The following is a 144,179-nucleotide window of genomic DNA, read 5'->3' as shown; positions in this document are numbered from 1 at the left end:
TCAAGTCGGATGGATCATTTATCCAGGAGATGATGCAAGGGAGCTGGGGCTTCATTGTCGGTGACCATGAGGGCGACGGGGTGCTTGTAGGAGCTGGTCGCCTAGGATCAATCTTGGACCTGATGATAGCTGAGGCAGCAGCATGTGCTCAGGCATTGCAAGCAGGAGCAGATTATGGTATATCGCACGTACAAGTGGAGGTGGACTCAATAGCTCTTCAACAAGCTCTCCAATCATCCTACATGGATCTTGCCACTTGTGGAATGTTGCTCAGTGACACTCGTTCTTTGCTTTGTGAGCATTTTGTATCAGTAAAATTCTCTCTATTCCTAGAGCTTGTAATGGATTAGCGCATAACTTAGCCAAGTTTGCTATGTGTTAGGACCCGGGCAATTATCATGTTTGGGCAAGCCCCCTCCCAGAATTTGTAAAGACTTTGATTGCTCATGATGGTGTCGAGCTTATGTTTTCAATGACAGGGCCATAGAGCCAAGTTATGAATAAAAAAAGATACATTTCTACTACAGTACTACTCCATGAGAATTAGGGGGCAAAGCTTTCTATTTGGGTGTAACAGTCATCTTGGTCCTTTCAACTATTGTTCAAGACTCAATTTCATCCTTGAACTTCTAAAATGACCGTTTGAGTCTATAGATTTTACTTTAATGCTTAGTTTCATCTAGAACTATCAAAGTGATCGTTTCAATCTTCAAACCTTTTCAATTTATGCTCAATTTTACTCATGAACTATCAAGTACATTTCAATCTAGTCCCTACACTTTGGTAGTTCATGGATGAAATTGGACCCAAAGTGAAAAGTGTCATGACCAAAAGTCGTTCCAACTAAAACTTTTCTCGAAAACCTCCTTGATGACCTTGCACAATCCCTCAAACACCCAAGAACCACTTTATCTTTCTCCTCAAAGGATTCCTAGTGCTCTCTACTAGGACAAGGACTCCAAATTTGCTAATCATCTCTATCAATTCTCTCAAGTCAACCAAAGTCAACCTAGAGTCAATTATGGTCAAACGACGGTCAACCTTGAGAAGGATGCTATATCTTGATTGCTTGCATATTACAAGCCACTAATTTACTTGATTATTGAGACTTGATGGTGGATGATGTATGGTTGTTGTGAGTGGAGGCTTTTGAGCCGAACAGGCCATGCCACCGATGCCTTATGATTAGGCCAAAAATTAGGATATATTATGGGAAAATGAATCTTCCATTGAAGAGAAGCAAATGAAACGCTTTCATAAAAATTCGATAGTGTGTTATACTTGGGATGAGTGCTTCTCCTTTCCTTGAGAGTGAGGTGTTAGAGTTGAGGTATGAGGGAGAACTTAAGCTAGAGTGTGTGGTTGATATGGCATGTTGGGCTCCATGATGGTACTTGTGGTGGGTACAACTTTGTGGATGTGGAGGTGTTGTGGAGACTTTATCACCGAGGGAATTGAGTCTTGTGCAAACCGTTTGGAGAACATAGTTGCTTTAGTCATATAAGGATTGTCATTGGTGCAATGATATTTCATGGGATTATGTCTATGTGAACGCACCATGGGAAGGGTCTAGGGCATGTGACTTTGCTTTTTTGACCGAATCATTGTAGGACTTAGCAGATGGTGTTATGGAGGATTGAAAGGGTCTTATATGGCTAGAGGCCAATGAATAGCCTAATCAAAAGACTCCAACACTGCACAATACTAGATAAAGGGTTAGAAACATAACAGGCCCTAATAAAAACTACTTCTAACTAGAGTTATGCAAGCCTAAGGTGAGCAACTACTACACAACACTAGGGTGTCGTGTGGGAAATGGGAAATTGGGGGATGAGATAAGGAAATAAGGGGTGGGATAGATTTGATCTCTTGTTTCGATAATGGAACATGGAGATAGGATATAGAGAAATAAAGACTACCATACTTACCCATACACCTTCCTTTTATCCCACTTCATTTCCTTTCCCTATCCCAATCCCCATCCAAACGTAGGCTAGAGAGCAAGAATATCACTAAGCTATTGAAAACTCTAGTTTGGTTTTGGTGAATTGATGAAACCCTAAGTGCTAACCTAGTTTATCAAGTGATCATGAGATAGGCAGCACACTCCAAGTGATGAAGCAAATGAAGATCATAGCATGATGATGATGATACCATGATGATGATCAAGTGCTTGGACTTGGAAAGAAGAAAGAGAAAAATAAAAAGCTCAAGGCAAAGGTATAAATCATAGGAGCTATTTTGTTTTGGTGATCAAGACACTTAGAGAGTGTGATCAAATTTAGGATTGATAGCCGTACTATTAAGATGGGTGAAACTCATATCGGAATGTGGTTATTAAAGTGCCACTAGATGTTCTAACTCATTACATATGCATTTAGGATCTAGTGGAGTGCTAACACCCTTGAAAATGTTTGTGAAAATATGCTAACACATGTGCACAAGGTGATACACTTGGTGGTTGGCACATTTGATCAAGGGTGGTGAAGTTTGGGAGCAAGGGTAAGAAACTCCATCGGCGGAGTGTCTGCTCGTAGAGTGCGGATAGTCCGACGGTGCCACCGGTGCCCTAGACACAAAAGACGGAGGTCTCTAGGAGTGATCGGACGCTGTCCATGGTTGGATCGGCGCGTCCAGTCAGATGTATCAGCAAAGACGCTGGCATCGATCAAATGACCGAACGCTAGGTCCCTCTGTGACCAGACGCTAGCAGGGTGCATCCGGTCAGTGCTGATGCACGCTGACGTGAGGCGCACAGAGGATACGTTGAATGATCGAACGCTGGGTGAGTCCGGTCGGGCATGAAAATTCGTGTTTGGAACCTTACTGGAAACGACCGGACGCTGAGGTCCAGCGTCCGGTCACTTTCAAACTGACGCGTCCAGTCAACTAATGACCGTTGAAATCTGACGAATAGTATTTGAAGCAGGGGACACGTGGCATGAATCACGTGACCGGACGCTGAGGGCCAGCGTCCGGTCACCCCGCGCTGTACCCAGTAAAGGGGTACAACGGTTCTATTTCATGGGGGCTTCTATTTAAGCCTTATGGCCGGATCAAGCTCAGGCTCTTGGCCATTTTGCATTGAGATAGCAACCTTGTGAGCTTAGCCAAAGCCCTCCCACTCATCTCCATCATTGATTCATCATCTTTGTGAGATTGGGAGAGAATCCAAGTGCATTGCTTGAGTGTTTGCATCTAGAGGCACTTGGTGTTCATGTTTTGCTACGGGATTCGCTTGTTACTCTTGGTGGTTGCCGCCACCTAGACAGCTTGGAGCAGTGAGGATCGTCGAGCGGAGGTTGGTGATTGTCTCCGGCTCCGATCATGGTGATTGTGAGGGGTTCTTGACCTTTCCCCGATAGAGAGCCAAAAGGTACTCTAAGTGCTAACCTAGTTTGGTTTTGGTGAATTGATGAAACCCTAAGTGCTAACCTAGTTTATCAAGTGATCATGAGATAGGTAGCGCACTCCAAGTAATGAAGCAAATGAAGATCATAGCATGATGATGATGATACCATGATGATGATCAAGTGCTTGGACTTGGAAAGAAGAAAGAGAAAAATAAAAAGCTCAAGGCAAAGGTATAAACCATAGGAGCTATTTTGTTTTGGTGATCAAGACACTTAGAGAGTGTGATCACAATTAGAATTAATAGCCGTACTATTAAGAGGGGTGAAACTCGTATCGGAATGCGGTTATCAAAGTGCCACTAGATGCTCTAACTCATTGCATATGCATTTAGGATCTAGTGGAGTGCTAACACCCTTGAAAATGTTTGTGAAAATATGCTAACACATGTGCACAAGGTGATACACTTGGTGGTTGGCACATTTGATTAAGGGTGGTGAAGTTTGGTAGCAAGGGTAACAAACTCCATCGGTGGAGTGTCCGCCCGTAGAGTGCGGACAGTCCGATGGTGCCACCGGTGCCCTAGACAGAAAAGACGGAGGTCTCTAGGAGTTACCGGACGCTGGCCATGGTTGGACCGGCGCATCCAGTCAGATGTATCAGCAAAGATGCTGGTGTCAATCAAATGGTCGGACGCTGGGTCGCTCTACGACCGGACGCTGGCAGGGTGCGTCCAGTCAGTGCTGACATACGCTGATGTGAGGCGCATAGAGGAGATGTTGAATAACCAGACGTTGGGTGAGTCCGATCGGGCATGACCGGACGTGTCCGGTCGTGAAAATTCGTGTTTGGAACCTTACTGGAAACGACCGGACGCTGAGGTCCAGCGTCCAGTCACTTTCTAACTGACGCATCTGGTCAACTGGTGACCGTTGAAATCTGACGAACAGTATTTGAAGCAGGGGACACGTGGCGTGAATCATGTGACCGAACGCTGAGGGCCAGCGTCTGGTCGATCGGACCGGAGCGTCTGGTCACCCCGCGTTGTACCTAGTGAAGGGGTACAATGGCTCTATTTCGTGGAGGCTTCTATTTAAGCCCTATGGCCAGTTCAAGCTCAGGCACTTGGCCATTTTGCATTGAGATAGCAACCTTGTGAGCTTAGCTAAAGCCCTCCCACTCATCTCCATCATTGATTCATCATCTTTGTGAGATTGAGAGAGAATCCAAGTGCATTGCTTGAGTGTTTGTATCTAGAGGCACTTGGTGTTCGTGTTTCGCTGTGGGATTCGCTTGTTACTCTTGGTGGTTGCCGCCACCTAGACAGCTTGGAGCAGCGAGGATCGTCGAGCAGAGGGTGGTGATTGTCTCCGGCTTCAATCGTGGTGATTATGAGGGGTTCTTGACCTTTCCCCGATAGAGATCCAAAAGGTACTCTAGTGGATTGCTCGTGGCTTGTGTGATCCTCATCTTGTGGTGGTTGTGCGGCACCCTATTAAGGGTTTGGCGTGTGATGCCAATTAGCTCGTGAACCTCCAAGTGAGTGAATCACCACAACGAGGAGTAGCTTGCCAGCAAGCAAGTGAACCTCAGTAAAAAATCATTGTGTTCGTCATTTGATTCCGGGGTGATTGGTCTTCATTATTATTCATCCTTGTGATTGATTGGTTCCTTCATCTACACAACGGTATAACCTTCTTGATCACTTTCTTTACATTACTGCAAACTAGTTGTCAAGCTCTTTAGTGTGGCTAGTTGTGAGAGCTTGCTTGGTTGGTTGGTGTGGCTCTTTAGTTAGCCTTTGAGAGCACACTAACATAGGGTAGAGTCATAGCTATTATGTGAATAGATACCATCTAAACTAGAATTGTGGTAGGTGGCTTGCATTTTGAGTAGGCTAGCACAACACTTGCTTCGCCTCATAATTGTCTAACCATTTTGTTAAGTGTTGTTGTAGAAATTTTTATTAGGCTATTCACCCCCCCTCTAGCCATTAGGACCATTCAAGTGGTATCAAAGCCAAGGTCACCGTGATTTGAGGCTTAACAACCTTCGGTGTAAAAATAGCTCAAATCAACAACACCAAGAAGTCACCCTAATTTGATGGCACAAATTATCCCTATTGGAAGTCAAAAATGACCACACACATCAAGTTAATAAATAGAAAGGTGTGGAAGGTGGTAGAAACTAAAATTAAGATTGGTGATCTAGAGAATCCCACCGTGCCCGAAGAAGTGCTTCTCCAAAACAATGACATTGCTCTAAGTGCTATTCATGATGCAATTGATGAGAGAACATTTGAGCAAATCAAGAATATTGAGATGGCTCATGAGGCTTGGAAGAAGTTGGAAGAATCATTTGAGGGCACTCAAGCCATGAAGGGTGCAAAGGCTTACATTCTCAAGGAGAAGTTTGCAAGCTTCAAGATGAAGGAGAATGAGAGTGTGCCGGAGATGTTTCATAGGCATCAAGTGCTTATCAATGATCTCAAAGCACTAGGAGAAGAGGTGAAGGATAAGGACTTCTCCCACAAGTTTTTGAGATGCTTACCTTCAAGATTTGGCACATTGGTCACTATTCTAGTAAGGAGTGGTTTGGACACCATGACACCAAACTAAGTGTTGGGAGACATCATGACCGATGATACATATAGAGATGAAGATGAGAAGGAACAAAAGAATGAGAAGAAAGATGAGAAGAAGAGTGTGGCATTCAAGGCCACATCATCCAAAGAGAAAGCTAAGCAAGAAACATCAAGTGAAGAAGATGAATCTTGGGATGATGATGATGATGAGAAAATGGCTCTATTTGTCAAGAGATTTGGCAAGTTCATGGTGAAGAAGGGCTATCGTGCTAGAAGAAAGAAGTTTTCATCCAAGAACAACAAAGAGTCAAGAAGGTGCTTCAAGTGTGGAAGCAAATATCATCTTGTTGCTTAATGCCCATACAATAGCGACATGATGATGACAACAAGAAGAACAAGAAGAAGGACAAGAAGGAAAAGAAAGAGAAGGACAAGATGACCTTCAAGAAGAAGAAGGGTGGTTCATATGTGGTCACTTGGGATAGTGATGCTTCCTCAAGTGATGATAATGATGATAGTGATGATAACAAGACCACCAAGAAGAAGGTTCTTGCAAGCATTGCTATCAATGAGAAGCCTTCTCTCTTCTACTCTTCATCATGCTTCATGGCTAAGGCTACTAAGGTATAAACTTGTGATGATGAAGAACATGATGATGATAATGAAAATAAAAATGAAAATGATAGTGATAGTGATGATGATGAACCTACTAAGGATGAATTATTTGACATGCTAGAGAACACTTTGATATCAAGAGAAGGGAATACAAAAGCTTACGTAAGGAACTAAAAGCCCTTAAGCAAGTCTTTGATGAGCTCAATGCATCTCATGAGAGGCTAGAGGAAGCCAATAAAAAGCTTGGTAAAGCTCACAAAAAGCTTGAAAAGGCTCATTCCTATCAGTGCGGGGCCCACGGGATACCCCGCAAGGAAGGGAGAAGAACTAGCCTGACTAGGATTCTTCCCTGTAATCTTAGTAGTAGTATTATCCTGTAATCCTACTAGGAACTCTCATTATAAACCGACTAGGACTCTGGCCTCCTGACTATATAAAGGAGGGTAGGGCTCCTTAAATAGAAAAAAGACAACAATTGTACAACACAACACTTACAATCAATCCAACGCAAAGGCTAACGCCGACTAGACGTAGGGCTATTACTCGATCTACGATCGAGGGCCCGAACCAGGATAAATCGACTGTCTCTTGCATTAACCGTCGAGTTCTGCATACGCTGAAGCCCAAACATACTACCCCGGGTACCCCCATAGCAGGCTATTGGTGGTCAAACATTGACAACTGGCGCACCAGATAGGGGCTTTCGGCGACTTTGCATCCGAGAGCTCAACGGACCTCGACAACGTGATCTTCTCGCTAGGATCAACCTTCATCTTCGGTTCATGGATCTATGAGGCAGGCGACAATGGCAAGCTCCAAGGCTGTCTCCTTGAAGATTCGGAACATCATCAGAACTTTTTCATTTCGACGACAATAATAGATCAGCTTGCCGGAAGATTCACACAGCTCGTGATTTCCAATCCAACTTGGATTCCACGACTTCACGCATTCGATTCGAACTCAAGTTCCACTTCCGAGACGAAGTCTTATCCGAGTTCTTTTGGAAAATTGAGTTCTCTTATGACAAAGCTCCGGAACATGATGTCAACCTATCAAGAATACTACTCGAAATACACTCAGAATACTTCAAAGAAGTTGGGTCCTCTTCCGTTCGGACTCCACAACATGGCGACGTCTAATCAGACATGGCCCGAAGGATTCCTCAATCCGGTTCTCAGAATGCCACTGAAGGGAGCCCAGGAAGGTCTCGTTCTAACTATAACTTCTCAAGACTGCATCGTTCACTGGCTAGGTACCATTCCTAAGGATGACGACACCCAACTAGTCGACGATACGACGACAAAAACTCTACCCTACCAAGAAGGAGATTCAATCTATGACCTTGAAACATCTACTAAAGTTATCAACAGCTCTAGCAGTACAAAAATCAACGACGATGACAGAACAACTCACGCTAGAGCAGTATTCATGATTCGCCGTCCTCGATCACCATTGATCCCCCCAGAAGTACCTAACGTGAGGTCTTCAGATGAATCTGAATCCAACATATCACCATTTATCCAGGGGCACGATGGTGAGACTGAGAGTCAGAGGCAAGCGAGAGAAAGAAAGAACAAATTGAAACAAGGACGTCAACGCCGTGCTAAGCAGCGAAAGGACACTTGGATCAAATATGAATCAGACCTAGCCGGGTACAATAGAAGAAAATCAGAACAAGAGGTTGAAGATGGACGAGCAGCAAACACACCCTATGATAAAATCCGAGAAGCACTAGAAGAACTCAGGGCGACCTCATATCCCAATGAAAAACAAGAACAGCTCTGAGATTTTCTCCGATCAACAGTCCTTAAAACGCACGACGGAAGGGCAACATCTCATGAACAGGAAGACCAAAATCAAAGGAAGTCTGCTTTCAAAAGACTTGGACCAAGTGGAAGTCACAACGGAGAGAGTCGAAGAAATCACAGTCAAAACAATCGAGTCGAACAACTAAGAAAGTCCAGAAGCAAAGCACCGACTCGGACAGCCACGCAGAACTACTCTCACCAAGATGACAGTTGGCAAGAAGGGGGCGTAGAATTAGAATATACGGAAGCCAGAACACATGATAGATTCCCCTATTTTGCGAACAGACTTGCTTCAATACGACTACCTCACAAGTTCAAGCCATCCAACCACTCCAAGTATGATGGCAAGACCGAACCAAAGCAATGGATTAGGATTTACTCACAATCGATTGAATTGGCTAGAGGAGACGATGACATCAAAACCTTGTTCTTTCCCATGGCCCTAGAAACCATGCCACTCCAATGGTTTGACAAATTGAATTCAGGATCAATCAGAAATTGGGAAGACTTGCAAACAGCTTTTTGTGAAAATTTCGCGGGAATTATTACACATCCAATCACCCACGCAGAGTTAAAAGGACTCAAGCAGAAAGGAGGTGAAAGTCTCAGAAATTACTATTGATGATTTGATGAACTACGAGCTCAAGTACATGACATCACACAACGAGAAGTAATCGAAGCCTTCTCTCACGGAATCATGGCTAGGTGGCAATTTCAAGACTTCTACAAAGAAAACCCAAGAAATAATGAAGAATTCATAAGAACAGTGGAAAAGATGATTACTGCAGAGGAGAAGACACGAGAAAGATTCCTAGATAGAAACAATAGAGACAATCTGGAAAGGCAAATTCCTCGAAACAGCAGACATCAGGAGAGAAAGCGTGGTCCAGACAACACAGTAGCAATGGCTGACAAATCAAAGAAATTTACCAAGCCCAAAAGATATGATGACATTGAGAACATACGTTGCCCCTTGCACCCCAATGGAAAGCACACCATCAGAAATTGCTACACCTTCAGCGAAAGATACACTAGAAAAGATAGCAAGGGAAACAATAAAGAAGACAATCAGAAAAAAGAAGGGGACAACCTTGAAGACAAGGGATTCCAAAAATCTAGGGGAACAGTGGCAGTAATCTTTGTTGGGGTTCCAGATTCCAGAAGCAAACATCAAGAAAAACTAGCGTTACGAACCATCATGGCAGCAGAACCTGCTACACCAAGATATCTCAATTGGTCAGAGTATCCAATCCAATTTTCAAGAGAAGACCAATGGATCAGCGTAGGAAACGCAGGCCATTACCCACTGGTTCTGGATCCAACCATTGCCGGTATGACTGTTACAAAAGTACTAATCGACGGAGGAGCCGAACTCAACATCATTTTTTCAAAAACTCTAAGGAAGATGGGACTACAACTCGCCGGGATGATCACACCAACAAGCACACCTTTTATGGCATAGTACCCGGCAAGGCAGCAATGCCACTTGGACAAATCACTCTACTGGTTACCTTTGGAACTCCCTCGAACTACCGTATAGAGTTCATCAAGTTTGAAGTCGTAGACTTCGATTCATCATATCACGCAATCCTCGGGCGCCCGGCACTAGCAAAATTCATGGCAATACCGCATTATCCGTACCTGCTGCTTAAGATGCCAGGGCCTAACGGTGTTCTTTCTCTTTGGAGTGATTTAAAGCACGCATTTGACTGTGATGTTTAGGCTATTCAAATTGCAGCAAGAGCATAGGCAAACGATGGAAGAAAAGAAATAGCCACTATTGCCGTAGAAATAAGCCAAGAACTAGAGATACCGGCTAAAAAGCCAAGCATCCTAGCACCACCAAAAGAAGCCGACGTCAAGCAAATCGACCTGGGCACCGGTGATCCCTCAAAAATGGCAACCATTAGTGCACACCTATCAGCAAAATAGGAACTCGCGCTCACCAACTTTCTTTGGGACAACAAAGATATCTTTGCTTGGAAGCCGACCGACATGCCAGGGGTCCCAAGAGAGTTGGCTGAGCACAAAATTGATATCAATGAAGGCTCTAAGCCTGTGAAACAACGACTACGACGATTCTTGCCCGATAAGAAGGCAGCAATTAAAAAGGAAATTACAAAACTAATGGCAGTCGGATTCATCAGAGAAATCCTTCATCCAGATTGGCTAGCAAACCCGGTTCTAGTACAGAAAAAGAATACAAACGAGTGGCGCATGTGTGTCGACTACACAGATCTCAACAAACACTGCCTGAAAGATCCATTCGGGCTACCACACATTGATCAGATAGTCGATTCAATAGCAGGATCTGCCCTATTATCATTTCTAGACTGCTATTCCGGATATCACCAGATCGCATTAAAAGAATAGGACCAAAGCAAGACATCTTTCATCACTTCGTTTGGCGCCTACTGCTACAAGACCATGTCGTTTGGACTCAAGAATGCTGGAGCCACTTACTAAAGAGCTATCCAAACAAGCCTTGGTGATCAGATCGGCGAGAACGTAGAAGCATACGTGGATAACGTGGTTGTAAAAACAAAGAACCCAGATGCACTGATTGAAGACTTAAAACAAACCTTCGAGAATCTAAAAAGATGGAGGTGGAAATTGAACCCAAACAAGTGTGTATTCGGAGTTCCTTCAGGACAACTACTCGGATTCTTGGTCAGTCATCGCGAAATCGAAGCAAGCACCAAGCAAATTCGAGCCATAATAGAGATGGGCCCTCCTCGAAGCGTCAAAGATGTAAAAAAACTAACAGGCTGCATGGCGGCACTCAATCGTTTCATTTCAAGACTCGGCAAAAAAGGGTTACCTTTCTTTAAATTGCTAAAGAAGATAGACAAGTTCGAGTGGACAGAAGAAGCCAATGAAGCTTTCAAGAAACTTAAGGCATACCTCATATCCTCGCCAGTCGTAACACCTCCAAAGAAAGACGAAGACATGATGCTATACATTGTGGCAACTTCTACTGTAGTCAGCACAGCAATAGTAGTGGAAAGAGAAGAAGAAGGGCGCGTGTATAAAGTACAACGCCCAGTATACTACATCAGCGAAGTACTGTCAGAATCAAAAATCCAGTACCTGCATGTGCAAAAACTACTATACGCCCTACTGATCACTTCACGCAAGCTTCGTCACTATTTTGAAAGCCACAAGATTACCGTGGTGACAGATTTCCCACTTGGAGACATCTTACACAACAGAGACGCAACAGGATGCATATCTAACTGGGCAGTTGAACTCGGTGCTCTCAACATCGATTTCACCCTGCGGAAAGCAATTAAATCTCAAGCCCTTGCTGATTTTGTTGCCGAATGGATAGAAATTCAATAACCCGTACCAAGCACCATCCTTGATCATTGGAAGATGTACTTTGATGGATCACTCAAGCTAGGCGGAGCCGGTGCCGGCGTCCTCCTAATTTCTCCAGACAGAAAACAACTCAAGTATGTCCTTCAGATATTATGGCAAGCTACCAACAATGAAGCAGAATACGAAGCTCTCATCCACGGGTTATGAGTGGCAATTACCCTCGGAATCAAACGATTACTCATATACGGCGATTCGGCAGTAGTCATCAACCAAGTCACCAAAGATTGGGATTGCACCAAAGAAAACATGGGTGCTTACTATGCTGAAATCCGAAAACTCAAAAAATATTTCCAAGGATTAGAAATTCTACATGTCCTGCGGGATTCTAATATTGCGGTAGACATCCTCGCCAAGCTTGGATCAGACAGGGCAAAGGTCCCACCCGGTGTATTCATAGAGGAGCTATCAGCTCCCTCTATCAAACAACCCGGTGAGATAACCCCTGAAATCTTAGCCAAAGACAACCAGATCTTGGTAATCACCACTTCATGGACCTAGGTTTTTATTGATTACATGAAAGAGAATAAGTTGCCAGCAGAAAAATAGGAAGCCACACGAGTTATCCGTAGAAGCAAGAATTACGTCCTAGTAGGAGACAAGCTCTACAGAAGAGCCGCATCATCAGGAGTACTCCTAAAATGCGTCTCATTTGAAGAAGGCAAACAAATCCTAGACGAAATACACTTAGGTTGCTATGGAAATCACGCCGCTTCAAGAACACTAGTCGGCAAAGCATTTCACACTGGTTTCTACTGGCCAACCGCTTTGAAAGACGCAGAAGAACTCATCAGAAGATGCAAAAGTTGTCAGATGTTCGCAAGACAGGCTCATGTGCCAGCCCACAACCTCATCTGCATACCACCTACTTGGCCATTCTCCTACTAGGGGCTGGATCAAGTAGGACCTCTCAAGAAAGCAAAGGGCGGTTTCGAGTACATCTTTGTAGCAATTGACAAGTTCACCATGTGGATCGAGTACAAACCACTCGCAAAATACAGCGCAGCCAAAGCAGTCGAGTTCATCCAAGACATTATGCACCGCTTCGGCATGCCCAATCGAATCATCACAGATTTGGGTTCTCCCTTCACAGCTATAGAATTCAAAAGTTGGGCACAAGATTATGGCTTCAGCATAGATTATGCATCTGTCATACATCAGAAGCCAACGGACAGGTAGAAAGGGCTAATGGACTCATACTAGCCGGATTGAAACCAAGACTATATGAAGAACTAGTAGACTATGGATCAAAATGGATTGAAGAATTACCCAAGGTTGTATGGGGGCTACAGACTCAAATAAGCAGAGCCACCGGATACTCACCTTTCTTCCTGGTGTACGGATCAGAAGCCGTACTACCCGCAGACTTGATCTAGACGTCACCAAGGATAGAGCAATATGACAAAGGAGAAGCAGAACACACCCAAAGATTAGAACTCAATAGTACAGAAGAAGTCAGAGTAAATGCTACCCTGCAATCAGCAAGATACCTCCAAGGACTAAGGCGCCACTACAACAAAAATACACAGTCTCAATCATTACAAGTCGGAGACCTAGTACTAAGAAAAATACAAAGAACCGACGGATGCCACAAACTACTTAGTCCATGCGAAGGTCCTTTTATCGTCATAAAAGTCATCGGACTAGGCACATACAAGCTCATAACTGAAGACGGAAAAGAAGTCAACAACACATGGCACATCAGTCAGCTACAAAGATTCTACGCATGAAAACAACTCAAGGGAAAATATGTATACAAGACACAAGAGATCAACGTTCATGATCAACAAAGATAGCGCTCACCAAAAACATATGTATCATTATGACACATCAATATTCATGATCAATAATGATGATTCTCTCTCGACAAACATATGTCTCATCATGGCTTTCTCCAAGTTGTTTCTTAAATGCAAAATGGTGGAAAAGACGCCTGAGCATTCCGGCCGAGAGCAAAATAGCTGAAAAGACGCTTGAGCCCGCCGATGAGGGTAGCTAACAAGCTAACACCTGAAATAAAATGCAAAATGGCTGAAAAGACGCCTGAGCATCCCGGCCAAGAGCAAAATAGCTGAAAAGACGCTTGAGCCCACCGATGAGGGTAGCTAAAAAGCTAACACCTGAAATAAAAAAGCAAAATGGCTAAAAAGACGCCTGAGCATCCCGGCCGAGAGCAAAATAGCTGAAAAGACGCTTGAGCCTACCGATGAGGGTAGCTAACAAGCTAAAACCTGAAATAAAAAGCAAAATGGCTGAAAAGACGCCTGAGCATCCCGGCTGAGAGCAAAATAGCTGAAAAGACGCTTGAGCCCACCGATGAGGGTAGCTAACAAGCTAACACCCAAAATAAAAAGCAAAATGGCTGAAAATACGCCTAAGCATCCCGGCCGAAGCAAAATAGCTAAAAAGATGCTTGAGCACGCCGATGAGTGTAGCTAACAAGCTAACACCCAAAATGACTGAAACTAAGCCTGAGCAAAGACCACAGCAATTTCAAGACAAGACCCTCCAGCTACTTGTTCCAAATAGCAAGAGGCTCAGGGGCTACACTGGAGATACCCAAGAATGCAAAGATCTACATATAACGAGTTGTTTACATGGCACAAAAGAAGGCCAGACAAGCACTCGATAGATCAAGAAAGGTTGTCAACACAAAGATCTATATATAACGAGTTGTTTACATGGCACAAAACAAGGCCAGACAAGCACTTGACATATCAAGAAAGGTTGTCAACACAAAGATCTACGTATAACGAGTTGTTTACATGGCACAAAAGAAGACCAGACAAGCACTCGATAGATCAAGAAAGGTTGTCAACACAAAGATCTATATATAACGAGTTGTTTACATGGGTAGAAAAGTGCTCAACAAATCAAGAAAATTTGTCAAGATAGCGCGTAGAATTGTTTACAAGGCAAAGACGAAAGCAAGACAAAGTACTCGGCAAGTCTAGTAACTCTGACCAATTGGACAAATCATCTGTGGGATAAGCAAGGCATCCAGGCAAAGAAGACATCAACAAAAAATCTTCATTCAAAAAGAAGTATAATGTCATATTACAAGGCACGGGCATAAAGGTCAAATACATCAAGCCTCATCATCAGGAGAAGAGATAACAATATTAAGATTATCTACTATTCTACTAGCTAAGTCTTCAACCTCAGGCTCCATCCTCTCAACGGCATCAATGTATTCTTGACTATCAGCTTCCTCTGCTATCTTGGACAAAGGAGCCACTGGAGTAAGAACCTGGACCTGGGCTAGGACATTCTTGGTACACAGTTGAGCGCACCTCTTCACAAACTCTTAGAAACGAGTCAGAATTCGAGGAATTAACTGAGCCCAAGATTGCCCATCATCCGCTGGAGTTCAGAGAACGTTGGCTACTGAATGAAAGGATTTTCACAAAGCTTTCCAGTTTTCAGTAGTCATCGCCAACTTGCCAGAAAAGTCTTCAATAGTTTTTTGGGCCTGCACAAGATCTCTATCAGCTCCACGCCTAATCAACTTAGCAAGCGCAAGTTCCTCCTCAGCATGAGTAATTACATCCTCAGCCTTGTTGTGACTCATACGAACAAGAGTCTTCATTTCTTCAATGCCCTCCGAGAGCTTCTGCTTTTCAACCCAGAGAGCTGGACAAGACAACAAACAACAAGTCAGCAAAAAGGAGAATTTGAATGCAGAAGGAAACAAAAAGAACCCGCAATACCGTTGCACTCCTTCACGGCCTCCAAGTTCTTCACAGCCTCCGAATTCTTTTGAGCCTCCTGGAAAGCAGCATCCCACTGCTTTTCGGTCTCAACAACCCGGGCACAAAGAGATTTTTCCTCCTCCTGATGCGTTTGATGCTCAGCCACCATCTCAGCCCGGAGGAGGTCAAGATCAGCTTTTAGGGCGCTCACTTCGGAAGACAGCTTTTTCTCATTTTCAGACGAGAAAAAGAAGTCGGTATGATCATGAGAGAAGGACTGAGCAAAAAGAGACAAAGAAAAACAAGGCATGAGGACAGAAGAAAAACGAACATCCAAAGAAGGAACGGCGGAAAAACTTACCTGGAGCTTTTCTCCAAAAGAAGTCACAAGGGTCGATAAGCTTCCCTAGGCAGCAGTTAACTCTGATAGTCGATGAGTGGCATCAAACTGCTGCACCACATCATCAGCAAAGGGTGGACCATCGGAGGCAAGAGAAGGAGAAGGAGAAGCCGACCGAGGCAAAGAAGGCATGACTAGAGCAATCTTCTAGGAAGCCAAGGCCAATCCCTTAGAAGGACCCACCGCAATGGCCACGGTCACCTCCGGGGCAACCAAGTCAGCAGCGGCATCGTCGCCAGAAAGCTTCGTCGCCCGCACAACTACTTCACCGATAGTGCACTATGAGTCCCGAGGCTCAGTACTCGATGGCACAACAGAGGGCTGGCAAGAAGTCGACAGAGGGACGAGGGAAGACGAAGGCCTAAAAGTTGATAAAAAAAGCTCGCCAATGAGAACAAGAGAAAAGAAGAACAGAAGCAAAGAGACAAAACCAAAATCCACTCACCCTGCTATCTTCTTCATAAAACAAAAAGAAGACCTCATAGGAGGAACCATGGCAGCAAAAATGTCCCTGCCACTCAGCGGCAGGAGCGGTATAGCCGGTACCAGAGCCCGGGAAGAACTCGATACCAGAGCTACGGAAGAACTCGGCTCTAGAGCTATAGAAGAGCTCGATGCAGGAGCCTCAGAAGAGCTCATATCCGATGACCACTTACTACAAAGAGATCAAGACTAATGTCAAAACAAAAAGAATGTTTCAAGTACAGGGAAATAAGAAAACAACTCACCGCCGCATGACAAGGGGCACATCATCGTCCTCTTCTTCCTCAGTCTCGACCAAGGCCACCAAAGCGCCAGCTGAAAAAGGAATAAAAGTACTCGGTTCAAGACAAAAACAAGAAGACAAAGGGACAGAGTGTATTAATATGCTCACCTAAGAGTATGCTAGCTACAACTAGAGTACCTGGATGAGTACTTGGCTAGCGAGACTTCTTGGAAGAAGGTAAACCAGATGAAGAACCATCCACTCGCCCCCTCTTCGAGACACTACGAGGACCTCAAGGGACTGGACGAGGAACATATTCTTCATATACATCAACAAATCTGGAAGAAACTCTAGGAAACACTATAGTGATTGGGAACTTACTAGTTACAGAAGCCCCAGCAAGGTTCTCCCTAGTATTCACCATGGCAGGGAGGACATCAAGAGGGATCGGGTCAATAAAGTTGCGCCCCAATCCCTACGAAAAGAATAAAACAACAAGACAAGGAAAATTAAGCAAAAACAGATACAACAAAAGAAATACAGAAAGTACCCACATGAAGAGAAAACGACTTACAGCTGGGGGCGGGTTGTTGGCGGAGAACTCGGAGCTAGTAAGCGGGACAACGCTTGCTCCTTTCAGCATCTTCTAGAGACGCTCGAGAACCTCCTCGTCGGTCAACTCAAGAGCAGGGATCATTCGCGAAGGATCCTCAGCCCCAGAGTACTCGAAGCCAAGGTGCTCTCGCTCCTTTAGAGGCTAAACACGGCGACAAAGAAAGCTCGAGACAATACCAAAGCCGGTCAAACCCTGTTGTTTCAGAATACTTATCCTATCAAGAAATGGCTGGATTGCCTGAACTTCAGCCATCGTCATAGGGTTCTTATCCCATCGGTCATTAACTAAGGGACCAGATCTAGAGTGAACAACAAGAGAAGGAATCAGATTGGCGGCATAAAACCAGTCGGCACGCCAATCCCTTATAGAATCAACCAGGTCATAGTCAAAGAACTTGCTCTTAAGACCCTAGCGAAATTGAATCCCACAGCCACCAAGAACACTGGTGTCTTCGCGGTGGGGTTGGGGTTTTAGACGAAAGAAGTAACAAAAGAAAGAAAGAGAATGGGGAATTCCAAGGAAAGTTTCACAAAGATGAACAAAGATAGAAAGGTGAAGGACTGCATTAGGAGCAAGATGATTCAGGCAAATTCCAAAATAGTTGAGAAATTGATGAAGAAAGGCGAAGGCAGGAAGGCAAAGTCCAGCACGAATGAAGGAGACGAAAAGAACGATCTCACTAGGACCTAGAGCAGGGACTCGATGCTCGCCTAGAACTCTCCATTCAGCAATGGCCTTGCTCTGGATCAAACCATCGCTGACAAGTTCCCAAAGCTGATCTTCGGTCATCGTCGGAGCCGGCCAAGCCTTCTGGATAGCCCTCATGGCCATGAACTCCTAGTTCTCAATCACGGAAAGTGATGATTCCTCATCCACAAAGGTTGCCTGGGACTTGCTCATGGCCTTCTTCTTACCCATGTACTAACGGAGGCAAAAAGCAACTAGGGGAAGAGAAAGCTTGGACGGCGGCGCTAAGATGGCGGCGGCAATGGCAACGACGGATTTCTGAGAGCTAGGGTTTCAAGGCAAGAGATGGGCAATAAAGAAAAAGAAGATGAAAGGTCTTTAAATAGATTTTGCAGTGATAAAAACGGCCCACTAGACCCATTAAAGCATGGTGTGAGAACACAACAATCCATTTACTGACACAGCTAAAATGACGGAGGGCACAAATCCACACAACGGTACAATTCAACGGGTAGATTTCAGACTTATCCATCTAGCACTATAGCAGAGTTATCAGATTACTGCAAAAAACAACCCGTCAACCATGAAGAAAAGAAGGGCTACCTCACAAGGAACATAAGAACTCGATTCTTATGGAAAGAACTCAAGAATCTCATGAACAACCAGGACTACATCAGAAAAATAAATGACAACTCAGAAGACTAGATTCTTTCCATTACAAGCGACTTCAAAAATAGAAGATTATAAATCTTACAAGACCCAACGAACTCGGTACCATAAAAAGCAAAGTAGCAAAGAGGAACCCGAACACGGCTAGGCTCTAGAGTGACTACATGTCCCAAATTGCTACTCGGAATGACAAACTGCCATCGGCTACACTGTTTTCTTCAAAGGACGGATGCAATGCATCCAAGGTAGAAATCAGCAGCACGGCGGGACAACATGGAGAAGAGAAGGCCGGTAGGCATCTGTCTACCCAAGACCAATGTGATGCTAGATATGGTGTTGATCTGCACCGGACAGTCTCAAGATAGGCGACGAGGATCAACCTAGAACTACCAGATGAAGGAACGAAGCCCACATCACAAGACTTCCTCCAACTACCGCCATGTACATCCTGGTACAATGCTACTGCAGGATTAGCCTACCTCTAATCCCTATCACAAGACTTCCTCCAGCTACGACAAGACTCATAGGAACTACAAAACACGCCCGGGGGCTGCTCTACTTCGCAAACTACCATGTTTATGACCACAAAGGTTTCAACAGAATGTTCAACGGATGAAAACAAGCACTCTGGGAGGGTATTTATAGATCAAAGGAGCGGTGCACATGGACTAGGAGTACCAACAAAACAAGCCTAACAAAGGACAAAGTGAAAAGACAGGGCTCAATAATGGAAGACTCAGGCAAGAGAGAACAGTACTCGAAGATGAGCATATTTGGAAGAATATACCAACACAGTACAACCCGTGAACAAAAGGCATTTACACTCAACCACCACAATACAACTACATCTGACAACAGTAGACTACCAGAGAATACGCCAAGACTTTGCATCCGAGTTCTTCCTGAACAAAACAACTCGGATATATGCTCGGGGGCTGCAAAAGGAGAGGTATACAGTTCTTTCGAACAACTCAGATTCAAGACCCTCCAACTTTTTGTTCCAAATAGTAAGAGGCTCGGGGGCTACACTCAGTGAGTGCACCTTTTTCTTCAAAAAAGCGCACGTCACTCAGAACACTTCTTCAAGACAGACGACTTCAAGGCCATAAGATAAAAAGAACCCGAACACAGCTAAATCAGAGCTCTTTTCAACAAGGAAGCCAGGGAACCTTTCAACGAAGAATCAGGAAGATTTCAAGAAAAGACCCTCAAGCTCCTTGTGCCAAACAGTAAGAGGCTCGGGAGCTACATCCAAATGGGGGTACTTTTTTCTTCAAAAAGGTACACACCACGCGAAGATCTCACGAAGCGCTACACGGTTTCACTCAAGAAAGCACTCGGACGACGCTTGTTCCTGCTCGACAAGACTTGAAGGAACAAGATGAGGCTTCTAGAACTCAACCATGAAGTGCTCGGGGGCTTGTCGGTGCGGGAGCCACGGGATACCCCGCAAAGAAGGGAGAAGAACTAGCCTGACTAGGATTCTTCCCCTATAATCTTAGTAGTAGTATTATTCTATAATCCTACTAGGAACTCTCATTGTAAACCGACTAGGACTTTAGCCTTCTGACTATATAAAGGAGGGTAGGGCTCCTTGAATAGAAAAAAGACAATAATTGTACAACACAACACTTACAATCAATCCAACGCAAAGGCTAACATCGACTGGACATAGGGCTATTACTCGATCTATGATCGAGGGCCCGAACCAGTATAAATCGACTGTCTCTTGCGTTAACCGATGAGTTTTGCATATGCTGAAGCCCGAACATACTATCCCGGGTACCTCCGTGGCAGGCTATCGGTGGTCAAACATCGACAATTCCTCTTTGCTTGATGAGCAAAATAAAAAGAAGCATGTTGAAACTTGCAATGTAAGTTTAACTTGTGATATAATTGATGAATCACTATCTATGCCTATCATTGTTCCTCCCACTAACCCTTCTTGTAGCACTTCCACTTCTACCTCATCTAGTAGTGATGGTTTCACTTGTGATGCCTCACTAATGGTTGAGAATGAGAACCTCAAGAAGGAGGTCAACAAGCTCACTCACACCTTAGCTAAGGCTTATGGTGGTGAGGACCGCTTTCTTATGTGCTTGGGTAGCCAAAGAGCTTCTCTCTATAAAGAGGGATTGGGCTACACCCCCAAGAAAGACAAGGCAGCCTTTGCTCCTCACAAGACTAGTTTTGTGAAGAACAATGGTCAGTTTTGCACTAGTTGCAAGCAAGTTGGTCATGTAGAGCAAAAATGCATGAACAAGAAATCACAAGCTAATGTATCCTTCATAAAGCTTGATTCATGCTATATGCTTACTAAGGGTACAAATGGTGTGAAGGCTAAGTTCATTGGTAAACCATGGATGGGCTCAAAGAAGAAAGTCATTTGGGTACCAAAGAGCTTAGTGACTAACCTTCAAGGACCCAAGCAAGTTTGGGTACCTAAAAAGAATTGATCTTCTCTTGTAGGTCAATTACAAAGCCGAAGGAAGGCATTGGGTTCTTGATAGTTGGTGCACTCAACACATGATCGGTGATGCAAGAATGTTCAACTCAATCAACACCAATGACAATGACGGTTATGATAGTATCATATTTGGTGACAATGGCAAAGGCAAGGTCAAAGGGCTTGGTAAGATTGCAATATCCAATGACATGAGCATATCCAATGTGTTGCTAGTAGAGAGCTTGAACTTCAATTTGCTATCTGTGGCTCAATTGTGTGATCTTGGATTCAAATGCATATTTGGGGTAGATGATGTAGAGATCATAAGTGTAGATGGATCTAATTTGATCTTCAAAGGTTTTAGATATGAGAATCTGTACTTGGTTGATTTCAATGCTAGTGAAGCTAAATTATCTACATGCTTGTTCACTAAGTCTAGCATGGGTTGGTTATGGCATAGAAGGCTTGGTCATGTTGGAATGAAACAATTGAATAGATTGGTTAAGCATGACTTGGTTAGAGGCTTGAAAGATGTTGTGTTTGAAAAGGATAAGCTTTGTAGCTCTTGTCAAGCCGACAAACAAGTTGGAAACACCCATCCTAAGAAAAGCATGATGAGCACTAGTAAATTATTTGAGTTATTGCACATGGATTTATTTGGGCCAACACAATACACTAGTATTAGTGGTAACAAATATGGCTTTGTGATAGTGGATGACTACACTAGATACACATGGGTATTCTTTCTAGTGGACAAAAGTGATGTATTTGCAACATTCAAATCATTTGTCAAAGGCATTTATAATGAGTTTGAAACAACCATCAAGAGAGTTAGAAGAGACAATGGTAGTGAGTTCAAGAACACTAGAATTGATAAGTTATGTGATGAATTTGAAATTAGACATTAATTCTCAGCCAAGTACACTCCACAATCAAATGGCCTTATTGAGAGAAAAAATAGAACACTCATTGATATGGCAAGGTCTATGCTTAGTGAGTACAACGTGAGTCAATCCTTTTGGGCCAAAGCTATCAATATGACTTTCTATTGTAGCAATCGCCTCTATTGTCATCCATTGAAAGAGAAGACATTATATGAGCTCTTGAATGGTAGAAAGCCCAACATTGCATATTTTTTGGTCTTTGGTTGCAAATGCTATATCTTGAAGAAAGGCACTAGATTGGGCAAGTTTGACAAGAAATGTGATGAAGGATTTCTACTTGGTTACTCCACTACAAGCAAAGCATATAGAGTTTGGAATTTGGATAGTGGTACTCTTGAGGAAGTTCATGATGTTGAATTTGATAAAACAAATGGTTCACAAGTAGAGAATGAGAACTTGGAAGATGTTAGAGGCATTCAACTTTCAAATACCATGAAGAACATGGATATTGGTGAATTGAGACCAAGGCAAGTAAATGATGATGAAGATGATCAAGTGCAAGTGCTCTCTAAATCAAATGTGCAAGATGATACAAATCAAGCTAGCACAAGTGGCTCTCATGATAATGAACAAGATCAAGTGGCTAGTACATCATCTCAACCCAATGATCAAGCAAGTGCAAGCAATCAAGTTCCAATCCTCCAACCAACCAATATTGCAAGGGATCATCCATTGGATACTATCATTGGTAATATTTCTAGAGGTGTACAAACAAGATCAATATTGGCATTATTTTGTGAGCATTTCTCATTTATGTCATCCATTGAACCAAAGAAGATAGATGAAGCATTGAAGGATATTGATTGGGTGAATGCTATGCATAAAGAATTGAATAACTTCACAAGAAATCAAGTATGAGAATTAGTAGAGAGACCAAAGGGACACAATGTGATTGGAACCAAATGGGTCTTTAGAAACAAGCAAGATCAAGATGGGATAGTAGTAAGGAACAAAGCAAGATTGGTAGCATAAGGCTATACACAAGTTGAAAGTCTTGACTTTGGAAAAACATATGCCCTGGTTGCTAGATTAGAAGCAATTAGAATCTTGCTAGCTTATGCTTGTGCCCACAACATCAAGCTCTATCAAATGGATGTTAAGAGTGCATTTCTCAATCCTTACATCAATGAAGAAGTATATGTTGAGCAACCTCTCGGTTTTAAAGATGACAAGAAGCCCAACCATGTATACAAGTTGAAGAAGGCATTGTATAGCTTAAAGCAAGCACCTAGAGCATGGTATGAAAGATTGAGGGATTTCCTACTCTCTAAAGGGTTCATGATGGGTAAGGTTGACACCACTCTTTTCATCAAGAAGATTGGAAAAGATTTATTTGTATTGCAAATCTATGTAGATGACATCATATTTGGATCAACAAATTAAGACTTTTGTGATGAGTTTGGAAAGATGATGGCTAATGAGTTTGAGATGTCCATGATTGGAGAGTTGAGCTACTTCCTTGGTCTTCAAATCAAGCAATTGAAGAATGGTACATTTATAAGTCAAGGCAAGTATATTAAGGACATGATCAAGAAGTTTGGCATGAGTGATAGCAAAGTCATTAGCACACCAATGGAAACAAATGACAACTTGGATAGTGATGCAAGTGGCAATATGGTAGATCAAAAATTATATCGGTCTATGATTGGAAGCCTACTCTATGTGACCGCATCAAGGCCGGATGTCATGTTTAGTGTATGCATGTGTGCAAGATTTCAAGCCTCACCAAGAGAAAGTCATTTGAAGGCCACAAAGAGGATATTGAGGTACTTAAAGCATACACCAAATGTTGATTTGTGGTATCCCAAAGGAGCAAAGTTTGAGCTAGTTGGTTACTCCGACTCGGACTATGCGGGATGCAAGGTTGAAAGGAAGAGCACCTCGGGCACATGTCAATTGTTGGGAAGATCACTTGTTTCATGGTCATCAAAGAAGCAAAATAGTGTTGCATTATCAACCGTCAAAGCCGAATATATATCCGTCGGTAGTTGTTATGCACAAGTACTTTGGATGAAGACCACTTTGAGTGACTTTGGAATCAAGTTAAAAAAAGTGCCATTGCTATGTGACAATGAGAGTGCAATCAAGTTGACCAACAATCTGGTTCAACATACAAGAACAAAGCACATTGATGTCCGCCACTATTTCATAAGAGATCACCAACAAAAAGGGGACATTTGCATTGAGAGTGTAGGCACCGAAGATCAACTTGCCGACATATTCACCAAGCCATTGGATGAGAAAAGTTGCAAGCTAAGGAATAAGTTGAACATATTGGATTTCTCAAATATGTGTTGATGCACCTCCCCACTTATATGACATGCCTCTCCTTCGAGCAATTCAAGGTAAAAGTTGATTGGCATGGCATACATTCTTGCTAAGGACTTGTTTAGTGCATCTAGACATCTTTCATGTTTAATAGGCTCATTCATGAAAATCAAATGAATTTGATGATTGTATGGTACCACTATAGCTTCTATGCTTGACTTAATCTAGTGGTAGCATATGACATGTTTATGGGCTTGTAAACCTAGTGTTTGATCTAGAAAATGAGCTCTAAGTGTTTAACTCAACATGGTATAAGATAACCCTTATTTGAAGGTGTGAAGAAGCTTGTCCTTAGATCAAACCGAGTTAGATATCTTTGGCAAATGATCTAGATTAGACCAAATTTAGGAAAATTATCCTCACCCCCTTGATTGACATTGATAATATTAACCTATCTATTTTTTTGAACCTTTGTGGTCATTGATGACAAAGGGTGAGAGAAACAAAGATATAAGTGATAGGGGAAAAATAGTGCACAAAGATAGTAAATAGACACCAAAGGGGAGAATTTGACATAGGGGGAGAGATATGACAAAGGAAATGAATCAATTAAAATTTTGAGCACACAAGTAGGGGGAGCAAGCTCATAAACTTGTATGGTGCATTTGAATGTGCATTTCGTATGTTTGCTTGTATGGCACAAGTTTTAAATTTCGATATCTATGCTTGTGTGGTGTATGCTAGTTGTAGGTTTGAATGATGAAATGAAAAACTAGCATGCATAGGTTATATAGTGATTTCATTTTCAAAGTGTTGTTTCCAAGTGGTATCAAGCTAACCATGATGCTAAGGATGGTATAATGGTGCACTCCGATTGGTATCATACTTCAAAGGTCCATCTTTTATACCTTAGCATCATTTGGTAGACATTGACTACTATATTTTCTATCCAAGCATATGTGCAAGCTATAATCTAAACTCTTAGCACATATGTAGGGGGAGCAATTGCTACCATTTGGGGTTCATGAAACTTGTCCATATCCTTTTACACATGGTAAATATGCTTGGGCAAGCAACATGGATTCAATTGAATTTTAATTCATATCTTTGTGAAAGGGTTGTCATCAATTACCAAAAAGGGGGAGATTGAAAGCTCTAGTTTAGTTTTGGTGAATTGATGAAACCCTAAGTGCTAACCTAGTTTATCAAGTGATCATGAGATAGGTAGCGCACTCCAAGTAATGAAGCAAATGAAGATCATAGCATGATGATGATGATACCATGATGATGATCAAGTGCTTGGACTTGGAAAGAAGAAAGAGAAAAATAAAAAGCTCAAGGCAAAGGCATAAACCATAGGAGCTATTTTATTTTGATGATCAAGACATTTAGAGAGTGTGATCACAATTAGGATTGATAGCCGTACTATTAAGAGGGGTGAAACTCATATCGGAATGTGGTTATCAAAGTACCACTAGATGCTCTAACTTATTGCATATGCATTTAGGATCTAGTGGAGTGCTAACACCCTTGAAAATGTTTGTGAAAATATTCTAACACATGTGCACAAGGTGATACACTTGGTGGTTGGCACATTTGATCAAGGGTGGTGAAGTTTGGGAGTAAGGGTAAGAAACTCCACCGGTGGAGTGTCCGCCCGTAGAGTGCGGACAGTCCGATGGTGCCACCGGTGCCCTAGACAGAAAAGACGGAGGTCTCTAGGAGTTATCGGATGCTGGCCATGGTTGGACCGGTGCATTCGGTCAGATGTATCAGCAAAGACGCTAGCGTCGATCAAATGACCGGACGCTGGCAGGGTGCGTTCGGTCAGTGCTGACGTACGTTGACATGAGGCGCATAGAGGAGATGTTGAATAACCGGACGCTGGGTGAGTCCGATCGGGCATGACCAGACGCATCCGGTCGTGAAAATTCGTGTTTGGAACCTTACTGGAAACGACCGGACGCTGAGGTCCAGCGTCCGGTCAACTGATGACCGTTGAAATCTAATGAACAGTATTTGAAGCAGGGGACATGTGCGCGTGAATCACGTGACCGGATGCTGAGGGCCAGCGTCTGGTCGATCGGACCAGAGCGTCCAGTCACCCCACGTTGTACCTAGTGAAGGGGTACAATGGCTCTATTTTGTGGAGGCTTCTATTTAAGCCCTATGGCCAGTTCAAGCTCAGGCTCTTAGCCATTTTGCATTGAGATAGCAACCTTGTGAGCTTAGCCAAAGCCCTCCCATTCATCTCCATCATTGATTCATCATCTTTGTGAGATTGGGAGAGAATCCAAGTGCATTGCTTGAGTGTTTGCATCTAGAGGCACTTGGTGTTCGTGTTTCGCTGCGGGATTCGCTTGTTACTCTTGGTGGTTGCCGCCACCTAGACGGCTTAGAGTAGCGAGGACCGTCGAGTGGAGGGTGGTGATTGTCTCCGGCTCTGATCGTGGTGATTATGAGGGGTTCTTGATCTTTCCCCGATAGAGAGCCAAAAGGTACTCTAGTGGATTGCTCGTGGCTTGTGTGATCCTCATCTTGTGGTGGTTGTGCGGCACCCTATTAAGGGTTTGGCGTGTGATGCCAATTAGCTCGTGAACCTCCAAGTGAGTGAATCGCCACAACGAGGAGTAGCTTGCCAGCAAGCAAGTGAACCTCGGTAAAAAATCATTGTGTTCATCATTTGATTCTGGGGTGATTGGTCTTCATTGTTATTCATCCTTGTGATTAATTGGTTCCTTCATCTACACAACGGTATAACCTTCTTGATCACTTTCTTTACATTACCGCAAACTAGTTGTTAAGCTCTTAGTGTAGCTAGTTGTGAGAGCTTGCTTGGTTGGTTGGTGTGTCTCTTTAGTTAGCCTTTGAGAGCACACTAACATAGGGTAGAGTCATAGCTATTATGTGAATAGATACTATCTAAACTAAAATTGTGGTAGGTGGCTTACATTTTGAGTAGGCTAGCGCAACACTTGCTTCGCCTCATAATTGTCTAACCATTTTGTTAAGTGATGTTGTAGAAATTTTTATTAGGCTATTCACCCCCTTTAACCATTAGGACCTTTCAGCTATGTCCCTAGAGAAGATGAAGCTGGCAAGAAAAGCACTAAGCATATTGTGAGCATGTACTACACAACACTAGAGAGCAAGAAAAGTTCTAATGTCTTTTCACTGTGAAATTAATAACACAAAGTAAAGAACAAGTGTAGAGTAATTAATATGACATAATAGAGACAAAGAGATTTATGGTAGAGGTTTGGTGACTCGCCGGTCACCTACATTCACAATGAGGTAAGCTAAAGAATTGCCACTCTCTATCAAGTCTCAACCCCACAAGGTTGCTTTCTCCACTTGAGGGCTTGATTTCCAGGCCAGTTCGATCGTAAGATGCTCTTCAAAGCCGTGATTTCATTAGAGTTGCACTTCACCAATCTCCTATGGCAATGAGCACTATAGCATCTTACAACCAATCAATCTTTGGAGTACCTCACAATCTTTAATTTGAGTGCTTTAATGGAGCCCCCACTAGCTTCTACTCCCTTCGCCTAAGAAGAGTGTCGTATAGAGTTTTGTGCTAGTCAAACATATTTATAGAACATAATAACAACATTTGTATCTTCAAGTAAGTTTATTATATAAATGTATTAAAAGGTTAATTTAGTAATATTTAGTATGCACTATGAATATTATTAATATTATATATATATATTTGATTAATGCTAAAAAATATTTATTCTTTTGAGAAATAAGAATGATACTTTTTTTGACGAAAAAGAGTAAGGGTTTGTTTGCATACTCGAAACGATTCAGTTTCCGGTCAAAATCATCCAAATCTGTTCCAAACACACTTGGAACAAAAGCACCGTTTCTCCTTGAAACGATTCTCGTTTTCTTCACTAGCTCTCGAAACGGCTATATCCTAGTTTTGCAATGATTCTCTTCTCTCCTTCTAAGCTACTAATGGTATTGTTTCAGTTATAGTTTTTAGTGCAATAAGTAAAATAGGATCATATTTATATTGTTCCTTGAATCTAGAATTTTTGAAACATACTTTTATTTATATGACATGCATATTACTATAAATTAGAATATAGTTCACTAGCCAAACAAATTTATAAAATAATTCTAATTCTAAACGTTTCTTAAAAAAACCTAAATTTTAAAACGTTTCTGCAATGGATTTATATTGTCGAAATTCTAAAAGAATCCAGGCAATATTACTATAAATTAGAATATAGTTCACTAGCCAAACAAATTTATAAAATAATTCTAAATCTAAACGTTTCTTAAAATAACCTAAATTTTAAAACGTTTCTGCAATGGATTTAGGGGGTGTTTGGATCTAGCTACTAAAATCTAGGAGGTGTGTCAGGAGGATGTTGCATAAGGTGTTCGGATACTAATAAAAAACAAATTACATAATCCGTCATTAGCACATGTTTACTGTAGCAAAACATTGTCAAATCATGGACTAATTAGACTCAAAAGATTCATCTCGTAAATTAGTCGCAAACTATATAATTAGTTTCGTAATTAGTCTATATTTAATACTTCATGCATGTGTCTAAATATTTGATGAGACTAATACTCTATGCATGTGTCTAAATATTTAATAAGACAGCGATTAAAATTTAGAAGAAGCAACCAATTATATTGTCAAAATTATGAAAGAATCCAGGCAATACTATGCCTACTTTGACGCAATATTTGAGGTGACAAGTCATGCCCTTTTACTCCTGGACCCTCGTCCTTAGGATGACAAGCCTGTCCTTGAGTCTCTGCCATGTTTGACAGATTTCCCGTCGACTTTTTAGATTGCAAATTTTTATAATCTGAATATTGTAGCACGTTTCGTTTGTATTTGACAAACTTTGTTCGATCATGGATTAACTAGACTTAAAAGATTCGTCTCGTGATTTACAACCAAACTGTGTAATTAGCTATTTTTTTTACCTACATTTAATACTCCATGTATACGTCCAAAAATTAATGTGATGAAAAAAGAGTAAAAAAACTTAATTTGAAGATGATCTAAACAAGGCATAGGATGACAAGCGTGCAGCAGCTCTGGGGCTCTCCCTCTGCACCGCGCCTCGGCCCATACTGGCTTTCCTTCTCTCATCATACACAAGCCACGTCCCGCTACTGCTGGGGGTTGGCATGGCAAATAGGCAACCATTTACATTTTGATAAAAAAAACCTTCACAATAATATGTGTATTACTAAAAGAGCCAGGCACAGAGCCACTGTTCGTCCGTGACTGACCCAGTTGTAACTACATAGAACTCGTTGGGCTATGATGCAAATGTGTCGGTCCCTCGTTCACTACTGCCTCAGTCCCACGCCGCTGCGTCGTCCTTGCCTCCTTGGCTGCGACAATCTCCTCCATTCCTCCGCTACACTCTCTGTCTCTCTCTTCCTCTGCCTCCTCTTCGCGGGTACGGGCAGCGGCATCCTGCGGCGCGATGCTTGTCCCGCAGCCGGGCGGGGTGCTCCCGGACGCGGTGGAGGCGGAGCTGGAGGGGCTGTGCGCCGCGTGGGGGGCGGAGCCGTACCCCGGAGCGTCGACGCGGGAGCGGCGGTTCGGGCGCTGCGCCGGGTCGCGGCGCGGGGTCGCCGGGGGCCGTCGGGGCGGACGGCGGACAGCGAGACCCTCGCATCAGCTATCGTGCGCGCGGTGGCAGGTCGTTTCTTTTTCTGCTCTGTGTCTCTTCAGCGACCAAAGGGGATGTTGGAATTCTCTCCCTCACTGATGTTGGGAATCTCTCCCTCACCAGCAAGTGTTTATCGCAAACACTCGCCTGCTCTCTTTGGTAGATACACGCACACGTACAGAATGGCACAAGCTAGCAGTTTTCTTTTGTTGACGCAAGCCACACAACTCCCGTCGCTTTTCATTCATATATAAACTCAAGTACATGCATGAAATAAACGGCCAGCCAAAATCACTCAGCCGAGACTCACGCTGCATCTTGCAACGTGCAACCGTGGAAACATGCTAGCAGCATGCAAGTGCCCAGTCCCTGGACGCCGTCCTATTCTTCCGCCATGAAAACACTTCGTGGCTTTGACCCAGAATAGAATCCTATGCATGGCTAGTTCCTAATTAATCTCTCGTGCAGCCTAAACATGTTACAACAATTATCACGAGCATGCACTGCCACTTCACATGGCATGGCTTCTCACCAAACGTGTATACTCCTATGTAAACATGCAGAGAACTACACACAGACAATTATTTTCTAAATGCAACTGACAACGTAAACATGCAATGCTCTAATGACAAGATTAATCTCTAACAATTACCCCCCTAATCTTGGCATTGCCATTCACAGGAGAGCTGGCTCATAGTCACTTGATGCTGCGGCAAGGAGTGCAGTCTCATCTTTCTTTTTCTTCTCAGGACATTCCCAAGCAAAATGTCCAAATTGTTGGCAGTTGTAGCATTTTACCTTGCTCTTGTCCTTCTGCTCGTCACGGACATGACCACGACTTCCAGACGAGTCGTGTGCTCTTGCCATGAGAAGCTGTTGTTCTTCCCTTTGGACCTCTCGTCCCTTCAGCAGCTCTTCATGCGCCTTCAGCGACCCAATGGCCTCCTCCATGGCCATTTTGTTAATGTCGCTAAAAAGCATCAATGATGAAGCGACGTTGATGAACTTGGTGGAGACGGCTCGCAGCAGCTTCTTCACGACGTACTTCTCGTCCATCGCGTCACCAAGTTCACGAATGCGCCCAACTAGCGTCGTGAATTTCAACGCGAAATCATCCACGGACTCTGCATCACCCATCTTAAGGTTATCAAAATCAGACCGCAAGGACTAAATTCTTGCCTCCCGGACGCGCTCGCTGCCCACATGCATGGAGCGCAAAGCCACCCATACATCAGCGGTAGTCTCCTTCTCAGCAACTCGTAGAAGCGTCTCGTCGTCGATCGACTGTGAGATGATCGTCAAGGCTAGGCAGTCCTTGCTCTCATCGACGGTACTGCCGGATGCCTTCTTAGCATCAACAGCACCCCACGCACCATTGGTGCGCAAGATGTACTTCATCCTCAGCGCCCACGACGCGTATTTCGTCCTGGTCAGCATCGGGAATGGGAGCCTCCCCGTCGCCGCGGTCGTTGTCGTCGTGTCGCCGAAACCACCACTCACAATGGCTTTGCCCGATGAAGAATCGTCGCGCGGCATCGTCTTCGTTGAAAAACCGGCTCTGGTACCAATTGTTGGAATTCTCTCCCTCACTGATGTTGGGAATCTCTCCCTCACCAGCAAGTGTTTATCGCAAACACTCGCCTGCTCTCTTTGGTAGATACACGCACACGTACAGAATGGCACAAGCTAGCAGTTTTCTTTTGTTGACGCAAGCCACCACAACTCCCGTCGCTTTTCATTCATATATAAACTCAAGTACATGCATGAAATAAACGGCCAGCCAAAATCACTCAGCCGAGACTCACGCTGCATCTCGCAACGTGCAACCGTGGACACATGCTAGCAGCATGCAAGTGCCCAGTCCCTGGACGCCGTCCTATTCTTCCGCCATGAAAACACTTCGTGGCTTTGACCTAGAATAGAATCCTATGCATGGCTAGTTCCTAATTAATCTCTCGTGCAGCCTAAACATGTTACAACAATTATCACGAGCATGCACTGCCACTTCACATGGCATGGCTTCTCACCAAACGTGTATACTCCTATGTAAACATGCAGAGAACTACACACAGACAATTATTTTCTAAATGCAACTGACAACGTAAACATGCAATGCTCTAATGACAAGATTAATCTCTAACAGGGGAATGCAGTACGTCGAGTCTGAACGTCATTTTCTTGCCTAACGTTTTGGAGACATATTTGTGTATGTGTCTTTTTTAATGGCTCTTAGTACTGAACACACGTTTCAGGGGATGTGATTCTGGCCCCTCTTTGGCGATGTTGCTTTTCTCATGCGGTCTTTATTAATTTGCTGGTTGTTCAGATTCAACTTGCAGAAGCCGTCATTATGGCGTACTTAGGAACGTAAGTTTAAAAGATTATACCGAAAAAGGAGTATTTATGTTGGTGGTTCTGGGTACTGTACATGTTTCAGAGATGCTTTTGGAGTTTTGGTTCTTGCTCCCTTTTTGGCCATGTTGTGTTCCTTCATGGGGTTTTCATTAGTTTGCTGGTTGTCAAGATTGTTCGATAGAACTTCTGGAAGCTGGCATTGTTCAGTAGAAAAGTGAGTTGAAAAGATTAATACTGGAAATTTAGTTTTTTGTCCATACGTTTTTGTTTTTTTAAAATGTTCATTGTACTGTGAAGCAGTGTATAGCAGATGTACTGCCCACCGATGCTTTAGAAAATGTTCTGGACACAAGATCCATCCGTCATCAAACGGTCCAAAATTGCCTAAAGTCACCATACTGTATCTCTCTGCCTTTTCTATGTCTTTCATATTTTTTTGGACTTCTAGAATATCAGGCATTGTGCCCATGGTTTTGTAAATGTTGTTCTAAATGTCTAACGATTTTGGAAATTTTTATCAATTAATTTAAGGACAGCAAGTGCGATGGGGGTTTGAACTTTTTGCTTCACTCTGGGTGTTTTTTTGTGTACACCTACATCAATCAGATTTTTATGAATCTTTTATTTAAGCTTAATCAAATGCTATATCTAGTTTATTTATGATGCTCTTTCATTCATAACACTGTGTTTCGTATTTATGATATCTTATCTTAACAAAGCAGAAGGATCGTCATCTGATGGCAAACAGCTTATGGGATGCGGCGCCTGCCAATCAACTGTTGGGATCTTTAACCAGGCTGCGAGAGTTCCTTCTTGGGTGCTGAACAATGCGGCGCAAGCAATTTCTGTGCGTCTTGAGCAAATGGTTGCCCCCTCAGGAAGGTTTCTGGCTGCGACACCATTGAATCTTGAGGTGGGAAAACCTCATAAGGCCTCTAGTGGTTCTCAAAATGCAAGCCCTCAAATGTTAGCACTTGGACAACTGGAGTTTTCAAAGGTTTTTATGATCTTTGGCTACCTTGGATGGTAAGTTTCCGTTTTTGTAGGGTGAACTGCTTCAAATTTACGCATGTAGCGGCAATATATCTAATGGAGCCTGTTAATATAAATCTGTGGGAAAGCCTTGTCAGTGTAGAAACAGGAAAGGTAAGCAGCCAGCTGATTAGCAATCAGCCCATGAAGGATAATATCATGAGAATTAGGACAAATTGAGAGAGATTAGCACTTGCTTGTATGTGTCTTTATTAATCAGGTGATCATAATCAGGAGGATAAGAAATGAAATAATCTTCTCCTAACCCTCTACCTCTCTCTAATCCCTCCTCTTCCACCATAGGGTGCAGAGGCTTCAAGCCTCACCCTGAGACAGACCACGACTACCACCTAAGGAGTCTTGGTCCAGCACCTCCTAGCCGTAACATAATAATGCAAGTATCTTGCAAAATAGTATTGTCCCTTATGGTTTCATTTATAGAATATCTATTGCTTGCTTCAAAAAGCATGTTCATCTTATATTTATTTTGTATCAGCTAATTTCTTGTCTTTTCATACAGCAACAAGATAGAAGATGTGCTAAATGAAGAAGATATTAGGTCCTTGAAGTTTCTGTCCATGCCTCATTTCAAGTCAGAAATATGGCACAAATTCGGTCACAAATATGTGGCTGCATCAGATAGAGTAAAGGTTATATCATTTTGAACTTATGCATGTGGTCATAGTTTTCTTGTGGCTTTGTGGCATCTCATATTATGCTGCTACCTGCTTCTCTGCTTTATGGACAAGTCATGAAATTTGGTTGTTCTTTCTTATATTTACGGCAAATCATTGGTGTTGATTTGGTGTTTGGTAAATAGCTGTTTATGCTTGTAGTTATAGAAGCAAATGGACTGCTGACCTAGTCTACCAAATCTGACTCATAGCATATTCACAACCATTTATACGAATATGATCATGAATTGATAACTTTTCTTGTTTTATCTTTTCCTTTTCTTTTTTATTAATCGATAATCTAGATGTGGTACAACAACCCCCGTAGCGACGTCGCATTGATGTCACTGGCAGGACAATGAGATGATTGAATGGTGACGGTAGACGTGGCTGCTCCAACATATCAACGAGTGCTCACATGTCATCCAGTAGCGATATTGGTGGCGATGTCCTGGTGATGGTGGCGGTTGTCATGGACTTGGATTGAAGAGCCAGTGTGATGAGGACCGGCAGCATGGGTGGCGCCATCATGGATAGGCGGTGACCGGGAAGATGGCTTGACCTCGAGCATTGTCATTGCTTCCTGGGAGGGCACGCAACGACAACCTCGTCCCTAGGAGAATAGTCGATTGAACTTCAAGGGATTGGTAGATTGGGTGATGCAATTCTCGATCTCTGATCGGAAAAAAGAGGAAAACACAGAAGCATGTTGAAAGAACCTTGTGCAGCATGGTGCGCCATTGTGATGGATCGTGACGATGGATGTGGTCCTGGGTGGCTCGAGGACGACAATGAGCTTCATGGTGGCCAGATGCTGCCCACGGCGAGTAGTTCGGCAGCACCCATGTTAAGCACTCCTTTGATCTGTTGCTGCAGTAAGATGGACGCTGTGGCAGTGGATTAACTAGATGGCCAAAACCTTCCTACGAGGGCGCTTCCCCAGGCAGAGATCAATCTCCCTTGGGCCACGCGGCGGCGGAAGCATTAGGGTTCAGGAGCGAAACCGAAACTCATGACACCATGAGAGCAGGAAGGATTGTTTATAATGCGTCTGATTGCATTGAGCCTCTTGGGCAGTATATATAGAGTACAGAGGCTTGTGTGCAAGTTGCCTCCCTGAATACATATGGCGATACCAAATTACAATACTAACTGCCAAATATACTCTTTTACTTAAATAATTGTGCTAGCTGTGCTGAATAAGCTGACGACATCTAAGCTTTTCGTTCGCATTAAGGCGCAAGATGCTCTGCATTAAGCCAGAGCATTTGTTGAAACTAAGGGTGTGTTGGGGATAAACTGTGATGGGCGAGGCAGAAATATTGGAAATGTCAAAAGTATCAAATATCTAACAAAGGATGTATCAGCCTGGCCCTGGTATTTAACAGCTCGTTTGGTTTGAGAAATACAGAACAACTCCGTGATGGATGATGTGATTCTGCTACGTAAACCAAACAGCAGTGTATATAAGGGAATGGTTCCATGATACAAACCAAATGCACTGTAATTGTGATAATCTATTAGAGTAAGGTTTTCTTGATAAGTCAAGTTTTTGTGCCACTGAGACAAAGAAGCCTCTTATATGTGATTTACTATCGTCCTCCATGTTCCACTGTTACTTCTCTTGGAATGTTAGAGCCCTCTGCAACTTTTATCTCATGTACAAAGGAACTATTAGTTGCCAATACATGATACATGTCTTTGTTCATTTTATCTCTCTCCTACACACAAAGCTAATATTGTAACATTCTATTTGCAGCTTTGCTTTGATATTGTCAAGAAGTATCAAGCTTGATGTTGACCTATCCAATGTTAATATTACAATGATTGAAGATGTACCTTGCAAGGTAAATCACTTCCTCCCATCATGTTTGTGATCGCATTTTGTTGACGTATAATGTTATTATGGTAATGAGACATTTCAGGATGAATATGGAAACATTGTTCTCAATGCTGAAGGGAAGCCTTTGATCCATACCACTGGCACTGGTTTTATATCTGAGGATTTGGCTATGAAATGTCCTACGGGTGTCTTCAGGGGGAAAGCTTCAAAACCATTTGAACTTCAAGTTTGTGCACCTCCAATTACTTTGCACTCACTATGTGTTTCCATTAATTGTCATACAAAATGTGAATTGTGGTATTGCAGTTACTGGTTACCTTCAGAGAGTGCAACAGTAAAGCATTTAGCTTTTTTGGTAAAGATTATTCTGTAGAGAAGCCATAGGTGTAAAACTTTAAATTTTAGCTACATCGCATATGCATGTCAAAGGTAAAAATGGATTGTCAGTCAAAATGAAAAGTTTCTTATCTTCTAGTTTTTTTTTGTATCAATACAGACAGTAGAATTTATCTTATTCTTGATGGAAGTAGCATCTGAAATTAATGCTTCCTCCATTCAGGTTATTTTAGGAAGTCAGTTCTGTTTGCAAATACTTGTGTGTGTGTGTGTGTGTGTGTGTGTGTGTGTTTGTGTGAGATATGTGCGATGTCTTCTTGTACTTGCTTTTTTCCTTCTTAAATGAGATGATACACAGCTCTCCTCTGTATTCAAGAAAAAAACTTATTTTGTTTCCTGGCAACATTTTCCATCATAATCTCCTATCCTGTGAATTACTCCTTCCATTCCAAATTGTAACTTGTTTTGGGTTTTCTAGATACATATTTTTTTCTTCCAAGTCTGCGTACAAAGCTTACTTCTATGGATTAGTGACCTTTGAACCTAGGCACATTTTTTTTTTGGTTGGCAATCCGCAATAGATGCTGGAAAGCGGACAGGCTTGCTAAGAGGGGGCTTTCTCATTCAGATAAGTGCCTCCTTTGTGATCAAGAAGATGAGACGATACAACCCCTCCTAACGGTTAGATATGTGTTGGACTTGAGTTGTATTAGGGGCTAGGATAGAGTTGGAGGCGGACTCTGTATCCTAGGGGGCCATAAATATGAGACAACCCGTGTAGTAACCATGAGACGACTTGGCGTCTAGTTTGGGTGGCGGCAAGGTCGCGGGAGCGCTCGGATGCCAGTGTAGCTGCTGTTTTATGGGGAGGAACGCCCTTAGTCATCCCCCGAGGTTGTAGGCACATCGCCAAACCTCGTTAAAAAACATCGTACCTCGGTGTCATTATCGTTTTCTTCTTTGGTGGTTATGCTTCCGCGTTCTTCGGTTAGTAGATCCGTTTGGGTCTGGATCTAACCGTGCACTCTAATACTAACAATGTGTGTAGTGGCAAGAGAAGCTTGGTTCAGATTGTTTGCTCCAATTGGACTAGCTGGATTTGTTCCTAGGCAGAATGAGTGTAACTTTGCCAACTGGTGGCGCAAGACACTGAAAAGGGTGGAGAAAGAACACAGGAGGGGAGTGAATTATCTAATAATTCTGGACGTTTGGATTATCTGGAAGCATAGGAATGCATGTGTCTTCGAGGGTGCTGCTGCACCTTCGGTTACACTGATTTTGAGGGAGTTCAAAGATAAACAGTCTCTGGTGCCTAGGAACAAAGAAGCTGCAGGGTTTAAAGCTTGGTGGTAGAATCTAGTTTTCTTTGTAGCTTTGGTCAGGCCATGTTGCATTTGTCTCAAGTCCTTTGTTTTGCTGCTAAAACCACCTCTCACATTTGGTCCCCGTATGAGATGAGTGGGCTGTATGGGGACTATTTTCTTCTCTAATACAATGAAGCAACACTCTGCTGCTTTTTCTAAAAAAATTATGTATGTAGAAAAAGCCAAAATGTCTTATTACTATTAATGCTTGTATATCTTCTCATCACACAAGAAATATACCAAGGTTCATAGAATCTCCTATTCTCCTCTATCTAAGACCTTTTAGTCTGTCCGCGTTCACCGGCATGGCCGCTCTACTTGTGTTCAAGGCCATCTAAATTATGGTCATAATAGTTTCAGTTGGTCATAGTTGTGGTTTTTTTTCTGTTCTATTAAATGTGAACGAATTCATTGTTATCTGCCAAAAACTTTTTGTGTCAGCTTCAGAGGCCCAAAGCTATTTTATACAATAAGAAAAGTAGTTGTATGGTTTGAATGTTACATTATGTATGGTTATGTGCTCATAAATCTTGCTAAATGATTCGTATTTTGTTGTGTGTACCCAAATACATTACCTTATTTGGTTGCACACCTGCACTTAAACTTTACCCTTTTTAAAAGTACGGTTTAGTAGCAGACATAGGTAAAATATGTACATTTTCCTCTTAATTGGACTTCTTTATTTACAATGTGTTGATTTGCTCAGGATAATATGGATTTGGATGAAAATGACACATTGATAAGACTTGTTAATTCAAGGGGGTGTCCAACTCACATTGTCAGTGTCCTGAGACTAGTGCAATCTTTAATTTAGAGCTTTGTGGCATGATCTTGTGTGTGAATATTGGCTACTGACCTTCAATTCTTTCTTTTGATCTAGCCCCTTCTGATGCAGTCACATATGTTTTCCAATGGATGTGTTGTAAAGGGAACATTTCTTGTTGATAGACGGGTATGTGTCTACAATGTTGTATCCTTCAATTTGCAATCTTGTCTTTGATTATTTTATTCACCATTTCTAATTAGATGGATGAGATATTGAGGTCATATTATCTTTTTTTTTCAGTTGGAATTCTAAACAAGCATTTTATGAGCAACATTTGAATTTTTGAAATAGTAATATATTTATATCGAGATATAATATTTAATTGACATGTTCCTAATGACAAGATTATATTTGTCGTGATTCGTTTGAACTGCATGTTTTATTATGATTAGGGTTTTAAAAAAAGATACCCTGGTTTATTTTACTAAGCTACAAGCAACGTTTAGAGTAGTTTATATGTTTCCTTCTCTCTACTTTTTGTGTGCTTATTTTGTTTTTTATATAAAATTGTTCTTGCAATTTAGTAGTCCCTTCGTTTCAAATTGTAAGACGTTTTGGCTTTTCAAGATACGTTGCTTTTGTAGACATAGTGTATGTCTAAGTGCATAGCTAAAAGCTATATATCTAGAAAAGCCAAAACGTCCTACAATTTGAAATGGAGGGAGTAGCAACTAAAGGATACTAGATTTTCGCTAGTGTCTTTGTGCTTTTACATAGAAAAAAAGATTTAGGTATATAAAGTAAATGCCATCTTCTTTTAATACATAAATGGGGCCTGCAAACTATAGAAACATGTGTTGGCAATGATTTAGCCACTTCTAATTCTGGACTTTTATTCTAATTGTACTAGTATATTGCCCGTGTTAACGCTACGGTAAAATAAAAAATAGGATAAAATTTATAAAAAAGTAAAACGAACAATCAAATTCATTAAGATTCACGTTTCTCGATGATCAAGTTCCTCCCTGATGAAGGCTGCATCCTCAGCTTGCTCCTCAACTATTGCTTTTTGGGCCTCCTGTAGGTCAGTTACTCAAATAGCAATATGAAGATATCAAACAAGTTTAAATACAAGTTCTCAATGGACACGAGTTCTATCTTTGCAGTTTCATAATGGTATATGCTGAAGTTACATATCCTTACCAAAATAAGCGGCAGGTACAAATTCAAGTTAGATATACCAAAGTTACCGTTTTTTTTGTTAAAATCATACCAAGTACACTAGGAACAAGAATACACAGATGCAATTAGAGAAATCACAGTAAAATCTGTTAATCTGACATTGCATAGTTCCCAGTCACCAAAAGAGCTTCCAGTATGAAGGCAGGATCAAGGGTGCAGGAACAGGAGGCAGAATCTTAAAAGCAGCGTGTACACACTCAATTTACCAATGGCTTCTATGAATTTTCTCCAAAGGCAGTACATCAGAAACAAAATACAGGGCATATCAAAGTGCCTAATTCCTTATCCCATGAGCTTCCCAAGGATATTCAAAGTATATGAATAACGGAGGTGCAGTATTCAAACTACAATCAACTAACAAAAAAATATAGAGGATTATGTTTGCATGTCTTGCATACTTCTTTTTCCCTAGATACAGATTCTCTGGACAAGAATCTAAAACAAAACAAGGCACAGCTTATTCCAGATTAGGAAGTTTGGACAGTTGCTATGCCTAACTTATGCAATTAATTTCAGCATTTCCCTTTCACTCCACATACTACTGTAATTAATAAAGCAATTTTAACGAACAATTACCTCAATTACAAACGTAGATTCTAGGACATCGACACAGTCCTAAATGTGACATTTTGACTTGTGATTTGTAAGAACATATGTAGTTTCAAATAAAAATATATATATGCTGTATATTTTTTTAAGAAAAGTAGGACTGAAGAGAGCCCTGGACTCTTTAGAAGTCTTAAATGTTGCTACCTGCTGTAACCGAACTCACAACCTCATGGAGCAGCATTCTAACCTGCCTCCTCCAGCCACATAACCCTCCCACAACGTAAAGGTACTCTCAACGAAGAATCTAGGTGTACTAATTCTATGTTCTCAATCTACAGAATCATTGACCTATTGATGGTTAAATTGAATATCTGACAAACAGATGTTCTACAACAGATGGCAAGACGTTGATAGTATTGTACATGTGCACTCGAAGCTGTCCTTGACAGTTGTTAAATGCAGAACAACTATAATGTTCATGTACGAGCTACCAAGCATTAGCATGTCATTTTCAACCTTGCTAAATATTAAAAAATACAGTAGTTACCCAATTGAAATAATACTCCTTCACTTCTGGCCTTATTGAGTCCATTTTCCCTTTAATTACATCTGGCTTGTACCTGCACGAAGATAAAATACATTAAATTAAAACTGCCCTGAATCCCTAGTGCATTCCATCGAGCACATGACGAGCAATCCAGTCGACCTGGTGACGAACATGGAAACGGAAGTAACAGGCGAAGTTGGGATTGGCAATCACCGTGGGCGCCTCCGCTATGTCGGCGCGGCTCTGGGCCTCCCCGTCCTCGTTGAGAAGCTGGTGGAGCCTCCGGTCCATGTTGACGCCGCAGCGTCTGGCCGGACCATCGTCGTGCCGCCCGCGCCATCGTGGAGGACGTGCTTGAGCCGGGACTCCACGCGCCTGACCCGCGATGCGTTGTTGATCGGCGCGCCCGTCTCCTCGTTGTGCACAAACATGAGCGCGGGCGACGCGGCCGCCGTGTGTCCAGGCCCTTGGCGTCGACGATATCGCAACGGAGGTCGTGCAGCACAGCGAAGACCTCGGAGAGGAGGCCCAGGCGGTCGACGCCGACGAACTCGAGCAGGGTGGGGCGGTGGGCGTCCCAGGCGTGGCGGCGGCCTGGGAGCCCTAGTCGCGTGCCGTTTCCTCGTGACGAGAGAGGAAGTGCGGACGGAACAGAAGGGGAAAAAGAAAAACAATGGGCGTGGGTGTGGAATCGAACCGTGGCCAACGGGGGCGCGGGCGTGGGCGGGGCGTGGGAGGCTGGTTGCGGGAGGGCAGACACGCTAAACATGAGCCGTCAGATTTGGATGAGTAATGAGAGAGAATGGCTAAGAGATAATCTGGTGCATCTGTTTTGATGGTGTTATATTTTCTGGGTGCATTCATGGGTGTGGATGTAGCATAGATCATGACTGTGGAGCAGGCATTTGTTGTGTGGCTGTAGATTTATTCTAACTGGTGTATTTAGATTATTTAATTTGACAATAGAAAAAAATGGTAGCTTTTTTTGGGAAGAATTGCAAAAGTAGTCTTTAGGCAGGTGAAAGATGAATTTTGAGTTTCTGTAGTGCCAAAGGGAAGATAATGCTCTCTAGTATCTTTATTTGTTTACACATGATTTTGGTTACTGCCATTTTATATATTGTTTCTTGTCTTTTTGAAGCCAATTAGAAAAAAGTTTCTAATTGCTAATCTACATTTCTACTGCAGCTTCCGCCTAGAACAATTCATATTCGGCCATCAATGATAAAAGTTAGAGCTGATCCAAATTTAATAGATGTGAAATCCTTCAACTCCTTGAAAGTGATTTCGACAAGGTATACCTATTAACTTTATTGGATTAGGTATACATCCCTAGCATATGCACATTTTCCATGGAAGTTAGAAAGCCACATCAAAATATCTAGATCTGGACATATGTTGCAGTAACTGGGTAACGTTTCTGTAGAAGATGATGTTGTGGCAATAAGCCACACTCTCAATGGGAGAAGGGCGCCTGTATTATAGGGCAGCTGCTGCTGCTATATATGGCAGTTTACAAATACAAGGACAGGAGTAAATCTCTGATCCTAATTGACTGGACTACCTAAATATGCAATATACAATCTCCTATTGCCTAATATATGCAATATACAATCTCCTATTGCCTAATACCCGCCCGCAGCCGAAGCGGGGGGCTTGCGGACGCACAAGCTGGTTCTGAACTCTGTAAACAGCGGTGTTGGGAGCCCTTTTGTCATAATGTCAGCGAACTGATGAGATGAAGGAACATGAAGGACCCGAATCTCGCCAAGAGCCACCTTCTCGCGCACAAAGTGAATGTCAATTTCAATATGCTTCGTGCGCTTGTGGTGGACTGAATTGGCCGTCATGTAGATGGCGCTGACGTTGTCGTAGAAAACCACCGTGGCCTGGGGCAGCGGAAGATGGAGCTCCTGAAGGAGTTGCCGCAGCCAACAGCACTCGGCCACAACGTGAGCCACAGCACGGTATTCTGCCTCAGCACTAGAGCGGGAGACCGTGGTCTGGCGTTTGGAGGACCAGGAGACCAGGTTGTCGCCGAGATAGACGCAGAAACCAGAAGTGGACCGCCTGGAGTCAGGGCAACCAGCCCAGTCAGCATCAGAGTAGGCAGTCAGCGTCTGGACGAAGCCGGCGCCAATGTGAAGACCGGAGGATAGCGTGCCCTTCACATAGCGCAGAATGCGCTTGATCAGCGCACGGTGGGGCTCCCTTGGGGCGTGCATGAAGAGACACACCTGTTGAACTGCATAATCCAGATCAGGACGCGTCAGAGTCAGGTACTAAAGAGCCCCTGCTAAGCTCCTGAACTCTGAGCTGTCCTTGTCTGACAGTTTGTCGCCGTCATGGGCGGAGAGCTTGGCCTGAGTGTCAACAGGGGTTGACGTAGGATGACACTCAGCCATGCCCGCCCGCTGGAGGAGATCGACGGCGTACTGACGCTGTGACAGGAACAGGCCGTCGGGGGGTGCGGGTGACGGCGACGCCGAGGAAGTGGTGAAGAGCACCCAAGTCGGTCATGGCGAACTCAGACTGGAGTCGGGCCATGAGTCGCTGCAGAAGAGCGGGAGTTGAGGCGGTGAGGATGATGTCGTCGACGTAGAGCAGCAAGTAGGCGAGACTCGTCCCCTCAGTGAGAACAAAGAGGGACGTGTCGGAGGCGGAGGTGACGAAGTCGAGCTGTTGAAGGAAGGCCGCGAACCGCTGGTACCAAGCGTGCGGGGCCTGCTTCAGTCCGTACAGGGACTTCTGCAGGAGGCAGACGTGATCTGCAGTGGCGGGGTCGACGAAACCTAGTGGCTGCTGGCAGTAGACCGTCTCGTCGAGGTGGCCGTGAAGAAAGGCATTCTTCACATCCAGCTGGTGGATCGGCCAGGCGCGGGAGACAGCAATGCTGAGAACGATCCGAATGGTAGCCTGTTTGACCACCGGACTGAATGTCTCTTCGTAGTCAATACCTTCTCGTTGGGAAAACCCGCGGACCACCCAGCGGGCCTTGTGACGAGCGAGGGACCCATCGGCATGGAATTTGTGCCGGAAAATCCACTTGCCCGTCACAACGTTCGCGCCAGGAGGGCGCGGAACAAGACGCCAGGTGTCGTCGACGAGTGCCTGGTACTCAGCCATCATCGCAGCCCGCCAGTTGGCATCGGCCAGGGCGCTGCGGTAGTTCGCCGGTAAAGGCGATGGTGAGGGCGAGGAGGTGGCAGCGAGCCCCTCGTAGCTCACATGCGGGATGGTGCCGGTCCTGGTGCGCGTGAGTGGCGGAGATGGGGTTGCAGCCTGAGGCGCCGGTGCTGTAGGGACAGCCGATGGCGCTGGCACCGGCTGGGGTCGTCGACTGTAGGTCCGTGGGAACGGAGCCACAGGAAGGCTAGGCGGGGGCACGTGACCACACCCGCCCGGTGGTGGAGAAGCCGAACTAGGGCTAGGGGGCACAGGGCCGCGCCCCCCAGGCAGGAGAAGAGCCGGGTCCGGCTCATCATCAGGGGGCGGCTGCACAACGTCCAGGGTGGACGGAGCAACCGTGGTCGTTGAGGAGGGACCTCCACCTGCAGGAACAGTAGAGCAAGGCACCGAAACCGAATCGTTGTCTAGAAGGAAATCCAGGGAGCGAGGGAATGGGAGGACGCTGGCGGTGGAAAAAGGAAAAACAGTCTCATCGAACACAACATGACGAGAAATAATGATGCGTTGAGTTTCCAGGTTAAGACACCGATAACCCTTATGAGAGGATGGATACCCAAGGAAAATGCATGCCGCGGAGCGAGGTGCGAGCTTATGTGGGGAGGTAGCCTGTAGGTTTGGGTAGCATAGGCACCCAAAAACGCGAAGGTGGCTGTAGGTGGGTGGCTGTCCATGGAGGCGAGTGAAGGGAACCTCATGGGATATGGAGGAGGAAGGGCGCCTATTGAGTAAGTAGCAGGCGGCAGCAAGAGCCTCAGCCCAGTATGCAGGCGGCATGGAAGCGTGGAGCAGCATGGTGCGAATTGAGTTGTTGAGGGTGCGGATGGTGCGTTCCGCCTTGCCATTTTGAGGGGAAGTGTATGGGCAGGAGAGACGGAGAAGTGTTCCCCGAGCAGCGAAGAAGGTGGTGGTGGCTGTATTGACGAATTCGGTGCCATTGTCGGTTTGGAAGCATTTTACAGGGAGGTTAAATTGGGTTTGTGCAAGTGCTGTGAACTTAACTAAGTGTTGGTGGACCTCGGATTTGCGTTGGAGAGGAAAAACCCAACAATAGTGACTGTAATCATCCAGGCAGACTAAATAGTATGAAAAACCAGATATACTAGGTATTGGAGAGGTCCAAACATCACAATGAATTAGTTCAAACGGGGCATGAGAACAAGACTGAGAGGCACTGAAGGGTAGACGCGTATGCTTGCCTAGTTGACATGAATGACAGAGGGAGCGGTCTACTTTATTACAGGAAACAGCATGTATTTTATTTAACTGTTCTAATGCAGCAGGGGCTGGATGGCCGAGACGCTGGTGCCACAGGGTCAACGAAACAGCCAGGAGAGCATGTGAGGAGGCGCCAGCGGTCGGAGGGATAGCAGGTATGGTGTAGAGATCACCGGTACTATTGCAGCGATGAATCACGCGTCCCGTCTGGGTATCCTTAACAGAAAAACCAAGAGCGTCAAATTCAAGAGAGCAGCGATTTTCACGGGTGAATTGACGAACGGATAAAAGATTACGGACGAGGGAAGGGGCGACGAGAATGTTATTGAGGGAGAAGTTTGCTGTGGCGGTGGGTAGGATGGAGTGACCTCTAGACGTGACCGGAATGCTAGTGCCATTGCCTACTGTTATAGAGGAGGTGGAGGGGGGTAGGCGCTAGAGGAGCATACCATCGGAGGACGTCATGTGGGATGAAGCGCCGGAGTCAACAACCCATGAGGGGCTGCCCTGGACAGTCAAGTGTTGCAGGGCAGCAATGAGGTCGGCCGAGTCCCATGTCGGTCCACCAGTGTTGTTGGAGGAAGCCTGGACGGGGGCGAACGCCGTGTGCGCCTGAGGAGAGGCACCGAGCACCCCCTGTTGGCGTGGGGGCTGCCATGTGTGGCTGCCAGGGGCGCCGGAACCGCCCTGGTCGCGCTCCCAGGGAGGTATGACGCGCTCGCCGGGGTTGACACGTGCACCAGTCCAAGGATCAAAACCCCAGGGCTGACGCTTGCTGTCACGCCGAGGGTTGTCGCGGCGGCCGCCGTTGCCATGCTGTTGCTGGCGCGGCTGCTGTTGCTGGCGCGGTTGCTGCCGCTGGCGCGACTGCTGCTGCGGGACTCCGGCCGGGGGGGCGCCACTAGGGGCGCCGGTGAAGGCAGCGAGAAGGGCCGAAGCGGCCGGACCTTGTCCTCGTTCTTGAGACGCAGCTCCTTGAGGAGTTGGTTCCTGGCAACAGCAAAAGTGAGAGGTTCCTGGGCGGCGATGTTGTCGGCGACGGATTGGTACTTCTCGTTGAGGCCGCGGAGCAGGTTGAGGACGAGGTTGGGCTCGGTGATGGTCTGCCCGACGTCGCGAAGATTGTCGGCAGCCTCCTTCATGCGCACGCAGTACTCGTCGATGGAGGAGTCGCCCTGGGTCAACGAGTGGAACTCGTGACTTAGGAAGACGGCGCGGGGCGCCTTGTTAGCTTGGTATAGGGCGGCGATGGCTGTCCAGAGCTGGCCGGCGGTCTGCTGGGCGCCGGTCATAGCGAGGTTGAGGACGGAGTCGGAGACGGTGCCGAAGATCTAACTGCGGATGCAGAAGTCAGCCTGCACCCATGCATCATCGGTGGGCGTAGGGGAGACGACGTCAAGGTGCGAGAGCAGCCCGAATTTGCCACACTTGGCATTGAAAGCTGTGGACCACTTGGTGTAGTTGGAGGGTCGCAGCTCGAGGGTCATGGGGATGTGGGTCTTGACGTTTACCAGAGCATATGGGCAAACGGTTGGGTTGATGGCTTCAGCCATGGCTAGAGAGGTGGCGGAGGTGGTGGAGGATTCTGTGGTCATGATGGCGCGGCTGTTTGGCGGCGCAGCAAGGTTGGGCGGCACTCAGGGAGAGAGCGGCGCAGGCTTGAGGGAGGAGAGGGAGGGCCAAGATCAGATTGCTCTGATTACCATGTAGAAGATGATGTTGGGGCAATAAGCCACACTCTCAATGGGAGAGGGGCGCCTGTATTATAGGGCAGCTGCTGCTGCTATATATGGCAGTTTACAAATACAAGGACAGGAGTAAATCTCTGATCCTAATTGACTGGACTGCCTAAATATGCAATATACAATCTCCTATTGCCTAATATATGCAATATACAATCTCCTATTGCCTAATAGTTTCCCTGCATTCACTAATGGTGTGTTTGGTTTGAGGAATGAGGTGGTCCATCTTCCTTCCCACTCCTCACTTTTTTATTTGGTTTGTGGAATGGAATGAGTTGATCCATCATCATCTCATTCCTCACAAGCTAATAATTAGTATATGCATAAGGAATGGGTTGATTCCACCAAAATTGATGGGATGAACTCATGATGCATCACCTCATGAAGCATGGGATGAATCCACAAACCAAACACACCATAAGTCTCTAGTTTATTTCACAAGGTATTCTTGCCTCTTCCATCACTATTGCCTTATCCTCCACCATGCTCTTGCTGTTAGAGTATATGTATAACTGAGTTGTAGAGTCCTTATAATATGTTTAAACCTAGTACAACTTGTCTTGTACCCCAAGTCTCCCTCACATGTACCTATATATAGCCCCTAATGGTCAATGCAATCAACAACAAATCATTAGGGTTTTCTATCATATTCGGTCTTTCCACATGGTATTTGTATTCACATGTCAGTCATTGATCCTTAGTCAAGTGCACATCTTTCTGCTCACGCCACCTTGGAGATTGAGATCAATCTCCACAATCTTGAAAGGACTTCAAAGACAATGTTGATGTAATGTTTTACACTTGATGCATATAATTTGACTAGTTGTTGGTCAAAATATTTAAAGTATGATCTTTTCAATCAATGCTTAAATTATTTATAAAATCTACTGTGGGGATCTCCCCCACAGTCCTTTGTTTAAAAAAAAACATATGACTAACATTGATAAACGGAGGGAGCAGAATTCAGCCCTTCTGTGGACAGAAAGATCCTTCCTTGCTTTAGCATTAAAATGGCTGATTCACTTCATTTCATATGATTAGTTTCCTTTTTTTCTACCCATAGCTGCATCAATTTGCTAGCTTTAGGCAGTCTCGCAAACTTAGTGTATCGTACCTTAAAGCTTAATGATACTGCTTTGCTCACTTTATCCTCTACCGACGATCTTTGTGATGTATTTCACCGGTGTTTACAAATCATGTAGTCGAACCTAGTCGCTATGGGACCGACCAGGTGACTAATTAGTCGAGCCTAGTCAGTTCTAGTCGTCCTATGTATTTCAGGACATATACATACTATATATATACACATATATATACTGTATAGTGTACACGATAAAGCAAGCATCAATGTCGGAGGTTAATGGGTGACTTGTGCGAGTTGATTTCTGCACTGTCCAGAACTCCATATCCCTGTCCCAAACATCATCTTAGGATGGAGAGCCAGCAAGTGAGTAGCAGAGGGCAGCACAGCAGGCAAGCAGACTAGCAGAGAGGCTGCGGAGTGAGGGATGGAGCAGGAGGGAAAGGGCACACAATATCGGAGGAGGAGCTCATCATGAAGAGCAGCTGCAACTTGAACTGGCAGAGGGCACCAGCAGCTTGCAGGAAGAATAGGAGTCGCGCAGGAGGAATTTGCAGACAGCGTTGGGGAGCATTCCAGTGGGCTTCCTGCTCTGCATTTTTTGGGCACGCTGTTATGAAAAGGCTATGGATAGATGGATTAACAGAGAGACCCAGATAGAGCCTGTTCGGCAGGCATTAATTGACTGGCTGGAGCTGGTGCTGAACCAGCCAGCCAAGCAGCTGCATCCAGCATCCAGCCAGCCCCCAGCCATTTCAAATCGACTGAATAGCCATTTCAAATTCAAACACAAAAAAAGGCGCCAACAACAGTGGCCATTCATAAACAGTCCACTTCTAGTTCATACCTAACAGTTCATCAACCTTCACTGGTCCTTACATACAACCAACAAATGACAGTCCATTTGTCCAATCCATACACCAAAAGAATACAACATAAACTAGGGTTAACAAATTAGGCATATATGCAACGTATACAAAAATTCTGGACTTCATGAAGCCACTAACCAAACTGCACACATACGTGCAATCTGCAGCTGCACATACACCCCTTGCCTTCGTCCTACTCCTGCGATCAGTACCAATTGTCACACATAATGCATTCAGTAAATACCTAACTTAAATTGAAGTTCTCAAGTAGCTTCATTACATCACCTTTCGTCAATCATATTCCAGTCCAGATAACAGTTGATATCAACTCCCTCACTGCAGCTGTTTGTGTTCCACGATTTAGATCCACCCACTCCGACAGCTCATACGACGGTGCATTAGGTCCATACGCAACCACAAATAATTATCCATTGCAAAGCATGATATGATAATCATCGCTTGCTTTTTCCTTGTGAAGCAAGGAACCCGTTGCAGAATATGCCACCGTTATGAGGCCCCCAAATCTCCATTCAATTACATTGCGCAGCCTCGAGTGAATGTAGTTAAATTTCTTCTCACGTTCTAACGTCTCCAACTCTACACCCCTAAAGTCGTTCATATGGTACCTTGTATTCTGGAAAGGAGTCTGCCAGGTAGTAGCGTCCTACAACAATTGAACCAATTCCACAATTAGTGCCAACAATGTCCTCCCAACTAACTACACACATGCTGCATCAATTATATTTGCAAGTCATAATGAACCTGCGGGTGGATGCGGGAACCATTTGTCGGCCTGACAGTCTTTTAGGACCGCCATGTCATGACATGCCCTCGCCTTCCCGGCACCCATATAGGTGAAGCGGCCATCCATATCCACAATGGCCTAAACATTAATTGAAGTTTCTCCTTTCCTATTGAAGAAGTTAGCTTTGGCCTCCTGATTAACCTCAACCTTTATGTGGGTGCCATCTATAGCACCTATGCATCTATCAAACCATGGTGCATATTCAGCAAGTTTCTGGCTGACTCGTGGGTAGTTCCTATTTGCTGGAACTAGTATAGTCTGTGCCCACCTATACATAACCTCTGCTAGTGTAGTTACCTTCCACTAACCGTATCTAACGACCTTTCAAATCTATCTTTGCATTCTCTACTAGTAGACTAGTGGGCACAAGTCCAGACATACATGCCTAAAGCTTCAACGGAATTACACTTGTCTGTAGATGGCAGCCCAAACGGAAGCAACATGTTATGCAAATGCATGAAGGCATCACGGGACATACGCAAATTGTCTATGCATTTTGTTGGGTCGTCAGGAGTAAGTTTCATCCATTGCGCGCCGGTGAGCTTGGGTATGGGACAAGGAGGATTTACCGCAAGACTTTGCTGCGCCAGCAGGCCTTTCAACCTTCTCAGCACAACAGCTGCCTTCGCCAAGTTCACCATGCCCGGACCTTCACTGGAAGTGTCGCTATGGGACGACTCCTCATTGCTGCTCATGCTGCAAGATAGAAATGGGCACAAACCAATAAGATGTGACAGCATATATTGGCAAACAAACATGTGCTCATAAGTGATGTCCTTGAGTTTCTACAAAACAGTACAAAACCATTGCTTAATTTTTGACCAGCACTGATGCAAGATCCGAGAGCAAAGGATCACAAGACATTTGAACTTGCAGAATTATTTCTATGTAAGAAAGTCATGCAGCCAAGGTATCATGCCAGTAATAATAAAAAGGAATCACTTTCAATTACCTCAATACACGTGCAGGCACGACCAGTCAATTAACGTAATTTCTGGGACCAACCATCTCCTGCTGCCAAAGTTTGCTAAACATGCTCAAATCAGAAATTGACATCAAATTGAATGCAGATGGCGCTTCAACTAGAATGCTCACAGTACGCCACACATCCAAGTGAACCTAGTTCTCGACAACGGTCTTTATTACAACGAACAAAAAGAACATAACGCTGACAAGGTACATAAACAACTAAACATGCTCATGCTGGAAAACTAAAACAACTAAAGAAGCCGCAGGAGGAAGTGTGCTGCTGATCACTTGGACTTGGAGAAAACGAAGTCCCACGAGACATTCACCCAGTTCAGCCGGCCCTCTTTTGTTTCAAAATCAAGAAAAGCCCGACGACGGAGCTTGTTGTTGCAAAGATTAAGGGCTTGGGCAAAGACTACATCACTCTCGCTGTAACCATCTTGCTTCAGAATCTGATTGACTTGGGCCATCTCCTCGGCATCAGTGGCTTGACAGACCTTATGCGCCCTAGTATCCTTGATAATGTCGCTCAGGTCATCAAGGCAGTCATCAAGGGTTGGAGTCCTGCTACTCTTCATACTGCGAGGACCGTTAATGGAATGGTCCCTAGTGACTCTCTTGGAGGACTGACCAACACTACGTGTACGGGCTCGTCGAACAAGGCTTGAGGAGTCTGAGGGCTTGCACTACTGGGTGTACGGTCAGGTTGATGTCCCCCTACAGATACTAACTCGCCCCTGTCACGTGGGGTGCGTCCCAAAATCAAGATCAGTTGCTCACAACATTGTGGATGTCTGAACCTCTCACCTCTCACGAGTGGTTTGGCTACTTTCCTGCACGTGATCCAGGGATGGCCATGTTAGTAGTCAGTTAGTGCGAACCTAAATGCTAAAAAAGAGTCAACGAAAAGGGTGTAGTTAGTACCCCGGTGCTTGCGGCATACCAACCGGGGTCAACTGTCACCTCTCCAGTATGCGGGTTATGGCTTAGCCCAGTATGGATCTGACCGTCGCGCCAATTGAAATACGTCCTTTTTAGCTCGTTGTACTTGTTCTGGAGCTGTTTCTTGTTGTACCCGAGCCTTGTGGCCTCGTTAAAGGCACGATGGACATTTGTCCACCCGATAGGGGTTGGGGTATTGTTGCCCCAGTGACATAGGTTTTTCTGCTGAGTGATTAGCTCAAGAAACAATGAGCAGGTTCTGTCATCCCAGCTAGCACGATCACGGTTCATTTGATGCAATGTTCGACATTCCGATGTATTATGTACATGGATGCTATGGAAATGGAAAAAAAGATGTTCCTAACATTACGCAAAGAAGGGATTGGGCGAAGGAAAAGGGAACTTGCCTTTCCAAAACGCTTGCGGCGTTTTGAACGGAGTTGTACTGCCTGGCTGCAGGTGGAGAGCACGACGAAGTCGACGACGTTGCCAGTGTGGGCAGCATTGAGCACCAGCGGATGAAACGTCCCTGAATTCTCTGCAGCGTAAACATAGAGCATAATGTTTAGGTTCAACAAAACATAATGCATGAACAACAGGCGATAGTACTCTTAAAACCGTCTACCAAGTTGTGCATATGAACATTATAAACCATACAAGATTATTATTTGTAAACTAGGCAACAAGGACATATGAACTCAAATTTGTAGCCGCCAACAAATATACACATAGAAATAGGACGTTATCAAAATACAAATGGGGTACAAACTCAAGAAAGCAATTACAACAGCTAAGTTAAAACAAATATAACAATTAGAGAGGAGAGTAAGCCAAACTCACCACTAATGGTAGCATATTTCAAAGATAGCTCAAATCAAAGGAAACAACGCCTTTTCTTAAGCACAGGGAGGACAAGAGGCCAGACTATTACAATAGGAAAGTTGATTGCAAAATCAACTAGCATCGTACAATGCAGGATATTTACTATCGAGCTCTTGTGATGCATGTATACAAGACAACCAGTGTTCTCAGGATTCAGGAACACAAACTGGCAATAAGCAGTTTACTAAAGGACGCATGAATTACTAACCTTCTGCAGGTCGAGCTGAACCTAGAACACCAATTAATAGAGTCTTGTCCTATTTGGAATTGTACACGAATGTACTACAACACTGATCACCAATTTAGGACTACAATTTCGTCATCCTGCACAATTCGGAGGCAACACAGGACGGAACACGTCAACAATAAGTTATGTATGATCAACAAAGTTATGTTCAACATAGATCTGAAATACGAACCTTCTCAGTGGGCGGATCGGAAACACCTGGAAGGAGCTGCCGTCGACCGGGTCATGGCGGTGATGGGGGGTGGGGCGCGGGGGAAACCTACAAGACGAGGCCGTGGGGCTCAGATCCGACCGGGTGAGACTGTGGCGGCGTGGGATCCGGGGGTACCTTGCTGGAGGCGGTCGGTGTCGATGGAGGCGGGTTCAGGGAGGAAGGCAGAGCTCAATGTCACCGAGGCTGTCAACGGCGAGACTCGCGCGCAGAGACGCGAACGAGCGGCGAGATTGCGGCGGAACCTTAGCCGCGCAAAGCGAAGGGGAAAGGAGGAGGGAGGGAGTGGCACGCAGTGCCTGGCGTCGCTTTTTGTCCAGCCGTTTGGCTGGGGCTGGGCTGCTGAACCCTAGCCATCCTATAAATGTCCTCTCCTTTCGTACTCAAATGTTGGTAAAGGTCCTCATACGCTCTACCCTTTGCCACACTTACAGCTCACTTTGCAGTCTTCTTTGTCACCTTGTATTTCTCTATGTTGTCCACACTTCTGTCATGGTACAAGCGTCTATAACATTCTTTTTTCTCCTTAATAGCCCTTTGGACTTCCTCGTTTCACCACCAAGTATCTTTAGCCTCGTCTCTACTTCTTTTGGTTACTCCACACACCTCTGAGGCCACCTTTCGAATGTTGGTTGCCATCTTCTCCCACATGTTGTTTATGTTCTCTTCTTCCTTCCAAGAGCCCTCTTTGATAATCCTTTCCCTGAATACCTCTGACGTCTCCCCTTTTAGTTTTCACCACTTTGTTCTTTCAATCTTAGCTTGTTTATCCCTACGGCTACGCACCTGAAAATGAAAGTCTGCCACTAAAAGCTTATGTTGAGAAACAACACACTCCCCTGGTATCACCTTGCAACCCAAACATGCTCGTTTGTCCTTTCTTCTTGCGAGGACAAAGTCAATCTGGCTAGAATGTTGTCCGCTACTGAAGGTCACTAGATGAGATTCTCTCTTTCTAAAAAAGTGTTGGCTATCATTAGGTCAGAAGCTACCGCGAAGTCCAAAACTTCTTCCCCCTCCTGATTCCTACTACCATATCCAAAACCTCCATGAACTGCCTCGAAACCGGCGCTTGTAGTACCTACATGCCCATTAAGGTCTCCTCCTATAAAAAGCTTCTCACTACTGGGTACAACTCTAATCAGGCCATCTAAGTCTTTCCAGAACTGTCTCTTAGTAGTCTCGTCGAGGCCTACTTGTTGGGCATGCGCACTAATTACGTTCAAGACCATATCACCAACGACAAGCTTGACTAAGATAATCTTAGCCTTCTCACTCCCACCACACCATTCTTGAGGCTCTTATTAATCAAAACTCCTCTATTTCTATTCGTGACTGTCCCTGTGTACCAAAGCTTGAAACCTGTATTGTCCACCTCCTTCGCCTTCTGACCTTTCCATTTAGTCTCTTGAACGCATAATATAATTACACGCCTCCTAATCGCGGTATCAACTAATTCTCTTAATTTACCTATAAGCGACCCTACATTCCAACTACCTAAACGGATCCTAGTTGGTTTGACTTGCTTTCTTACCCTTCACATCCATCGACTCAGATGTGAAGACCCTTGCTCATTTTTCACTACACCCGAGCGCCGATGTAGCGCGCCACTAAGGAAGCGATGACCTAATCCTTGCTCACTTGACACCATGCCCAGATCGCGACACGGCGCGTCACCAAGGGGGTGCCGACCTGGTCATTGCCCATTTAACACCATACCGTGTTCCGATATGGCGCGTTGCTAAGAGGGTTACCGCCCCAACGGTTTTCTTTCGGGTTTCATCTCCATTAGAATGGTTAGATTTAACGTTGGCTCGTCACGCCTATCACAACCCTCCTCCTTTACCAGAGCTTGGGACCTGCTATGTTGAGACAACATAGTCAATACAAATTTTGTTTTTTCAAAGGTCCACTATGATAATAAAACACCAACTCACTATATAGTTATAGATAGAGGGAAACTAAGATATGGAGGATATATTAGTCCTGGTTTAGTTGTCCACATTAAGTTTGTAAGAATGAAATGTTATCGAGATGATAGTTGAGGGCTGGATATTGGCTACTTATTTTTGTAACCAGGGTTTCTTATAGTCATTTTCTCTTTTTCTCAATGGTATTACTTATTTGTTTGACAAAGATTTGGTCCTTTTGTTTTACTGTTGTTGTATCCTCATTCCATTTTAAAGATTTGGTACTGTGTTTTTTCCTCAGTAATCGACAGAAGAGGGCATTGACATCGTGGTTCCTAATTGCGCTACTTCATTATGGAGGTGTTCCAGAAGAGTATTTTATGAAGTTGCTACTAAATGCATCAGATGGAATCCATAGTATTTGTCATGTTATTAACGATGCACTTAAAGGTCTGCTTTTCTACATGCATGCTTCTAATTTTTAGCAATTGTATTTTTTGGCTGCATTAAGTTGAACTCTAGTAGGGACTGCGTAGATTGTTTATCAAGATACTTTCAAACAGTTACTTTATATACAGCACAGTTTGGGATAGCCATTGGAGTAGGTTATTGGTTTTGAGCCATTACTTGCCACACTTTGCCATGGCTAAGGTTTGGCAAGTTTGACCAGTTCAGCCACCTGTTTGGTTTGCAGCCACAACCTACAATTGTGGCAAGATTCCATTTCAGCTACTAGGAGGCTGGGACCTCCATGTCAATGACTTAGATAAGTGTGGTGTGTGGCTTGCCAGTGTTTGAAAATATTTCTGATCACCTAGTGTGGGCCTGTTCATGGGCTGGGCTAAAACCGTTCAGCCCTTCACCAATCCAGACCAGACCAGCCGAGTTAGTTTTAGCAGTTTAGCTGGTTTCAAGGCTGAAATCATCTATTTTGTCTACAGTTTGGTCTATTGCAGGTTAGAAACCATAAAACCACTTCAACCCTTCCTAGCGCCCTGGTGTGTGACCTGTGCATGATCTGCGAGGCTGCACATTGGCGGCAGCCGCTAGGCCACCATGTGGACGTGGCGAGGACACAGTGCAACGGGTTGGACGACGAGCGTGGCTGCAGCAATGAGTGTTCGATGTGAGGCAGGTGCTGTAGCGATGAGCGCATGCCGCACTGTGGCTGGCATCTTCAGCAAAGGATGAGTGTCGGGAGGAAGAGGAGTCTTCCTGGTCCCCTGTAGGCATGCTCGGTATTGGGATGCTAGCAAACTGGAACCATGGCTAGATCCAAGGCAATTAGCTGAGCCATAGCAATTCGCAGCCAGGCAGGGAAGCATGTAGACCTAGTTTAAACCGTCAAAACCGTGTAATCAACCCACCAGGGCAAGCTCGACGGAAACCGTTGCAACCAAACCAATCCACTGAAACCATTCACCTATGGGCCGGCTGAGAGACCAGCATAAACCACAATCTAAACCATAGATGATCATGCCTAACCTAACCTTAGGTTAGTTTGGCTAAATTTTGTGGAAAATGGTGGCAATACTAGTACATGAACCAAACAAGGATATTGACTGGTAGGCATTGGTTCCCTCTAAAAAACTGGTGTAAAATGTTATTTATAATTTACTATACTTCAGCTGATCTGACCATAAATGATGTTATCCTTGATGCCAACCTTTTGTTCATGTGCTATCTCTTGTTCATTTTTTGTTGTTGGCCTATAAATTTCACTAGATTATGTCGGCATGGACTTATCAAAGACCAATTGTTGTATTATTCTCATTAGTGCTTTGATTCATGTGGTAACCCTATATCATCTTGTCTGTGGCTGGCTATACACCTTCAATAAATTTTGCTGAAATGGACAATTCAATATCGGCACAAATGATTCTTTCCGGGATTTCAATAGACGACCATTTTTGCAGTCCAGACTTGAAATCATGGTTAAAAAGGAAATGAGAGGACTCAATCCATTTTTTGGTCATCTGATAATTTGAGTGTGCAATATTTTGAACTTTTTTTTAATTTAGAGATGGCTCCTCCCGACCACCCCCACCACCTCCCCGACGCCTCCCATCCCACCAGCCGCCCGCCGCTGCCTACTCTGGGCACGGCAGCCACCTTCACAACCCTTAGCCCGACCTCTCCTCCTGTGGCGTCAGGAAGTCCTATCCCTACAGGTCGCTCCAAGCCCCAGCGATGGCTGGATGCGTCACCTTCCTCGAGTGACTCTGGCGGGGGCTCTTCTTCTTTCAAGGAGGTTCTTCTTCGTGGAACAGTCTCGGCAGTGCCCTCGCAGACTCCTGGTGCCGCTGTGTCCCAAGGAGTCTAGGTCACTGCCTTGCAGGTTGTTCCCCGTGCCCCACCTCGGGTCGTCCTTCAGCCGGTTGGCCGCCCGTTCCTGGTGCGGCGCCCCGACGCCGACGACTGGTGGACAGCAGAAGGTCGTCGTTCTCGCAGGAATCGTCTTTATCAGCACGCCCGCCCCGTCGACCGGTCCCTAGTGACCTCCAGGGCAGGTGCTTCAACTGCTTCTCACCGGATCATCGGGCTGCTGGCTGCTGCTCGGCTCCTCGCTGTTTCCACTGCCGGGCCGTTGGTCATCACTTATACGTCTGTCGGCGCCGACCATCTGCTCCACGCCCGGAGTCTTCCTTGGAGCCTCGGCGAGTTTGACAGCCTGTGAAGCCCGTCATGGCGTCACCCCCTCCCCCCGTCAGGTCCTTGGCGTCCACCCATCAGGCCACAAGCGGGGCTGGGACTGCTGGGCGGTGACGGCGGCGGGCGGCCACAGGTGCAGGACAGTCATCGTCTACTATCCCTGACACCCCCCCACTTGAGTTGGACGCCGGTGTTGCTCCCCTCACGGTTTCTAGCGATGAGGAGTGAGCCCCGGCTGTGCGACCTTGTCGGATCATCGACCGTTCTTCCCCCTTGGTACGGCGGGAGGAGGTTCTCTCGCACTCTGGTGGTGTCAGTATTCGGGAACGCAGTCGACGAGTCTCCGGAATCCATCAAGACTATGGTCGCCCAGTGGTTTGGTTTGGTAGAAGATGTGATCGTCATCCGTCGGTATGGTGCGGCCAGTTGTTTGATTACCTTAATGCTGTCACGGCGACAAGAGTCTACAACGAAGGAAGGCCGATCATCTCCCATACGCACCGCCTGCACGTCATGCGATGGTCCCGTTTCCTTCAATCCACCACGGCGGCGCTCTAGTTCCTAGTCGAGATCAAGCTGTGCAGCATTCCTGCTCATGCTTGGGGTCAGGAGACGGCGGAGCAGCTTCTCAACGAATTTTGTTTGGTTAGCAGCCTGCACCCGGACAATGCGGAGCGTGATGGATAAGTCTGGCTGGTCTGGTCTTTGTGGGTGTTATGTGGCTGCTAGGATTGAGAGGAGAGCCGAGGGTCGCGACGGCGGCTGGCGCGCTACAGTACCCGCGGCGCTACAGTACCGCGGGTACTGTTCAGCAGCGGCGGCTAGGGCTGCAAGGGCGCTGGGGGAGGCCGGCCGCGGGGCTTCGCCCACGGCCGGCAAGAGAGAAGGGATTTCCTTCTAATCTCTTGCTTCATTCTAGATTGATACATCTCCTCTCATTATATAGAGAGGTCTGACTTGGCCCCTAAGCAAGCTACTAATTAACCCTAATGGGCTAAGGCCCAATAGGCCCTTGACTTCTCTAACACTACACCCCACCTGGACATGCAGCTCGTCCTCGAGCTGCAATCTAACGATGACTCCACTAGACACAACCCTAACACCTAAAAATAAGCCTTTTACATCTCGGCTTATTTTATTGACCTGAAGAAGACTAGACTCTTTATTTTTTACTCCTGAAGATACGGCGGGCACCCTCCGCTTGCTGGACCAGCACGTGTGTAGCCACCTGGATCCCATGGAGACCATCGGAACGAGAGGGTTGCACGGGTACGGCTGTCTGGAAACAATCGCAACAGCGACCAGCGGAGACGACCTCGTGGCGGCCGACAGCGAAACGCGGCAGCGCTAGGCAGTGCGTCTCCGCTGGTGACAAAGAGGAGTACGCTTCTTCCATCACCACTCCCATAGAACTGGAGTGCGCCGCCTGCGGGAACAGCACCATGCTCGCTCCTGGAGACAGCAACGGGTCGGCGCGGTTGTTGTTGGCCGTTCGACGGGGCGAGGTCGTGCCCCCCCTTGCCGAGGTCGATCGCCATCAAGGCCGCCTCATGCATCTGCCGGCGCATCTCCTGCAGTCGACGCCGCGCTAGGAGGCCGCGTGCTGCAGCCTGTAATCGCACCGTCGCAGACTGACAATCGCTCTTCTGCGCAAGCGCCACTTGCACGGTTGCTGCCGCAGTGGCGATCTGATCGCCCGGCTGTGCACGTGTGAATGGAGGCACCGGCATAGACGCGCAGTCCTCAAAGGCCCGCACCAGGTACATGGCGGACTGGAGGTCCGGCGGCGCACGCATCTGTACCTGCTTCCTGATGTGGTCCGGGAGGCCGTCCACGTACAACTCCGCCTTTTGGCGAGCGGAGAGGTCGCGGGCATGGCAGAGCACGGCGTTGTAGCGTTCTGAGTAGTCCTGCACAGTAGAGACGAAGGGGAGACGGGCGAGCTCCGCCAAACGGGTACCCAGAACTGGCGGTCCGAAGCGGAGTGAGCAGAGGGCCCGAAAGCGCTCCCATGGTGGCATCCCCTCGTCTTGCTCCAGGGCATAATACCATGTCTGAGCTGCACCGCGCAAGTGGTAGGACGCGAGCCAAGTCCTAGACGAGGCCGGCGTCTGCTGTCCCCTGAAGAACTGCTCGCACTGGTTTAACCAATTGAGGGGGTCCACCGAGCCATCGAATGTCGGGAACTCCAGCTTGTAGAATTTGGGCCCGGCTTGGGCGCCACCCAAAGCGAACGCCGCAGCAAGGCCGGGGTCGACCACCCCTGTGTACTGGCCAGCCAAGGGTGGAGGTGCTCCCTGGAACAGCGGTCCATCTACCCCCCCATAGCAGATGTCGCTGGCGGGGGGCAGGGAAGAGGCCGCGATCGTCGATGACGGAGCCGAAGTCGCTGGCGTAGAGGAGACGGTTGTCGAGTAGATCGGCGCGGAGGCCGCCATCTGGGCCTGCAGCCAGGCGGGCAGCGGCGACGGCGAGTTCGGCCACTGCAGCTGATGGAGGGGAACGCTGGACCCCGAGTGCGGCATGCCGTAGGGGTAGGACGCCGCCGGAGCAGACGGCGTTGGTGTGGAAGATGCGGGCGGCGGCGGTGGAGGAGGAGCCGGGAACGGCGGCGGCTGCGGTTGCTGGACAAGCCCGTTCCAGGCAGCCCTCATATCCCGCATCTGGCGCTGGATGTCGAGGACGACGGAGGCCAACGCATGCAGCGTGAGGGTCGCCTCGGAAGAAGCCGTTGCATCGGAGGACGGCGGCGCGGTGGGGGTGACGGGCGGCTGCGTGGTGGCTGTAGGCAAGGGAAGCGACATCGTAGCCTGGCAAGCTGATACCAGATGTTATGTGGCTGCTAGGATTGAGAGGAGAGCCGAGGGTCGCGACGGCGGCTGGCGCGCTACAGTACCCGCGGCGCTACAGTACCGTGGGTACTGTTCAGCAGCGGCGGCTAGGGCTGCAAGGGCGCTGGGGGAGGCCGGCCGCGGGGCTTCGCCCACGGCCGGCAAGAGAGAAGGGATTTCCTTCTAATCTCTTGCTTCCCCCAATAGGCCCTTGACTCCTCTAACAGTGGGGCTGCTGGCTGTTGCTGCCACTAGGACAGCATCTTAGAGGACAGCATCTTAGCATCTTAGAGTAGCATTTTAGACTTGCATCTTACATATGCTTGGCTGGCTAGTAGCCTATAAATATGTATCCCGAACTCCTCAGGTTGGCAATGGCATTTGGAAATAAGCCAGAAAATTGCCTCAACTCTTAGTGTCATCCTCTCTCGATGAGAGTAAGAATTCTGCTACTACCAAGAGTAAGAATTCAGCGACTAACAACTGGTATCAGAGCCGTACTATCCTGTAGCCTGAGCATCTCTTGCTCATCTTCTTTCCCAGCCGTGCAACAGCCCCAGCTGGGAGTAGCAGCAGCTCCAGCCGCTCCTGCTCACTCCTCTCCCTCTCGTCTGAAGCAGTCCTCTCCCCACGTAGCAGCCCCCGGTAGCGCGTCATGTCCGCAGGGCAGTCTCAGCGCTCGGTCGCCTCGAGCACGCGGCACCGGCAGGAGGCCGAACTTGCCGCGACAGAGGAACGCGGGCGAGCGGCGGCAGAGACCGCTGCGGCGGCGGCAAGGGAGTCGAGGCTGGCAGCGGCGGAGCTGGCAGCAGCCAGAGCGGAGGCGGAAGCAGTGGCGGTGGCGGCAGCAGAGGTCGAGGCTCTGTGCGGCAGCATCAGTAGCTCCGTTTCTGCTGACGACAGCGCCGACGCGGACCTCGAGCTGCTGGGGAGGGAGGCATCGCGAGCGCGGGCGGCGCAGTGGGCAGCCGCACACGCCCACAAGCGCGGCGGCAGCCCAGACAGGCGCGGACGCGCCGGCGGTGCCCCTGGAGGAGGCGCGCACGGCGGTGGCGCTCCTGGAGGAGGCGCGCACAGCGGTGGCGCTCCTGGAGAAGGCGCGCACGGCGGTGACGCTCCAGGAGGAGGCGCGCACGGCAACGGTGGCGGACGGGTCGATGGAGAGCGCGGCCTTCACAGGTAGCGTGGCTCTCCCCGAATCGGTACCGTGGTTACCACAGGCTCCAGGCTGTTGTCAGGGACGTCGGCCCTGGCGGTGGGTGGCCTACCCTCACTAAGACCAACTACGTCGAGTGGGTTGCGGTGATAGAGGGTAAAGCTCCAAGTGCGGCACATGTGGGAGGCAGTCCGGTATGGCGACGTCGACTACGACCAGGATAGACGGGTGCTGGATGCCCTCATCGCTGCAGTCCCGTTCGAGATGCAGTTCTCGCTTACCAACAAGCGGACTACCAAGGAGGCTTGGGACGTCATCGCTGCGGCTTGCATTGGCAGCGATCGCGCCTGCAAGTCCACACTACAGGCACTTCGCAAGGAGTAAGAGATCTTGGCCTTCAAGCCAGGTGAGGACGTTGATGACTTTGCTCTCCGTCTCAACACTGTTGCAGAAGATGGTGCAGTTCGGCGATGACACCTACGGCGAGGAGAGATCTGTCGAAAATCTCTTCCGCTGCGTCCCCGAGAAGTACAAGCAGATGGCTCGCTCGATCGAGTCTCTGCTGGATCTCTCCACGATGTCGATCGAGGAGGCGATAGGTCGCCTCAAGGTCGTCGACAGCGATGAGCCAGTCTCTCTCGGGGCCCATCACCACTGGCGGGAAGCCCCTTCTCACTCGGGGGCAGTGGGATGCCTGCCAAGGTGACCGGAAGAAGGGGGAGCCTTCTTCCGCGACTGGCAGCCGCAAGCGTGGCAAGGCGCGCAGAGACTTCCAGGCCGGGGCGCGAGGACGTGCCGAGGGTGATGCCCGCAGAGGCACCCAGGGCGGCGCCGCCGACAAGCACGAGCCGGCACGAGACGACGCCTGCCGCAACTGCGGCCTGCTTGGCCATTGGGCCAAGGACTGTCGATAGCCACGACGCGGCTAGGCCCACGTTGCACAGGCGGAGGAGCCGGCTCTGTTCATGGCACATGCAAGCATCGAGCTACCTCCAGCGGCACCGGCCGCAGCGGCTGTCCTCCACCTTGACGAGCCAAAAGCACACGCCCTCCTCGGCGACGGCTGCGACAACGACAAGACTGACGGGTGGTGCCTCGACACCGGCGCCACCCATCACATGATTGGTCGATGGGAGTTCTTCACCAAGCTTGACTCTAGCGTCCGAGGCTCCGTCAAGTTTGGGGATGCCTCCGGCGTGGAGATCAAGGGCGTCGGCTCCGTCATCTTCACCGCCATGTCTGGTGAGCACAGGCTGCTCACCGGAGTCTACTACATCCTCACATTGAGGAACTCCATCATCAGCTTGGGATAGCTGGATGAGAACGGCTCGCGCGTGGTGGTTGAGGATGGAGTCATGAGGATTTGGGATCGCCGTCGTTGCCTTCTTGCCAAGGTATCCAGAAGCGCAAATCGACTCTACGTCCTTAACGTGCAGATGGCACAACCCCTCTGTCTCGCTGCTCGTTGGGACGACGAGGCATGGCAGTGGCACGAGCGTTTCGGGCACCTTCACTTCGAGGCCCTGAAGCGGCTCAGTGCCACGGAGATGGTGCGAGGCTTGCCGTGCCTCGACCATGTGGAGCAGCTCTGCGACGTCTGCGTGTTGATGAAGCAGAGGTGACTCCTCTTAGCCCAGCGGGTGAGCTTTCGAGCCAAGAAGAGGCTCGAGCTTGTGCACGGGGACTTGTGTGGCATGGTGACACTGGCCAACCGGGAGGACGACGCTACTTCCTGCTGCTCGTCGACGACCTCTCCCGCTACATGTGGGTGATGGTCCTCGGCAGCAAGGGAGAGGCTGCGGACGCCATCAGGCGCTCGCAGGCTGCTGCGGAGGCGGAGTGCGGCCGCAAGCTGTGCGTGCTGCGCACTGACAACGGCGGCGAATTCACATCGTATTGCGTTGATGAGGGCATTCAGCGCCTCTACTCCGCGCCATATAGCCCACAGCAGAACGGCGTCGTCGAGCGGCGCAACCAGACGGTTGTGGGGATGGCCCGGGCCCTTCTCAAGCAGAGGGGGATGCTGGCTGTCTTCTGGGGAGAGGCGGTGGTGTCGGTCGTCTACATCCTCAACCGCTCGTCTACCAAGGCGCTCGACGGCAGGACGCCGTACGAGGCTTGGCATGGGCGCAAGCCGGCGGTCTCCCACTTGCGGGTCTTCGGCTGCCTCGCGTTCGCCAAGGAGCTTAGCTATATCAGCAAGCTCGACGACAGGAGCACTCCGGGAGTGTTCATCGGCTACGTGGAGGGCTCGAAGGCCTACTGCATCCTTGACCCGAAGACACAGCGTGTGCGCACGGCGCGCGATGTTGTGTTCGACGAAGGGCGAGGATGGGCGTGGGACAAGGCGGTGGACGATGGCTTGGCTCCGACGTACGACGACTTCACTGTCGAGTACGTCCACTTCGAGGGAGCTGGGGGAGTAGGTAGCTCTTCTTCGGCTAGCGCGTCTACCCCAGTCCCCGAGCCTCCACCGACCCCGGCGTCTGTTACTCCGACAGCAGCACGCTCTCTAGCCAGGACCTCGGCTACGATGAGTTCTTCGCCGGCTCCACCACAGCCGGCACCGCCACGCAATCCAGCACCGACAGGCACCTCTCCGGGCACGTCTACTCCAACACCAGCTCGTGTCGAGCACAGCCTGGTTGAGCTCGCTACTCCGCTCTCTCATGACGAGGAGCGCATCGACGCGTACCACGACGGCGAGCCATGGTGGTACCGTACGATGAAGAACCTTCTCGGCGACCAGCCGGTGCCGGGACCGGTGCCTCACGGCCTGGAGGCGTAGTTGCACCTTACGTGTGACGACGGCGAGCCTCGGTCGTTTGCAGAGGCCGAGAGACACGCGGCATGGCGCGCCGCGATGCAGTTGGAAATGGATGCAGTCGAGAAGAACCGCACCTGGGAGCTTGCTGACCTTCCTTGTGGTCATCGCGCGATCACCCTTAAGTGGGTGTACAAGCTGAAGAGGGATGAAGCCGGCGCCATCGTCAAGCACAAGGCTCGCTTGGTGGCACGAGGTTTCGTGCAGCAGGAGGGGGTCGACTTCGACGACGCCTTTGCTCCCGTGGCACGGATGGAGTTCGTGCGACTCCTTGCGCTAGCTGCCCAGGAGGGCTGGCGTGTTCATCATATGGACGTCAAGTTGGCGTTCCTTAACGGCGACTTGAAGGAGGAGGTCTACGTGCACCAGCCGTCGGGATTTGCGATCCCCGGCAAGGAGGGCAAGGTGCTCTGCCTGCGCAAGAGCCTCTATGACTTGCGACAGGCACCGAGGGCGTGGAATGCCAAGTTAGATTCCACGCTAAAGGGGATGGGCTTCGAGCAAAGCCCGCACGAGGCGGCCATCTACCGATGGGGCAGTGGAGGAAATGCTCTGCTGGTGGGTGCTACGTCGACGACTTGGTGATCACCGGCACCAAGGATGCGGAGGTGGCGGCATTCAAGGAAGAGATGAAGGCCACCTTCCAGATAAGTGACCTGGGGCCTCTCTCCTTCTACCTGGGAATCGAGGTGCACCAGGATGACTTCGGGATCATGCTTCGACAGACCGCCTACGCCAAGCGCGTCGTTGAGCTAGCTGGGCTCACCGACTGCAACCCAGCTCTCACTCCGATGGAGGAGAGGTTGAAGCTGAGCCACGACAGCACGACGGAGGAGGTGGACACTACGCAGTACCGGCGTCTTGTGGGGAGCCTTCGCTACCTCGCCCACTCACGGCCAGACTTGGCATTCTTCGTCGACTACGTTAGTCGGTTCATGTAGCGACCAACGACGGAGCACCAACAGGCTGTGAAGAGGATCATCCGCTACGTTGCGGGGACTCTCGATCACGGCCTCTACTACCCTAGGTGCCCTGGGGCGGCACACTTCGTCGGGTATAGCGACCACACCAGCGACATCGACACCAACAAGAGGACGAGCGGGATCCTCTTCTTCCTCGGCAAGTGCCTCGTTAGCTGGCAGTCGGTCAAGCAGCAGGTGGTGGCCCTGTCCAGCTGCGAGGCCGAGTACATAGCGGCCTCCACCGCTTTGACTCAGGCGCTTTGGCTCGCTCGACTGCTTGGTGATCTCCTCGATAGAGACACTAGAGCGGTGGAGCTCAGGGTGGACTGCAAGTCCGCTCTGGCCCTGGCAAAGAACCCCATTTTCCATGAACGTAGCAGGCACATCCGGGTGAGGTACCACTTCATCCGAGGCTGTTTGGAGGAAGGGAGCATCAAGGCGAGCTACATCAACACCAAGGACCAGCTTCCGGACCTGCTCACCAAGCCCCTTGGGAGAATCAAGTTCCTTGAGCTCTGCTCGAGGACCGGGATGGTTCAACTTTTCCACAAGACGACACACAAGACTTAGGGGGAGAATGATGAATAAGTCTGGCTCGTCTGGTCTTTGTGGGGCTGCTGGCTGTTGCTGCCACTAGGACAGCATCTTAGAGGACAGCATCTTAGCATCTTAGACTAGCATCTTGGCATATGCTTGGCTGGCTAGCAGCCTATAAATATGTATCCCCAACCCCTCAGGTTGGCAATAGCATTTGGAAATAAACCAGAAAATTGCCCCAACTCCTAGTGTCATCCTCTCTCGATGAGAGTAAGAATTCTGCTACTATCAAGAGTAAGAATTCAGCGACTAACAGAGCGGCGGGATGTGTTCAGTTTGACAGCATAGTGCTCATCGCCAAGCCGTGTCCCAACTGGTATGGACTTGGAGATTATTGAGCCGCCGGTGGCTGGTGCTAGTGTTCAGGAAGGGAAACGTAGTCTGATCTACCCTATCGAGATATCTTGCTCAATTTTGGATCTTCATGCTCCTGCTGATGCCCCCCCAATGAAGTTGGTTTGTCTCCCAACGGATCCAGCAGTACTGATGAAGTAAATCTCGTGCTGTTAGATGGGCAGCTCATTTTTAATGAGCTGCAGTCAGATGGGGAAACCACAAAGGAAGCTCCTGCTCCCGAGGCGCCTGTGTGCGCTGCCCCATCGGTAGTCTTAATGGACTTTAATCCTGTACTAGAAATAGCAGAGGATCTCTCCTTCAATTCCTTGGATACTGGTGAAGTGTACAACGCACAACACGAAGAGCCCAGCAGCAAGTTTCCCTCTGAAGATCTGGCAGCACCATTATTGGCGGAAGCACCCTAGCTTGCGCCTGAACTGCTGGACATCGGTGCCTCCCTGCCAGTGGCGCCTGATGCTGGGCCCCTAAAAACGCCCAGGCTAGGCCTGATAGTGGGCTGCTTGATGGACCTGAGGAAACGGCCCATCTGCCTATGGACGGCCTTGTTCTGGAGAATTTCTTTACGGGCCAGCTTCTCCAGCCATCCCCAGCTGACGGTCAAGACACGCCTGTTCGGCCTCAAGTCCTGACGGCGGCACCGCACACGTCCTCTGCTGGCGGCTCCAGGGCCGGGGCACTGCGAGTGTACTCTCGCTCGCGCTTCCGTACTAGGCCCCCCTCTACCTCCGCACACTTCGGGGAAGTGGACGCGGCTGCTCCTTCAACGTCGGTGATCCCCCAACTTGAAAGAGCTCGCAAGCCAACAGATAGCCTCCTACCGCTGCATGTTATTCACATGAGGTGCGTCAAAGTTGCGGCTCCGGGTTCTTTACCTCGACGAAGCAGAAGGGTGGCTGGAGTTGACCCGCGTTCTCCAGGACCAGTCACCACCGAAGCACAAAGGAGGGTTATGAGGAGTCTAGGTTTTGCGTGCAAAGGAAAAATTGATCTCAAGACTCAAGATGCCTACTTCAAGATTATGGGGAGCCGACTCACTGAGAGCCATGTGGCTGCCATGGCGGCTATCTTCGGCTGGAACATCGAAGAGGACGCTCAGGTTCGAGCACGGGACTTCCTGTAACTTCCTGGTTTCAATTTGCCGGTCGAAATTCTTTTGTTTTAGTCATGAATCCATCTTCTATTCTGATTTGGAATGCGCGTGGCCTTAACCAAAATAGCCGGTGTAATGCTGTAAGTGATGTAATACATTCCTCAAATGCCCCTGTGGTCTGTCTTCAAGAAACCAAAATTGCTTTTATGAATCAGAGAATTTTCCTCTCAGTTTTTGGCACTGCTTATGACAAGTATGTGGAACTGCCAGCTGATGGTACGAGGGGAGGGATCTTGATTGCCTGGAAAAGCAATATCTGTCAGATCCTAGCTTCCAGAGTGGATAATTATTCTATCTCAGTTCAATTTGAGGAACAAGAAGGTCGCAATTGGTGGTTTACAGGAGTCTATGGTCCTCAAGATGATGTTGATAAGATAGCATTCTTGCAAGAGCTTCGTGATGTGCGAGCTTTATGTTTTGGCCCATGGCTGATAGCGGGGGACTTCAACTTAATATACCAAGCTTCTGATAAAAACAATACCAATTTGGATCGAGCAATGATGGGTCGGTTCAGGCGCTACCTTGATGATGTTGAGGCTAAAGAAATTCCTCTGGTAGGAAGGAAATACACATGGTCTAATGAAAGATCTTCTCCCACCCTCGTGAGGCTTGATAGAGCTTTCTGCTGTGTTGATTGGGAGGATATCTTCCCTGATGCCATCCTACAGAGCAGCGCCTCGGTTGTGTCTGACCATTGCCCACTGGTTTTGGGTTTGAAGGTTAGTACTAGAGGCAAACGCAAATTCCATTTTGAGAGTTTTTGGACTAAAATGTCCGGATTTATAGAAGCAGTTCAGTAGAATTGGAATGCTCCGGTATCTTCATCCTGCGCAGTTGAACGGCTCTTCCTCAAACTTCAGAGACTTAGGGTCCGTTTGGTTGGGCTTTTGGCTTTGGCTTTTGACCCCAAAAGCCAAAAGCCCAACCAAAGGGGCTGCTTTTCCAGGCGGCTTTTTCAGAAGCAGCTGCTTTTCCGTAGTACAGTTTTGAAAGCTGGTTTGACCCTGCTTTTGGCTTTTGGCTTTCTGCTTTTCGAAATTGGTGGAATAAAAAGCTCTTCCATGGTTGTTTCAAGAGAGATAAAGATAAAAGGTATATTTTATACTTGTTTAACTAAATAGCTTTCAGCTTTTCTACAGCTCACAGCCTACAGCAGCTTTCTCACAGCTCACAGCCCACAGCAGCTTTTTCCCACAGCCACAGCTCAACCAAACACACCCTTAGCCGAGACCTTCAGAAATGGGGCCAACGGAAAATTGGTAATGTCAAGCTTCAGCTAGGGATAGCCAAGGAAATTCTGCACCATCTTGAGATTGCTAGGGATTCTAGGGATCTTTCTCCAAGTGAGGAATGACTGAGGAAGAAACTTAAGCTTCACTGTTTGGGATTGGCTTCTCTTGAACGTACTATTGCACGCCTCCGTTCTAGAGTTCTGTACTTGAAGGAAGGTGATGCTAACACGTCCTTTTTCCACCAGCAAGCCCGTTACAGGAAGAAGAAAAACTTCATTGCAAAGTTGCAAGTGGGTGATCAAACAGTAGTTGACCAAGAAGATAAACAGGAAGCAGTCCTGCAGTTTTATGAGAATTTGTTGGGCACGGCTGAGGAGAGGGATTATACCATTGACTTTGCAGAAATTGGGATTCAGCAGCATGATCTCTCTTCGTTGGAGAGCCCTTTCACGGAGGAAGAAGTATGGGCTACAATAAAGGAGATGCCATTGGACAAAGCCTCAGGACCCGATGGATACACATGCAGATTTTATAAATCTTGTTGGGGTATTATCAAAGACGACATCATGTCGGCTTTATCGGCTATACATCGAGGTCATGTGGCTCGTTTCAGGCTGCTCAACACAGCTTTCATCTCCCTTTTACCAAAACAGCAGGACGCCAACTCGGTCAAGGATTTCAGGCCCATAAGTTTAATTCACAGTTTCGCCAAGCTGGTGACAAAAATCATGGCCAACAGACTGGTTCCTCTCTTGCCAAGCCTGGTCCCTCCCAATCAGAGCGCTTTCATTAGAGGAAGGAACATACATGATAACTTTCTTTTTGTACAACAGATGGTCAAGGCTTTGCATGGGAAAAAAGAAGCGCATGTTCTCCTAAAGTTGGATATCTCAAAAGCCTTTGACTCTGTCGCTTGGCCTTTTCTGTTGGAGGTTCTTCGCCATCTGGGCTTTGGACAGCGGTGGTGTAACCCTATATGCTTGGTGCTGTCTACTTCGTCTACTTAGGTATTGGTTAATGGTGAGCCGGGGTCTGGTTTTTTCCACCATCGTGGTCTTAGGCAGGGTGATCCTCTCTCACCCATGCTATTCATCTTGGTAATGGATGTTCTCAATTCCTTGATAAAATATGCCACCAGACACCACCTTCTGCAACCCCTCACGGTACAACAGGCCATTCATAGGGCCTCTTTCTTTGCGGATGATGCTGTTATCTTCCTTCGACCATGTGTGGATGATCTCAGAACAATGAAACATATTTTAGATATTTTTGGTCAGGCCTCTGGACTCCATACAAAATTCTCCAAGAGTTCAGCTTTCCCAATTCAGTGCTCACAGGAAGAGGTACAGCAAATTTCGGAGCACCTGGCATGCTCCACAAAGGAGTTTCCGTGCACTTATTTGGGCTTACCACTTACAATCAGAAAACCTTCCAAGGAAGTACTCTTGCCTCTGATTGACAAGGTTGCTGGTTACCTCCCAAGCTGGAAAGCCTCTCTGATGAATAGAGCAGGCCACCTGATTATGACTAGGGTGGTTCTCACGGCTTCTGTGATACATCATCTTTTGGCTATTGACCTGCCCAAATGGGTTATCAAAGCTATTGACAAAAAACGGCGGGGTTTCCTATGGAAAGGACAGGAACAGGCAAATGGTGGAAATTGCCTGGTCTCATGGGAAAAGGTACAACGCCCTTTGGAATATGGAGGTCTAGGCATACACAACATTGAGTCCTTTGGTTGGGCATTGCGGATTAGATGGCTTTGGGCTAAAAAAAACAGATCATTCTCGTCCTTGGGCTGGTCTTCATATCCAGGTACCCCAAAAGGCTCAAGCCTTATTTAACATGGCAGTGGTCTCGGTTGTTGGAAACGGGGAAACAATCCTATTCTGGAAAGACAGATGGTTGGAAGGAAAAACTTTGGCTGAAATTGCTCCTAATCTGTTTCAGACTATTCCTAAGAAAGTTGTCAAATCTAGAACAGTGGCACAGGCCCTCTCCAACAGGCACTGGGTTTCAGATATTAGAGGAGGCCTCTCAGTGGAGGTCCTGATGGAGTACCTGTTACTTTGGGATCAGTTAGATGGTGTCCATCTAAATCAGGATACCCCGGATCAACACCGCTGGAAGCTGACCCAATCTGGAATCTACACCAGCAAGTCTGCATATGAAGCCCTTTTCGTTGGCTCAATAAAGTTTATCCCATGGAAAAGAATCTGGAAAAGTTGGGCTCCCTTACGCTGCAAGTTCTTTGTTTGGCTGGCTATTAAACAGCGGTTATGGACTGCTGACCGGCTGGCCAGGAGGGGCCTGCAGCACCCCCCGGCATGTCCGTTCTGTGACCAAGCACAGGAAACAGCCCCCCACCTGCTGTTATCTTGTGTTTTTACTAGACAAATTTGGACTTTGGTCTTCTCACATCTCAATCTAGTAGTTGATGTGCCGGTAAACTCCTCCAGCTTCTCAGCTTGGTGGGGCAAAGTCATTAGAGCTGCTCCAAATCAGTGGCGAAATGGGTTTAAATTCGCTCATCATTTTGGGTGGCTTGGGAGATTTGGAAACATAGAAATTCTTGCGTGTTTGAAGGTGTTCTCCCTAACTCCCAGGTTCTCCTGCAGGCCATAACAAATGAAAGCACCCTGTGGTGCTTGGCTGGAGCTTCTAAGCTCAAAGAGCTGCTTGCTAGGTCGCTTGTAGCACCATCTTAGGTTTGGTGCTCTATGGTCAGGTCTTTCCTTGTTTTGGGTGTGTAGTGTTTTGTAAGTGTGGGGCTGTGTTTGGTACTTAGTCTGGGGGCTCTCCCCCCCTCTCTATGTACTTTCTTTTCTATCTTAATGAAATGACACGCAGCTCTCCTACGTAGTTCGAGAAAAAAAAGACATGGAAAGATCCCAATTGATGACTCCTTTTTGATGGGTACAACCGACCCCACAGGGTCCTTAAAATCTAACGAAGTTTATGTCATACTGTAAGTATTCAACAATGCCTGTTGAATCTTGATGTTTTTTTGTCTCCTCTGAGCAGCTAAATTGTTAGTGGTGTACTGCTCACCATCTTTTACAGTTAAACTCCAGAAACAACAGAAACTAGTCGTGCATGCCTGCATAATCTCACATGAATCAGAAACTTCTTTAGGGTTTTCCAGACCTATTTGCATGATGTATACCAATGTTGCTGCATTATTCTCGTTTTACCTTTCTTTAATTCTTTGTAATGTGACTACATTTTTGGCAAAAAGCTTATGTCATTCTAAAAAAAAGGAACAAATTACCAAGGTTGGATGAGGGTGTGGATGTACACCCAGACCACTCAAGTTCAAATCCTCATCGAGGTGAATTTCGCTGCCTAATTCTTACTAATTAATATTGAGTCTTCTAGTTCCTTCTATGTTTGTTTAGAAAAGCTGGAATAAATTACTGGGTTCCTTGCAACAGTTGAACCTAAGGGTGTTATTACCCTCCTTGGTGCTGCCTTCACCTCTGTGTCCCTCAGCTGGTTATCCAGGTGAAAACCACTATATATCCTTTTGTATCAGGTAATGATGGCATCATCACATTGTGTGTAGGAGGCATGACTTTGGAGTTCCTGCTGATGCTGAGTTCACTCAGAGAGAAGATGCTCAGCACTGGTTTAGTCATTGGCCATGCTTTGTGGTCATCTGCCACTCTTCGATGGTGGCTGTTAACTGAGTGCACCTTATTGGTCACTCTCCATGTCGGAGGACTTCAGTTAGGAGTCTTGGAGATCCTCTCTTTCAGTTGCATAAGACAAGTGTTAGTGCATAGCAAGCTGCAAGCACTGTTCTTGTGGTTTTGTGTCGTAGGCCTGGGTTTGTGACTTCGTGTTGCTTGATGCACACCTTGTTTCAGTGTTCTATCCCTTTTTTGCGTCATCGTTTTGCGGAACGTAGAGGCCACAATATTTCATCTTGAAACAAAGCTTGCTTCATCTAAAACAGAAATTTACTGAAATATGATAGTAGATTATGTGTAATCTGTTAGGGTAGCATGAAATTAACAGTTTATTACTAAATTTTAGACAACTGAGTATTTTTTTCTTGCTGTTCCTATTGGTGGCCGTTGTAACTTGCTATATCTCCTGTTGCACAGTGGTGATGGCCAACTTTCTGGAGACGTTCTTGTCTACAAGTATCCTGGGCTACATCTTGGTGATATCCATGTCTTGACTGCTACATATATCCGGGGTTTGGAGGATATTGTTGGAAATTCCAAGTATGCTATATTTTTTCCTGTTTCTGGATCACAAGCTATGGCAAGCAGTTTTGGTGGCAATATGTTCTGGGTATCAAGAAACTCAGAGGTTGGTTGGTGTTATCACTACTGAAAATCTGTGATCCTGTATTTCTATGGAATATCAACATTTCGTCATATTTTATTTTTGAAAAGGAAACAGAATTTGTTCTTTCTCTTGTGTTTGACCAGCCCTGACTTTAATGCAAGAGCTCATGATGCCTCTTCGTTCCACTCCTACCAGTAGATTAGAATGGAGTTAAACCATTTTCTCTTTCTGTATATTGTGGATGATTTTGAATCTGGACTTCCTTTTTCTGCCTAGTAGATGTTGCTCTATGCTGTGTTTAAACCTTTGTAAGAATTTCTAGTCCATTGTTTTCTGTATTTAATGTGCTTATCTAGTTTTTTTTTCATGAATACAACTCTATGGACATGACCTGCAGTGAATGCTCTTTAACTGAAGTCTTCCATATCAACTGTGTTGCATTATATTCTGTTTTGCAGTTTAGTTTTATTGATTTGTATGTACTATATAAATTGTTGAAATTAGGGGTGTGATTGGTTTTTGTAAATTAGGTATTGAGCACCCTTTTTTTGTGTAGTACTAAGGATCACAGTTGGGCTCAATATGGATACGTATCTTATTAGATACAATAGCAACTCATTGACATGGATAGCCATTTCTTATTATAAAATAGATTGCATGATAAATCACTCGTTTTGATATCCTGATGCATGGCACACTTTCAAGCCTTTCTTTGTTTTGTTTATTTCTGCCAACTTACTAATGGGAGCTCTCACTAACTCACTATGACTGAATTTGGTGTTTTCAGTTACTGAAATACTTCAAACCATGTCAGCCTCGGCTTCAAAGGATTACTCAAAAGAGAAAGGAGCAAAAGAACCCTCAACATTATGGATCCTCCCTGGAAAGTGCATTATTCGATGATTTTTTGAGGACTAGGTTTACACTCAGGTATATTAACGTTTGAGCTGGACTCTGCTTGCCAAGATTAGTCTTTTTTTTTCTTTGTTTGGAAAGCATTTAAAAACTAAAATTTTCGGATTAGAGAAGTGTTTCTGGGTGAGAAATTCCTGTTTAAATGTTCATTTCGTGCTTTAGGATAACATATTTAAGCAATCATTATATTGGGCTAACAATTTTTGTCTTATAACTACTTTTGAGGTACCATTATTTTTAATTTTGGTGACTATTTCATAGATCCTGAGGTGTATAATCTTATCTCTGTTGAGTTTTCCTTGCAGTTCATCACCAGATACAGTTGCTAACTGTTGGCTGGCATATATGGACCGATTGTTATCTTGTGAAGTTAGTATAACTGAGAAGAAATATCTGAAGGACAAGATGCTAAGTTTAGTAGATGCTTACAATGAAGCTCTTGATGATTGGAAAACTTTGAACAAGGTTATTTCGTAACATTTATTATAAATTTCTAGTTTTAAAATGTTATTATATGTTTGCGTTTGTGCTATAGCACCGACACACACTCCAGTAAATTTTATGTTAACTCGTGTGTTTTCAGAATTAATTACATGAGAACCTGTTGATTGGTTTACTGTCCAAAATTTATTGAAGCCTCATGTGGACCATATTTATGCCTGAGAGTCGATGCCTTGGGTCACAAGGTTATTCTGAAATTTATCCATTAAGTTTGATATTAACACTTATCCACTTTCAAACTAATTTTCTAATATTCTGCATAAAGATGATGATTGGTTTACTATCCAATTGAAACCTCGTATGATAGGAAGATTGCCTACAGTATTACCAGTACAGACATGGTTTGGAGATGTTTAAAATCCTTTTTAGATTTGCTAGGGGCTTGTACGCTTGTAGAGTGGCTTGTGCTTGGCTTGTTGGCATACACAATTCATCTATTCTTTGGGCGTGTTTGGCACAGCTTCAACTTTGGATCTGCTGTTTTTAGACTAAAATCAGAAGTGGTACCTCCAGCTCCAGCTCCAAGACCGCCAAGCAGGGCCTTTGTTTGTCTAATAACTGAACCATGGTGAAATTTGACTATATTTGATGTTACTTATACACAGGGTGCACTTAGTGCTGTGAGCTCCCGCTCTGTGCGGGGTCTGGGAAGGGCGTCAGTGGCAAGCCTTATCCTCGCCTGTGCAATGCGAGGAGACTGCGTGATGGGCACACGTCTATGGATCACGTGTGACGAGTAGTTGTGTCCCGATCTTCTCGAAGGATCCGCGAACTTGATAACTTGTCGCTGCGTGACCTGGTGAAGAGGCAATGCACCGCGGGGCTGCCCACGCGACGAACTACCGAGACAATCACCCTTCCACGTACCGACGAAACAGCCCACGCAATCACGCCGTATAGATGTGAAGGCACAAACTGGGTGAACCGCAGTTCGGCGTTCTACAACTCCCTCAGGAATCGAAAGATCAAGTTTGCAAGCCTCTCAAGACTCACGCTGGAACAAGAACTCAAAGAGTTTGTATTTCTGAATTTGCAATCTCCAAGTTACTGTTCACGTCACCCATTACAGGGATATATAATACTAGTTGAGTTTCAGTTTGGAAGAAATAAATGAGAACATGTAGTGGAAAGTTGTAACACTACTTTTATTAATAGCCAGGCCTAGTGGGACGCTGAAAGGTCCTAATATGGCTAGAGGAGGGTGAATAGCCTATTTAAAATTATACAAATCAACTAGAGCAATTTGATTAGTAAGACAAATAGCGAAATGCAAACTTGCTCTAGCTCTACGGGGGTTGCAAGCCACCTATCCAACAATTCTAGTTACAATGATTACTAAACACACAACTTGCTATGATATTACTCACTAAGAGTTCTCAATCTTGCTACACTAAAGAGCTCCACTAGATGAACTTAAATAACAAAACAAGCTTTCAATTCTAATTACATTAAAGAGCTTGTCACAACTAGTTTGCAAGAATATATAAGAGTGAGTAGGGTGATTATACCGCCGTGTAGAGGGATGAACCAATCACAAGATGAAGATGAAATCAATCACCGAGAGAATGCCAAATGGCAAGAGACAACCGATTTTCTCCCGAGGTTCATGTGCTTCCCAACACGCTACGTCCCCATTGTGTCGACCAACACTTGGTGGTTCGGCGGCTAAGAGATGTTTCACAAACCTCGTCCACACGATTGGACACCGCAAGAACCTACCCACAAGTGAGGTAACTCAATGACACGAGCAATCCACTAGAGTTACATTTCGGCGCTCCGCCGGGGAAGGTACAAATCCCCTCACAATCATCAAAGATGGCCACGTACAATCACCAACTCATGTCAATCCTCCACCGCTGCACCAAGCCATCTAGGTGGTGGCAACCACCAAGAGCAACAAGCAAAATCCGCAGCAAAACACGAATGGCAAGTGCCTCTGGATGCAATCACTCAAGCAATGCACTTGGATTCTCTCCTAATTTCATAAAGATGATGAATCAATGATGGAGATGAGTGGGAGGGCTTTGGCTAAGCTCACAAGGTTGCTATGTTAATAAAAATGTGCAAGAGTGTAAGCTACAGCCGGCCATGGGGCTTAAATAGAAACCCCCACGAAATAGAGCCGTTATACCTCTTCACTGGCAATAACGCGGGCTGATCGGGCGCTCCGGTCAGTTGACCGGACGCTGAGCCCCCAGCGTCCGGTCGCTCGCAGTCAGCCACGTGTTCTGCCTTCAACGGTCATTAGTTTTGACCGGACACTGTGCCTGAGTTGACTGGACGCTGAACACCTAGCGTCCGGTCGTTTACAGTAAGGTTCCAAAACCGATTTTTGCCGACCGGACGTCCGGTCATGTTCGACCGGACCCTACCAGCGTCCGGTCACCCTGTGACTACTTACTGTGCTGACCGACAACACGACCGGACGCAGCCCTTCAGCGTCCGGTCAATGAGCGACCCAGCGTCTGGTCAGTTGACCGACGCCAGCATCTTTGCGACCAACTCCATTTCACCTCTAACTTCTTCACCCTTGCTCAAATGTGCTAACTACCAAGTGTATCATCTTGTGCACATGTGTTAGCATATTTTCACAAACATTTTCAAGGGTGTTAGCACTCCACTAGATCCTAAATGTATATGGAATGAGTTAGAGCATCTAGTGGCATTTTGATAACCGCATTCTGATACGAGTTTCACCCCTCTTAATAGTACGGCTATCGATCCTAAATATGATCACACTCACTAAGTGTCTTGATCACAAAAACAAAATGACTCCTATCATTTATACCTTTGCCTTGAGCCTTTTGTTTTTCTTTCTTCTTTTCTAAGCTTAAGCATTTGATCATCACCATGCCATCACCATCGTCATGATCTTCGCCATTGCTTCATCACTTGGAGTAGTGTTACCTATCTCATAATCACATTGATAAACTAGGTTATCACTTAGGGTTTCATCAATTAACCAAAACCAAACTAGAGCTTTCAGACGCATGGATGGTTGATATTCTTCTGCATGCATGCTGGAACGTGTGGATAGCAACCCGGTTGCTGGCTGCATGCATTCCTAACTTTTGAATTATTTGCTTGCACTCCAATGACTGTTATTCATGGTAGCTGAATGTTCTTTTCTCTCTCTCTTGCACGTCCAGGTTCCTTGCTTATATTTGGCGGGCAGAATCCATCATCATCCCACGCTTGTTCGTGCACTCCATCATTCCTAAGAACATTAAAACAAGTACTCAAAAGCATAGCCCATTCAACATAATCTGATTATTAAGCATAAGGTTAGCGTTCACCTGAGAATGAATTTCCTTCTCCAATTGTTTTGCTCTACTCCTTGTAATCGGATCAGCTATATCAAATGTAGTTTCATTTGGAGATGAGTGAATGCTAGGAATGTCCTCATTAGCCTCCCCCTCTTGAGGAGTCGTCCTCGACTCAGGCTCACCAACAAATGGAAGCAAGTCTTTGACATTGAATGTTGTACTCACATTGGAATATTCAGGTGACAGCTCAATTTTGTAAGCATTATCATTTATCTGGTGTAAAACCTTGAACGGACCATCACCCCTAGGAGATAACTTACTCTTGCGCTGTTGGGGAAATCGATCCTTGCGTAGATGCAACCACACGAGGTCTCCGGACTGGAATGTAACCTTCTTCTTACCTTTGTTCGCTTGCTTTGCATATTGTGCTGATTTCTTCTCGATATTCCTTCTTGTCTCATCATGTAGCTTCTTGAGAAAATCCGATCTCTTTGCTGCATCCAAGTTAACTTGTTCCTGTAATGGTAAAGGCAAAAGATCCATGGGAGTATGCGGCTTAAAACCATAAACAATTTCAAATGGACAAAAATTTGTTGTGGAATGGACTGCCCGGTTATAAGCAAATTCAACATGTGGAAGGCAGTCTTCCCACAGCTTCAAATTCTTTTTCAGCACGGCACGCAGCACGGTGGATAGGGTACGGTTGACAACTTCAGTTTGTCCATCCGTTTGTGGATGACAAGTGGTGGAAAATAACAACTTCGTGCTAAGTTTAGCCCATAAGGTCTTCCAAAAATAGCTTAGAAATTTTGTATCTCGGTCTAAAACAATAGTCTTTGGCACTCCATGTAGACGAACGATCTCCCAGAAAAACAAATCAGCAACGTGTGAAGCATCATCGCTCTTATGACATGGAATAAAATGTGTCATTTTAGAGAAGCGATCAACAACAAGAAAGATAGAATCCCTCCCCCTCTGAGACCTAGGTAACCCTAGAATAAAATCCATGGATATATCTTCCCAAGGTACAGTTGGGATTGGTAATGGAGTATAAAGACCATAGGGATTAAGGCGGGACTTAGCTTTCAAGCAGATTATGCAACGCTCAACATGTCGCTGGACATCACGTCGCATATGTGGCCAAAAGAAATGATCAGAGAGCATGTCCAATGTCTTTTTGATGCCAAAATGACCAGCTAAGCCACCAGCATGTGCTTCCTGCAAAAGAACTTGACGAATCGAACAGGCTGGAATACATAGTTTGTTAGTCCGAAATAAGAAACCATCATGCACATAATACTTGTCCCAGCCTTTTCCAGCAATGCAATGAGAGAAAGGTTCTTTAAAATCAAAGTCATCAGCATAAAGTGTTTTAATGGATTCCAAACCAAGCACTTTTGTATCTAATTGTGTAACCAAGCCACATCTCCGTGATAAAGCATCAGCAACAATGTTATCTTTCCCACGCTTATGTTTTACAACATAGGAAAATGTTTCAATGAACTCAATCCATTTAGCATGTCGACGGTTCAGCTTGCCTTGGCTTTTGAGATATTTTAAAGCTTCATGATCAGAGTGGATGACAAATTCTTTAGGTAATAAATAATGTTGCCAAACTGTCAAAACTCGAACTAAGGCATGAAGCTCTTTGTCATAGACAGAGTAATTTAGATGTGGACCATTTAACTTTTCAGAAAAGTAGGCAACAATTTTACGTTCCTGAAGTAGCACACCTCCAATGCCAATACCACTTGCATCACATTCGATCTCAGAGGTCTTACCAAAGTCTGGTAGTTGTAGCAGCGGTGCTTCACAAAGCTTTCTTTTCAACTCTTCGAAGGCTTGGTCCTGTTCATCTCCCCACTTGAATGGAACATCCTTCTTTGTCAAATTGTTAAGGGGTGCAGCGATTGCACTGAAATCTTTAACAAAGCGCCGGTAGAAACCTGCAAGACCATGGAAACTTTGACTTGGCTCACATTTTTAGGAGTAGGCCAATCCTTTATCGCTTTAATCTTCTCTTCATCAACCTGGATGCCATCTGCAGTCACAACAAAACCAAGGAAAACAACACGATCTGTGCAAAAGGTGCACTTAGAAATATTTCCATACAATTTCTCGACTCTCAAAACAGTAAGGACTGCACGGATATGATCAAGATGCTCATCAAATGATTTACTATAGATCAAGATATCATCAAAATATACAACCACGAATTTGCCAATGAAAGCTCTTAAAACATGATTCATTAAACGCATAAAAGTTGAAGGAGCATTCGTCAAACCAAAGGGCATCACAAGCCATTCATATAAGCCAAATTTGGTCTTAAATGTTGTCTTCCATTCATCACCAATTTTTATGCGAATTTGGTGATAGCCGCTGCGTAAATCAATCTTGGTGAAAATAGTTGAGCCACTCAATTCATCTAACATGTCATCAAGCCGTGGAATGGGATGGCAATATCTAACAGTTATAGCATTGATAGCACGACAATCAACACACATGCGCCAAGAACCATCTTTCTTCGGGACTAAAAGAACGGGAACAACACATGGTGATAAGGATTCACGAACATACCCTTTGTCCAAAATCTCTTTTACCTGTCGCTGAATTTCCTTTGTCTCTTCGGGATTGGTGCGGTAGGATGGACGATTTGGAAGAGAAGCACCTGGTACCAAATCAATTTGATGCTCAATTCCGCGGAGTGGAGGAAGTCCAGCTGGCACCTCATCGGGAAAAACATCTTCGAAGTCCTGTAAGAGATCAAGAACAACACTAGGCAGCGATGAAGGTAAATCGGTAGTTGAAACTAGGACCTCCTTGTGCAAGAGCACAAAGAATGGGGCTGTGGTGTTCTTCACTTCTTTCAGATCACTCCTGCTCACAAATAAGCACTCATTTTGGCATAGCTGTTTTGAAGTGGAATGAGGCTTTATGTGGCTGGATGGGTTATGAGTCTCTCCCTTACTAGTGTTGGGGGCCTCACTCAATTTTCTTTTCTCAGATTCTTCTCTTTTCATGCGAGTCACATCTGAAGCATAGATCTCTTCTGGAGATAATGGAACAAGAACCACCTTCTTGTCTTTGTGAATGAAAGTATATTTGTTAGACCGTCCAAAGTGCACCGAATCCACATCAAATTGCCATGGACGACCCAGCAGTAAATGGTATGCTTGCATGGGTACAATATCACAATCAACCTCTCCATGATAGTCACCAATGGAGAATGACAAGCGGACCATAGCTGAAACCTTCACTGTCCCAGAATTATTCAGCCATTGCATGTGATACGGATGTGGATGGCGACGTGTCTGCAAACCAAGCTTCTCAACAAGCAAAGCACTAACAATATTGTTGCAGCTCCCACCATCAATGATGAAGCGGCACACTTGTCCTTTCACTTTGCATCGTGATTGAAACAAATTGTGGCGCTGGCCTTGCTCAGCAGCAACAAATTGTGTTGAAAGAACCCACCGAACCACCAAAGAAGGAGACGGTGTATTCAGAGTAGAAGGCGCCAAATCAGGAAAATCAGCAAGCAACTTATCAAAATCAGCACAAGTAATCTCGGCTGGATGCTGAAGAACATCATCTTGGGATAAGTCATCTTTTTTTTTTGAAAACGCAGGAGAGCTGCGTTTCATTGTATTATAGAGAATGAAAAAAGAGGGGGGGGGTCCCCAACAGGATACTCATACGGGGACCAAATATGAATGAGGCGATTACACATACACAAGAATAAGACCCATAAAAACAAACCCGACATGACCTTAACTAGAAGGACCTAGTCTGAACAAACCTAGCCCTTCTAGCTTTTTCGCACCAGCCAAACACCAAAGGCTGTGCTCATTCTTCAGCTCACTCCAAATCAAGTTAATCGAAGGTGAAGCCCCCTCAAAAACACATGCATTTCTATGTTTCCAAATAATCCAGGCCCCAAGAATAATTAGAGAATTCACTCCTTTTCTGTGCTCCTTGTTAACTCTGTTAATAGTCTTGCGCCACCAATCAGCAAAACTTAGTTCGTTATGGTGGGGGACACAATCTGCTAGGTTCAAAATAGAAAATAATCTAAACCAAACTTGTCTTGCCACCACACAAGATGTTAACAGATGTTGTATTGTCTCATCTTCTTGATCGCATAGGGGGCATTTATCCGGATGAGAGAGACCCCTCTTAGCGAGCATGTCTGCCGTCCAACATCTATTACGGATTGCCAACCACAGAAACATTTTGCATTTGCTTGGGGCCCAGGACTTCCATAACCGATGCCAAGGTTCAAAGGTCACAGCACCACAGAAAAACGCTTTATAGGTAGATTTGGAAAAGTAGCAACCACTTGAATCTAGCCTCCATGTGTGACGATCCTCTTGGTCAGTAAAGGTAAATCCCAAGAGACAATCCCATAGCTGCAAGAATTCTCTAATACCAGTCCAGGAAAGGCCTCCTTGAATATCTCTTGGCCATTGCACATTGGTGAGAGCTGCAGCCACAGTCCGGCTATTGCGAATTCTAGAAGAAACACAAGCATAGACAGATGGCGCAAGATTTTCAATCGAACACCCGTGAAGCCATCGATCAGACCAGAAAAGAGTATTCTGACCATTCCCAACCTTAGTCATGACTGCAATGGCAAAAAGGGCTAGCGAGTTAGAGTGCGAAGGCAGTTCCAGATCAAACCATGGACGATCAGCTTTAGTCTTTTTAAACCATTGCCACCTGATTTGTAAAGCCCAGGCCATCACCTCCAAGTTGGGTATGCCCAAGCCAAGCAAAATCTGGAAGAGATTGAATGGCTAAACAATTCAGACCTAGCTCAAAAGTACCATCCTCTGCTGAATACTCACAAGTGTCAAGAGAAAGGTCTGCTAGTGCTTGGGTAATAGGCTCATCCTCCTCTTCACTTTGAGAATCATAAGAACCATCTGCAAATGCAATAATAGTGCGTCTATTGGGACATTCAACTTGCTTATGTCCATGACCACCACACTTAAAACACTCAATCTTGCTTGTCTTCCGTTGGGCTGCTGTAACAGAGGAGCTAGACTGATTGGAATTTTCAGTTTGCCTCTTGAATCAAAATGTTTGGCAGACGTTGAAATTGAACGAGAAGTTGCACGAGATGAAGGTGTGTGCACCCCTGACCCGTGCTGCTGTGAATGGCGCCATGGAGTAGAACTATGAGGAGCTGAAAATGAAGTATGGTTCTTATAAGATTCAGCAAGCTGCCGTTCTGCCCTTTTTGCAAAATGTAGCAATTCATCCATAGTGTTGTAATTAGCCATGTCCACCTTGTCTGCGATTGGTTTATTAAGACCAACCAGAAATCGAGTTATCGTTGATTCCTCATCTTCAGTGATACCGGTACGAAGTAGACACATTTCCATTTCCTGAAAATATTCATCCACACTACGATGACCTTGGACAAGACGTTTCAGCCTTAAATGTAGCTCACGAGAATAATGGGCAGGAACAAATCTCCGCCTCATTTCTCGTTTCATGTCATCCCAAGTAATACGATCATGTCCAACACGGCGGAAATCAGCACACACTTGATTCCACCAAGTGATTGCATAACCTGTGAACTCAATTGCAGCAAGCTTTGCTTTCTTGACAGGAGGGTAAGTATAGAAATCAAAGATCTGATCAACCTTGGTCTCCCACTCAAAATAATCATCAGCACTTTCCTTTCCGTTAAATTTTGGAATAGACACTTTCACTTTGCTTAAACCATCATCATCACGACGACGACGGCGGTCACGATAACCATGATGGACACCATGCCGATGATCATCCATGTCGAACAACATATCATCATCACCATCATAATCTCCACCTCTAACTAGAACGCGCCGAGCACGACCAAAACCATGGCCAAACCCACCACGTTCATGTCCATGACCAGCGGCACGACGTGGTGCCTCATTATCTTCATTGTCATCATCCTCATTTGGTGGTGGTTCTCTATGAGGCATGTTCAATTGGAGAGTTTGTAGTTGTTGCATCAAATCATTCATTTGTGTACGCAGCTCTTGGAATTCCTCCACCGAAACAGCGGCACCATCTCCACGTCCTGCCATATTAGTAGAGGGGAAAAAAGGACAATATATATGTGGAATATATGTGGAATCACTCCCTCACCACTTGTTGAACAAGTTCTTTCTCTTCCTAGAAAGGGCAAGAACCGGGGCTGCAATCTGTAGTGGAAGAGTGATTGTACCAGAGACTACGGTGCAACAGCTCACGGTGCTTTTTAGTGGAGCTTGGTGGGGATAAAATGTACAAGTAGTGCGCTGAAATGTAGTGATGCAAAACCGAATAATAATCCAAAAGAGAAATAACACAAGTCTAAGTTGCTAAATAGAAAGAAAAAGATGCAAAAGAAAGGAACAATATGGAAGAAGTGGAAACAACTCGCACCAACCAAAGTGCTGCTCAAGCCCCTTTTGGCGTGCTGATCACAAGTCTCTTTTGTTTCTTCTTTTTTTATATATATACTCTCGCTTTTTTTTCTTTTTTTTTTTTGATATCTTTTGAGACAAACGCAGCACAACTTTCAACTAAGGGGGCGCAGCAAAGACAACATAGAGGGGTGGCGCATCCCAAAGAACAAGAAAACTCGGGTGGAAAGGGTGGGAATTTGTGGCGGTTAAAAAGCAATCAAGGGTGGGACGGGTGGGTTTTTTTTAATATATATATTCAGCTGATCAAGGATAAAAGTTAGAACGATGTGCAAAAGAAAAATTTCAGCAACTAGACAAGTCTCAAAGGATTGAAAACTCGATAATGCAAACTACAAATCAGGCACAAATGAGAGGCTGTAGGTTTTCTATTTGTCTATGTGTGGACTGTGGGTATATAAAAAACTATCCTACCAAAATAAGAATGATCCTAACGAGTAAACGGAGGCTCTGGTACCAGATGATGAGCACACGTCTATGGATCACGTGTGACGAGTAGTTGTGTCCCGATCTTCTCGAAGGATCCGTGAACTTGATAACTTGTCGCTGCATGACCTGGTGAAGAGGCAATGCACCGCGAGGCTGCCCACGCGACGAACTACCGAGACAATCACCCTTCCACGTACCGACGAAACAGCCCACGCAATCACGCCGTATAGATATGAAGGCACAAACTGGGTAAACCGCAGTTCGGCGTTCTACAACTCCCTCAGGAATCGAAAGATCAAGTTTGCAAGCCTCTCAAGACTCACGCTGGAACAAGAACTCAAAGAGTTTGTATTTCTGAATTTGCAATCTCCAAGTTACTGTTCACGTCACCCATTACAGGGATATATAATACTAGTTGAGTTTCAGTTTGGAAGAAATAAATGAGAACATGTAGTGGAAAGTTGTAACACTACTTTATTAATAGCCAGGCCTAGTGGGACGCATGGATGGTTGGCATTCTTCTGCATGCATGCTGGAACGTGTGTGGATAGCAACCCGGTTGCTGGCTGCATGCATTCCTAACTTCCGAAATATTTGCTTGCACTCCAACGACTGTTATTCATGGTAGCTGAATGTTCTTTTCTCTCTCTCTTGCGTGTCCAGGTTCCTTGCTTATATTTGGCGTGCAGAATCCATCATCATCCCACGCTTGTTCGTGCACTCCATCATTCCTAAGAACATTGAAACAAGTACTCAAAAGCATAGGCCCATTCAACATAATCTGATTATTAAGCATAAGGTTAGCGTTCACCTGAGAATGAATTTCCTTCTCCAATTGTTTTGCTCTACTCCTTGTAATCGGACTAGCTATATCAAATGTAGTTTCATTTGGAGATGAGTGAATGCTAGGAATGTCCTCATTACTGCGACTCGAACCCGGGACCTTCCGGTCACAAGCAATAAGACTTTACCGCTTGCACCAGGCCCGCCCTTCATGTTACTTATAGACAGTTATAGAAAATACTAGCTCCTACATTTGATAATATTTCATAAACACACAGCTAGTTTCATAGGACTCACGACATGTACAGCATGATCCATATGACACTGCCTCTTCCTGTAGTAGCAATGCATCTGTTCTTTTGCACATTTACTGTCACGTTATTAGTGTCACCTCACCACCCTATATGTCTGAAACCATTTTGGATCTTCTGGACCTTGATATCTCTAAATTTTTGTGGTTTTTCTATCGATTTCTTTTGAAAGATTTGTGTTCTTTACAAAAGCTTCCTATTTTCAGTGACGCTTTTAGTCTCCATTTTTTGTTTAACTTGATTTAATGTGGTATGTCTTTGTCATATCGAACACAATCTATCCTCTTAGTGGTACTTGGAGGTAGAGAATTGGTGGAATAGTTGATTGTACGAGGCCTACGGACTCTTGGTCTAGGTCACGCCTTGGGCTAGTTAATCTAGTTTGTGGTGGTCAGGTCTCATCCTTCTGGGTTTTTTATTCAGTGCAAACTATTTTGTTTCTTTCAACCCCTCATGGCTCGGCCCGGAGTGAGGTGGTGAAGCTCATGTAAGGGGCCGATCCTTTTTCTCTCTATAATACAAAGATGCGCAGCTCTCCTGCGCATTCTAGAAAAATGATGGAAGAAGTTGGCGGAGGTGTCTTGATCTGTGGGGGCGATGACAAACCAGCGATGAAGACATGCAGATGAGATGACCGACAAGCGAGGCGGTACTGCAATGGAAGATGTTTGCGGAGACGTCATGATCTGTGGTGGCAATGACGAACCGGTGATGAACATGTGTAGACGAGATGACTGAGAAGCGATGTGGGAAGGCGTGCCGTTGCCCCTTAGCATCGTGTGCCTAGCCTAGCCGCACGGGCGAAGGGGTAGATGCCAGTGTAGTAGATGCCAATGTCACAGTAGATATGTGTGAGGACTGTGAGGTCGACAAGCAGTGGGTGACTCAACCCTGATCGGGCAAACGAAAGGGCAAACGACAAGTCAAAAAAGGATCAGAATCAGTGGTAGTGGAGGGCGACGAGGTGGTTTGGTGGGAGGCGTCCTCTAGTGACGCACGCGGCATGGCCCAGCGGCGGGCTCCCTGCAGATCAGACGGATCTCGGCGGAGTAGGGAGGGAGTGGTGGGGTACGACGAGGGTCGACGGCAAGTTACCGGCACGGAGCAGCGGTGGGGCGGGTTGACTACGGTTGAGGACGGTGCCGGAGCGCATGGTCAGGGTGCGACCTGGATCGGCTGCAACCATGACGCCGTGGGGACAGTTCGCGTCCAATCCTAGCCACCACCACAGTAGCAGTAGCACCAGCACTAGCATTGAATTTTCAAATGGCAGAAGGCATAGCACCAATGGTCATGCCTCTATGGTGATCATGGTTTAACTCTCGCATTTCTTTCAGCTTCTGAGTTATACTGAACCTTACTTTTTCAGCTCTTGTGTGTTCGAGAAAAGAAAATAGTGACTCATACTTTTGAACATCATTGGTGATAATGAAAGTTTATTATCATATTATTGCTTTCAGTTACTGTGTATCGTGTACTACAGTCTTTATGCTTGCTTGGTGTTAAGTATCATTTGTTTCCTTCCTTTTCTAACAACAGTTTCATCTCTTTAGCAAGACAAAAGTTTGGTGCAAGTAGTTGTTCATTCTACTTGAACTGACTTGAGCCTTTCCTTTTTCTTCTTTGTCATGGTGACTAGGTCCAAGTTCCCAGAGAGTTGATGGTCAAACATTATCCACACTTCATGGAACAAACTGGATGTCATTCATACCACTCGAAATCTGCATTGGGTGCTATCTACGATGAAGCACTTTCACAAATTGAAAACAGACTTCCAATAGGTGAGCCTGCTTTGTCCTTATGCTGAATAACCTTTACAGTGGTTAGCCTTTCCTGATTTCCTTTCACATTGATTGGTTTGGATATGTTCTATATAGACAAGCTTCATTGTCACTAATCTTGTCCAGAGAAATAACGAGATTTTTACATACTATTTCTGGGAGCTACTGCATTATTTTTGAAGTTTCATGCAGTCTTTATTGAATTCATTTAGGCACAAATTCTTTTGCTACAATAATTTGCAGCTATGCTCTAAGCTTTTAATAGTTGCACAGTTAGAAGTCAAACGCTATCTTCAGCTGGGCTGGGGCATCTGGAAATTGCAAATCACTTGCACCTTTTGCCCATCTCTTTTGCTCACTTCCCACCATATTTTCTTGAAGTTTAGTGTTGCTGCTATTTTTCATTAATATTCCATTGCAACAAATGGATGTCAATAACAGGTTGCTTGAGAGTTACTCCCTCCATCCCATAAAGAATGTTATTCTCACTTCACCAGAAGTCAAACATTTACAATTTTGACCGAATATATCTAAAAAAATATTAACATTTAAAATGCATAATTATCATTAGATAGATTGTTGAATATATTTTTATAATAAACTTATTTGAAGATATAAATGTTACTGGTATTTTCTACAAATCCAGTCAAACTTAAGAAAGTTTGACCGGCACACACCCCATAACATCATTCTTTTTGGGACAAAGGGAGTACTTAATGAAAGGAGCATTTTTCTTAAGTTTATAGTTTGATTGCTGATATTGGCCACTTCTATTAACTTCTGTCATAGATGAGGATTAATACATATCATGTTCATTTGCTTAGCTTCTCAGAGATATCATTCCTCCGATGCTTCACTGATGTGGAAGTATCAGAAATGTGCATGGAGATGTGGAGAAACCGCTATCAAGAGTACCTGACGGACAGGTCACTTTTCTTGCTTGACTCCAAAGAAGGAAAGAACATGAAGCTTCAGCAGGTTCACGCAAAATATAAGCAGGTAATTATCTGATCCTTCTAACGCCCAGTCACATCCAGACATCCTGTTAAGCTGGTACTAACTGTACATCATGTAATGACTTGCAAACTTGTAGATGCTGTACAGCGCTGCAAAATTTGAAGAAACCCCAAGGGATCACCAGACAGTGTTTGCTGAGGCCTGCGCGATATACCAGATCGCTTATGGCTCTGCACGTGCTCATGGTGATGTTAGCAAGTGTGGATTTGCATGGAACGTCGCTGGGGATGCATTATGTCATCTCTATGTGCTGAAGCATGGGAGCAGCTCGGTTGCAATAGTCCGCAGGTTGCTCCAGCTGTAGCAAGTGCTCGAGGCAGATTGGTCCCGTGAATCATGTGCTCTGGTTGTAGCAATATATTAGCAATGAACCTTTAAGAATCTCGTCGTAATGTTCTCTGTTATGAGTTGCTCCAAGCTTCCTAAGGATGTACTTATGTTGCAGCGAGTACTAGTAGTATGTGATTTATGTACACTAAGATCGGCTTATCACACTGGAGATTTGATGTAAAGGCATGGACCTAGCCATGACTCGAATCACCTGACTAGCATGTGTGTAATAGCTTTTCTTAGCATGTTGCATGTGTGTAATAACTTAAGATGTGTTATTAAAAGCTTTTCCGTAGCACTAAGATGATATCAGTTTTAAATCCAAGCTCATGTGTCTTATTAAAGTCAATTCAGCGAGAAATCTAAGCATGCCTCTCATTATAGATTAAAATTCATATTCGAACCTACACATATCTATCTATACTATAAAGAAGCGAATGAATTATAAAGAGTTAAATGCATGAGAGACACTTGAACTTATAACGGGGTGTTACTTAGATTCATGAACTTGAAAAATGCATTTCTGGATATCTAAACTTGTTAGATGATACACCATAGGTTCATACTTGCCACGTGGGTATTTTATCTGACGTGGCATTGCCACGTGGCGCGAAAATATGCAGTGAACCCCCTGAAATCTAAATGGAATATCCAAAGAGGGCATCTGGGTTCTTCCCTCGCCAGGTCACGCACGCCACCGTTCGGCGCAATGGCGCAGAGCGCGTCATGCGCTGCCCACCTCACCTCTGCTGCGCCTTGCCAAGCGTTGTACATGCCGCACTCGCCCCTGCCCACGTCGCCACTTGCCCGTGACCTCGTCTTCACCTCCAGAGCCGAGCCATGTTTGGGGATCTGGATCAGTTCGTCAACGGAGGCATCTTCGGCGTCTTGGGCGGGCGGGAGGACTCGGCTCCAGCGAGCCCCTGCTCGATGTCACCGGCGTCGCGCGGGCTGTAGGAGGTGCCGACCACGGCCTGCTTGCCTCTGCTCAGCAGCCGGCGCAGCGACCGTAGCCTGGCTGAGATCGGGGACCACACCCCGTCGATGACCCGGGCATCCGACTCGCCGGCAGCGGGGAGTTCATGGGCGGCGTGCTCAGGGCCACGGGCCGCATCGAGATGTCGATGACCAGATTCTCCTTCCTGCGCCTAGAGGCCGAGGAGCTCGCGGCGGCGGCGCTGGTGCTGGCGACGGGCGGCGGGGGTGTGGCCAAGCCGGCGTTGGTGACCTCGTCGTGGGTGCCCCAAAAGAGGACGTTGGTGGGGAACACGGGGAACTCCAGCGACGCGCCGGAGGGCTCCTCCCGCGACAGGGCGTCAAGGTCACATGAGGGGGATCTAATCGCTGGGTTGGAGACGACTAACCACAAGACGGCAAGGAGACTGGCCAAACTGTGCAAAGTTCATGTAGGGGGCGTTAAGGCGATGCTAAAACACGTCTTGGATAGAACAGAGAGGAAAAGAATTGGCGCCACAGCAGAGCTTCAGCTCCGGCGGCCATGGCGGCCGATTCCACGAGATTCCAAAATTCGTCACTTATTGAAGATGGTTTGCACCGAGGTCTCATCCAGGGGCTAGCTAACAACCGGGCGCACTCATGGCTGCGAGGGATTGGAATGGGAGGCACTGGTGTGGACGAATTTTGAAAGGGCGCAAAGGTGATCGCGACGCGTGCGTGCTCTGCTTAAATATCCAGCCATGGCAAGCTCGACTGAGGCACAGATGGGACTCGGGCTGGCTCTAGGGCACGGCGAGGGCGCCCACTTGCGCGGGGTGATGACGGTGCACGGTCTTGGGACGAGACGAGGCAGGGCGGGCAGCAGCTCGTGCGTGTGGCCATGGCCGAGGCGGGATGAAGCGCTGCTTGCTTCCCCTGTTTCCTCGTCGCCCTGCTTCGTCCAACACATGCATACACATCCAGCTCCTTAGATTTTAGGGTGTTCATTGCATATTTTCGGCCACGTGGTGTTGCCATGTCAGATAAAATATCCGTGTGGCAAGTATGGACCTGCGGTGTATCATTTAATAAGTTTAGGTATCCAGAAATGTATTTTTCAAGCTCATAGACCTAAGTGACACTCCGTTACAAGTTCAACGGTCTCTCATGCATTTAACTCAATTATAAAATACCTGTCACCTAAAAGTCCCCTACACACCTACAATCTCAACCCTCGGATCTGATTAGATTTTCCATCCAACGCTTCATACAAAACTGACAGCGGACCCAAAACGAAGAAGGGCGATACTTATGTGACCAAACACGTTTTCCCTTTCACCGATCTCTTCCCCCTACGTTTTTTCATACGCGAGAAATAACATACCCGCCCGTGTACCCACATCGCCCGTCGCCCCTTCAACCGTCGTATCCCCACCCCACCCGTCCCCTCCCTCGCTTCCCCTCCGACGCCTCGCTCTCCGGTGATTCTACCCGCCCGCTTGTACCCAAGCGACCCTCTTCGACTACGTCTGCACGGCTTCCTGCGTGCCTCCTGCAGTCCCGCCCGCACACGTGACACCGCCCGGCCTTCGACGCGACAACCTCCGCACTTCCTCGCTGTGTCGTGTATCCTCGCTCCCTGCCCGCAAGAACCGCCGTGCGGCCGGACGCGCCTGCCGAAACGGACGAGGACGACGGACGCCGCTCCTGGTGCACAGGTAGATGATCGCATCCCGCTCCTAGAGACGCCGCGGCATCAACCAGCCCAGTGGACGCGTCTGCCGGCAGGGACGAGGACGACGGACGCCGCTCGCTTCTACCGGTACGGACGAGGATGACGGATGCCGCTTCTGGTGCACGATGGTCGCCGCCGCCGCCTCTTCTTCCCCAACCCTGCAGTTTTCTACTCCACCCACGACGAGGCTCCGTGCCTCCGTCCGCGCCGTGACGGGCCGTGGCGCACCAGCGCCACCACCGCGGTGATCCCTGTGGTGCCGCCTCACTGTGTCCACGCCCTCACACCTTCCATCGGCATGGCTTTGATGTCTGCAGGCATCTCAAGGGCCCTAGGAGTAGGCCGAAGGTGGGGTAGGACGTAGGATTGAGGACGACAACCCATAACTCCATCGGTATGCCTCTCACATCTCGACCTCCTCCTTCTCAGCCATGTCGTATTGATTGTTTTGAGTCTGTAGAACATCTAAATTTACTGGCATCTCTGATTGCTTGTTCGCTTTTTGGCTATGAATAATCCAAAGCATTGTGTTGCTCGTCAGTATTCAGGTGATTGCCACACCGACTGCTAGGATGGACAAACAGTGGTTTTTAGTCCCTACGTAAAAAACGATTTTTTTTTTTTAGTAATGGGACGAATTTTTTTTAAGAGCGGCGGGTGATGGAGCCACCCCTACAGTAGCGTGCTCGGGAGCCCAGACACCAGCCACCCCTACAAATTAAACAGTAGAAGCAGCTGGTGATACGAGCCGTCCCTACAAATGGGTTTGATTTGTAGGGGCGGTTCACTCACCAGCCGCCCCCGGCATTTTTATTTGTAGGGGCGGCTGGTGATTGAGCCGCGCCTACAAATGCCCCCGTATAAAATACCTCCGATTTGTAGGGACGGCTCAATCACGAACCGCTCCTACAAATGACCCATATATAGCACAACTGCAGCACCTTCTTCTTTCTCAGGTCACTCACTCCAAACCGTGAAAGAAAGGTGGGGAGGCCTTGAGCACCTCCTAAAAATTGCTCTACTAAAGGGAAATGTTTTGATATTAAATCCTTTGGTGGAGAGGTTGTAGAAGATAAGAAAATACTATTCCACACTTTTTTTTTGAAGTTTTAATGATTGGTTATTGAGTAATTAAAGTTTTATTTTTCTCTCTTCTAAGATGCTTGAGCTACTTATGAAGCAAATTAGACCCAAGTTTTAAATGTACTAGGGTAAATTATGGAGGAGAACAAGATCATACCCTTATTTGGTCAATGTTTCTTGATTTTAGTGAACAATTAGTTAGTTTTATGCATGTTTCATGTGCATGTATATCTAGATCTAGGGTTTAGTTTTTTTTATTAGTTTTATTTTTGTAAATTTATGTTTGATAAAATTGGATTAGGGTTTGTATGAAAGATATTGGGTAAAGTATAATTATTGCTAATTGTTGTCTTTAAAATTATTTATTGTAATCAATAAATATGTATTTTAATTATTTATGGATAAATGGACCATTAATTATTTTTCCTCTACCATGGTGTGTTTGTATGCTTCATGTAATTATATTAGATTCATATTCATATATATGTGAAGTATATACAATTATTCTCAAGTAATTATTAATTTGATTCATTTTTATATATATCTGAATAAGTAGTCCTTTAATGTTTATTTTGTTGTTGTTGTAAAAGATGGAGTACAGGAACTCTTGGATGTATGGTTCGTTAAGGTTCAAGGCAGATTTTCGTGAAGAGGTGGATAAATTTATTAAAGCCACAAAAAAGCATGCAACGATATTGAAAGAGAATAATGATACAATTATTTACCCCTGTAAATATTGCAAGAACCGTATGGCATAGACAGATGTGACTATCATCAGATCATATTTGATTATGTGAGGATTTGTTGAGGACTACACAGTGTGGATTCATCATGGTGAAACAGTTATTGTTAACGATGAGGATGAAGAGGAATACGACGACGAAACCATAGAATCACTGTCCTAATATTCAGCAGAGCTTGATGCACGAATGGATTTCGAATTTGGCAATGAACAAGGTGGTGATGCTGGTGGTTGGGATGGTAACGATGAAGGTGGTGTCAATATTGATGATGCAGCACGTGTCAGGGATAAAGATAATTTGGAGGACATGATTCGAGCCCTTGGACTAGTGATTTTACTAAATAGCCCAAAAGATCTAGAAAATTTGGAAAGGGTAACAAAAACATCAAAGGAAACTGTATATGGTGTTGAAAAGGGTTGTCTGACACATTGGACATTGCTATATTTTATGCTTGAGCTGCTCATCCTGAAGGCTAAGTACGGCTGGTCAGACTGTAGTTTCAATAATCTATTGCATCTCCTGTCATGGGTGCTACCACAACCAAACTTAGTTTCCACCAACACATACCAAGCGAAGAAGGTCATAAGTCCATTGACAATAGAGGTTTAAAAAATCCATACATGCCCCAACCACTGTATACTTTTTCATGGCGAAACATTCTAGTCACTGGATAAAGTCCCCGGTGTGGGGCCAGCCGGTATAAGAACAATGATCTTTATGGTGGGGACGAAGCCTCTACGGGGAAAAAGAGGAATAAGAAGGGTACAAAAAGATGGTACAAGAATCTCAGCCCCCAGAGGACTCTCCATTAGGCAACGATGCAAAGCAGAGAAGAATTCCAGCCTTGGTAATGTGGTACCTGCCAGCGACCGACCGCTTGAGACGTATCTTCCTAAACCCTAAAGAAGCCGCACTCATAACATGGTGGGATGATGAGCGCAAGGTGGATGATGATAAGATTGCACACCCGACTAATTGTAGTCAGCGGCAAAGGTTTGATGAGAAGCACAAAGAATTCAGCGATGACCCAAGGAATGTACGGTTTGGCTTGAGCATCGATGGAATGAATCCCTTCAATGAGAGGATGAGTGACCACAACACATGGTCAGTGATCTTCATGTACAACATCCCAACATGGTTGTGTCAGAAGAGAAAGTACCTTCTTACTATTCTTATTTCTGGCCCTAAACAACTAGGCATTGATATAGACGTGTTCCTCGAGCCTTTGATGTAAGAAATGGAGAGGCTATGGAGGCATGGGGAGTAGATGTACGACGCGTTCTTAAAGGAGGACTTCATATGTAGAGCAATAATATTTATTACTACTAATGATTACCCCACATTGTTTGCTTTATCTGGATAGATCAAAGGGAAGATGGGATGCTTGGTTTGCTTGGATGGTACTACATGGGTGTACTTGGATGCATCCAAGAAGATAGTTTACCTAAGGAATCGATGCTTCTTAAAGACAAGTCACAAGTACCGCAGCAAATTATTCTTTAGATTTTATGACAATGCCTCAGAGATTGAACCCCCTCCGGAGAGACGTCATAACGGAGAACACATGTATAGAATGGTGAAAAACAAATGCATCGTCTATGGAAAGAAGAATCCGGATGGGACGAACAGAGATAGAAGCACACCTCCAGTCGAAGGCGCACCTTTCAAGAAACAATCGATTTTCTTTTCAGTATCTGCCTTATTGGCCAGACTTGGAGGTCCCCCATGCCATTGATGCTATGCATGTGCAGAAGAATGTCTTTGAGAGTATCATTGCTACCTTAATGGACACAGACAAGTTAAAGGATGGTCTGAAAGCATGGAAAAAATATGGTGTAGCTAAACGTGATGCCACAGCTTCACCCGGTACCTAAGGCTAATGGAAAATATACTCTGCCCACGACATGCTTCAACCTAACACCAGACGAGAAAAGAGCTATATGCACTTTCCTAAGGGGGGTCAAAGTCCCGACTAGGTTTTCAGCAAATGTGAAGAAGCTAGTGTCGATAAAGGACTTATCAATAACACACTGCAAGGCTCATGATTGCCATGTGATGTTGATAGTGTTTCTACCTATTGCAATCAGGGCTATAAAGCCAGAGTTCTTGAAAATGGCCATCACCCGCATGTGCTACTTCTTTTCGAAGATCTCACAGAAGACGATTGGCAAGCAAGAGCTGAGTGACCTACATGAATTTGTGGTGGAGATACAAAGCCAACTGGAGATGTGTTTACCTCCTGCTTTTTTTATATAATGTCACATCTCATGATTCGCATGGTTCATCAGATACAGGCGCTGGGCCCTTGCTACTTGCATAAAATGTGGTCCTACAAGCGGTTCATGTCGGTTCTAAGTCGATACGTGCATAATCGAGCATATCCAGAGGGCTCCATAATAGAGGGTTACAGTACTGAAGAAGTCATTGAGTGTTGTCAAGAGTACCTAAAAGTACAGAAAGGGATTGGTAAACCCGATTCTCATCATAAGGGTAGGCTGGCTGGGAAGGGCACTAGTGGTAGAAAAGTGTTCATCGACCATGATTACAAAGAGGTGAGTCGGGTGCATTAAAGTGTCTTGCAGAGTACATAACTGATGCAACCATATATTGATGAACACTTGGCTATCATTATGGTGGAGAGAAATGATCGTTCAGATGATTGGGTCATGAAACAACACAAGCAATGACTAACTACATGGTTGAAGGACCAAAACATACCGCCTGGAGAAACATAGACTCTATTACCATCAGTAAGTTGGCGGAGGGGCCATCAAGACAAGTGACATCTTGGAATGCTTATGACATCAATGGGTATACGTATTATACCCACGCAAAGGATAGTAAATATGTGAACCAAAACAGCGGCGTTTGAATAGAGGCTCTCGATGGATTGGGGAGAAAGATCCAATACTTTGGCATCATTGAAGAGATATGGGAACTTGACTATGGAAGGAATATAACGGTGGCCCTATTTCGATGCCGCTGGATCAAACAACACCAACTGAATGAGATCGGATTTAGAGTCCTGGACCTTGAGAATCTAGGCTACCAAGATGACCCTTGGGTACTCGCTTCACATGTCGCACAAGTTTTCTATATGTCTGAACCACAAAGTAACCTCTCCCGAAGAAGAAGACAAAGCACGTGGTTGCCTCTGGAAAACAACACATTATTGGAGTTGATGGCGTGGACGATGTTGAAGCTTACAATAACTACGATGAGATGCCGCTATTCACAGACTCATCAAGATCTACAACTTTTATTTTGATCATTTCTTCATTTGACAAAGTAATAGTAAACATTGTTCACAAATCAACATGTTTTTCGTATAGTTCATTAAACTATAAGTCATATGTGAATTTATGAACAATGTTTACTAATACTTTGTCACATGAAGAAGTGACCAAAATAAAAGTTGTAGATATTGATGAGTTCAACAACTTTTATGTTCACAACTTTTATTGTTGAAATCATTTAATGTTTCAAAATCTTGTTTGAAGTTGCCATTTATTAAAATTTAAAATTTCAACTATTCAAATTTGGTCAAATGAAAATATGATCAACATAAAAGTTGTACATATTGATGAGTTCTACAACTTTGGTATTCATGAGTTTTTCATCTGAAATCATTTACTCTTTCAAAATATTGTTTCAAGTTAAAATTGTTTGAATTTCAAATTTTGAATCGTTCAAACAAAGTCACGTGACAAGATGACCAAAATAAAAGTTGTATATGTTGATGAGTTATACAACTTTTATGTTTACAATTATTTCATTTTATTGCATTTAATGTCATAAAATTGTAGTCAAAGTTTTAAAAGTCAAAATTTTAATTTTTGTTTTTTATTTTCTATATTGTTTTGACTACAATTGTTTATATATATATTTCTGTATATATAGAATAATACAAAACATTATATTTGTGCATATATACAATTGTTTTTATATTACTTTGTGTTTTTGTGATATAAAAAATACATAATTAATAATTTAAAAAATAGAAAATATTTGTAGGGGCGGTTGGATTAGGAACCGCCCCTACAAATGCATTTGTAGGGGCAGCTAGATCAAGAATCGTCCCTACAAATGCATTTGTAGGGGCGGCTAGATTAGGAACCGCCCCTAGAAATCGGCCTGAGTATAAATACAAGGGCGCACGGGTGAAAACCTGTAGGGCGCTCTCTTCTTCCTCCGACGCCATCAGGCTGCCCACTCCTTCCCTGGCGCCCCGCCGACGCCACCTCCCGGACCTCTCCCGATGCCCGTGCCCCCTCTCCGCACCCCCAGACCTCTCCTGACACCCGCGCCCCCTCTCCGCACCCGGCCGACGGCGCTAGGGTTTCTGACCTTGAGGTGTCGTGGGCCTGCTCCCCGCCCTACTGTGGTCCAGGTGCGTCGGCCGCCCGTGCTCCCGCCCGCGACGAGCGGCCACGGTGCCCGAGCTCTCCGACATCCGCACTCCTTCCCTACCGTCCACACCTCCAACGGCGGGCGACCTCTGCGCACCTCCACCGGCGTCCACACTCCTTTCCATGCTCTTCGGCGTCCGCACACCTCCACCGGCGTCCGCACTCCTTCCTGAGCTCTTCGGTGAGTGTGCTGATGCTTTCTTCCAGCTCTTTGCACTGTTTTTGTTTTTCCTTCAATGGCTCAATCAGCAGCAGTGACCTCTCATCATCATGGCCAGTTCGTTGGGCATGTTCTCCTTGGTGGCATCGAATGGATGTGTTGAATTTAAATCTATTTGTTTTCCTTTGTATATGAGTGCTGCGGCAAGTTGCATTGGCTAGTGTTTTGGATCGGTGCTAAATTATGCCACTACAAAATACCTTCCTTTTTTTTGGTTATGGATAGTTTCCCCTGTAGATAGATGGTTGATTTTGAAATTAATAAAGCCTAGATTTTATCCTCTTTTTTTGGTTGTCCATCCTTTGTACTGTTATGTAGTATTAGGAGCATGAGAATCTCTCAAAGGGGAACAGTGCTATAAAATCATGTGGAATAGTAATGAACAGTGCTGTATGGATACAAAAGTTGCATTGGCGTTCTTCACTTCTTCTAGGTTCCTTGAGATAACAATGTTAATGAATATCCCTTCTGTTCATCTCCAGTCATAGAACCACTGGGAACAGTCTACTGACCAGAAACTTGACCTGATAAAGAATAGTTGCTTGGGTTTGTCTAAGGGCTTCGCTGTGCCTGAGCAGTGTGCTGACAAACATGAGTAAGTAACCCCCCAAAACAAAAGGTGCTGGTAAGAATGACTACAATAAGACTACATGCAATGCTGATAGATATACAGGCAGACCTAACTTATAAACACTAAGAGTACAAAGCTAAGCAACACTTATAAATGGCGGCAAGCCAGACTATGTTACATATAACAAAATGAAGTCAAAAGATTATTTACTTGCATTTGATATTGTGAAGCAGCTTGCTTAAGCAATTTATCACCAACAATATTCCTTACAACTTTTAAGAAGTGTTCCTTGCTGACTTCATTTTTCTATTAAAAATAAAAGATCAAGTTTAGAAAAAGGATAAGTAGATTAATGGCTTTCATGCAAGTTCTATAAAAACCAATAAAAAAATCCCATGTGATTACTTGAGACTTACTGACTTGAATCAATATGTATGTTATAAGAGAAAATTAGTATTACTCTAGTGCAGTAGTAATAAAAACAATATACAAACCCGCAACTTGGCGAAAATGGATTGCACTTGCATATCCCTGTCTTTGTCAAGGTAGCGTCTCAAAATTGGAATTAACATGTGAAATGTAACAACCGGGGCTTTTGCTGTTGTAGTTGCACTATTTGTTTGATTTGTGCCTGGTGTTTGTTGACTCTTCATTTGCTGCATAGATTGTTGCTGAGTGACAATTGGTGTTTGTTCACTCTTCATTTGCTTCATAGGCAGCTGCTGAGCAACAATACCTTGTTGAGATGTGGTCCCAGGCTCTTGCTTTGCCTTAAGTAAATCATATTCTTTTGGTGTATTAGTAGGAAGGGGGTTGTTATTAGAACCTTGAGAAACCATTTCAGGTCTTGACGGTTGATCATTTCTAAGTGCATGTGTCTGTTCCTGTTGCTAGCTCTCCTGGTTTACAATTTCATTCTTTACTGGATCTTGCCACTGACCGTGACCATGGTTTAATAGTGACTTGTGTTCCTGAGGTAAAAGTCCTACAATTGGAGGTCAAATTATGCAGGAACCATGTAAGTACAGAGTATTAGACTAAATTGATAAAAACAATCACAGCATAGGTCAGCAACCAAAGGGGGGCATTTAAGATAATTCTATATGGGAAAAGAGTAAAATGCACCATGGGTGCTGAAAAATTGTGCATGTCCGTGATCTACTCATGGAACTAGAAATTTTGTGCAAGCTAGACACTAATCTAGATTTTTGGGACATCCTAGATTTCTGGTGTCAAGTCATTATTATTATTAGTACACTAGAGAGAACAGTTATCAAATCAGAAGGGCCCCATATTGACAATACAATTGAAGTCATTGGAAGATCCAACTACGTCACAACTCAAGCAAGAGCTTTATAATGCCCCTTAAAATGGAAATATACCTAAAAGTTATGTTGAAACTTGGAAGAGGCCAGCTTTTGAAAATATACATATATACCAATATATGCTTCCTTCACATGATAGTTATACTTTTGCTTCCATATGAAGTAATGCTTATCAAGCGAGTATAGGTTAGAAAAATAGAGGACAGTGAAATAAAAAACATAGCATCACATGCCAAGCTAAGACATGGATACAAAAAAAAATTGTACTTTTGCTTACTTGCTGAAAATGTTCCTAATGTAGTCTTCACTCATAACACCAATGCTTACTTTTGCTTTCTTGGGAACATAGAGGACGATTCCATAATGCGATCAGGGCCGTAGTAAGAGATAAATTGAACCCAGCAATCCCTAACTAGAAAGAGGTACTATAGAACAAAAAGAATGAACTATGGGATAGGCAGCTGAAGCTCAATTTTAGATTTTCGGAGGGTAAGCACGAACTGGTAAAAAATGCTTTCAGGATGATGGGAGAGTCATTCCGACATTGGAGGTTGGAGCTCAACACGAAGTATATCCAAAAGGGGTTAACTCCCTTCAACGAGTTCGGCAAAATAACTCCTAGTCAATGGGAGGAGCTCGTGGCTCAAAAGACTTCACTGGAGGCATTGGAGCTCAGTGCCCGTAACACTGAGCTGGCGAAGAGGAACAAACACCACCATCATCTAGGCCCCTGTAGCTACTATGCCAAGGAAGAGCAGTTTAGGAAGATGGACGAAGAGACCACAACTGCTGGGAATATTGATGTGACAAATTTGAAGGTATGCTTGAAAGCATCTAGGCCCCTAGTTGGGTTTCAGTGATTAATGACAATACAAGATTACTATGACTAACGTGTGTTTTGCAGATGCAATTAAGTTAGGTCATGGTAATGGAGATCGATCGGGCAATCAAAATTGTCATGCCCCTATGATGGAAATCATTTTAGTTTTCAAAGGATGGACGACAAGGTTAAGGATGACTAGTTCTAAGTGTCGATTGGAGTTGGAGAGACACTTAGAGTAGTTTAGGACTTTGTTTTTCCTTTGGCCATACTATTAAGGGGGGTATGGATGGGTAACTTGACCTAGTTAAGTCTAGTGAGTTAGGTGTGGTGCACACTTGTTAAAACTAGCTCTAGGTAGCTCCTACGAATGCCTAAGATCCATTGGAGCAAACTTCATTCACATATGATCGAGAGTTGGAAGTGAATGGAGGGTCAAATGCTGACCGAACGCTGGCCTCGGTGTGACCGGACGCTGGCCGCAGGGTCCGGTCAGTTCATTTGATCAGTAGTCTGCGTTCGGTGCGACCGGACGGTGAAAGGTAGCATCCGGTCGACTCCAGTAAGGTTCCAGAGACTGGAATCTGCGACCGGACGCGTCCGATCAGTACTGACCGGACCCTGAGGGTTCAGCGTCCGGTCGAGTCCAGTAAGGTTCCAGTAAGGGTTTTATGCGATCGGACGCGTCCGGTCAGTGCTGACCGGACCCTTTCAGTGTCCGGTCAACACATTTTTACTGGTTCACGGGTTGAACTGACCGGAGCGTCCGATCAACATGACCGGAGCGTCCGGTCACCCCGCAGAAGCTCATAACGGTTCGTTTTTCAGGCTGCCTTATAAATAGAAGCTCCACTCGTGTGTGGAGTCACTTTTGCTCATTCCAATAGCTGAAAAACACGTTTGTGAGTGCCAAGAAGAGCAAGGTCCTAGTGAGGTGATTGAGATTTGAGAATCCAAGAGAGTAGCCTCATTAGTGAATCAAGAGTAGACAAGTGTGCATCCATCTTCTCATTAAGCTTCGCGTGGTCAAGTGAGAGTTTGTGCTTGTTACTCTTGGTGATCGCCATCACCTAGACGGCTTGGTGGTGATTGGGAGCTTGGTGATCACCCAGCAGAGCTTGTGGGTGACCCAACTCAAGTTGTGAGTGGCTTTGGATGATTCGCCGCGATGGAGTGTCGAAGAATCAACCCATAGAGAGCACTTGATCCTTGCGTGGATCAAGGGGGAGCTACACCCTTGTGCGGGTGCTCCAACGAGGACTAGTGGGGAGTGGCGACTCTCCGATATCTCGGCAAAACATCGCCGCGTTCCTCTCTCTCTATTTACTTTGAGCATTTACTTTGAGTATTTACTTTGAGCAATTCAATACTTGTCTTTACATTCATAGAATTGCCATGCTAGAGTAAGTTTGGAACATAGGTTGCAAGTCCGTTGTGCGTTAGTTTGATAGAAACACTTTTCTAGGCACAAGGGGTTAATTGGGCTATCCGTAGGATTTGATTATTGCAAGAAAATTTAGAATTAGCCCAATTCACCTCCCCTCTTGGACATCTTGATCCTTTCAATTGGTATCAGAGCCTCGTGCTCACGTTTTTAAGCTTAACCGCTTAGAGCAAGATGTCTCACGGGGATGGACCTCCTCCTATCTTTGAGGGAGATAACTTTCCATATTGGAAAATCTGCATGGAGGCGTACTTAGAAGCTCTAGATGTTGGTATTCTTAGAGCCGCCTCACAAGGCTTCCCAAAACCTCGGGATGCTACTAACCTACAAGGCGATGAGGTTAACTATGAAAAATGGAATGCAAAGGCTCGAAACACCATCTTTAGAGGCCTTTGCATAGATGTGTTTAACCATGTAAGGAACCACAAAGACGCCCATGCACTATGGTCGGACGTTTGTGCGCTCCATGAGGGAACCAAGAGTGAGCATGAGGAATGCTATCATCTTGTGATTAAGAAGCTAAATTCTTTTGAGATGCTTCCCAAAGAAAGTGCTAATGAGATGTATTCTCGTTTAAATGTTCTTGTAGAGGAAGTCAATGGGCTTGGACTTACTCAAATGTCACCATCCGACGTTGTGAGAAAGATCTTGAGTGTCCTTCCCATTGACAAATATGGGCACATTGTGACTGTGCTACATCAAGGTGATCTTTCCGCCGCTACACCGACACAAATCTTGGAAAAGATCAATGCTCATGAAATGTATATGCACATCACGCCGCAAGATGGCTCATCCTCTACAAAGAAGAAAGAGAAGGACTTAGCATTCAAAGCTAGCCAAGATAAGGGCAAAGCAAGACTTGAGTATGAAAGCTCAAGTGATGAAGAAGATGATGAAGAAAGTCTTGCTCTCATGGTGGAGAAGACCGCCAAGATGCTAAAGAAGTTAAACAAGAGTGGCATCAAGTTTGATGGCAAGAAGAAGAAGTTCTTCACTAGCTCAAGAAGAAAGCCAATCTCCAAGATGGATTGCTACAATTGTGGCGAACTTGGCCATCTGGCTCATCAATGCACAAAGCCCAAGAAAGACAAGTTCAAGAACAAGAACAAGGGCAAGAAAGATGACTCAAGCAATGAAGATGAAGATGAGAAGAAAAAGAATAAGCCATACAAGAAGAGAGATGGCAAGAAGAGGGACTTCCACAAGAAGAAGAGTGGAAAGGCCTACATTGTCGGTGATTGGCTCACGGACATTGATTCATCAAGTGGATCATCCGATGATGATAGTGACAATGAGAAGGTGGCCACCATTGCTATTGATCTTGCATCTTCACCGCCACCATCGCCATCATCCTCCACACACCTATGCCTTATGGCCAAGGGTGAACGCAAGGTAACTAAGAGTGATGATAGTAGTGATGATGAGCAAGCTAGTGATGATGATAGCGATAGCGATGATGATGATTCACCTACATATGATGATCTTATCAAAATACTAAGAAAATACACTAAGACCATTAGAAAGAGTAGAGCTACAAATGAAAAGCTTGATGCTAAAAATGATTCACTTTTAGCTAAGTGTGATACATTGGAAAAGGCTAATGATGAGCTTAGAGAAACTAATGATGCTATATCATCCAAACTCAAGGAGCTCAAATCTTCTAAGAAAGAGCTTAAGGATAAACATGATAAACTTGAGTGGGTGCACAATGAGCTCATCACTAGTCACAACAAGCTAAAAGATGAGTATACAACTCTTAAGATCAATCATGATACTCTTGTTATTGCTCAAGAATTCTTACCAAATGAGCCACATGATGCTACTAACCATGTTGTTAAGATTGATATAGCTACATCATGTGATGATTTGATTGATGAGAGCATTGAGCAAGGATCTAGTGGCAAAGGCAAGCAAGTGGTTGAGTGCAATGACTATGATGAGTATGTCAAGCTCAAGTGTGATAATGAGAAGCTCATGAAAGATCTTGAAGAGATGAAAAGCCACAACATCATTGTGCTAGAAACTCTTGATCATGACAAAGAATTGATCCTTGAGAATGAGAAGCTCAAAGAAGAAAACAAGAAGCTCAAGGAAGAAAAGAACAATGATGTTCTCAAGGAAGAGAACAAGAAGCTCAAGATGGAGAAAGAACACCTCAAGGTGGGATTGAGCAAGTTTGCTAGAGGCAAGCATCTCCAAAGTGAGCTACTCATGAACACCGTCATGAAGATGGATAGAAGTGGCATTGGATATGTGGCAAGTATAGAGAAGAAGAAGGCTCATGTTCAAGAACAACAATCAAAGCCAAAGCCAAAGCCAAAGAGATGTTTTGAATGTGGACAAGAATGCCACTTTGCTCATGAGTGTCAAACTCCACCACCACAACCCTTGCCCAAGCATGCTAGACCCTTTGCTTTCAATGCTCACTACACGCTTAGAAAAGATTCTAGTGGAAAGATGAAAGTCATGTTCTTAGGACCCCCAACAAGAGTAGGCCTAAGAAGATTTGGGTGGCTAAGTCACTTGTTGAGAAGGTGAAGGGCCCTCAACAAGTTTGGATTCCTAAAGCTTGAATCTTTTGTGTGTAGGTGAACTACAAGACCGGTGGAAGTCATTGGGTTATTGATAGTGGTTGCACTCAACATATGACCGGTGATCCTCGTATGTTCACCTCACTAGATGAAGAGGTAGATGGACAAGAGAAAATAACATTTGGAGATAATTCAAAGGGCAAGGTTAAAGGATTGGGCAAAGTGGCAATATCAAATGACTATTCCATCTCCAATGTGCTATATGTTGCTTCATTGAGCTTCAACTTGCTATCCGTTGGACAATTGTGTGATCTTGGCTTCTAATGCTTGTTCATCGAGAAGGAGGTTGTTGTATCCAAGGTAGATGACAATCAAGTGATATTCAATGGATTTAGATACAACAACTTATGTCTAGTGGACTTCACCTCCGAAGATGCAAATTTGAAGACTTGCCTATTCACCAAAACAACACTTGGGTGGCTATGGCATAGAAGACTTGCTCATGTTGGGATGAGCTCACTCAAGAAGCTTATGAAGAATGATTTGGTGAGAGGGTTGAAGGATGTGAAGTTTGAGAAGGACAAGCTTTGTAGTGCATGTCAAGCCGGCAAGCAAGTTGCAAATACTCATCCAACCAAAGCTTTCATGTCAACCACAAGAGTGCTAGAACTCCTACACATGGATTTATTTGGACCAACAACATATAAGAGTTTGGGAGGGAATCTCTATTGTCTTGTGATTGTGGATGACTATTCAAGGTATACATGGGTATTCTTCCTTCATGACAAATTCAAAGTTGCATCTTGCTTCAAGAAGTTTGCCAAGAGAGCTCAAAATGAATTTGAAGTGAAGCTCAAAAAGATTAGAAGTGACAATGGGAAAGAATTTGACAACACAAATATTGAAGCCTATTGTGATGAAGTTGGGATCAAACATGAAGTCTCCGCAACTTATACTCCTCAACAAAATGGTGTAGTTGAGAGGAAGAACCGGACGTTGATCACTCTTGCAAGGACAATGCTAGATTAATACAACACCCCCGAAGCTCTATGGGCGGAAGCAATCAACACCACATGCTATGCATCAAACCGCCAATTCCTTCAAAAGTTTCTTGGCAAGACACCTTATGAGTTGCTCAATGGGAAAAAGCCGAACGTCTCCTTCTTTAGGGTGTTTGGTTGCAAATGCTACATCTACAAGAAGCGGAAACACCTAGGGAAGTTCCAAAGACATTGTGATATTGGTTTTCTTGTTGGTTACTTATCGAAGTCCAAAGCATATAGAGTATTTAATCATGCCACCGGCTTGGTTGAAGAAACATATGATGTGGAATTTGATGAATCTAATGGCTCCCAAGGAGCACATGAGAATCTTGATGATATAGGTGGTGAACCATTGAGGGAGGTTATGAAGAATATTCTGGTGGGAGACATCAAGCCAAAAGATGATGAAGATGATGTACAAATCATTGATCAACCTTCTTCATCAAGTGTACCACAAGATGGTGAAAAAGATGGGAGAGTAGAAAATGAAGATACTCATATCTCCCATGAGCAAATGGTGGTTCAAGCACAAGATGTTGATGCTCCACAACCTCTTCCCCAAGTGGTCAATACACGAAATACACCTCTCCTACAAGATCATCCACAAGATCTCATCATAGGGAGTCCATCAAAGGGTGTAATGACTCGATCATAAAAACTTACTTCATTTATTGCTCATCACTCTTTTGTCTCTTGCTATGAGCCCACCAAGGTAGAAGAAGCTCTTAAAGATCCAGATTGGATCAATGCCATGCATGAAGAGTTGAATAACTTCACTCGCAATGAAGTTTGGACTCTTGAAGAGCGACCAAAAGGTGCAAGAGTCATTGGAACAAAGTGGGTGTTCCGCAACAAGCAAGATGATCAAGGTGTTGTTGTGAGGAATAAGGCAAGACTAGTTGCAAAGGGGTTCTCTCAAGTTGAAGGTTTAGATTTTGGAGAGACCTTTGCACCGGTTGCAAGATTAGAAGCCATCCATATCCTTCTAGCATATGCATCACATCATGAAATGAAACTATATCAAATGGATGTGAAAAGTGCATTTTTAAATGGCTTTATTAATGAACTAGTCTATGTTGATCAACCTCCCAGGTTTGAAGACCCTAGATATCCTAATCATGTTTATAGGTTGTCCAAGGCATTATATGGGCTTAAGCAAGCCCCAAGAGCTTGGTATGAGCGCCTTCGGAACTTCCTCATTGAGAAGGGCTTCACCATTGGGAAGGTCGACACCACACTATTCACCAAGAAGCTTGATGGGCATATCTTCATCTGTTAAGTATATGTTGATGATATCATCTTTGGATCATCAAATGAAGACTCATGCAAATAATTTGGTGAATTGATGTCGAAGGAGTTCGAGATGTCCATGATTGGTGAGCTTACATTCTTTCTTGGTTTTCAAGTCAAGCAAATGAAAGAAGGCATCTTCATCTCTCAAGAGAAATACACAAAAGATCTTCTCAAGAGATTCAAGATGGATGAATGTAAGCCAATCAAGACACCAATGCCTACCAATGGACATCTCGACCTAGATGAGGGAGGTAACCCGGTTGATCAAACTCTCTACCGTTCTATGATTGGTAGCTTGTTATATTTAACCGCATCTAGGCCCGACATCATGTTTAGTGTGTGGATGTGTGCTAGATTTCAAGCTAGTCCTAAGGAAACACATTTTATTGCCGTAAAAAGAATCCTTAGGTATCTTAAGCACACACCAAGCATTGGCCTTTGGTATCCCAAAGGAGCTATATTTGAATTAATTGGCTATTCCGATTCGGATTACGCCGGATGCAAAGTTGATAGAAAAAGCACATCCGGATGGTGCCATTTGCTGGTAGATCACTTGTGTCTTGGTCCTCCAAGAAACAAAATAGTGTGGCTTTGTCCACCGCCGAAGCGGAATACATTGCCGCGGGTGCTTGTTGTGCATAAATTTTATACATGAAACAAACTTTGCTAGACTATGGTGTAGTTCTAGAAAAGGTACCTCTTTTGTGTGACAATGAAAGTGCGGTAAAACTTGCAAACAATCCGGTTCAACACTCTCGCACCAAGCACATAGATATCCGCCATCACATTCTAAGAGATCATGTTGTTAAAAATGATATATCACTAGAAGGTGTAAGAACCGAAGATCAATTAGCGGATATCTTCACTAAACCACTAGATGAGGCTACATTTTGTAGATTACGGAATGAGCTCAATGTGCTTGATTTTAGTAACTTCACTAAAAATTGAGCTTGTGTTGTCCCTTGCATTCATTGTAATATACAACATGTTTATTTTTTGGCAATGCATATAGGGATTGTCTAACATGGTTAAGATAACCGCCGAAAAGCGTGTGAAGAAGCTTAACCTTGGATCAAACTTGACAAGCAACTAGATTTACTTACAAGTATTGCATGTGCATGAATGTTGTTTTGTCGTTTTGTTCCATTTGCCCTCTTATTGCCTATTTTCTTAAAAAGAATTATAGCCTAAGGCAAAATATTTTGAAAAATATGAGGGTTTGAGAGAGGTCACTCACATCAGTCCCAATTGGTGTTTATTTGGATCTTATTCAAGTTGGGACTTGATTGGGAACAGGCAGCGCGAAGGAGCTCTGAAGATTTGCTGGAAAAGGTGCACCGGACGTGATGAGGACATCAACACCGACACGGGAATGGCTACTCCAACTGAACCAGCACAGGCGCCACCAGGACCCATCACTCGAGCTCGTGCACGTGAATTAAACTTCGTGATGATTTTGAAGAATGAAGGACCAGAAGTTTCCTAAGTGCATGCGCCATCTATGCTCATGATGAACCTGCCCAGAATAATGTCTAGGTGCTGCGCCACCTATGTGTTTTTAGTTTTGTCAAGAAATAACCAGGAAGGTGCTGCACCATCTAAATCAGGAAAGGGAATCAAGGAGATGGTGTGTGGCTATTTGGGCACCTATTCCCTGCCTTGTGGGCAGGCTGGGCGTCCTCCTTCCTCCCTCCTCCCCCTATTTAGCCAAGGGCTGCGCCCCCTCTTTGGCTTGGGTTTTGTTTTGCTTAAGTTAGCCATTGCTACTTCCGAAGCTTCGTCTTCGTGTAATTCAGAACCCCACCTTCAAGTAATATTTAGGGTTGCTCGCCTCAAATTCTTGCTTGTTCTTCGATTGCCTGCAGGAATTGATCTTCGTGATCAGGTTGATCTCGCACCAGCAAGGTCAATAACCATCGGGAGTTGGTTCAGCGATTGCTAAGGCGCCACGGACTTGTTCGTCATAGTCGGATCGCGAGGGTCGACACCCACCAAATCATAGTTATCCTCCACTCACCGAAAGATCGGGTACTCCAGCTCTATCAAGTGGTATCAAATTTCAGGTTGCTCGGTGAGATCTATCCCCTTTATTTGTAGTTTTGTTCATCGTCCTATCATCCACCAGAAAAGCCAACAAAAAACGTTTCAGGTTAGAACCACTGTCCAAGACCTTTTGAGCCTTTGCATCTTTCATTCAGTTTATTGCTTTGTTGAGTTTTTGGTTGCATCGTTGTGTCGTGTTGCTGGTCTTGGCGTCTAGTCCATTAGAGTTTTGAGTTCCTGTCACGTATTAGTTCACATCTTTGCACTTGATCCTCCTTTTCCTTTGTCCTCCATGCTCCTGTAATCTTTCCCACGTCATAGACCCCCTTGTGCACGCCAATTTCCCACCTACAAAAGGAAAGTAATTTATTTCGGGTCTTGATTTATCTCGGCAAGGACACAGGCATTAGCTGTTGCATCCGTAGTCCGTTTGGGAAGTTTAGGTACAATTTGGAAAGCATATTTCGTGCCCTTTCCAACGGATACTCACTTGCCTTGCGATTCATTTTGGGCGTATCACAGGAGATCATGCGAGATCAGGCAGTCTGTGGCTACACGAAAGGAAAGAGTTCCTGATTTCCTTTTGTTTTCCTTTTTGAGTTGTGCAACGTGTTGGCAGTGTCATCAAACTGAAAAAGGCCAGAGGTGCATAAAACAAAAAAAAGAGCCGCACCAAAAAAAAACAAAAGGCAAAAGGTGCAAAAAGAGCCGCACACAAAAAAAAACAAAACAAAAAAAACAAGAGATGCCAAGGGTGTGTACTCGCTGTCTTTTACTCTTTGTTCTTGCAATTCTGTGTCTATCTTTGTGCGTGGGCTCACGTCTCTAGTACGGTCTAGCCTAGGACCAGCACAACACCAGCTTTGAGTGATTATTCAACTTTGCCTTTGCTGAATGCTTGTGCTACTCCTTGCTACAAATTGAAGCCTTCCCATAGCTCCACAAATTTTCTACAGCGATCAAGCTCTGTGTCCTCTGGCAATCGCTCCATTCAATCTTTGGAAGGTTGTACCGCTGGTTGCAAGTCACCCCTGTGAGCTTGGTAAGAACGGGTAAGAGTTTGATAACAGCTTTAGTTTGAGTGCCTTGATCAGCACCACTTCCTATTAGCTTTAGGACAAATACTTGTTTTCGTGTTCGTTGCTTTTCCACTAACAATGTCAGGGGAGCCAGCTGATCAGGACACCATGTCTCACTCCCCACGCACTAAAGGCATCATTCACCACTTTAATCGCAAGATGAACGAGCATGTGGAGGGCTTGGCAGAGGATATTAGGATCGCCAACGAGCAAGTGGGTCAATTTCAGGACGCTCAAATGGCCACAAATGCTACGCTCGCGGAGATGCAGCAAGCACAAGCTGCCCACGCCACCAGCCTTGCCACGCTCACTACACGCCTTGATGAGTTGGTACAACAACTTGCTGATCAACGTGCGGACTTTGATTATGGTGGTGATACCGAGATCGACGACCAGGACCGCCATGGAGGGCGCCACCGCAACCGCCGTGGTGAGCGCGTGGTACGTAATCGAAACGACTCATTTACTAAGATTAAGTTCACAATTCCTTCATTTAATGGCAAATATGATCCGGGTGCGTATCTTGATTGGGAACTTGCGGTAGATCAGAAATTTCATTGTCATGATGTTCCTGCACAATATCAAGTTAGGGCTGCTACTAGTGAGTTTACAGATTTCGCATCAATTTGGTGGCATGAGCATCGCAGCAAACACCCTAATAACATTCCCACAACTTGGGAGCAATTAAAAACTGTCATGCGACATCGATTTGTTCCTTCCTATTATGCACGAGACTTGCTTAATAAAATGCAGCGTTTTCAGCAAGGAACCAAATCTGTAGAAGAGTATTATCAGGAGTTGCAAACCGGCATGATTCGTTGTGGTTTAGTTGAGACTAATGATGCTGCGATGGCACGATTTCGTGGTGGTTTGAACCGTGAAATTCAGGATATTCTTGATTATAAGCACTACGATGATATTACTACTTTGTTTGCATTTGGTTGCAAAGCTGAACGTGAAGTGCAGGGACGACAAGCAAGGACCCATTCTAACTCTTTTGCAGGTCGCACTACTTTGACCCATTCAACCCCTACGACGCCCTATACACCTAGTAGTACGTTACATGACAAGGCAGCAGCTCCACCTCCAGCGCCCCCTTCAGTTAATAAGAGCGCCTCCTCTTCCACTAGCCACACAAAGGACATTCAATGCCATCGTTGCAAAGGTTATGGGCATATGATACGGGACTGCCCCAACAAGCGTACGTTGATTATACGTGATGATGGTGAGTATTCTTCCGCTAGTGATTCCGATGAAACTATATATGCTATGCTTGCTGCTGACGTTTCAGGACATGTGGAAGAACACGTGGCTGCCACTGACGCCGACAAGTATGAGAGTCTTGTTGTGCAGCGAGTCCTCAGTACACAAGTTGCACAGCCTGAGCAGAACCAGCGCCACACTTTGTTCCACACCAAAGGCGTTGTGCAAGAACGATCCATTCGCATCATCATTGACGGCGGTAGTTGCAATAATTTGGCAAGTTCGGATCTGGTGGAGAAGTTGTCTCTCCAAACGCGTCCACATCCACATCCCTACCACATTCAATGGCTCAACCAGGGTGGCAAACTCAAGGTAACACGCTCGGTTCGTGTTCACTTCTCCATGGGTTCTTATTCTGATTATACTGATTGCGATGTTGTTCCTATGGAGGCATGTTCGTTGTTGCTTGGTAGGCCGTGGCAATATGATACTGATTGTTTACATCATGGTCGCACAAATCATTATTCATTACTGTTTAAGGGCAAGAAAATTATTCTTCATCCAATGACCCCTTAACAGATTGTGAAAGATGACATTGCTAGGGCTACTAAAGCATTAAAACAATGCCAACAACAACCAGCCACGTCTAAAGAAATTAAGCTACATGCTCTTGTTTTACTTGCTACGCGTGCTGATTTTGATGAACTACATGTTGATAATATGCCTTGCTATGTGCTTGTATGTTCTCATGTGCTGGTTTCACTCGATGATGCACCATCTTTGGATATACCTCCTGCTGTTACTAAGCTTTTGCAGGACTTTGCCGATGTGTTTCCGAAGGACTTACCACCAGGTCTTCCTCCCATTCGTGGCATTGAGCACCAGATCGACCTCATCCCGGGCGCCCAGCTTCCAAACCGCGCCCCGTACCGTACCAATCCTGATGAGACAAAGGAGATTCAGCGCCAAGTCCAAGCACTACTTGATATTTGCTACATTCGTGAGTCTCTTAGCCCTTGCTCTGTTCCTGTGCTACTTGTCCCAAAGAAAGATGGTACCTGGCGCATGTGTGTAGATTGTCGAGCGATTAACAATATCACAATTCGTTATCGTTATCCTATACCTCGCCTTGATGATATGCTTGACGAGCTTAGCGGTGCTGTTATATTCTCCAAGGTAGATTTGCGTAGCGGGTACCATCAGATTAGAATGAAACTTGGGGACGAATGGAAGACGGCTTTTAAAACAAAATTTGGCTTATATGAATGGTTAGTTATGCCGTTTGGATTGACTAATGCTCCCAGCACGTTTATGCGCTTAATGAATGAAGTTTTGAGGCCTTTCATAGGCTTGTTTGTGGTTGTTTATTTTGATGATATTCTGATTTACAGCAAGTCTAGGGAAGAGCATTTGGAACATTTGCATGCTATTTTTGATGCTTTGCGCGCTGCCCGCTTGTTTGGTAACTTGGACAAGTGCGACTTCTGCACACAACGTGTTTCGTTTCTTGGCTATGTTGTTACTCCGCAGGGCATTGAGGTGGACAGCAGCAAGATTGACGCCATCCAGAGCTGGCCCACGCTAACGATAGTTACGCAGATTCGGAGTTTTCTTGGGCTTGCAGGTTTCTACCGACGGTTCATGCGTGACTTTAGCTCCATTGCCGCCCCGTTGCATGAGCTCACCAAGAAGGGCGTTCCTTTCTCCTAGGGTGCGGCACAGGACGAGGCATTCACCATTCTAAAAGATAAGTTGACACATGCCCCCTTACTACAGCTACCTGATTTCAATAAGATGTTTGAACTTGAATGCGATGCTAGTGGTATTGGGTTAGGCGGTGTTTTGCTGCAAGCGGGCAAGCCAGTTGCTTACTTTAGCGAAAAATTAAGCGGTGCTAGTCTGAATTATTCCACTTATGATAAGGAGCTTTTCGCTTTGGTTCGCACACTTCAAACATGGCAGCACTATCTTTGGCCTCGCGAGTTTATAATTCATTCTGATCATGAGGCATTAAAACATATTCGTAGCCAAACTAATCTGAACCGTCGGCATGCTAAGTGGGTCGAATTCATAGAGTCTTTTCCTTACATCATCAAACACAAGAACGGGAAAGACAACATTATTGCTGATGCTTTGTCGCGTAGATACACCATGCTGTCCCAGTTAGACTTTAAAATTTTTGGTTTACAAACTGTGAAAGAACAATATGCCGATGATCCTGGCTTTAAGGACATCATGCTGCATTGCAAGGATGGTAAACCATGGGGTAAATTCCATGTAACCGATGGGTTTTTGTTCCGCGCTAACAAGCTATGTATTCCCGCAAGCTCGGTTCGTCTTTTGCTGTTGCAGGAAGCGCATGGTGGTGGCCTCATGGGACACTTTGGCGTTTACAAGACACAGGAGATTTTGGCCGCGCACTTCTTTTGGCCCCAGATGCGCCGTGACGTGGAGCGTTTTGTTGCACGCTGCACCACGTGCCAGAAAGCTAAGTCACACCTGAACAACCACGGTTTGTATATGCCGTTACCTGTCCCTACTTCTCCTTGGCTAGATATTTCTATGGATTTTGTTTTGGGCTTACCTCGAACTAAGAAGGGGAGGGATAGTATCTTTGTGGTTGTTGATCGATTCTCTAAAATGGCTCACTTCATACCATGTCATAAAACTGATGATGCTAGCAGCGTTGCTGAGTTGTTCTTTCGCGAGATTATTCGTTTACATGGTGTTCCAAATACAATAGTCTCAGATCGCGATGCTAAGTTCCTAAGTCATTTTTGGAGATCTCTTTGGAATAAACTAGCAACTAAATTGCTTTTCAGCACCACTTGTCACCCACAAACAGATGGGCAAACTGAGGTTGTGAACAGAACCTTATCTACCATGCTTAGGGCTGTGTTAGACAAGAATCTGAAACTTTGGGAGGATTGTTTGCCCCATGTCGAGTTTGCTTACAATCGTGCTACACATTCCTCCATGAAAATGTGCCCTTTTCAGGTTGTCTATGGTTACATTCCACGGGCGCCAATTGACTTGCTGTCCTTTGACCCTTTGGACGCCCCACATGTCGATGCTATTGCACGTGTTCAACAAATGTTGGACATCCATGAGCAAACACAGCAGAACATTGCGCACACTAATGCTAAAAATCAGGCTGTTGGTAGTAAAGGACGTAAACTTGTTACTTTTGAACCTGGTGACTTGGTTTGGTTGCATTTGCGCAAGGATCGCTTTCCTAGTTTGCGCAGGTCTAAGCTGATGCCCCGTGCTGCTGGTCCCTTCAAGGTGTTAAAGAAAATCAATGATAATGCTTATATACTTGACCTGCCTGCAGACTATGGTGTTTCCTCTAGTTTTAATGTTGCAGATTTGAAACCATATGCGGGCGAGGGTGAGGAGCTGCCGTCGAGGACGACTTCGATTCAAGAAGGGGAGGATGATGAGGACATCAACATCGACACGGGAATGGCTACTCCAACTGAACCAGCACAGGCGCCACTAGGACCCATCACTCGAGCTCGTGCACGTGAATTAAACTTCGTGATGATTTTGAAGAATGAAGGACCAGAAGTTTCCTAAGTGCATGCGCCATCTATGCTCATGATGAACCTGCCCAGAATAATGTCTAGGTGCTGCGCCACCTATGTGTTTTTAGTTTTGTCAAGAAATAACCAGGAAGGTGCTGCACCATCTAAATCAGGAAAGGGAATCAAGGAGATGGTGTGTGGCTGTTTGGGCACCTATTCCCTGCCTTGTGGGCAGGCTGGGCGTCCTCCTTCCTCCCTCCTCCCCCTATTTAGCCAAGGGCTGCGCCCCCTCTTTGGCTTGGGTTTTGTTTTGCTTAAGTTAGCCATTGCTACTTCCGAAGCTTCGTCTTCGTGTAATTCAGAACCCCACCTTCAAGTAATATTCAGGGTTGCTCGCCTCAAATTCTTGCTTGTTCTTCGATTGCCTGTAGGAATTGATCTTCGTGATCAGGTTGATCTCGCACCAGCAAGGTCAATAACCATCGGGAGTTGGTTCAGCGATTGCTAAGGCACCACGGACTTGTTCGTCGTAGTCGGATCGCGAGGGTCGACACCCACCAAATCGTAGTTATCCTCCACTCACCGAAAGATCGGGTACTCCAGCTCTATCAGGACGCTGCTGTCTAGCGTCCGATCAGTTCACAGGAGGTGAACTGCTGCTGAAGGAGTGACCGGACGCTGCGTTTGTGCGTCCGGTCAGGAAGGGATCCAGCGTCCGGTCGATTGAAGGAAAAACAGGCTGTACTGACCGGACCCTGCCTGTGTTCGGTCATGGACCACCGGACGTCTGGTCCCGATTCCAGAGGAATTGGACCTCACTGGAATCGACCGGACACTGGGTGGTAGCGTCCGGTCGCTACCACCAGAGCATCTAGTCAGTGGATCTCACATGGTCTCAGGACTCTTTTCTGTTTCCTTTCTTGTCACGTTGGGGGACCTATTTATTTCTATCGACCGTACCTTACTGATCTATTCTGCCCCTGGCCTAACCCAAGCCCTAGCCGACCATGCCGCCGAGCTTTCTTGCTATCGTTCATCTCCAGCCGCCCATAGCTCGCTATGCCGCCGCTGCCCCGTGCCGAGCCCCTCGCGCCATCGCATCCGCTAGCCTCACTCGCCACCGCGCCGCCGCAGCGGAGCCTGCAGCCGAGCCTCTCTGCGCGTCCAAGCCGCCACGCACCCTCTATGCCAGCGCCACTGTCGGCTCCCAGGCTCCGAGCGCCACTCAAGGCCGTTGATCCAAGCCCTAACCTTTGCCTCCTCGTTCATTGGTAAGGCCAGATCTTTGCTCCCTAATTTGATTTGCTTGTGACCTAGATCAAATTGCAAAGCATTGATTCCAAATCATCCAGGGCCACCGTTTCATCGAAGTGGTTCACGAACCCTAACCCTAGCCAGTTCTGAGGTTCCCCGCGTGACGTCTCTCCTCTTTCTCGGATCGCCGGTTCGTCAGGTAGCTTGCCCATCATCTCAATTTCGCACCTACATTGCTTGCTTCCTAGGTCTTTCGCATCTATTAGATATATTGTATTTATTCGTATATCTATCTATTCTATCGTGCAGTGCGTCGGTGCCGCTGAGGTTCTTGTGGCAGTTGGCAGTCAACTCGAAGCCAAGCTCGCGAGTAAGGATCGAGGACAAACCTCAGGAGTGTCAGTTTGATAGTTGATCTTCATCAGTGGCAGTTCATCCTCTTGTCAGATCAGATGGCTCGCACCAAGAACGTTGGTGGTGGCCCAGGTGATGATGACCGGAGGCCCCCACCTCGCAAGCCTACAGGACCGAAAGGCAAAGCAACAAAGCAAGTGACATCTAAGAAGTGCAAGTACCCCGACGCAGAGACAGTGAGAGTAGCTGCAGTTGCTGAGGCCACAGAGTGTGCCGAGAGAGGCGGTGCCCGCAGTGAAGTTGTCATAGTAGATCAGCTGGCACCAGATGCACAGGACAGACTGAGGGAGATTGAGCAACTTCATGGTAGTCCACCTGGGACTGTCATGATGGTAGGATGTCGTCTGGCTATTGAGGAGCCTCAATGTCAGGGGGAGTCTCAGCAGGAGCCACAGCAGCAGCCCCCACTAGCAGAGCCTCAGCCAGCTCAGGAGACTCAGGAGGGCCAGCAGGCCGAGGAGACCGAGCTGGCACCCCAGCTACGCCGCTCTAATCGTACCAGTGCTACAGTTCCACCGAGGCCAGCTACACAGCATAGGGGTTCACGCCCACCTCCTAGACCACAGGGTCCGCCTCTAGTGGTACACCTCGACTTGAGGGCTACCATAGCCAGATAGGTTCGCCAGCTGAGGTTTGTTGAGTTCGATGTGTGGTTTCCTCCGAGGAGGGATGAGAGAGCAGCAGAGGGATTCTACACGCCGCTCCAGGAGGATTTCTATAATGCCTATCTCAACAGTGGGGCATCATTTAGATCTCAGAGAGTCTACAGTTTAGAGTCTATTGTGGCAGCAGCTGGAGACCACATCCACCCCTACTTGTCATATTTGCCGGGGCTCACAGATCTGATTGGCCGGACAGGAGTATATGTACCATCTTGGGTTCGGCAGTTTTATGCTTCACTCTATGTTGATCCGCATCACAACTTCATTCACTTTGCATTCAACGGCAGAGATTATAGGGTGATGAGTTTCAGGGCCTGGGAGATACTGAGGTTACAGGATCAGCCTGTCAAATTGCATAAAGTATGTTATGGGCAGCAGGAGCCTCCCAGGCGTCCTCATGGAGGGTTGGTGCCCCCTACAGATCTAGTGCGACATTGCTTCAAGGAGCCCTTTAGTGAGGGGTCGAGCAGGAACCCCAGTGACCTGACTTCTACAGCTCATGTGCTAGAGGCCATTATTAGGAGGACACTACTTCCTAGGTTGGGATATAGAGAGGGTCTAACTCGCCTACAGCTCTGGCTCCTTAATGCCCTGATGCAGCAGACCGTGTTTGATATTTGGGACCTCCTTCTATCAGAGATGGAGGATACTATTGCTGAGGGCTTCAAGGGTCACAAACAGCTTCCTTATGCACATTGGGTCACTTTCTTGATGCTCAAGTGTGTGCAGGTCAGGACCCCTGAGATGGTTGTAGAGTACAAGGCTGCCACCACAGAGTTTCCCGCATATAACATGGCACAGAGGATCAGGCACAGCACTCCACAGGCACCCACTCAGCCCAGTCATCATCCAGATGTTCCAGAGTCAGCAGCTCAGTAGGACAAGATCATTAGAGGCATAGCCGCTACAGAGGAGGAGCAGCTTGAGGCATAGCAGGGGATGACCGAGTCCAGTGATAGTTCAGACGATGACTATCTGCCGATTCCTCAGATGCCTCCACACAGACATGATGTAGAGGCTGGCAGTTCTAGCTCAGCTCCACCAGCACCGTAGATGGACCCTGCATTGATTGCCATTCTTGAGCGGATGCAGCAGGATTAGGCATGATAGGCACAGGAGACCGCTGCCAACTTCGCACAGTTCCAGGCTCGTCAGGACGAGTTTCAGAGGCAGCAGCAGCTTCTCTAGCAGCAGCAGCAGCAGCAGATGCATCACCAGCAGTTACTCATGCAGCAGTAGCTTATGGGATTTAAGCAGCATGTAGTGACAGCACTTGGGGCCCCACTGCCACAGCCTTCGCCCCAGCTTGCTCAGCTTGCCACCACTTTGACGACTCCAGCTGTATAGCCCAGTGGGCTTTAGAGTCAGGGACAGCTTCCAGCTCAGTTTGCTTCACCTGCAGTTCTAGTGTCCTAGTAGATGTCCTCACCAGTGGTAGCTCCGCAGTTCACTCCATATCACACGGGCTTCTCACCAGAGCAGTCACCCTCGCTTTTTGTGCCTGACATGTTAGTCTCCAGGAGTCTTGGAGCATCTTTCAGCGAGCTGACCGGCATGCCTACACCGCCTCATATGCATACCGCCGGTCCTTCTACAGCAGCCCTAGTCACAATGACTACTCAGAGGCTCCCCTTGTCTGTCGCCTCTTCAGATCCTACGATAGATGTACTAGCAGCTTCACAGGCAGCACCTACCCTAGCTCAGACCCAAACCGCTTCAGCGACACTTCCTGCTACAGAGGGTCAGTCTTTTCAGAGTTCAGGGTCAGATGATGATGGCGCCCAGTTCCAGCTTGCTCCACGTACTTCAGCGCCCGACTCATCCGCTGCAGCCCCGCCGACCGACCCTTCGGTTTTGTTGTTTGACGCCAAAGGGGGAGAGGGTTCGAGTATGTAGACTCAGGGGGAGCGAGTTTTAGGGTGAGCTAGTTATCTAGTATTAGCTTATTATATACATTTGGAGTTTTATCTGTGTGATACACTATTACTATTCTGCATTCGTGTGTTACTTTCATGCATATTATTATATCTATGTGATAGTGATATCTACGTGATTGTGATATATGACATGTGTGCTCTCTACTTTACATTATTTATATGTCATATCACTTGTGTTATGCTCATTTGCCTTTGCTTCCGTGTTTATACTCCGATGCAAATGAGCTTTGTTACTCGTACTCATGCTTAATTCATATCCTTTGAGTACATTGTGTTGGCTTGGGTCATATAAGCTTGACTAACACTTTTGTTCTTATCGACAAAAGCTTATATGAACCAAGCCCATCAAAAACCTCACTCTTTCACATACTCGAGGTGGTATTGTCATCAATCACCAAAAAGAGGGAGATTGAAAGCATCTAGGCCCCTAGTTGGGTTTTAGTGATTAATGACAATACAAGATTACTATGACTAACGTGTGTTTTGCAGATGCAATTAAGTTAGGTCATGGTAATGGAGATCGATTGCGCAATCAAAATTGTCATGCCCCTACGATGGAAATCATTTTGGTTTTCAAAGGATGGATGACAAGGTTAAGGATGACTAGTTCTAAGTGTCGATTGGAGTTGGAGAGACACTTAGAGTAGTTTAGGACTTTGTTTTTCCTTTGGCCGTACTATTAAGGGGGGTATGGACGGGTAGCTTGACCTAGTTAAGTCTAGTGAGTTAGGTGTGGTGCACACTTGTTAAAACTAGCTCTAGGTAGCTCCTACGAATGCCTAAGATCCATTGGAACAAACTTCATTCACATATGATCGAGAGTTGGAAGTGAATGGAGGGTCAAATGCTGACCGGACGCTAGCCCCGGTGCGACCAGACGCTGGCCACAGGGTCCGGTCAGTTCATTTGATCAGCAGTCTGCGTTCGGTGCGACCGGACGCTGAAAGGCAGTGTCTGGTCGACTCTAGTAAGGTTCCAGAGATGGGAATCTGCGACTGGACGCATCCGGTCAGTACTGACTGGACCTTAAGGGTTCAGCGTCCGGTCGAGTCCAGTAAGGGTTTTATGCGACCAGACGTGTCTGGTCAGTGCTGACCGGACCCTTCCAGCGTCCGGTCAACATATTTTTACTGGTTCACGGGTTGAACTGACCGGAGCGTCCGATCAACATGACCGGAGCGTCCGGTCACCCCGTAGAAGCTCATAACGGTTCATTTTTCAGGCTGCATTATAAATAGAAGCTCCACTCGTGTGTGGAGTCACTTTTGCTCATTCCAACAGCTGAGAAACATGTTTGTGAGTGCCAAGAAGAGCAAGGTCCTAGTGAGGTGATTGAGATTTGAGAATCCAAGAGAGTAGCCTCATTAGTGAATCAAGAGTAGACAAGTGTGCATCCATCTTCTCATTAGGCTTCGCATGGTCAAGTGAGAGTTCGTGCTTGTTACTTTTGGTGATCGCCATCACCTAGACGGCTTGGTGGTGATTGGGAGCTTGGTGATCACCCGGCGGAGCTTGTGGGTGACCCAACTCAAGTTGTGAGCGGCTTTGGGTGATTCGCCGCGACGGAGTGTCGAAGAATCAACCCGTAGAGAGCACTTGATCCTTGCACGGATCAAGGGGGAGCTACACCCTTGCGCGGGTGCTCTAACGAGGACTAGTGGGGAGTGGCGACTCTCCGATACCTCGGCAAAACATCGCCGCGTTCCTCTCTCTCTATTTACTTTGAGCATTTACTTTGAGTATTTACTTTGAGCAATTCAATACTTGTCTTTACATTCATAGAATTGCCATGCTAGAGTAAGTTTGGAACATAGGTTGCAAGGCCGTTGTGCGTTAGTTTGATAGAAACACTTTTCTAGGCACAAGGGGTTAATTGGGCTATCCATAGGATTTGATTATTGCAAGAAAATTTAGAATTAGCCCAATTCACCCCCGTCTTGGGCATCTTGATCCTTTCAATGCTCAAGGAATTGGATATATGCGAGGAGTACAGAATCATTCGACGGTAATCTTAAGTTTGATAAGCCAAAGACCCAAGAGGCAGTATCAAGGATACTGAAATATGCTGAAGACAAGGAGAAGGGCTCGTTCAATTCTTCCAGAGAGTGGGACGAGCTTAGCCTTGGCTTGGGAAACAAGGAGCACACAGGCCGCACCAGGGGGCTAGGGAAAAGGACAACCTAGAAACAAGGATTCGAAGAGGACAGGCATATGTACAAGAAACATGGCAGAGACCAGGAGACTAATCTTGAGCTCCAAGTAAAGGCTCTAGTTGCGAAGGCGCTGTAGGAGCAAGGACTATCTATGGAGCCACGGATATTAGTGACGCCGCTAGGAGAACTGGCATTAGTTGGCAGCCCTCTAAAAGTTCCTAGCAGCCAAGGTTCCACTGCAGCCACAACCCTCGTCGATCGCATACGGGAACCAACTAGTTGCACCTTGGTGTTTCTCAGCGGTCGACAGAACACTGTGATGGAGGTGGCAATGGGTGTGGCGCATCCTCCTGATGGCTTACACCACAATAATAAGATACCACCGGACTACACTAGGGTCGAGGTGCATACCGTGAAGCCTGAGTTCATGCAGTGGAGGATAGACTACGCAATTTCTAAGGGGCTGGTGTTACTTGGAGACATTATGGGGTAGTTCATCCTCTGGCACAAACGGGACATTATATTGACTGCTTCTTCGCCGCCTCCCCCTCTCCCAAATTTAGAGCAAGTTGTTGAGGTCGGGGAGATATTTTCACCGTCTCATGACCACCACATTCCTGAGATGCCACATTCTTCCCCGCCTTCTAGCGAGCATGTGCCTGATGAGATGCCACAACCTTCTCCAGCTCGTACCGAGCAAGTGCATGATGAGATGCCACAGTTTTCTCAACAAGCACAGCCGATACATGAACAATGAGTGCCTCCTGAAGAAGGTGATGCACAAGAAGATGAGGACGTGCCTGAATGGGAACTTCGAAAGAAGCATCCAATCACCATAAGGCCAGTTTATGTTCTGATGAAAGACGTCTCGTCGGTGTCCAAGTGGTATTCCCATGACCAGTTCAAGCCTAAGAACCAAGTTAAAAAAGTCCCATCACGGGGTTCTGAGGAGGCCATCACTAGCAAACTCCACCAAATTGCAAAGCAGTATCCAAATGTTGATGCCATCAAATGGTCAAAGGATTGCCCGAAAACATATAAAAGAGGCAAGCCCTTCCTACCAAACCGGGACATCCAGCGCCTACCACTTGGAATGAAAAAGGTTCCATGATTGGTACTTGCGTGTTCTCCCAACGAGCATAGACCTCATACAAGCATGCTTCCCCACTGGCACATTTGGAAGCTAGTCGGGAAAATTATCTTTGACTTTAATGGCATGCACACATGCTTTCACCTAGGAGAAATGGAGATGAATCTAATTCACACGTGGTGCCTGTAAGTCCTTGTCCTCCCGATATGATATGAATGTAATCTTTGAATTTTGTTGTAACTAACCCACGCCGTGATTTGTAGAATGCAAGTGCACATTGTCAAATAAATGCCAAGTGTGAAAGTCGGGTATCTAGACCCTCAAGCTATAGCCCAAACAAATTTTAATTACCCTAAACAGTGGAAACTGGATGCAAAAGAGCTAGCTGTTGCAAAGACTCTTTGGGAGAAAGAGCACATCCGTACGGCGAAACTAAGGGAAGAGTCCCTTAAGGTTGCGGCATACATTGCCCTGGCTTTCAAAACTCTCCAACAACACTCTACTATATGGCTATCATACAACTTCGAGTAAGTTCAACTCTATACTTAAAGCTTTGTTTGATATATTTTATTCGATGCAAAAGAGCTTATCTAGTTCTATGATTAAATCCATGCAGCAACCACTGGATTTGTATAGCTGTCGATGTCGGGAGGAGCATGACATGGGTCTTTGATTCAATAGATAGGGACCCGGTGACATACAAAGACTTCATATCGATTCTCAAGACGTATACATATCAACAATCTTCATTAGCTTATATGTTTGTATACATATTTGTAACATTCACTTTTGGATACTAACAAGTTGTATTTGCTAAAATAATTTGAACAGGGCATTTAGGTTTTATGTCACTAATCATCATGGAAGGCATGATCTAGCAAGGAAGGAAAAGCTGGCTATAAAAACACTATGTGCGGTAAGTGTAACTTACTTCTTCAGTACTACATTACATGACTGTCAAAAGCATTACTTAACATTTTCATAAGCAAAACACACAGTGCCCCAAGCAGAAGCCTAGGAGTGTACATTGTGGATACTATATATGTTCTATGATGAGTAACACCGGTGCCTACAGGAGACACCCCTTAAGGGTAAGTTTGAACCTCTTCACCCGTAGTATAAAAACTTCGTACATGGTATGAAATACTAAACCAAAACTTATTCTCTTGTAGTGGAAAGAAGAGAAAGGAATGAAAAGAGACCCATACAAGGATGACCAACTCTTAGAGCTCGTCGGCGACCTTTGCAACTTCATATTGGAGCAGATTGTACACGTCAAAGGTGCCTACCATGACCGAGAGTCTGACTTAGGTAGAAATCCTCAGTACCAACACCTTCATGAGACTAAAAGGCTAGCTCTAGGACGTTGATAACAATGTGTATATAATTTGTATATTTAATGATGGATTGTATATATTCTTGTGAATTGGACTTGTAATTGTAGTTTATATAATACTCTTGTGCTTGTAGTCTAAGGGGTTCGGAACACTAGTCGCAGGGCGTTCGGCAACGCAAATGCGGTTCGAAATGCTGGTCACGGGGCATTCGGCAACGCGAACGCAGTTCGAAACATTGGTCGCGGGGCATTTGGCAACGTGAACGCTGGATAGAATACGTGGAAACAAACAGTGTTCTGATCGAATTTGAATTGTAAATTTGAATTTTTTTACGGGAAAACGTATTGTAGGGGCGGTTCTAGATTGAACCGCCCCTACAAACAGGTATTATAGAGGCGGCTAGTACTATAGCCGCCCCTACAAATCAATTTGTAGAGCGGCCTAAGAACCGCCCCTACAAATGCATGATTTGTAGAGACGGTTCGGTAGGGGCGGCTGGCCAAACCGCCCCTACAAAGGGTTACGAGCCGCCCCTAAAAATGGTTTCTATAGTAGTGAGTATTGTAGAAATTGCAGCTTAATAGCCATTACAATTGATGGCCTTGTTTGGTTTCTGCTCAGGTATTGCTGATCTACCGGTACTTCCACTACAGCTCTTCTTATGAGAACTAGCTTTCCACATGCAATATGGGTGTTTTTTTCTATTAAACATCACATTCAATATCGACCATAGGAAAATAGTGCTCGAATCTAGGGGTTTAGGATTTGAGATGATTTGCTCCAATATGGGGTTTCCTTTTTAAGAGATTTTCTTATTATAAAAATCACATTCAAAGATTGTACTCCCTCCGGTTCTCTAAAGCAAGTCGTTTTGGATATCGACACGATCTTTAAGAAGCGACTTTGACTGCAACTTTTTACTATAAAATATTTATAAAATATAGTCAATATATACTTTTGTGAAACTACATTTCGAGATAAATCTACTTATATCACTTTCATATTTTCAAACTCAACCCAAAAGAAGTTATTTGTAGTCAAAGTTTAAAATATTTGACTTAAGACAACCTCAAAACGACTTGCTTTAGAGAACCGGAGGGAGTACTGGTTTTGCTAATATGTGAGAAATATAGCAAGGGAACATTTAGATTAACTTTCCAATTTCAAGTTTTGATAAACTGATAGAAATATGCTCTAATTTAATGATTAATGATAACTACATGTCTTCTCTTGACTAGCACGTTTGGTTTAACACTGCTACTACACATTCCCGAGCTTGTTAATATATACCTATGCAACGGACCTGCGGCCCTTATATTCAAGTTGATACAATACAGGTACAAAAGCGATGGAGTCATCTCAAACAAATGTTGGCGAGCTAAGTTCTCAACGAAAAAAACAACAACGTAGAGAGAGGTATGCTGCATTGTCTCCTAATAAGAAGGAGGAATCCCGGGCCAAAAAACGTGAGTATCAACGTAGTCGTCTAACTCATCTGAAGGATGAGGCTGGTGCATCAAAATTAGAGCAAGCTCGGGCAAAAAACGTGAGTACCATAGTCATCTGGCTCGTCTCAAAGCTGAGGCTAATGCATCCAAATTGGAGGAAGCCCGGACCAAAAATCGTGAGGATCAACGTAGAAGTTGGGCTCGTCTAAAGGCTGAGGCTGTTGCATCCAAATTGGATGCATCATCTGAAAGCACACCTATCCATGATTTAAACTTGGAAATAGTTGAAGTTGATACTAGAATTGATGATGAAGGCAACTCTTGTAAGAGGAACAATAAAGGCAACTCTTGTAAGAGGAAACGGGACATGGCTTCACAAGCTGTAATATAGGTATTTTGCTTAGGTTTCTCCTATCCACTTTTGGTTTCTGCTCTTCACTTTGAATTGTTGGCATTGTATATTTTAACAAGAATAGTAGTTTTTATTTTTTTTAGTCTTTTAGATCAAGGTACTCATGAAGATCAAGACACTCGTGAAAAGCGCATGGCTAGGGAGAGGTATAGGCATGCAATGTCTGGTGATAAAAAGGATGAGATCCTTGCTAAAAAACATGAATATCAACATAACTATCACGCTAAATTGAGTGCTGTCGCGAAGTCCAAGAAATTCTTAGCATCAACGGTAAATATGTCTGGTATGATAGTAATATATTTTGAATACATTTTATTAAATTTAATTTAATTACTATTACTATATATATGTAGTGTCAAATATGTCATGTATGATAGTAATGTTATTTGCTTAATCCTATCTGTTTTAGGTGTTGGGAAATGTGTATATCAATGTAACTCATAAAAGAGTTGATCAAGAAGCTTTCAACTCTGGTATTTGGGAGCCAGAAGACACATTGCATGGAATAGAAGGTATGAGAAGTTTAAACTTTGTAATTGCAAATCACAAAAAGACATTGTATGTGCAATGAGTAACAGTTTAATACTTTTCAATACAAAATGACTTAGATCAACAGAACCCATATGAAGATGGCCCTGACATCTACGAAGATGATGAAGCTAGAATGTTTAACGTTAAAGGTGAGCTCTCTCTCTCTCTCTCTCTCTCTCTCTCTCTATATATATATATATATATATATATATATATATATATATATATATATATATATATATATATATATATATAATGCTCATGCAAGCTTAAAAAATCTTATTTGAAAATGCAGATTTCCAATACGAGTTTTCTATAGAACCTGCAACAAGAATAAATGATCATGATCCTGATAACTTTGTGTATGTGGGACTTCCTGAGACCCATCATGTGTTGAAGAAAGTGCAGAACTGTTTCTATTGTCGTGCAAAGAGGTTTGCAGGTGAAGGTCCTACATTTTGTTGTCGGAACGGACGGGTTAATATATTTATACCAGAGGTCCCAGATGAGCTCCGTCGATTGTTCACAAGTCAAACCGATAGGGATGCAAAGTATTTTAGAAGGAACATTCGCTACTTCAATTCACACTTTTCTTTCACCAGCATGGGGGTGTCCATTGATCGTAGTTTGGCAACGGCAAAGGGTACTGGTATATGTACATTTAAAGCTCATGGCCAAATATATCACAGGTTGGATCAACTTATGCCTAGTCCTAAGGGATCACGCCACATGCAGTTGTACTTTTATGACACAGATGAGACTATGCATCATAGGATGAAAAGATCACCGCACCTTGATGCTAATGTGATCCGCACTATTTTGAACATAATGCAACACAATCCATATGTTCAAGCATTTAAGAGTCTTGGCAATCTTACCAACTTGGATTGCTATGCTATTGCACTAAATACAAGTATTTCTATTGACCAGAGAAGATATAATGCCCCTGCAATGGAGCAAGTGGCTGCAATATGGTTTGATGGAAATGACCCACAACAATGGTTTTAGCGAAGCATAGTCATTTATGGGAAAGAAAATCAACCTCATTATATAAGACCGTATCATGGATGTTATGATCCATTAGCATATCCTATATTCAATCCTAATGGTGAAACTGGTTGGGAGGATAAGAAGATTTTATATCAAGACTCACCTCCATCAAAACCAAAGAGAAAATATACTAAGCGTGTGCTACAAGGTGATTTTATTTGTTATTTGCATAAATAATTTTTTTCTCAAAATCTCATGAACAACCAAGTACAAATTTCTTACTTTTATATTTTATATAGGCCCAACACTTGTTGACATCAATGATGTCTCGGAGATGAATGTACACCAAGAAGAAGGATATTTTCTTTGCACAATTTTTATCTATTTAAAATATTATTATTATTTCTTCTCAACATGATGATGTTAAGACGTTTCAGCCATTCTAAAACTCAAAACAGAATGAAATTTAATATTTTTTGTTGTTATCAATAGAAATTACCGAGTCACAGCAATACGTGAGCGCTAGGGAATACCTATGTTTCAGACTAGAAATTCGTGAGGGTGAATTTAATGTGATGTTTCATGGTGGGAGGCTTTTCCAACAATGGGTTGTTGATATGTATGTGAAGGTGGAGTCAATGCGGTTAGATTGGTACTCAAAACCATCGCATCAAGATCTAATTCGTGCTGATCTATACCAGGTTAAATGTATTTGAGTTTAAAAGTTGATTTTTCTATTTTCTAACCCAATGAAATACTACTAATCTTCTAACACATATTCCTCAGGGCCTTCTAGACACTCTTGCCGCTAGAGAAACCCATGCATCACAAGCTGGTTGTAGAATTGTACTATCAAAAGATTTCCCAGGAAGTGATACGGAAAGCCAGATTTTTTTGTAACAATGACATCCAATCTATATTGGGATGAGATAGTAGAACAATTATTGCCAGGTCAATTGCTGCAGGATCATCTAGATATAGTGGCAAGGGTTTATAGAGCAAAGCTACGAGACCTCCAAGATTTCCTTCTTAAAAAGCATCATTTGGGCAAGGTTGCTGCCTGGGCACATGTTACTGAGTTTCAAAAAAGGGGATTACCACATGAACACTTCCTTTTGGTTATGGAAGACGAGAGCAAAGTACGTACTCCTGATGATTATGACAAGTATATATCAGCAGAGCTTCCAGATCAGAAGAAATATCTAGAATTGCATAGACTTGTGTGCAAACATATGATGCATGGACCATGTGGTGTCCTCAATCGTAAATGTCCATGTATGATAGACGGAAATTATCGCTTTAATTAGCCTCGTGACTTTTGTGAAACCACCCAGCAAGGAAAATGTCCATGTATGATAGACGAAAATTGTCGCTTTAATTAGCCTCGTGACTTTTGTGAAACCACCCAACAAGGAAAGAACACATATCCTATTTATAGAAGGAGAGATGATGGACAAAAGGTGAAAATAAGAAGGGAATGGTTGGACAACAGATGGGTTGTGCCGTATAATCCAATCCTTTTTAATGAGGTATAATTATCATATTAATGTAGAGGTTTGGAGCAGCATAAAGTGTGCCAAGTATCTATTTAAGTATGTCTTTAAGGGCCACGACCGTATTTCATGTTTGATAAATCAGGCTCAGGCAAATATGGATGGGCAACCACTGGTTATTAATGAGATTAAGCAGTATAGAGACGGAAGGTGTATAGCAGCTATAGAGGCAATCTATAGATTATACGGTTTTCCTTTGTATGATATGTCACCTTTTGTGTTACAAATGCAAGTTCACCTTCCAGGAAAGCATATGGTTGCCTACAAAGCTAGGGATGATTTGAACAATGTTGTGCAAAATCCTAACTCTCAGAGGTCCATGCTTACAGAATATTTCAGCACAAACATGTATAATCTTGATGCACGAAATATTTATATAGAGAGTTCCCTGAGCACTTCACTTGGATAAAGTAAAAAAAGTTTTGAAAACCCAGAGAAAGAGGTGGCCAGATTGGAAGATTGGTGTATGGCCATCCTGCTGAAGGTGAGCAATACTATCTCTATGTGCTTCTAAACCATGTGAGGGGTGCAACTTCATTCGAGCATCTTAGAAGTCGACATGGAATTACATATGCAACATTTAGAGATGGTTGTGAGGCCTTGGGCTATGTGGAAACTGACAAGATCCTAGATGACTGCCTCACTGAATCTGCACAATTTAAGATGTCTTGTACTCTGAGGAGGCTATTTGCAACTATCATAGTTTTCTACTGAATGTAATAATGTTCGAGCACTATGGGACAAACATATTGATTCAATGTCAGAGGATTATCGTCGCTCAAATGGAAACTCCAAAATGGTTGAACAAATGGTGCTTAGAGATATATCTATACATGTTAAATATATGGGTAGAGACATTACAAGCTATGGACTTCCTAAACTAGATGCCTCAGGTAAATTGATAAATATAAAAGTTCTGAAAAAACTTTTTTTGATTCATAAACATTGTATTTACCTTAACATCACAATGACAATTTGATATGTCACTAAACGTTATTAAGAAAATTAATTCTTCTTATTCATCATTTTGACATGACCATTTACACTTTATTTCATTAGATGAGGTGTCAAGAGACCATTATAGAGAGCTTATAGAAGAATTAAATATTGGATATGAAGAAGAACATCTAAGAATGATAGAAACACTAAATGTTGAGCAGAGAGTTGGGTTTGATTTGATTATGAATCATGTGCAGAAGAAAGTTGGCTAGGTATTTTTTGGTTGATGGACTAGGAAGAACTAGCAAGACATATCTATATAAAGCTTTGCTTGCAAAGGTGCACTCCATGAATCTTATAGCAATTGCTATAGCCACATCTGGTATTGCAGCAAGTATCATGCCCGGTGGACGCACTGCACACTCCCGCTTCAAGATTCCCATCAAGCTAGATAATAACACTATGTGCAGCTTTACAAAGCAGGGTAGTACTACCGAATTGCTTCGTAGGGCTGCCTTGGTAATTGGGATGAAGTAGCCATGACAAAGAGACAAGCAGTAAAAACACTCGATAGAATATTGCAAGATATAATAGGTTGCAATCAACCTTTTGGAGGTAAGGTCACGTTGTTCCGAGGTGATTTTAGGCAAGTTCTACCCGTTGTGACACGAGGAACAAGAGCACAAATCACTGATGCTACTTTACTGAAGTCATATATATGGGACAATGTACGAAAGATTCAGTTTACCCAAAACATGCGAGCTAAAAACGATAATTGGTTTGCAGAGTACCTGTTAAGAATTGGGAATGGAATAGAAAAAACATTTGGTGATAATTATGTTGAATTGCCCGATGATATCATCGTGGAATGGAGGCAAGATTCTAGCAAGAATGCAAAAGAAACTAAGTTCAAAAGACAATCCAATTGACAACCTTATCGAAAAGGTGTTTCCCAAACTCAAGGAAAATTGCACCTCTGCAGATTATATGCACGAACGTGCGATTCTTTCTACTACAAATGAGCATGTCGATGAAATGAATGCAATAATGATTGAGAGGTTTCCTGGAGATGAGAAGGTATACTATAGTTTTGACTCTGTGGATGATGATACAAGGAATAATTACCCTCTTGATTTTCTAAATTCTATTACACCTAATGGGTTGCCTCCTCATGAGCTTAAGGTTAAAAAAGACTACCCTGTTATCCTACTACGTAATCTTGATCCTCACAAAGGTCTTTGCAATGGCACTAGGTTGGTCATTAGAGGATTCCAGAACAATTCAATTGATGCTGAAATAGTTAATGGCGATCATGCAAGAACCAGAGTTTTCATACCAAAGATTCCCATGTCTCCCTCTGAAGACCTTACATTGCCATTCAAGTTTAAGCGAAAGTAGTTCCCAATAAGATTGAGTTTTGCAATGACAATAAATAAAGCCCAGGATCAGACAATACCAAATGTTGGTGTTTATCTCCCTGAACCAGTTTTCTCCCATGGCCAATTGTATATAGCATTGTCAAGAGATGTTTCTTGTAAGAGCACTTGGGTTTTGGCCAACATAAATAAGAATGTTGACCCCACTGGAAAGAGCACAAAAAAATATTGTCTTTAGAGATGTATTAGAGACGTTACACCGATACATTCAATACTTTTATTTAATCTTATTTCAGTTTGGGAGATATAATACTAGAAACAAATATATTTATTGTACATACAAAATTTTCTTGCAGGAAATGCAGGAATGGCCTGAGGTTTTTAAGAGCACCAAAATGTTGGACCAGGAATAGCTGATCTCATCACTTCCCTTGGGAGTTCAAGACTCCGTTAGAGCAAACAACGCTAGGAAACATGATTTATACAAATGTCCACCACATCCAATGATTATGTAAATACAAAACAAGAATTCTATCGCAGATATATGTATTTTCATTATAATATTACATGAAAAACTCTATGGCTCACTTAAAATTATAGCTCAAAATCAATTCTAAATTAATCTAATCGTATGTTTTCTAGAAAATGACAAATAAAAACAATAAATGTTTTCTAGACACGTGCGTGTCGCACGTGCATGTTAACTAGTATAAGAAACGATAAATAACTTTTGACCATATGGAATTTAGCCTACAAACAAAACACAAACGAGGAAAAAGAATTTATCACTCGTTTGCCTCAAGAATTGCATTAGGCCTATAAATGTTGTATATGTAACAAATTTTTTTCTCCTGTATCGATATGAGATGACTTAGTCATCTCTCCGCTCAGTAACAAATCTAGAACCCACAGATTACTACTTTACTAACATTATAATAATAAATTATACATCAGAAACACAATGATCATGGAACTACTCCAGCTATTAGTATTTCACAAGGCACATGGAAACCGAAAGGATTTCGATTTGTTTCGTCATGGTTACCAACAGCATAGTTAGCTGCAGCAGCGACCACCACCAGAGTGTCAGCAGGGAAAGGCCGGAAGACAAGCTTGTCAAGAGACTGCAGGCCGGGAATAGAGAAAATAAGCTATACAGTAATACAATACTCCAGAATTAATATATTAACCAACGCCGTGATAATAACGCAAAGGGAGAATATGAGACACATGAAGCTTACCTGATCAGATAAATCAAAATCAATAACACCGTCTTCAATTTTCTTGATCACTCCTCTAGCAGCAGTAGTGAATGCCTGCACCACATAAGTTATTATGTGAATTTTTATAACCTTACAAAATTGCAGCGCAATTGCACCCAAAAGGCACTATTATATATACAGGGGATCCATAGAACATCACCTCGTCAACATTTTGCGCGGTTTTTGCAGATGCCTCCATAAAGAGCAGATCATGCTCGTTGGCGAACCATTCTCCCTCCTCATAGCTGACGGTGCGCCTATTCGTAAGGTCAGATTTGTTCCCCACGAGTACTATTGTCAGGTGTGCACTAGCAATCTGCTTCGCTTCTTCTAGCCAGCTTGCCACGTGATTAAACGTCTCCCTCCTGATTGATGTTTATATATAGGGTAAATAAGGACCAAAGTATGAAGCTATGACTAACATGAGTGAAAATAATCGTAGAGTTACCGGGTGATGTCATAAACCAAGACGGCAGCAGAGCTCCTCTGTAGTACGATCTAGTTATAGATCTGAATGCTTCTTGGCCAACCTGCATAAGCAAAGTAACGAGGCAATACTATGATGAGATGGATGTGCAGGAAATTACAAGCATATATAACTCTGCCTTGCATTAACATTATTTACTCATTAATTCACTAGTGTCAGGCGACTTCTCCCTCCCGGCCGCCGTCCCCAGCGTGGAGAACGTTAGCAGCGTCATGCGCTTTGCAAAGGCACATCCACGGCCAGTATGCGCGCCGCGCAACTCTAACGCCCGGCAGATGGGACTTCACGGTGGGCGGAGGTTACCAGAGGCAGCTGCTCAACTAACGCAGTGTCATGTTGCGTCCCGGCCACAGGCCACACAAGGTCGTTCCTACGCAGCTGTGACAACCGCGGTGGTTCAGCCTCTAGCCAACCACCTGTTGCCGTGTCTACGGCATGGCGGCGTCGACAGATGCCCAGATGCCATCGACTTGGATTGGTGCTGGTGCTGGTGCTGGTGGTGAGAAGAGGGCCACGTTCTGCAGCCTAAGGCTGGACCGGCATTGGATGACGGCATCCATTGTGCCGCTGGTGATGATTCCAGGATGAGCAAGTCGTTAGGCTGGTGAGCACGACTCTACTTCCAATTCTCATTTGATGTGGTTTTGGAATGTTTGCCTAATTGTTGCCCGAACCTAGCTCTGAATCCGTGTGCCTCTGCAGTTCTGCTCATGCGAAATTTTAAAGGCTGCAGGATGGCGGTCAAATTAAGGTATTAAGCTTCTACCAGCCTTGTGTCTTCCCTACACGCCCTCAAGGTGTTTGCTCCAATTCCGCCCACATGAATTTGCTATTTCTAGCCATGGTGAGGACTGAGGAGACTTCAGTTACTACTCTTTAATGTCCATCTCCTCGCAAAGATAACTTTTCATTCAAATTGGTAATTTTTATTGGACTACACGCTAAAATCCAATTGCAAATGATTGCATATTTGTAAATATTGCTTCAAAAGTTGAATGGGCACCATGCTTAACATCAGGCCATCGATGCACTTCAGATGGTATATGTATTCATTTTTTTTTTGATAAGTCGACGGACGACGGGGAGGGGGGTGGGGTGGGGGATCCCCCACCTAATGCATTCATTGATATTGGCTCTTAAATAGCCATAAAGATTACAAAGATCACCAGTTAGTTTCGGTGTTGGTTTTACATTGCGTCAACGATTATAGAACACCAAATTGTAGCAATGATCCTATCGTCTCTTGGTAGTCTTGCTCCCCATAAGTAGGCTTCTGATTTGCACGCCGCTAAAGCTGCATTTAGCACAGTTCTTTCCGTCCTAAAGACGGCATTGTTTCTCCGCTTCCAAATATGCCGACAACAAAGCAGTATGAAAGTTGTGAAATATTTTTGCTGGAATGTGGTCTGGTGCTTGGAGCTCTTTGATTGCTTGGACAGGCCAATTTTGCGTCGGTCTGTACTCTGAGTGCTCCCCAAAACTGCCTTGCATAGGGACATTCAAATATGATGTGGGCAGGGGTCTCGTCTGCAGCTTGACATACCTCACAGGTGCTGTTGTCCACCACTCCTTTCTTCATTAGCACTGTTTTACATTATATCCTTCCTTGTGATAGCAACCATGCAAAAAACTTCACTCGTGGAGGGGCCTTGTTTTGCCAGGTGAATTTTGTCCAGGCATCCAGGCTGCTGTGTGCCGCTTTGAGAGCATTGTACAGCAGTGAGCTATCAAGTTCGTCATTCTTCTTCAGCATCATACTAAGCCTTCGATCTTTACCCTCTGTGAGTGTATGAAGCTCCATAATCTCCAATACCTGTGCCAGTTGTGCCACAGACACATTTGACCGACGTGCAGTGAGGGATCCTTGGAGGTCACCTTGATACGCCTGTGCCACCATCAGTTCTTGGTTTTTGCAGTGAGTGAAGAGTTATGGGAATCTTTCTGCAAGGGAATCATCTCCATCCCAAACATCATGCCAGAAAGATGTTGTTTTCCCATCTGCAATGGTTACTGTTGTGATTGCCCGGTATAATGGTAGCAAGGATCTCAAAGTGTCCCAGTGATGACCATGGAGGTTGCCTTTCAGTGATGCAATGCAAGCATTCTGCTGAACCCACAGTGCCCAGAACGAATCGGGGGTCGGGTTGCTCCGTCTGGGGAGCTGGCGCAGCCCCCGAGGCCGTTCTGGGGCCTCCCTGTTAGCAGGTGTGGTGGCTTCTGGGCACATCCCTTCTGCTGACGTCTTGCGCAGGCGGTTGATGGCGTCTGGGCCGTCGTGCCTGGAGGAGGAGTTATGGCGTGCACCCCCGCGCTGTCCCACTTCATCGGGGAGATGGGACATCGGGGCCACGTGGAGCAGATCTGGCGGAGGAGGAGCCACAGCACTTGGTGCGCACAGATCCAGGCCATCGATGATAGCCGGTGGGCCCGAGGGGAGTCGGATCCCCTCAAGTCCCGTGAGGAGGCGTGCGCGGAGTGGGCGGCGCGCGTGGTGGAAAGTGGAGCGGGGACTTGATTTGTTGTCAGCGGTTCCCTGACTCCGCCTTTACTGCATAGTTGTCATCACGCAACCGTCCTGAGTCGCACTGCGGGGATTGAAGAGACGCCTGGCCAGTTCCCCAGGGCCCCTTTAAGCCATTGATGGCTGATCGGAGGGCCCGAGTCCGCTCACAGCGCATCGTCTGGGCTATAAAGGGGGCCTCGGGGGATGCGGCGTCCTCAATCCCTTCCTCCGGCCCCTTCTTCCTCTCAGATCCATCTTCTTCAGCGGCGATGGCGATGATGAAGTGCGACGCTTCCCTCCAGGTGAGCCTGTCTAGGTCCGTCGGGTGATTACTTCTCCGAGGGTGGGAGGACCCCAGCGAGGGGAAGTCAACGGCGCTGCGTGGAAAGGGATGTAGGACCGCAGCGCTGGGCGGGAATCTAGCGCCTCCGAGGCGGCCAGCGGCCTAGGTGACCATAGATCCCCCTTCACGTGTTGCCAGCATTGATGCTTTCCCTGCGCTGGGGTCCGTCAAGCCCCTGTCCCGATGTCCCTCCTTGGAGAGGGGAAGGATCCCAGCGATTTGAGCCATCGGGGTCCTTCAGCTTTATCAATGGAAGAGCCAGCGGTCTAGGGGTTCGTCGGCCCTCTACGCTGGTGAAGACTGGTCGGGTGCTGCTAGCTCTGGACGGAGATTGGCGGCCAGGAAGACGTCTTCCTCCTCGGCAAGCCTGTCTGTGTGCCGCGGAAGCTCGATCGGGAGCCCCGGCCGAGGGACCACAACTTTTGCTGCCGTGGCGGTGGGTCGGAAGCGGTTTTTGCCACCCTATATTGTAATCGGGTCGTTCCCAATTAATAAAATGAAATTACTTTCGTTTGTAATCCCATTGCTCTCGAGTCGTGCTCAGAGACTTGGTCCCTAGTTGGGATGGGTTGTTATGACGATGGCCTCATTGGCCAAGATCGCCGCACCCGTGCTACTAGCGGGTAAGTCCATGAGAAACCCGGGTTTACAGTCGTTCCGTGCCCCGGTCATATCCCCCAGATGGGAGATCCCTAGCTTCTCGATCGAGCCACTCGTATAGTTCCTGAACCCGTCTGTCGGTACTCGGGGTCTCGCTGCCTCCCTCGTTGGGTCAGCACGAGTAGCTCGGGATCGGTACTCGGACATCACTCGAATAGATAGTCGGGACTATTAACACCAGAATTTGGTTCATTGGATGAGCCCCCATAATTCAGAAAGCACCAAGAGAAGCCATGGTGAGAGCAGAATCGGTTGGCCAAAGACGATCGAACTAGAGTCAGCTAGATTCCAGCAACAACGTCATCTCAAGAAGACTCTAGCAGCAAGAGTGACATTGTTCGGGGTCAGGAAAACATGGCGGACTCCACAGAAGGGGAAGCTTGGAGTTCAAGTTATCTTAAAATTAGGATGTTTTTTCCTTTTCCAAATTTTTGTGATTGGTCTTATTCGATTAGCACTCATAGTCAAGCCTCGGGTATAAATATTAAACCCCGGCTATTGTAATAGACATCTCACATCGATCAACCAAACAAGTACCTTTACTTTTCGGCTTACGTCACCCCTTAGGAGTAGGAGTAGGAGTAGATTTCGACGAGTTTTTGGCAAGCAGGGCTACATCGGACGACTTGACCTTTGTCGCACCTAATTTTAAGGATAAAATTGAATGCACTAAACTCATGTGTGCCCAGAGATCAGTCACATACACAAGTTGACAAATATAAAAGAGTATCATCACAGTGTATCTTATATCACGATAATAACTTAACTTTGTTTTACACAGCACAGCGGAAAATAAAAGATAACTCTCTCTCGTGGAACACCATCATAGGGAAGGTCAACTGGTTGACCACAAGCCTAATAATCCTCAGGAAACTCCTCATACACGTTGCCATCTGTTACCCATCCGGGATTTTTATCCAAATATAGAAAATAAACAAGCGTAAGTACATCCCGTACTCAACAAGATAACATGGGGTTCATGAGGCTCAAAAAGGATGACACTGGTTTACTGCTATTAGCACTTTTAGTAAGTCAAGATTTTATCATCAGTGATTGTCAAGTTATGCTTAAGCTCCCTTTTAAACCCACATAATCAGATATCAGCATCATTTGGATTATATCATCATAAACCATCATAAATGAACAACAATGAGTAACCAATTATTATGTGAGTTTTCCGGGCCGCTCGTGACCGTGAGCACGGCTGTTATAACAGTTTGTAACCCTCTACAGAGGTGGTGTACATTCACCACGAGTCGTGATTCCCATATGCCCGGGTTAATTACTCCCTTATCACTGCCAAGGTGAGCGGGCAGGGTACACTATGAAGCCATTTCATAGGTTTCTCTAACAAGTTAGGGCTGCTAGGTTTCCTCGGCAGCAGATGTAAGAACCCCCCTTTCCTATGGCACATATCCATCGCGGCTATACATATAGGAACAGAGGCAGCCCTATACCCAATGTGGCAAGCCCCTCTTACGCCATAAAGGTAACCTATAACAAGTTAGAAAAGGTCCTATTACTGAGCTAAAGCCAGAGCCATATGACTCACGATTGCACTGTCAGTCCCAGCTTTTGCCGACAGATAAGTCCTTATGGAGCGCCGGGAGCAACATGATCAAAAGTCACTTGCACCTTCGCCCTATGGATCAGTTGTTACAAATCACGTTATACTTTTAGTTTCATAGAACCATTAACCATCGTGTAGATCATGTTCAGTTAGAGCACTAGCAATCTACCCATATGCAATTAACCCATAGGAGTCAAGGGAACAAGTCATCAAATGACTAGAATGTTCTTATGATTATCAAAGTTAGACACATGCACATGAGTAAATGATTAAAGTGAATAGGACATCAAGGTAGGCCCATGCTATACTTGCCTTGGTTCACAAACTCTTGCTGGTCATGCTGGTCATTGAAGAACTCTTGATCTCCAACGTTCTCCTCACCATCTGAACGCGACCAACACGGCAACATACAACATTCCACAGGCATTCATGCAAAGCAAACAATCCTACAGTTAGAACAGTACACCAACAGTATAGAAAACAAGATAAAATGTTTATGAAAAGAATCTACGTCTCACTACGATCACGTCAACGCGAAGTTCACGAAAATCGGAGCTAAACGCGAAAGTTATGAATTAAACGGGGTTTCCTATAGCACTTTATTTAATTAAACCCTACCATGAAATTTAAAAGTTGCAAACTTGATAAACAGTGGTACTAACACGTAGATTATGAAATTACGAAGCTAACGCAATTTGAACGGATCAATTCGGAGCTAAAATAAAGTTTTTATGAGCAAAACAAATCTAGTGGCATTTCTGTAAATACTAAAAATGTATTTTGGACTAAAACAGTGTACTTTACGTTTTCAAAACGAGAAAGCATACTTTGGAAACTACGCTAGGGATGGCGGGTTCAATTCGTCCAAAAGCGAGGGACTCTTTAGCAAAGTTACACGCGAAAGGGTATCTTCTAATCCTGGCCGCAGATCTGGAGATGGACGGCTTGTATCGGCTCTAGGGAAGGAAGAGAGGGGGGGGGGTCCAGCCAGCACAGTGACACCGGCGGCAAGCTCCATGGCCGGCGGCGTGGAGGTCACCGGCGCACGCGGTTAGGGGCCTACGGGCCACGGTTCGAAGAACCGAGAGCACCGGGGAGTAGCGGGGATTCTCATGAACCCATCCAGGGCGAGAAGGTGGCCGGAGGGCGTGGCTAGCGAGGTGGCGGCCATGGCCGGCGGCGAGAGCATACGAGCGCACGCGGCTAAGGCTCTAGAAGCCATGAAACGAGAATTAAAATGCATGGGAGGAGAGAGGGGAGTACGACGAAGCTCACAGTGGGGAGGAACGGGGTTGAACGGTGGCTCGGAGTCGGCGGTTCGCGCAGAGGGCGGACGACGGATCCCGGTGACCTCGGCGCAGCGGTTTCCTCGGGCACGGGCGACATGAAATTGGAACGCGGAGAGCAGCAGGGGTGCGCGCGGGGTCACGGCACCCTTTAAATGAGGCCGGGGAGAGGGGAGGGGCACTCCCACAATCGAAGACGTGGGCACGGTGGCGGTTGCGCCAGGCGCGCGCGGGGCGAGTGGGAGGTTGGGGGCGGCTCTGACTAGCGGGGCCGGTTCATCAGTGGTTGAGAGGGAAGGGAGGCGCGGTGGCAGTAGTTACGCGCGAGCTGGGCTGGCCCAAGAGAAAACAGGAGGAAGGAAGGGGAAAACGAGCGGGCCGGCTCGGGGAGAAAAATGGAGCTAGGCCGAAAGTGGAGAAAAGAAAGGGAGGGAAAATAATTCCTTTTCTTTTTCCAAATACATTTTCCAATCTCATTTTCAAGTTGAATTTGAATTCCATTCAAATTCTAGTCAAAGTCAATCATTACAAAAACAAATGTGCAGCACCATGAATGCATCAACATGTTACTAACCTTATATTTGATTTTATTTTCACAAAATTATTTCTTTTCTATATTTCAATGCTCACAAATTGCTTAAATAAATCAATTTGGCTATTTTAGAAAATGCAAATTTTTTAGGGTGTTACAATTCTACCCCCCTTAAGATGAATCTCGTCCTCGAGATTCGGATGATTGCTTGCTCAAACAGTTGGGGATAAGTCTTTCGCAATTCCTCTTCTCTTTCCCAAGTGGCCTCATCCTCTGTATACCGATTCCACTGTACATTGCACATTTTGATAACTCGGCTTCTTGTAACTCTTTCTGCCGTCTGTAAGATCTTTATCGGATACTCTTCATATGTGAGATCTTCCTTAACAGCAAGTTCTTCTAAAGGAATCTGCTCTTCTGGTACTCGCAAACACTTCTTTAATTGAGAAACATGAAACACATCGTGCACACCTGACAAACTCTCAGGTAGTTCCAACTGATAGGCTACTTCTCCACGTCTCTCTAGGATCTTGAAAGGTCCAATATACCTTGGTGCTAACTTTCCCTTCATATTGAATCTTTTCACACTTCTCATTGGTGACACCTTCAAGTACACATAATCACCAACTTCGAAAGTCAGCTCCCTTCTGCGAGTATCAACGTAACTCTTCTGTCGGGACTGAGCCACTCTCAAATTGTTTCTGACCATTCTCACTTGTTCTTCCGCGTCTCTAAGGACATCGGGTCCAAACACTTGAGTTTCTCCAGTCTGATTCCAGAACAAAGGCGTTCTACATTTACGTCCATACAGCGCCTCGAAAGGTGCCATCTTGAGACTCTTCTGATAACTGTTGTTGTACGAGAACTCTGCGTATGGCAGACTCTTATCCCAACTATTATCATACTGCAGTGCACAGGCTCTCAACATATCTTCCAAAATCTGGTTGATCCTTTCAGTCTGTCCATCAGTTTGCAGGTGGTAAGCAGAACTAAAATTCAACTTTGTCCCCAAAGATCTGTGTACTTTATGCCAGAATTGCGATGTAAACTGAGTGCCTCTATCTGACACAATCTTCTTGGGAACACCATGTAAACACACTATTCTTTCCATGTATAACTCTGCTAACCTTGCACCCGTATAGGTAGTCTTGACTGGTAAAAAGTGAGCAACCTTGGTGAGTCGATCCACTATTACCCATATTGAATCATAACCTCTTTGAGTGCGGGGCAAACCTACGATAAAATCCATACCAACTTCTTCCCATTTCCATTCAGGAATCTTCATTGGTTGTAGCAACCCTGTAGGTCTTTGATGCTCAGCTTTCACTCTTTGACAAGTGTCACACAAAGCCACATACTGTGCCACATCTCTCTTCAAACCATACCACCAATACTTCTCCTTGAGATCCAAATACATCTTTGTACTTCCGGGATGTATGGAATAGGCAGACTCATGGGCCTCTTGTAGAATTGCATCACAGATAGCCTTCACTTCAGGTACACATATCCTTTTTCCGAACCAAAGAGTACCATTCTCATCCATCCTGAATCCTGGTGCCTTTCCAAGCACTACATTCTTCGCTATCTCTTTTAGTTTTTCATCCTCCAACTGACCTTTGCGTATCTCTTGTTCCAATGTAGGCTCTATCACCAATTCCATTGCATTAGTGACAAAACTCAAGTTGAGATGCTCCATTTCAGCACACAACTCTGCTGACATAAATGTCATCGCAAGTCCATTAGCATAACTCTTCCTGCTAAGTGCATCAGCTACGACATTTTCTTTTCCCGGATGATAATGCACTTCCAAGTCATAGTCTTTGATCAATTCTAACCAACGATGTTGTCTCAGATTCAGATCTGACTGGGTAAAGATATACTTCAAACTCTTGTGATCTGTATAGATATCACTCTTATGCCCAATTAGATAATGTCTCCAGATTTTCAAAGCATAAACCACAGCTGCCAATTCCAAGTCATGAGTAGGGCAGTTCAACTCATGCTTCCTCAACTGTCTAGATGCATATGCCACCACTCTTCCTTCTTGCATAAGCACACATCCAAGGCCCAAACGGGATGCATCACAATATATAGAGAAGTTCTTGCTTAAGTTGGGCAAAATCAATACTGGAGCTGTAGTCAATCTCTTCTTTAGCTCATCAAAGTTCGCCTGGCATTTATCCAACCATACATATTTAGCATTCTTTTCCAATAGAGCTGTCATAGGCTTAGCAAGCTTGGAAAAACCTTCAATGAACCTCCTGTAATATCCAGCCAATCCCAAAAAGCTACGAATCTCACTTACACTGATGGGTGGTTTCCAATTCAACACATCTTGTACTTTGTCTGGATCCACTGATATTCCACCATTGGAGACAACATGGCCTAGAAAAGAGACCTCCTTCAACCAAAACTCACACTTGCTCGACTTAGCGTACAACTTATGTTCTCTAAGCTTTTGCAAGACCAACCTTATATGTTCTGCATGTTCTTCTTCGGTCTTGGAGAATATCAGTATGTCATCAATGAATACCACCACAAATTTATCAAGAAACTCCATGAACACCTTATTCATCAGATACATAAAGTATGCAGGTGCATTGGTCAATCCAAAAGATATAACGGTATACTCATACAAGCCATACCGTGTAGTGAATGCTGTCTTGGGTACGTCCGAGTTTTGAATCTTAAGTTGATGGTATCCTGAGCGAAGATCAATCTTGGAGAACACAAAGGCTCCTCTCAACTGATCAAACATGTCATCAATCCTAGGCAAAGGGTATTTATTCTTGATTGTAACCTCATTAAGTGAACGGTAATCCACACACATCTGTTGACTACCATCCTTCTTATCCACAAAGATCACAGATGCCCCCCATGGAGAAGAACTTGGGCGTATGAAACCTTTTTCTTGCAACTCTTTTAGTTGTTTCTTAAGCTCTTCTAATTCATTAACCCCCATTCTATGTGGACGTTTAGCTATTGGTGCGATTCCAAGTAATAATTCAATAATGAATTCAATGCCTCGGTCAGGTGGCATACTTGGCAAGTCATCGGGGAAGACATCCGGGAACTCCTCCACAACACGATCTTGTTCATTGGCATCACCATCCAACTGATTCACAGTGGCTGTTGGCTAAGCTTGCACTATCACTTCTACACAGATTCTATCTCCATTGAGTGATGTCACAACCACATATTTCTCCTGACACTGAATCACTGCCCGGTGTTGTTTCATCCAATCCATTCCCAGAATAAGATCAATTCCCGCTGTTCTCAACACAATAGGTTTCACTTTGAAGTCTACCCCCCTTAAGGAAATGCTAGTTGAGGGACTCCAATATGAAGTGGGCATACTACCTCCCGGTGAATTTACTAGTATGGGGTTTTTCATGGCACACAAAGGTATGCTATGCATTCTAACAAAAGCTTGGGAAATAAAAAAATGCGAAGCACCGGAATCAAAAAGTATTGTAGCAGAGATAGAGTTGACGCTGAACGTACCCAACATAACCTCGGGCGTCTCCTGAGCTGCATTAGATGACACATAATTCACCTTCGCAGTGTGAGGTGGTCGGGCGTTGAACTTCTGATTGCCAGTCTGGTTCTAAGGGACTTGCTGGTTCTGCTTCTTTGGACACTGATGAGCATAGTGACCTACTTCTCCACAGCGGTAGCATGCATTGGGGTTATTGGGTGCACCACTCTTCATAGGAGCATTGTTGGACGGTCCCTGGCATGTTGCCGGATTGCCAGTCTGTTCCGGGGGACGCTGATTACCAAACTGTTGCTGGTACTGAGGGCGTTGCTGGAACTGGTTACGCTGAGGATACTAACCACGGTTTCCCTAGTTAGATTGTCCTTAATTCCTTTGTTGAAAACCCTGCTGGGGATAGGCACGCGGACGGGTGTTACTTCCAGAAGCTTGCCCTTGAAGCCTCCTCTTCTTGGCTTCCATCTCTTTGCGCTTATCGTCAATCACAATAGCGCGGTTCACCAAAGACTGAAAGTTAGGGTAGGTGTTGGACATCAGCAGGAGCTGCAGTCCATCATAGAGTCCCTTGAGGAAACAGCGTTGCTTCTCCTTGTCCTCAGCTACATCATTTGAGGCATAGCATGACAGTTGAGCAAACTTGTCATGATACTCCGCCACAGTCATGGATCCTTGCTTGAGGGATTTGAATTCCTCCTGCTTCAATTCCATGAGTCCATCAGGGATATGATAAGACTAGAAATTGTCCTTGAATTCCTGCCAGGTGATAGCAGGAGCGTTGTTGGGACGTCCATACTAGAAAGAATCCCACCAATCCTGAGCTGCTCCCTGGAGTTGACCAGAAGCATACAACACCTTCTCAAGATTATTGCATTGTGCTATGTTAAGTTGCTTCTCCACAGCACGCAACCAATCATCCTCCTCCATAGGATCTGAGGCATGGGTGAACACCGGTGGACGACCCTTCATAAACTCTCCACTCTTATCCCTGACCTGAATAGGCGGTAGTCCTCTTGCAGGTTCATTATCCAAGCGCTGCATCATAGCTTGCATCAACTGCGCTTGCATTCCCATTAATTGTTCCATGGTCACAGGTGGCGGTGGTGGTGGATTTATGAGAGCATCACGTCCACGACCACGGCCTCTGCCTCTTCCTCCTCTTGCGGCCATCTGTTTTCCAACAAATGCGCAAATTTAGAGATTTCCAAATTATAGAGAGCTTACAAAAGATAAGAAATAATGCTGAGAATTTTCTGGACAGGATTCCAAAAACAGCAGTTCAGTAAATCTATCATAACTTGAGTTTCAGAGATCCAACAGAGGTGTACCAAGAACGGTTGGAAAGCTTAGCAGATCAGCTACAACTTTTATTTAGATCACTTTTACAGATTCTGACATATACATAGTAAAAAATAGAGCTAAACCGAATCTGTTCTGGGTTCTAGTCTGCGCAGGAACATCAACTTGTGACAGCTAGATCTCACAAACCTGAACAGC

General features: G+C 45.2%; 1 protein-coding gene and 1 pseudogene across 4 annotated transcripts; one reads left to right on the top strand and one right to left on the bottom strand.

The window, feature by feature from the left end:
- The first annotated feature begins 29,469 nt into the window (after positions 1-29,469).
- LOC136486710 (probable RNA-dependent RNA polymerase 3) lies at positions 29,470-88,731 on the top strand. 4 transcript variants are annotated; one of them, XR_010766929.1, is made up of 17 exons: positions 29,470-29,851; positions 32,899-33,202; positions 33,729-33,858; positions 35,642-35,729; positions 35,808-35,951; positions 38,132-38,203; positions 38,306-38,377; positions 41,718-41,824; positions 54,893-55,041; positions 71,613-71,683; positions 71,787-71,887; positions 72,462-72,672; positions 73,439-73,581; positions 73,872-74,031; positions 86,957-87,098; positions 87,923-88,097; positions 88,192-88,327. XR_010766929.1 is itself a non-coding variant. In XM_066483669.1 (17 exons), exons 4-17 carry the CDS (start codon positions 35,706-35,708, stop codon positions 88,417-88,419), a joined length of 1,791 nt encoding a protein of 596 aa, XP_066339766.1. In that variant the 5' UTR covers positions 29,470-29,851; positions 32,899-33,202; positions 33,729-33,858; positions 35,642-35,705; the 3' UTR covers positions 88,420-88,731. The 4 variants fall into 4 exon arrangements, 3 of the variants coding, with proteins under 3 accessions (XP_066339766.1, XP_066339768.1, XP_066339767.1); XM_066483669.1 differs by having other exon boundaries at positions 87,931-88,097; positions 88,192-88,731; XM_066483671.1 differs by having other exon boundaries at positions 71,591-71,683; positions 71,787-71,856; positions 87,931-88,097; positions 88,192-88,731.
- On the bottom strand, positions 77,307-83,413 carry LOC136487203 (uncharacterized; annotated as a pseudogene).
- Positions 88,732-144,179: the final 55,448 nt, after the last annotated feature.

This window comes from Miscanthus floridulus, chromosome 10 (genome assembly GCF_019320115.1).
Source record: "Miscanthus floridulus cultivar M001 chromosome 10, ASM1932011v1, whole genome shotgun sequence".
In the NCBI taxonomy this organism is placed as follows: Eukaryota; Viridiplantae; Streptophyta; class Magnoliopsida; order Poales; family Poaceae; genus Miscanthus; species Miscanthus floridulus.
The sequence above is the reverse complement of the archived record's forward strand: the minus strand, read 5'-3'. Positions and strand labels throughout refer to the sequence as shown.

Excerpts from the sequence above, each read along its gene's own strand:
- LOC136486710 (XM_066483669.1), top strand. The coding sequence starts at position 35,706 with ATGATTGAAGATGTACCTTGCAAG. Across the intron at positions 71,888-72,461 it reads TATATATCCTTTTGTATCAG|TGGTGATGGCCAACTTTCTG; the intron begins GTAATGATGGCA and ends CCTGTTGCACAG. Across the intron at positions 73,582-73,871 it reads AGGACTAGGTTTACACTCAG|TTCATCACCAGATACAGTTG; the intron begins GTATATTAACGT and ends TTTTCCTTGCAG.